This window comes from Macaca nemestrina, chromosome 2, assembly GCF_043159975.1.
Source record: "Macaca nemestrina isolate mMacNem1 chromosome 2, mMacNem.hap1, whole genome shotgun sequence".
NCBI lineage: Eukaryota > Metazoa > Chordata > Mammalia > Primates > Cercopithecidae > Macaca > Macaca nemestrina.
The window spans coordinates 80,571,656-80,715,834 of record NC_092126.1 but is presented as its reverse complement, the minus strand read 5'-3'; the positions used below and the strand labels follow the sequence as shown (position 1 = coordinate 80,715,834).

The 144,179-nt window shown below is 37.6% G+C and overlaps 1 protein-coding gene across 5 annotated transcripts; it reads left to right on the top strand.

The window, feature by feature from the left end:
• Positions 1-32,325: 32,325 nt before the first annotated feature.
• Positions 32,326-117,334, top strand: LOC105466107 (golgi integral membrane protein 4). 5 transcript variants are annotated; one of them, XM_011715053.2, is made up of 16 exons: positions 32,326-33,152; positions 84,298-84,372; positions 85,671-85,720; positions 87,555-87,608; positions 88,910-89,060; positions 90,932-91,014; positions 91,536-91,619; positions 95,422-95,580; positions 99,088-99,420; positions 101,899-102,179; positions 102,655-102,734; positions 104,140-104,249; positions 106,864-107,031; positions 107,388-107,456; positions 115,137-115,217; positions 115,545-117,330. In XM_011715053.2, exons 1-16 carry the CDS (start codon positions 32,966-32,968, stop codon positions 115,689-115,691), a joined length of 2,112 nt encoding a protein of 703 aa, XP_011713355.2. In that variant the 5' UTR covers positions 32,326-32,965; the 3' UTR covers positions 115,692-117,330. The 5 variants fall into 5 exon arrangements, with proteins under 5 accessions (XP_011713355.2, XP_024643803.2, XP_011713348.2 ...); XM_011715046.2 differs by having other exon boundaries at positions 32,837-33,152; positions 102,655-102,737; positions 115,545-117,329; XM_024788035.2 differs by lacking the exon at positions 91,536-91,619 and having other exon boundaries at positions 115,545-117,332.
• The last annotated feature ends 26,845 nt before the right edge of the window (positions 117,335-144,179 follow it).

The following is a 144,179-nucleotide window of genomic DNA, read 5'->3' as shown; positions in this document are numbered from 1 at the left end:
AAATGGGGAGATGTGGGTCAAAAGGGTACAAAGTTTTAGTTACATAGGAGGAATAGTCTAGAGATCTAATGTACAGCAGAAAAGGCTGTAGTTAGTAATATGGTATTGCATAATGAAAGTTTGTTATTACCACACATGCACATGTGCACACGTGCTCACACACACACCCACAACATAACTGAACGGTAATAGATATGTTAATTAACTTACCTGTAGCAATCATTTTAATATATACATATAAAATATTGTACATCATAAATGTGTACAATTAAAAAAAGCAGTGAAAATGTGCTTGTGCCTGTCAGGAATCTCTTGTGAATGGACATGTCACAAATTTAGGGGCTAAGATTTTAAAAAGCATCAAGGTCCTGTCTTAATGAGTTTTCTCCAGGTTTTACACTCTTCCCAATTCCATAATCTTTGGGAGATATGATAGAGCTAAAAGCTTCTGCATTGTCTTCCCCAAAATAGGGTTTTATGAGATGACATCTGAGGGAGAGTGAAGTTAGTCACACTCGATTGACATTTGAGAAGTCAGAGTGTTACAGTATCATATTTAATCACAAGAAGTTCCTCAATTAATTGTCTTGCTAGTAAGCACTAAATGAAAATAGCTGAAGATCTAGTCCTATATTGCAGAAATCTATATACTAAAACATGAACAGGAAGCCTAAGAATAGAGCTACAGACAAATAAACCATCTCTATGAAAGTTCTAACTTTTCCAAATTTCCAGTTAATTAAATGTAACAGAAAAAAAGTCATGGCCACGTTGCTAAAATTATTTATTTCTAATTTGCATTTCCTACACTCCCAAAGTCAATGGAAAAATATCTAACGGCTACAGTGGTGTGATCACAGAAAAAAAAAAGCAGTTTCTATTTTTGAGTTTCTGCTTCCTATTATTCAGACGCACTTTGGAATTTTTTCTCCACAATTTAAATCCTGGTTACTGCCCTGTTACTTAGCCAACATTGCATGATTTTAATTGAGTGTGGCTGTATCTCAGAGGGAAAGGGCACCACATTTGCAAAGCAAACATCATACCAGCATGGCTCAAGGCTTGCCAGTTGTTCTCCTGGCTGATTTAAAATTTCCAGATATGTAAGAAATTGAATCATTATGGAATCAAAGTCCCTATTAAAATGCTGTGTTTATCACACTGAATCAGCAAAATGCAGTAAGTTAATATTGGTTTCCCAACACAATGAATCAATGGAGTATTTTGAAGTTATATATTTAATTCTTGTTCAGTTGTATTGTGAGTTTATTCAAGGGTTGCATAATCACTCAATGAGCCTACTATTCTGGGTCCAGACTCCTGGGATACTCTCCAAAACAGTTTTCTCCTTCATCAAGATAGTTTATTACTAATATGTTATGTAACCTAACAGCCTAAGTGATTATTGAAACAACATTTTTCTCCATGAAATTTAAAATCTACCAAACTTTAAAGTAAAAATAAGTAACTCATTTTTTCCTATAAATACAATAGACTGTCACTAGCCACAACTCCAATACAATTAACAATAACGATAATGACATAAAAGCATAAACTGAGCACTATTGGTGATACAGCTACTCAAAAGCCTTTTCTTTGCTTTGCCACCAAGGAGCCGATTTTTTTTGACTTGACAATGAGCCTTAAAGTACATGCCCTTTAAGATTCCCTTGCAGCTGGGGGTGACCATGTGTTTATGCAGTAAGACAGTTTGAATTCTTAGTGAGGTTTCCAGGAAAACTATTATTTTCCTGAACGTTTAAAAAAAAGAAAAGAAAAGAAATAGAGAGAGGGATAAAGAGAGAGAGAGAGAAAGAAAAGACTTTAGCTTTTTTTCCTGCCTGGTACTGAGAAGTAGGGGCTGGCTGTGAAACAGCCATTCTACGACATTGAGGTGGAGCAACAAATAGAATGATCTGCATCCTTAATGACGATTCTTTTGAGCAGCTGTGCTTGGGTTCTGGACGTCCTCCTTGCAGATATCTTATTATTTAAGAAGAAGAACCCCATTTACGTTCAAGGAACAGTGGTCAGAATTTGTAACATGTGACTGAAAGAAATACAAGTGATATATAGCTGACCCTTGAACAACACAAGTTTGAACTGCACAAGTTGAATTATATACAGATTTTCTTCTGCCTCTGCTACTCCTGAGACAGCAAGACCAACCCCTCCTTTTCATCCTCCTCCTCAGCCTACTCAACATGATGATGGTGAGGCCGAAGACCTTGATGATGATCCACTTCTACTTAATAAATAGCAAAAATATTTTTTCTTTATGACTTCCTTAACAACATTTTCTTTCTCTAGCTTACTTTATTGTAAGAATATGGTATATAATACATATAATATAAAAAACATGTTAATCAACTTTTATGTTATCAGTAAGGCTTCTGGTCAACAGTAGGCTCTGAGTAGTTAAGTTTCTTGGGAGTCAAAATTATACGCAAATTTTCAGTGCATGGAACGTCAGTGACCCTAACCCTCATGTTGTTCAACAGTCAACAGTAATACCTGCTCTACATTTCCAGTGCCTTTGTGTTGCACCAGCTCAGGGAAAATCATTTACTTGTGTCTGGTACAACCCTGTGGGCCTGTAGCTCCCACACACGACATGTGTCCTGGGGATTTAAAGATTAATGAAGTATGGATTCTCCCTCTCAGGAACTTGGAAGCGAATGAGACAAATTTGTAAATACTTACAACATAATGCTACCTGGGAAGTCAGGGTTTCATAAAGGGTGCTCCCTGGGATAGCACTTAAGTTAAATTTGCCTATGATCACACAAGTTTGGGAAATTTACTATATCTTAAAGGTTCTGACGTGTCCTGTAGGAAGAAGGCTTTTTAACTTTTTTTGACCTACTGTTTCTTCAAACTATATAATAATAAAATCATTTTCCCCCTAAGGCAGGGCCTCTTACTGTTCAAAGAAACATATTTGAGGAAATGTTTTATTTAGGGATTTAACACAGTTATAATTTCAGTGTTATGGCAAATGTTATCTGTGGAAATAATTCAATCATCTTTTAATTATTCACAAATTAGTCCCACTGCTGTGGGTTGAATTGTGTAACCCCAAAATACATGTTGAAGTTTTAACCCCCGATATCTTGAACGTAACCTTATTTGGAAATAGGGTCTTTACAGATATAATTAAGACATAAACTAAGATGAGGTCATACTGGACTAGAGTGGGTTCTAAATTCAATCATGGGTGCTTTTATAAGAAAATCACTAGTGTCCTTAGAACAGAGGACACAGAGGCACACATAGCAAAATGCCATGTGATGACAGAGGTGGAGATTGGAGCGATGTGGCTGCAAGCCAAAGAACACTAGGATTGCTGGCAACAACCAGAAACCAGGAGAGAGCCAGAGAACAGATTCTCTACCTGAGCCCCCTGAAAGCAACCAGCCTAGATGACATCTTGATTTGGACTTACAGTCTGCAAAGCTATGTGGGAATAAATTTCTGTTGTTTTAGGCCACTTAGTTTGTGGTACATTGTTATCTCAGCCCTAAGAAACTGACACAATATCCTACTTCCTATTTGGCTTCTCTCAATTCTATTTGTTCTTGAAACTTTTTGTGGTACTTTCTCTCCAAGTCTAGCAGCTGCAGGATGGGAAAGGAATGGCTTGAAGTTCAGAAGAATTTGAGCCCTGACTCAGCCTGTTTTTAACTCTTTGAATTCAGGCCAGTTACTCAGATGGTCTATTTTCTCAACTATAAAATAGAGATTAAAAACTTTCATTCATTCTTTAATTCATCCATTCATCTGACAAGTATTGATTGAGTAGTAACTGTGTATCAAGCACAGTGTGAGGCTTGGGGATTTTTTTTTTTTGAGGATTAAATGAATGAATTAACTGAGATGAATATGAATGTACTTTATCATTTGTATCTCAAAATACAAACCAAGGTAGGATTAGATGTATTGATGAGAATCAATGTCCTTGTTCTCTCTGGTCAAACTGGTAAATATTTGGTTAAAAAAAATGGTTGCTGGTATTTCAAAGGACTGGAAGGAGAAACCCTTGGATGATCATAAGAGGGGATAGGATATGAGAAATTCATGAATTTATTCAACAAAGCAGACCTGGTTATATTCCTCAGAGTTTAGCCAAAGCCCACCTATCATATATTGTAATTGAGATGGTTGATAATTGTGTTTATTTCCTCCAAAAAGAGACAATATGAACAGTCATGTTTACTCATTAAGTAGTAGATATAAAAAATAATTGTGGTGAGAAAGGGTACCCTTGTCTTGTGCCATTGTTCAAAGGGAATGCTTCCAGTTTTTGCCCATTCAGTATGATATTGGCTGTGGGTTTGTCATAAATAGCCCACTCCTATTCAACATAGTGTTGGAATTTCTCTCCAGGGCAATCAGGCAGGAGAAAGAAATAAAAATTATTCAATTAGGAAAAGAGGAAGTCAAATTGTTCCTGTTTGCAGATGACATGATTGTATATTTAGAAATCCCCAATATCTCAGCCCAAAATCTCCTTAAGCTGATAAGCAACTTCAGCAAAGTCTCAGGATACAAAAACAACATGCAAAAATCACAAGCATTCTTATACACCAATAACAGACAAACAGAGAGCCAAATCATGAGTGAACTCCCATTCACAATTGCTTCAAAGAGAATAAAATACCTAGGAATCTGACTTACAAGGGATGTGAAGGACCTCTTCAAGGAGAACTACAAACCACTGCTCAACGAAATAAAAGAGGACACAAACAAATGGAAGAACTGTTGCAGGAAGTCAGGGACCCCGAACAGACGGACCAGCTGAAGCCATAGCAGAAGAACATAAATTGTGAAGATTCCATAGACGTTTATTAGTTAGCAAAATTAATGCTTTTATAATTTCTTATGCCTGTCTTTACTGCAATCTCTGAACATAAACTGTGAAGATTTCATGAACATTTATCCCTTCCCAATCAATACTCTTGTGATTTCCTATGCCTGTCTTTACTTTAATCTCTTAATCCCATCATCTTCGTAAGCTGAGGATGAATGTCACCTCAAGACCCTGTGATGATTGCATTAACTGCACAGATTGTTTGTAAAGCATATGTATTTGAACAATATGAAATCTGGCACCTTAAAAACAGGATAACAGTGATTTTCAGGGAACAATGGAGATAACCTTAAAGCCTGGCTGCCTGTGGGCAGGCAGGACAGAGCCATATTTCTCTTATTACTGAGAACAGGTAAGATAAATATCGCTGAACTATTTCCCCAGTAAGGAATTTTAATAATTAACAGACCTGGCAAAAGAATGCATTTCCATGGCAGGGCCTCTAAAATGGCCACCCTAGGAGTGTCTGCCTTATGCAGATAAAGATAAGGATGCAATGCACCCTAGTCTCCTGCAGCACCCCCAGGCTTGCTAAGATTAGGAAATTCCAGCCTGGCAAATTCTAGTCAGACTGGTTCTCTGTTCTTGAACCTTGTTTATCAATGACAATGTGTGCACAGCTGGACATGGAAGTTCATTAGGGATTCTAGTTTTGCCCTGACCTTCTGATCTTGCCCTGACCTCCTGTCTTGTGATCTTTTGTCGCCCTTGAAGCCTGTGATCTCTGTGACCCACACCCTATTTGTACACTCCGCCACTTTTGAAAATTGCAAATAAAAACTTGCTGGTTTTATGGCTCAGCGGGCATCATGGAACCTGCCGATGTGCGATGTCTCCCCTGGTCACCCAGCTTTAAAATTTCTCTTTTGTACTCTTTCACTTTATTTCTCAGACCAGCCAACACTTAAGAAAATAGAAAAGAACCTACGTGAAATATCGGTGGCGAATTTCCCCTGGTAAAGAATATTCCATGCTCATGGAGAGGAAGAATCAATATCGTGAAAATGGCCATACTGCCCAAGGTAATTTATAGATTCAATGCCCTCCTCATCAAGCTACCAATGACTTTCTTCACAGAATTGGAAAAAACTACTTTAAAGTTCATATGGATCCAAAAAAGAGCCCGCATTGCCAAGACAATCCTAAGCCAAAAGAACAAAGCTGGAGACATCATGCTACCTGACTTCAAACTATACTACAAGGCTATAGTAACCAAAACAGCATGGTACTGGTACCAAAACAGACATATAGACCAATGGAACAGAACAGAGCCCTCAGAAGTACTACCACACATCTATAACCATCTGATCTTTGACAAACCTGACAAAAACAAGCAATAGGGAAAGGATTTTCTATTTAATAAATGGTGCTGGGAAAAGTGACTAGCCATACATAGAAAGCTGAAACTGGATCCCTTCCTTACACCTTAAGCAAAAATTAATTCAAGACAGATTAAAGACTTAAATGCTAGACCTAAAAACCATAAAAAAACCCTGGAAGAAAACCTAGGCAATACCATTCAGGACATAGGCATGGGCAAGGACTTCATGTCTAAAACACCAAAAGCAATGACAACAAAAGCCAAAATTGACAAATGGGATCTCATTAAACTAAAGAGCTTCTGCACAGCAAAAGAAACTACCATCAGAGTGAACAGACAACCTACAGAATGGGAGAAAATTTTTGCAATCTACTCATCTGACAAAGGGCTAATATCCACAATCTACAAAGAACTCAAACAAATTTACAAGAAAAAAACAACCCCATCAAAAAGTGGGCAAAAGATATGAACAGACACTTCTCAAAAGAAGATATTTATGCAGCCAACAGACACTTGAAAAAATGCTAATCATCACTGGCCATCAGAGAAATGCAAATCAAAACCACAATGAGATACCATCTCACACAAGTTAGAATAGCAATCATTAAAAAGTCAGGAAAAAACAGGTGCTGGAGAGGATGTGGATCAATAGGAACACTTTTACACTGTTAGTGGGACTGTAAACTAGTTCAACCATTGTGGAAGACAGTTTGGCAATTTGTCAAGGATCTAGAACTAGAAATACCACTGGACCCAGCCATCCCATTACTGGGTATATACCCAAAGGATTATAAATCATGCTGCTATAAAGACACATGCATGCGTATGTTTATTGAGGCACTATTCACAATAGCAACAGAGACTTGGAACCAACCCAAATGTCCATCAGTGACAGACTGGATTAAGAAAATGTGGCACATATACACCATGGAATACTATGCAGCCATAAAAAAGGATGAGTTCATGTCCTTTGTAGGGACATGGATGAAGCTGGAAACCATCATTCTCAGCAAACTATTGCAAGGACAAAAAACCAAACACTGCATGTTCTCACTCATAGGTGGGAATTGAACAATGAGAATACCTGGACACAGGAAGGGGAACATGACACACCGGGGCCTGTCGTGGGATGGGGAATGGGGGAGATATAGCATTAGGAATATACCTAATGTAAATGGCGAGTTAATGGGTGCAGCACACCAACATGGCACATGTATACATATGTAACAAACCTGCATGTTGTGCACAGGTACCCTAGAACTTAAAGTATAATAAAAAAATAATAATAATCTTGGAATATCAAGGAGAAGGTAAAGTAGCTGCTGGTGTTACATTGGCAAAACATGTAATAGAACAGAAGAGAAAAAGTTATATGAAATATCTTGTAAGTCATTCAGCTGAATATTTGAAAGTTCAAGTCACCTACCTGCATGTGCACAAATAAAAGTGTAAAAAACCCTCCTTAGGAAATCTGTCAGGAGTTATCTTCTGATTTCTCTTGAGACCACCCGGCCATTTGAAAGACTACTCCCTCTGCAGTCAGAAGGCTTGACTTTCCAACTCTCATAAAGTGAGTAGCCAAGAATAAGTGCTGTCCCATTAAAACTTTATGAAGTGGCATAGAGCCTGTTTTTTCAGAAATCAGCTATGCAGCTACTCAGTAGTAAACTTCCCAAACAAAGGTACATTACTACTGGTCTTCTAAAAAAGACTGTTCTATAGCATGGAAAGAGTCACCGAGGAAGAGCTCTGGACACACACCTTGAGCAGCTGGATCCACTGGCTTAACTGTTGGACTTCCAGCCTCATGAGTCAATAAATTCCCCTCTCACTTTTTCTCCCAAAGTTTAAAAAAAAAAAAAAAAAAAGACACAAGAATAAATACTAAAATCATGATAGTATGTGTTCGTGTAAATAATACACAGAGCTTTAAGGTTGCTTTTTAAATATTATTTATAATAAAAAGACATCCAGCTATTACAGAACTTAGTGCATTAAGATTTTAATATCACAACCTACATTTTTCATGATATAAACTTTATTTTTTTTAAAAAAAATCAACTTGGCAATAATTTGTTCAAGATGCAAAGAAGAGTAATCATACCTCCAAACCTTGCCAGCAATAATTCAAAGTAAACTACCTAATCAGCAAGAGGAGATTTGTTTCATGGACTCTGAGAGAATTCTGGCAAACAAGGCTTATATGTTTAATCAGCATCAAAAAATTGTGAGGGAAATGTAGTGGCATGAATAATATTTAACTCTTATCTATTCTGAACCATCTCACAATTATATTCATAAATCGTCCTAAAACCATCCATAGCTGTTAAGCTTTTCTGCTATCATATCTTAAACACCAGACCCTTCTCTTTAACACCTCCATGATAGTTCTTATAGGGTTGACTGGTTGAGCTAAAACTAAAGTGGGTTAATATGGTTTGACCGTGGGAAAGATATTATAGAACTGAGCAGTAAGAGACAATTTAAGGGCTAGTATGTTCTACTTAGAGATGACAAAGGTACATAAGGGAATATAATCAGTCAGAGAAAACCTGAGCCACTGTGGCTCATAATCCCAGCACTTTGGAGGGCCGAGGTGAGTGAATCCCTTCAGCTCAGGAGTTTGATACCAGCATGGGCAACATGGTGAAACTTTATTCCTGCAAAAAAATATAAAAATTAGCCAAGTGTGGGGGTGCACACTTATAGTCCCAGCTACCTGGGGGCTAAGTCATGAGGATCTCTTGTACCCAAGAGGTGGAGGCTATAGTGAGCTGAGATCATGCCACTGCACTCCAGCCTGGGTGATAAAATGAGAACCTATCACAAAAACAAAAACAAACACATGAGGAATTCCTAGATCTAGAAGGATCAAGAAAATTTTGTATATTCACATGCACACATAGATATTCAGCTAAAAAGAGATACATAAAAAAGAATAAGATCGTGTCTTTTTTAGAAACATGGATGGAGCTGGAGGCTATTATCCTCAGCAAACTAATGCAGGAACAGAAAACCAAATACTGCATGTTCTCACTTACAAGAGGGAGTTAAATGATAAGGACTTATCAACACAAAGAAGGAAATAACAGACACTGGGGTCTACTTAGTGGGGAGGGTGGGAAGAGGGAGAGGAGCAGAAAAGATAACTATTGAGTGCTGGGCTTAATACCAGAGTGATGAAATAACATGTACAACAAACCCCCATGAAACATGTTTACCTATGTAACAAACCTTCACAGGTACGCCCAAACCTAAAATAAAAGTTAAAAAATGGTTAAAAGAAAGTTACAGAAAGTTTAAAAAGTTAAAAAAATCTAAAACATAAACAAAAGATATAAATATCACAAACACATTTTTCATTTCAAACCCCTAACTTCAATTATAAAATGTTAGTGTTGAAAAACACACAAGAGATGATCTAATTCATTTTTCTCATTTTACAGGTGAGTAAACAAGGACAGGAAAGGCGAGATTACTCATTCAAGGCCAGCAAGTGTACAGAGTTGGTTGGAGTTGGGCAGGCCAGATCCTGATGAGTCCGTGAATAGGACGAGAGCCTTGACATGGGTAAGCTTACGTTTCTGGAGAAAGTCCTTCCCTATTTCCTGACTTCTTCCTGTGGGCTAGGTACTTGTCAGCTTGCATATCACCAGCCCTTAGGTTCTCTCCATATGCTCTTACTGACAGTCCAAAGGGTCCACATTTGTTTGATTTCTAGAAACCAGATGGCCAACTAACAGGAAACCCTAGAAAACCTTTACTTATCTAAGTTCATCCAACAATTGCAAAGATACGCTTCCTTTGTTTACAGTATTTGATTGCTTGATGAGAATCCAGAGGTTTTTAATTCCCTTTCGTTAGTATTTTCTTCTTGTGCAGTTAAAATTCTGCATTGTCCAAAAAGAAATGTACTTTAAAATGTATATGAAACAAACTGAGGTTTAATTTAATGAACTAGGTTCGTTTGATTTAACCGTCACCATTACGGTGGGTTTGTTTTCTAAGTGTTTATTTATTTATTTATTTTCTATCTATTGCCCATAGCTATTTAAAAAAAAAAAAAAAGTAAAGGATTTTTAAATTCAGCATCATCAATATGATAAAATAAGGGCACAGGCACAGCGCTGGTGTGTTTTGAGGACCCTGGCTTGATAGGTGTCTTGTCGTCTCACTTCTCCCAAGGCTTAGGCTTTGAAGAGAACAAAGTAGTTCTGGAGTTTCTCTCCCTTCCCCAGAGTCATTATTATGTGAAGAGCAAAGAAAATAAAGGAGAATGTTGCTTCACCGCAGCACTTCTCAATCTTTCGTGCTTGTTTCATCTTGTGGTAGTGGTGGCAATGTTCCAGGCTATGGGGAAAATAGGCTCTTACATGGTGTGCTTAAGCAAAGAGTAATTCATTAATACTAACACAGATGAGTACATAGGAACTAAAAGAAATAAACAAAAGGAAGAAGCCTTTTAGGCCTGCTAGCAACAATAAAGCTACTATTCCCTGAAGAACCACTCCTAAGAAACAGCATTCTCTCTCAGGTACTTTGTCCCTAAAATTTCACACCCTCTCTTGCTTTTTTCCCCAGCCTCAGTGTAATCGTAAGTGAACTAAAATCTTAAGTCACAACAGAAGATTAGAATAAGATGTACATAATATATGTTATTTACTGAACTCACATCAGATATAATTGCTTTATGGAGATTCTCAAATTTGAAACATGTTCAGCTTTTCAGGCTTGCATTACAAATTCAATATAAAAATTCCTATTTGGTGATTTTTATTCAGTCAGTCTTTAAGGAGAGAAGATTAGCAGCAGCTGGTTTTTTTTGTTTGTTTGTTTTGCTTTTTTTTTTTTTTTCTTTCTCAGATACCTGACAGTTACCCTTTCCACACAAAACTTTTCTTTAATTTTAACATTCTTTAAGTGGAAGTCTTTCTAAAGTGCATAAAATAAGTTTCCATGACTCTACCAGTAGGGAAAACAAAATGTAATTTAATTCTTCACTCTTCTCATGATTATTAAAGCAGGTCCTGGTTCTCTATATGAAGACATTTCTTTGTCACAGAGCAGCATGGCTGTTGATAAGTGAATTGGGGCCAGACAAGCAGCTGCTAGGTAGAAGAGATCTTTCTGAGTCTCTGAGTCACTGGTCATCAACTACTTGGCATCAGGATGGACAAGTGGAGCCCTGATATGGCTGTTCTCAGAAGTTTGGGGAAGGAGCCCTATTTAACTCCTCCAGAGCAAAGGCTTGGCATGTGACCCCGGCTACACCCAGAATTACAGATGGGGCTGTCTCATGATTTTGTGGTAAGTTTGCTTCTTTACTTGGCTGCTGCTGTACAGTATGTCATTTGCTAATCACAATGCAGTGAAAGAGGACTTCTCCTGGCTCCTTTCTAAGTGTGTGCATATAATGCAAAACCAAGTCTTCTGAGTGCCAAGTATGACTGGATAAAGGACAATGAAATAAGATAATCTATTTTCTAAAAATACCTGAATAATACAACCCAAAGAATGTGCTCTACTTTCAAGCCTATGGAAATTCCAAGTAAATGTAATAAACCCCACCCTTGAGTTAAATGGGTAAAGTTACAAACATATTTTAAACTACTAAAAAATGATCCAAACTTAGTCATAGCACTGATTGCTTTATGGTTTGGGTCAAAGGATTAATCTTTGAAGAATACAGATACTATAAATAATTAAAATCTTTACAAGGCAGATACTAATTTAAATTTCTTCATATTTGTGGATATAATTCTCTAGAAATATATTTTGTTACAGATGTTGATACTGATATCAATATCAGTAAGAACATATTTATAAGAAAACATAAACAAAGGAGATTTGTTCATAACATTTACAAATGCTACAATTCACACTATCAAATCTTCCTTTCCCAAGTTCTGGAATTACATACTAGTTTCAATTTTATTTTTTCAATATTATGTGCATTTTACAATATTTTTTACCATTTTCCTATCTCGGCTCCTTTTTCCCTAATGAATGAACCTCATATGCCTTATCTTAGTGTTGTTAACCTTATCCATTCTTTGGCCCTAACTTATGTTTCTAACTTAATTTCTAATCCTCACTTTACAAAACCAAAATTCCCATATTATTAGACCTTTCATCATTTGTTGAGAAAGCTTTGCACTGTCCTTGCACCATTTCTAATGTCGCCTTCTATATGGAGCCTCCGGGACCCCTCCAGGCAAAAGGGATTAGTCCTTTATCCAAATTTCCGTAACCCTTTGTACTTCCCATGTGGCATCCATCATGTGTTGTGCTATGTTATTATTTGCACACATCCTATCGCATTAGATTGTAAGTAACTTGAGGGCAGAATATGGGCTATTTGCCCACATGGATGAGTATCATTCATGTTACCTAGCATAGTGCCTTCTACATACAAAATGCAAGATAATAGGATGATACTATATATGTATGAGTCAGATCCCTTTTAGTTGCAAAATAACAGAAATGCAGTCCAAGCTGGCTTAGTCTCTAAAAGGGGAATTTACTGGATCATATAAATGCATAGTTTAGGGATGCAGTTGATCTCAGGTATAAAAAGATTGAGGAGCTCAAAGAATGTCCTTACAGTTCCCTCTCTCTTCATCTCTCTACTCTTTCTATATCCATTTCACTTCATTTTTCAAGGAGATATTTTTCACATGGTGGTCAAGAAAGGCAAAAGCAGCCTCGTCTCTCATATTCCAAGAAAGACAATCATTGGCTCTGCTCGGATTTCATATAGTCATACCAGATAAAGAATGAGAGCCTAGTTTCCCGTGAAATACAAATACAAATGATAATAGTTTATAGTTTTTGTAGTAAAAAACTAAAATTACACTATAAATTACAGATTAAATTAACTTTTTAAGGACCGTCACAGATTAACGTAAGAGTTACCTTTACAATTTTTTAAATCTCAGTGAAAATATCAAATCAACAAACATGTATTGTATGGCTTTGTATTATGTTCAAGGGATACAACCGATAGAAAAGTCGACATTTCAACCACTGAGGACTCATGGTCTAGTTGGTGGTTGACAAAATGTAAGGCATAACGAATGAATGAATATAAGAAATGATATTGTCCAAGTGTTAAATATTTCAGCACAGATTATAACCTTAATAATAACTCAAGAAAGAAAGAATGATTGTGGAATAATAATCATTGAAGATTTTGTGGAGACAGTGAAAGCTGTTTTGATTAAAGAAGGATGAATTGTTTTTGAATTGTTGGAAAATGTTGGGAAGAAAACATGATTGAAGGAAGGAAAGAGAATGAAGTCGTCTAGAGGTAAGCATTCTACCTGCAAAGACTTGATTGTAAGCTCACTTATAATGGATAATTTATGTTGAGAATAGGGTTAGATGGTTGCAGTAGGTAAGCTTAAAGAAGGCTTTGAATCCTGGGTTGATAAGTTTAAATTTGATATCGTTATTACAACTTTATTATATGCAGGTTTTAAAAAAAAATGGAAATGGCAATTCAGCTGCAGGTCATGATGTCAAAGGAGGACAGAAGCTATAATATTTCTGCTGTGAAATAGGGGACACTACTTACATTTCTACAGGTTGTGCAGTGCACAACCCTACTGGGCAGCAATCACATTACAGTCTAATGGTTTCTCCTAATATTGTGCAGTGCCCGACTTTTTAAACAATATATGGCCCATCCATATGACTTTCAAGAAAAAAAGAACACACCAGTTTGGCCAATGTGGAAGATAGGTAGATGTTATGTAGAAGTTGGAGAGAAGGCTGAAGAGAAAAGTGAAGACTAGATTATAGAATACCTTGAATGTTAGGCTGAGAAATATGAACTTTATCTTGTGTTTAATGCAGGGCAGAGTTTGGGAAAATCACTGGGAAATTGTAAATAGAATACTGAAGTTACAATTAGTGTTTCAAGAAAATTAAATTTAGGCTACAGTATTCAGGATAGATTCTAGGGACAGAAATTGGCAAAGTAGAGAACTGTTAAAAGATTGTTAGAGTAGTGCAGAAAAAAGTGGGCCATAGGACAGAAAGCACAAGAGTGATTTGAAGGGTATTTTGAAGAAATAGAAGGAGAAAGAAAGGCAAAAAGAGTGAATGTCTTACAAAAGAAACACATAACCTGGGACCTATTATCACTATTTAGGTAGAGAGTAAAGGACAAAATTTCATATTTTTTCAAATCATTCTCAGTGACTATACTGCTGGAAGTTATATAACTCTTTACATTTTACAGCATTTTCAAATATATTATCCCATTTGGATATAGATAATTTTTGAAATCATGGAGTAAAGCAATTTCCTAAGCTTATATAAAAGGGTCACGTATCTAAAAAATAGAAATTGTTATCACCTACAATAGAATATTGTAATGACAAACTTACCTATGTTTATCTAGACAAAAAAAAAAATGAATGGGTAGTGATCCCAGCATGTCTAAAACCCATCTTTTTATAAGCCCCGGATTTGATTCCTTATAACACTCCAGGGAGCTGTTCCTTGTCATTCCTCTTCCCATCACTGATCTTCCCCTCAGCACTTCCGAAAAGCTTTCTTTGACTCTATTTCCATCCTGTGTCATCTCTTTACTTCCCATCAATCTAAGCTGCTGACAGAGTAGTGTATGTTTCATGCCTCTATCTCCTCTGCACTAAGTCACTTCTCAGCCCTTTTTACCTCTGCAATTGCTCTCCCTGAATATAACATGAATCTTCTCTTTGCTATGTCTGTTGAACACTTTTGAATATTTACCATGTATAACCTCTCTGCAGTGAATGATACAATTTTCCTTTGTCTCATTTTTGAAACTCCTACCTTGGCTTCCTGGTCTCATTCTGTCTTACTTGCCTCTGTGCCATTAACTTTCTTGTCTTTTCATGTTAACAATTTTCCATAGCTCCATTATTCACCATCTACTCTTCTTATTGTGCATACTTTTTCTGATAAATTTTATCCACTCCCTCTAAAGCTTATATACTAAGAGCTCTCAATTCTGTATCTTTAATCCAGATCTAAAGCCATAGATGTATAATTGGATACCCTGTACAGGCTTCATAAAACATGTCTAGCAGCTAACTTCTTAGATGTGCCTCAAATCTGTTCTTCCTTCCATATTCTTTTTAGAATGTATGGAGCCACCATTCATACAAGGATCTAAAGTAGAAAACAGAAAGCTGTCTTTGATGCTTTCTTTCATTTTTATCCTCCATGTGATGGTCAATTTTATGCGTCAATTTGACTGAGCCACAGGGTGTCCAGATATTTGATTAAACGTTTCTCTGGGTGTGTTTCTGCCTGACTCTCTTCAAACCAGAATATCAGTGTTCACATAAGACATCACTCTTCTGCCTTCAGACTTCGACTTAGACAGGAACTTGTACCATTAGCCCTCCTGATTCTCAAGCTTTTGAGCTCAGACTGGAACTATACCATCAGCTCTCCTGGGTATCCGACTTGCAGACTGCAGATCTTGGGCATTTCTGCCTCCACAGTCCCATGAGCCAATTCTTTCTAGTAAATGTATTTCTATAAGGAATAACATATATCCTATTTCTTCTGTTTCTTCGGAAAACCCAGGCTAACACAGACTTTGGTATCAAGAGTGATTGTAGAGGCACTGAATTTTAAGAATGAGTTTTCTGAATTGGCTCTGGGTTTTCTGGAGTTGGCTCTTGCTATGGCCTGAATGTATCACCCCAAATGTTGAAACTTAATCCTCAGTGTAATAGTATCAAGAGGTAGGGACTTGAAAAAAGTGATTAAGTCATGAGGGCTCCACCCCTATCAATAGGATTAGTGCCCTCATGATACGAACTGAAAGGCACATGTTTTCTCCTACGTTATGTGAAGATGCAGCAAGAAGATGCCATCTTTAAAGGAGAGAGAAAGCCCTCACAAGAAACTGAATCTGTTGGTGCTTTGGTTTAGAACTTCCCAGTCTACAGAACTGTGAGCAATAAATTTCTGTTGTTTATAAATTACTCAGTCTAAGGTATTTTGTTATAGCAGCCTGAATGAACTAAAACAACTCTCTAATATTATTAGATTTAAATATTTTAATGACCATGTCCAGTAGTAAAGTAATCGATGATAGTTCACATGATCTGGCAACAGATACACGCAACATACCTCCATTGGATACTCCTAGTCAACTACTCATAAGAAGCAAGGAGCTAGGTGACTGTGTCTATGATGCTTACAAACATTTTGGAAATCTTACAGATATAATAAGGCTAACTGATTTTTTCCTAATGCAGCTGGACAAAGTGGTGAAAGAAAATGATGAGCTCAGGGATTCCAATGCTCAGCTCAGGTGCATTTATATGATCTGAAAAGCTTCTATGTGTGCCCTAAGGAGACTCTTATCTCGGTTCCAGGGCTGAGATTGCTGAAAATCAAATGCAGAATTTCATGCTGTGATTGGCTAAATGACAACACAAGTTGAACTCCCAGTCTTGAAGGGTGTCAACTGTTAAAGTGAGGGCATTGATTAGGAAAAACAGGGGTTCTATCAGTTGGAATGTGCATATGTGGAAAGAAGATCCTAATGAAGCTGGGGACATTGAGTCCCTAAATTCTGATAAATCTTCTCTTCAGAAGACTGTGGAAACAGCTTCTCTAATAGAAGCGGCTTCCCCACCCTCAGGGGGTATAGTGACTCCCACCCCTCATGTTTTTGGTCTTTCCACCTGAATCTGAAGGGATCAATCCTGCATTGCCTGAATAAACTGAAACTCCGCTGCAGCAGCTACCATGAAAGATAATACTGACTCTCCTCAGGACCCCATCAACACCTCACTTTGTTTCTAGACTAGATTCAAGTCCTAGTAAGTCCCTAATAGGAAAATACCAGTTGTATCTCATGAGGAAGTATGCTACACTCCAAAAGAACTATTTTATATTTACACAACAAAAATCTGGGGAACATGTGTAGGAATGAATATTGAGGAAGTGGGATAATGATAATAGAAACATAAAGTTGGATCAGTATGAACTTATTTTGGTCTCACTAAGCAGAGATTCTCCATTTAATATTGCAGCCCATGGAGTGAGGAAAGGCTCTACCACCAGTGTGGCCCATTGGTTGTTTAAAACGTGGACCAAAATGGGGCCCATCATGAGTGAAATAGAAATGCCAGACCTGCCTTAGTTTAATGTATTAGAAGGAATTCAAATGCTTAGGGAGATTGAAACAGTAGAGTGAATTTGTCATTTAATACCTACTCTCCCCCCTGGAAGGGTCCAGAAGACAAACCTTTCACCACTACTCTGAGAAATGATTTCATAAAAGGAGCTCTGACATCCTGGAAGAGCTCCGTAATCATTCTTCTCTGTAGGCTGAACACTGTAGTGGGGACTGTGGTCACTAAATTGAAAAATCTAAATGCAACGGGAATAATTGAATCCCAGGGTGGCAGGAGCAAAGTGACAGCTCTCAACCACCAAAGGCAAAGTGGATATGGTTACTGTAACGAACAGCAGAGTCAAAGCAGCAATCAGAATAGTCGGACTTGCACAGACTATGACATCGGATAGTTAATCATGATGTTCCTAAAAATAAAATAGGAAACATACTAAGTTATTGTTTGATCTGTATAAGCCAAAAAGTTTTAGGTCAGGTGGACAAGAATCTAACCTAACTAATAAAAGGAAAACTGCCAAAAATTTATACTGTTAATCTTCTCCCAGCCTTCACCAAAGGGATCTATGTCTTTTATTAGGGTAACTATTCATTGAGGAGAAGGAAATAATCAGACCTTTGGGGACTACTGGACACTGGCTCTGAACTGACACTAATTCTAGAAGACTCAAACATTGCTGTGGTCCACCAGTCACATTACAGGCCAATAGATGTCAGGTAATCAATAAACTTTTAGCCCAGGTTCATCTGAGTCTTCTCCTCTGTCAACTGATCATAGGGAACTCTCTAGGATGCCACAGATACAGAGTAGGAGAGAGCAGGTAATGTGTCAGTTTGATTACACCAGCCTGCTTTCATTATGGAATGGGCAGCATTTTGTTCTTAGTGGAACAAAAACTTATTCTGGGTACATGTTTTTTCTTGCTTGCATGCAATGCTTCTGCCAAAACAGCAATTCATGAACTTAAAGAATGCCTTATCCATCATAATGGTCTTCCACACAGCATTTCTTATAATCAAGAAACTCAGTTCACAGGAAATGAACTGTGGCAATGACCCATGTTCATGAAATTCACTGGTCTTATCATGTTTCCCACCATTCTGAAGCAGTTTGTTTGATAGAACAGTGGAATGGCCTTTTGAATAATTAGTAATAGTGCTAGTTAGGTGGCAATAACTTGCAGGGATGCAGCGAGATTTTCCAGAAAGTTGTATATGATCTGAATCAGCTTCTCCCATAGCCAGGATTCCAAAGTCCAGGAATCAAGTCATGGAAAGGAAGTGGCACCACTCACCATTATCACTATTGGACTATTGGCAAAATTTTTGCTTCCTGTTCCCACACTTATGCTCTGCTGGCCTACAGGTCTTGGTTCCAAAGGGAGAAAATTTTCCACCAGGACACAAAACAATGATTGCATTGAACTGGAAGTTAGGACTGCTATCCAGCCAGTTTAAACTCATGCATCTGAACTAACAGTATAAGAAGGGAGTTTTTAGGCTGGCTGGGGTGATTGATCTTGACTACCAAAGGGAATTAGACTACTTCACAATGGAATTAAAAGTAAGAGAATGTCTGGAATACTGGAGATCCCTTGGGGCGTCCCTTAGAATTACTATGACTTGTGATTAAGGTTAATGGAAAACTACAATAACCCAGTCCAGGAAAGACTTCTAATGAATCAGGCCTTTCAGAAATGAAGGTTTGGACCACTCTACCAGGTAAAGGACCATGACCAGCCTTGATATTTGCTGAAAGCAAATAAAAAATACAGAATGGATAATGGAAATGGTCATAAATATAGGCAATGACCACATGACCAGTTACAGAAATGAGGACTGAAATTGTCCTTATGAGTGTTTCTACTTCTTTTGTTATGAATATGTTTGTGTGTATGAATTTGCATATATACATAAACATGACATATATACACACACAAAAATATATACTAAACATTTTTATTTTCTTCTGTCTCTTATTCTTTTATCATGTAACATAAGTTGAATTGACTTTATGTCATAGTATTTAAGTATTTTTAAGTTTATATTAATGTATTTAAGTTATGCAATACCAGGAGAAAAATAACCATCACTCAAGGACTTTACCCCCTTTTCTGGGGAAGAGGTTAGTGCGCTTTTGGTTGTTTACATGATAGTTGTATCATGTAAATGGAATTATAACCTTGTTATTATCTATATTTGGAGACTATGTTTAAAGAGATCCCTATGGGTGCCACATTGACAAGGTGTGAACTTGTGATGATTTATTTTTTGTGTCAACTTGGCTAGGTCACAGGCTTCCCAGATATTTGGTTAAACATATTTCTGGGTGTGTCAGGGAAGTTGCTTCCAGATGAGATTAACTTTAGAATTGGCAAATTGGCAAACATAGAATTGGCAAAAGCAGACTGCCCTCCCTAACGTTTGTGGGCCTCATCCAAGTTGTAGAAGAACTGAATAGAAATAAAGACTGACTTCTTCAAACAGACATCAATCTTCAGACAGACATGGGTCTTCTCTAGCATTTGGACTTGGACTCAGACTGGATTTTACACTGTCATCTATCCTAGTTTTCAGTCCTGTAGGTTTGAACTGGAAGTAAAATATCATCTCTATTGTGTCTCCGAACTTCCAACTGCAGATCTTGGATTTCTCATCTTCCATAACTGCATGAGCCAATTCCTTAGATTTTTTTCTGTTTCTCTGGAAAACACAGACTAATACATTCCACATAATGAACCATCAATTCAATTCTACCTGGAGTTTTTCTGGAATCTATACACACGTTTCATCTCACTGCCACCATCCTTATTAGTCATTGACAGTATAAGTTTAATGACGTTCTAATACCCCCCCCCCCCGCCCCGGTTTTGCCACTCTCAGATCTGGTGTTCACACCACTCTCAAGGGAAGGATTCTAAATTGAAGACATTATGTCCCTCCCTGTTTAATATTTGTCAATAACTTCCCAATGCTTTAAAGAAAAAATATAAACTTTTTAGGATGACTTCCATAAACTATATGTTCTTTATCATCTGGCTTACTTTACTTGCCATAATTGTTTTGAGATACATTCATGTTATTTTGTGTATGAATATGTTCATCCCTTTTTATTGCTAAGTAATATTCCACTGTGTAGCTATACCAAACTTTGTTTATTGATTCACCTGATGACAGACTTTTGGGTTATTTTAAGTTTTTGGCTATTACAAATAAAGTTGCGATAAATATTTGCATACAGTCTTTTCACGGGCATAAATCTTTGCTTTTTGTGTAAATACCCAGAAGAGAAATGGCTACGGCACATGGTAGGTATACTTCTTAAGATACTAGGCTGAGTGCAGTGGCTTATGCCGGTAATCCTAGCACTTTGGGAGGCCGAGGCGGGTGGATCATTTGAGGATGGGAGTTCAAGACCAGCCTGGCCAACATGGCAAAAACCCTGCCTCTACTAAAAATACAAAAATTAGTCAGGCATGGTGGCACACGCCTGTAATCCCAGCTACTTGGGAGGCTGAAGCAGGAGAATTGCTTGAGACTGAGAGACGGAAGTTGCAGTGAGCCAAGATTGTGTCACTGTACTCTAGCCTGGGCAACAGAGCGAGACTGTCTCAAATAAAGGAAAGAACAGAAACTGCTATTTTCCAAATTTGTTGCCATCATGTTACATACCCACCAACAGTGTATGAGAATTCCAGCTGCTCCACATCTTCACTAGCACTTGGTATGGTTTGAATATATTGGGACTCATTTAATGGCCTATAATATGGTCCATCTTGGTAAAAGATCCATGTGCATTTTAAAAGAATGTGCATTCTGCTGTTGAGAAGAATGTTCTACAAATCTGAATTAGGTCATGTTAAGTGATAGTGTTGTCCAGTCTTTTATATCCTTACTGATTTTCTGGCTTATGTGTTTTACTACGTAGAGAGAAAAATGTTATAAACTTCAACTGTAACTGTGGATTCAACTATAAGCTTCAACTCTTAGTTCTATTGGTTTTTCCATCATTTATTCAGGAGTCCTGCTGTTAGATTTATATACTTTTAGTATTATTATGTCCTTTTGATAAATTGATCCATTTATTGTTATGAAATGACCTTCTTTATTCCTGATAATATTATTTTCTCTACAATCTACCTTGATATTAACATAGCCACTCCATGTTTCTTCGAATTTGTGTTATCATGTGCCATTTTTTTCCTTTTCTTTGGGAAACTTTAAAAAACTTTAAAATTTTTAAAGTAATGTTAAACTTCCAGAAAAATTGCAGAAATAGTAGAGTTTCTGTATACCCTTCCTCCAGCTTCCCCTAATGCAAAATGCCTCCTTGTTCTCCCAGGTTATATCCTCTATTATATATATATATAGGATATATATATATATATATATATATATATATATATATATATATATATATATATATATAAAACAGGTTATATCCTCTATTAGAGAGATTGCCATGCTCCACCTGGATTCCCCCATCTAAATGCTGCATCCTCCTCTCCAGGAAGTAGGTAGAAAACAAACATAAGCTCCGCTGCTTTTGTTTCCTGTCTCTCTAGGATTACTTTTGCTTTTTGTCTAATGTTTGAAATCATTGTTTCATATGTTTGGTACAGTTTTTTAGTTGTTCCAAGCTGTAGTGTAAATCTGGTCCCCCTATATAGTATTTTGAACCTACCTTTTTTCTCAGCATTCAACATATTATTTAGTATTCATTGAAAGCATTGCTTTAGTGGATAATGTAAGCACTCCATGCATATTCACTTGAACACCTTTACCATTTTCCTGCACACAGGCTTTCAGTGTGCTTTCACTCTCAACAGCCAGTAACAGGCTTTTTTGGAGGACTACCCTCAGTCTGTTTCCACATAAACGGCAGGGAAGTTTCTGGGAATTTACTCCGTTTGCCCTATCCCTTAATCAATGACTTCAAGGAACAAGAACATAAATACTGCAGCTTCCTTGCTCCTAATGGGACCAACTCTGAGGTATGATCTATACTTTCTCTACAGCTCTTCTGAGAGATTGAGCAAAAGTTACTTTCTAAGGGATTTTGTTTGTTTGCCATCCCTCCCACCACCTTATTGTTTTTTAAAATAGGAATTCCTCTTAATAATCCTCTTTCACATTAATCATTTCTTTTGTCCATTTCTCAGGATCCCACACTAGAATAACCAGTTGAAATTGCCAGTTAATATTCTACTCTTTATAACTTTTCTTCAACAGTTCAACCTTTAGGTTGTTTCTATTTATTTTTCCTACAATAACTAGATTTGTAATGATAATCTTTGCATGAAAAATGTTTCTCTGAGATCCAGATTACTTTCTATGTATAGATTCCTAGAAGGGAAATTACTAAATAAGAGACTGAATGAATATTTTATGGTTCTTGATCGTATTGCCAATTTGCTTTCCAGAAAATGTGTATCAATCTATAGTTCTCTTTTCTGCATATCTTTTAAAATTTTTTACCATATTGAGTTATTTTTAATATAAACTTTTTAAACATTTTGCTAATTTTATTAGTGATAAAAGATTATTAGTAGTGTTTCCATTTCTTTAATTGCTAATGAGACTGAAAACTTTCTTACATAGTTTTCAGTTGTTTCTACTTTATGAATTATCTGTTTATGAACTTTGTAATTCTTTATCTTAGTGTTTTCAACAATGTACACAAATTTATTTAAAGTTGTAATTTATGCAATCTATTTAATGTGTATAAATATTTCCCTATGTGTTCGCTTTTAAATTTTTCAGTATTGTTTGAAATTCAACAGTTTAATTTTCAAGTAGTCTAATCTGTTTGTTTTCTGTTGCCATTTTTTCTAATGCTTCTCTACTTAGAAAGTTGCACTACATTTTAAATCAGAAAAATGTTATCCTACATTTTCCTCTAGATCTTTTTTTCTTAACTCTCTTTCTAACGTTTATCTTATGAATTCCTCTGCTTTTTATTTTGACATATGGCAGGAGTGGAAAATAGATTCCATCTTGTGTGCCAAGTTGATTCACTTACTCAGTAAAAATTTATTCAGTGTTTACTATGTACTAGGCACAGTGCTAGACATGATTAGTAAAATAAATGTTGAGATGCCTATTTTTTAAAGTGTTTTAAAGAGATTTATTAGATGTTGTTTGTGAAGCTTTTTAAATTTCTCAAACAAAAATAAATACAAATACAGCACATCATGCTAGTCACATCTGAGATCAACTAGAAAGTGTACTTAATTGATTACTGAAGATGGAGGAGAAAGAGGATGAGAGAAATGTGTGCAATGGCAGTTCCAGAGCTGGGAATCTTGCCCTCCTTTGATATGGTGTGATATCAACTCACTCCTCTTAGAAAACAGAGCTTATGATCATAGATATGCTCAACAATGTTAAAGACTGCAAATGAGTAAAAAGCATCATTATCCTGAAGAGAATAAATTGATTATCATGGGTTATTAAAAATACCTTTTTTCCTCTCTTCATCTAATTACCTAAAAGTAGTAAGATATAATAAAAGATTTTCTATAAATATTTTAACATTCTTGTAGTTATATTGTTTATACCACTTTACATTCTATATCCATTTAACATTATGAAATATTTGCATATGTCATAAACTACTTAGTAAGCATCATATCTAACAATTAGCATAAAAAGAATTTTAATGGACCAATTACTCTTTTCAAAGAAGAAATAGTTTCTCTTCTTAAATATTATGCATAGGTATTGTCTTGCAGATTCTTTATTGGGGATATTATCATAAACTCATGCCCATTTTTTGAATGTACCCCATTTTAATCAAAGTAAATTAATACAAGCACACAAGACCTTAGGCCCTCAAACAAATTTCTTGTTCACTTATCTAGGCAATCTGTTCAAATTCCTTCTTTTTAGTAACTCTTCAGATCATTTGTTTAATAATTTATTGAGCCTTTAATATGGAAAATGAACTACTGTATGATAGGATATTGCCATAAGAAATAATGGTCCATACATTCTAATGACTGAGGCAGATCCTTCTTTGCTCCTAGAATCTATTCTTAAATATAGCACTTCACATCTTTAACCTATCCCTCTCCACCAGTTCCTTTCCAAACACTGCTAAGTATATGCTATCCAAACAAGCCACAAACCAAAAATCAAATGAAGCCAAGACTCAAAACCAAAAAGCAAACTTTATTTTAACCTGGTTTCCTCTACTGAAGCTACACCCAATTTTATCTCCCTTCTCAGCCAAACATATTACCACCAAAGTTCACACTTACCACACCTCTTTTCATATTTACTTTTACCCATTATCTGCCATACTCTTGCAATTTTCTACCTCATCCCTACTCTGTTATGGCCTATTTGGCTTTATTTTACTCACCTTCTCAGTAGTCCTATCAGTAACATTCTCCTCTCTTGAAGAAATCTCTTCTGGATTCCGTTGGTTTCCTGGTCACTTTTCTCACATAACGGTTCTTCACCAACAATTCCTTGTTTTACCTTTCTAGTCATTTGAATGTATAGTAGAAGCAATTAATGTTACTTATGCAACTCACTGGATTAGAGGAGGCTCTCCTCTTCTCTGTCAAGCAGATCATCAGAAGCCTCCCTGTCCTTCCCCTCCAGATTTCAGGGCTGAAGGCTCCTGGCACGTAAGCTAATCTCGAATAGGTATGTACATGTCAATTGAGCTGTGTGCTTAGCAGAGCCAAGTGGTTTATTCTAAGACTGTTCATGCAATTGTTCTTGCTGTTTTAATTATGCAGTTTAATCAAATATTATGCAAACTAAGAAATGTCAGGCTAAAATATGAGTTATTTCCATGAAAATTAAGCTGAATGATTTGGAAAAGTTCCATGATGGCTAATAGCTTAAAGAAAAATTGCAGTCAAATTAGGTGAACACCAAGACCAAGAAAAAAAAAAATTCTTTACATTTAGATGTATTTTACATTGAGATTACCTTACCATCCACCACTCAATGAAGCCGAAGCTGGAAACTGTGAGTGGTGTTCTATGGCTACAAGACAAACCTAAGCTCTAACTAACAACAGGTCCACACATAAAGCGGAAGCTTTGGTCCCACATTAAAAGAGAATTCAGTGAAAGTACATTAATATGTTTCTTATTTTATTCTTTATTATTTTTATTCGGATTTATTTATTTTGAGACAGGGTCTCGCTCTGTCACCCAGGCTGAAGGGCAGTGGCACCATCATGGCTCACTGCAGCCTGGACCTCCCTGGTTCAAGTGATCCTCCTGTCTCATTGTTCTAAGTAGCTGGGATTACAGCCATGAACCACAATGCCTGACTAACTTTTGTAGTTTTTTGTAGATATAGGGTTTTGCAATGTTGCTCAGGCTGGTCTCCAACTCCTGAGCTCAAGCAATCTGCCCGCTTTGGCCTCGCGAAGTGCTGGGATTATAGGCATAAGCCACTGCATATGGTCCATTTATATGTTTTAAGGTGTCTTCGCATCACTTTTATACTCTTTGACTTTAACTGACTTCACTGATTAACCAACCACTTGTCTTAATTGCCTCAAGAGGCCGTCTTCTCTAGGAATATCTTGACTGCATCCTTAGGCCTATTCTTTTCCTGTTCTGCTCTTTCCCTGAGCAATTAAATTTCCAACCAGAGCTTCAATATAGTCTTTAAACAAATAAATACAAAGTCTGCAAGCTCTTTGAAATGAGGATCCCTCATTTATTCATCACTACATCACCCATCTTGCACTCTGTCCTTGCACTGTGCCTTGCACACAGTAACTATTTTAAAATATGTTGAGATTTAAAGTGTATTTAAAAATTAGTTATCAATTATAACCCAAGAATTAGAAGCCAGTCTTGAATGAATGTGTCACAAGAAAATTTCTTATCCCTTCTCAGCAACTAAAGAAGCTCACTTGACAAGTATAATTGGAAAATGATCATTTTAAACTGGGTGGCTGAAGTTTAATTTTAAAAAGTAAATGGTAGTTTTTCTGAAAGGTTTGAAACTTTCTGAAGGTAAGCAAATGGTCCAATTCATTTTAGGTGGACAATGACAAGAACCACTACGGCACTGAGTTTTACGTAAAGTGTGAAGTTTTGCTTCTCAAGTGTTGTGGGTTAATTTCTTAAGCAATTTTCTCTGAATTTTGCAGGAGAACTATGGTTATCCTTTCCATTTTACATATGCAAGAATTAATGGTCCTAACAGTTACTTACTCTTGACCTTCCAGATCGTTTGTAACTTCAGTGGGATTTGTGCCTTGACGCTACACATCTTGAGTCATCTAAATTCTTCTAAGGTTGGTTAGAATTGGGCAGGAGAATCAGGGACAAACTAGCAAAAAGTCAAGCCACAATTGTCACTCATCTGCTCTGGAGGCAGTCTAGAATTATGCCATTGGGGTTCAGTCTTTTCATTTAACAGTTTCTCTCAAAATTGTTGGGTAGAATACTAAGTTAGTAATTCAGTTTTAATATCTTCCTGTTAGTTAACATATCGGGTTTTCTTTCCTCTGATTAAGCAGCTAGTCAAAGGAAAGGAAGAGTCATTTTAGATTAGGCTACTTTGTCTTGAAGAAGGCAAGTCCAAGTGTGTGTATGTGAGTGGGTGAGGAACGGGAGGTTGGGAGAGAAGGGCATAGTCATAGTCTAAGATTCTGGAAAACCAAGGGGGATAACTAAAATATTGAATGCCAGGAGTTCAAGAGTTGAACTAGAGAGCAGAATGAAAAAGAGCAAGAGTGATCCAAGACTAATGTTTCTATTTCACAATTTTAATTTGGGCAGAATTCAATGCTGTGATAACTCAATTCTTCTTACATTTTGTTTGAAAATTTGTTCCACTTTATTTCTACCTGAAACTATTGGTAGTCATTTTGTTTTGACTCAAAATATTCCTGAAAAGTATAGTTTAAATAACGTTATGAAGCAGATTATTATTTCCCTTAGGAATAATTCTAAAATTAAATGCTGAATTTCTGACCCAGGACTTGGCATTGGATACTTTATAAATATGACCAGCCACCCTCATCGCAATTAAAAAATTACTATATGGTATATCATATTAAAATTGTAATGCCAATTTTATAAAATGGTCATGAGTAAACCAAGTATAGCTTTCATAAAAATAAATCCAATAAACTATAATATTTTGGGAGAGAGGACATTAAAAATGTCACATTTTCCTGGCCACTGATCTTTTCTGTGGTCTCTCTGCTTATCTAAAGTCTTTGACTACTAAAGGCAGTGAGTTGGTGAGAAGTTGGATAAGCCATTGGAAGATTTAGGAAGTTCACTTCTGAGGCTCATATATGCTCCTTTTCCATTCTTTCTAACATCCTGTGAAATTAAACTGAAAAAAAACAATGTGGTAGTTAGCTTATTATATGCTAGCTGTAACAAACATTAAGCAACACATTCATAATGATTTCGTGTACTGCCTTAGAATTTGGAAAAATTTAAGGTTGGCTAGATATCCTGCTTTAGAATGTTGTTAGAGGTTTGAAATGATAGTTCCTCTTCCTTTAGACTAGCTACACATTCTGTGGCAAATAGGGACTTCTAAATCACGTACATTATTAGTAGTCTGTGTTCAAAAGGTATTTATTTATTTTTATTTTATTTTATTTATTTATTTTTTTGAGACGGAGTCTCGCTCTGTGGTGAGGCTGGAGTGCAGAGGCACAATCTCGACTCACTGCAACCTCCGCCTCCTGGGTTCAAGCGATTCTCCTGCCTCAGCCTCCTGAACAGCTTGGGACTACAGGCACACGCCACCACGCCCAGCTAATTTTTGTATTTTTAGTAGAGATGGGGTTTCACCATGTTGGCCAGGATGGTCTCAATCTCTTGACCTTGTGATCTGCCCACCTCAGCCTCCCAAAGCGCTGGGATTACAGGCGTGAGCCACCGCACCTGGCCTCCAAAGGTATTTCTTAGTGATATTGATGGTAAGGTTTCTTTCACTGAAAAGCATTTTTACAAATAAGAGCTAATCATCTACTTTCTCCTCTGCCCTCCTCTTCGGACATAGTTGAAAATTACAAAGGTGGCAACTTAGTGACAGACGAAAGCCAGGCACAAAGATACATTGAGTGGGGTTCAGTTACTCAGTTATGCATTTAGCCACAGATCTACTTTTTTTTTTTTTTTTTTTTTTGAGACAGAGTCTCGTTCTGTCGCCCAGGCTGGAGTGCAGTGGTGAGGTCTCAGCTCACTGCAAGCTCCACCTCCTGGGTTCACGCCATTCTCCTGCCTCAGCCTCCAGAGTAGCTGGGACTACGGGTGCCCGACACTGAGCCCGGCTAGTTTTTTGTATTTTTAGTAGAGAACGGGTTTCACCGTGTTAGCCAGGATGGTCTTGATCTCCTGACCTCGTGATCCGCCCACCTCAGCCTCCCAAAGTGCTGGGATTACAGGCGTGACCTACCACGCCTGGCCAGACTTATTTTTTAGTTTGTTAATCTTCTAACAATTACAACTAGGGCATTATCAAAATCCTATGAAAAAGGTGTCTCAAAACATCTCTCACAAAATGTTCAAAAAGACATAATACTTTCAATGTAACTTTCTTTACCTCTCAAAACAGCTCAGGTAAAGGTGGCAAGCAGCAAGGCAAGTGTATTCATTAGGGGACAGCAAACTGATGAACTGGTAAAAAGGTGAAGACATAATAGAGTGAAGATTGTTTTACAGGATAAATAACTTCTGTAATTGTCAGATGAAAAGGTTAAAATTAGTTTATTAATACTGAAAAGCTATTTTAAATTTTGTTTAATATTCATCACCTTTTCTTAGGTGGTGATTTCTCCTACAAATTACAAAATATTGAGTTCCACTTATAGTAAAGAAATTTAAATAAAAGATTTAGGCAATAGAAATTATTTACTCTAGGATCCTAAATATTATTAATTTAAAATCTTACTTTTAGAAATTATACGTCAGCTGTCTCTCTCAACTTTATATTTTTTCCTTTCCTTATTTTGAAAATGAACAAATTTGATTAAAATGACAAATTCTCTTAAGTTAGAGAGAATTAATATTCTCAAATGTTATCTTTGCCCTTCTCAAATGTAAGACTTGGAGTATCTTTCAGTTAATTTCTTCCTGCCTTAGAAATAAAATACTAAATCAGCAAAATTCTTCAGGGTTTACAATTTAAAATTTAATATATTGTTAAATATATGGAATATAGAAATATAATTATATATACTATTTTTAAAATAACAAAGAAGCAAAAATAGAATAAACAACACACCTTCCAAGACCAGTATAAACAGCTCATATGTTACAATTGCTACCCAAAGGCAATGTTATGTAAATTCAATTTATAGGCCTTGGATAGCTTCCTCATGTTGGCTGTTCAAAAGTTCTATACTGATATTTTCAGAAAACTAGCAGTATACTTGACCTTGGAAATGTAATATTATAAAAATACCACCATTAGTGATTTTATGTACTTCTACATACCCTTCTCGAATTTGAAATAATGGATAAGTTCAGGTAATACTTTTTGCTCTTTCAAATTTTATGACTAAAATATTGAGTTGTGTTTTATGGCCTGCATTTATTATGTTCTGTAGAGTCAGCCAGCAGCTGACTCTACAGGCAAAGAATAGGCAAAGAATATCATTGGCAAAGAATATCGTTGGAGTCTGGAATCACATGCAAAGGAATCAGAAGTTTAAGATGAATCATACATTCAGGAAACATAAGAATTTTCCAAAGATTCTAAAATACATATTGTGTAATATATGAGCAATGATTTTCCAACAACTTCTTTTTCTTTTGTGGCTAGGATAATTTTCTTTTCAAATATGGGGCAAGATTGTTGCCATAAACTTTATTTATTTATATATTTATTTATTTTGAGACAGAGTCTCACCTCTGTCACCCCGGCTGGAGTGCAGTGATGTGATCTTGGCTCACTGCAACCTGTACCTCCCAGGCTCAAGGGATACTCCCAACTCAGTTTCTGGAGTAGCTGGGACTATAGGTGAACTTCACCATGCCCAGCTACATTTTTATGTATATATATATTTTTTGTAGAGGCGGGGTTTTGCTGTGTTGCCCCGGCTGGTCTCGAACTCTCAAACTTAAGCCATCTGTTCTCCTTAACCTCCCAAAAGTGCTGGAATTATGAGTGAGCCACCATGCCCGGTCTAAATTTGGATAGTGTTTTTGGAGGAAGAGTTTGTTTAACAAAGTACTCTGATAACAGTAAGGAATGTTTAGTTATGAGGAATTTTAAAGGGATTCCAGTAATTATCCAATCTTAATTTCTGAGAGTCAAACTAGAAAAGAGGAATTTAAAGTGGTAGATTTAATAATAAGCAAGATTATGTAGTATTTACACAACAAAACTCCCAAACTCCTTTAGATTGTTTTCTTTTACAATCAGATTCTCATGTTAATGGAGATACAGTTTCTGACTGTAACGTGTATAATAGAATGAGAACATTGTTTCTATTGAAGAAAAAGACAGAGAGCAGGATTTGGATCTGGATTCTAATCTTGCTGAGTAACTAACTTTATGCAAGACCTAAAAGGTCCTAGAGCTATCATAGTCACTTTGATAAACTTTGGCTTCTTTACCAACATGAAAGTCTGACACCCTGGCGGTGATCAGTGAGTCAGTGTATCTGTACACGAAAGTATTTTGAATAATATAATGCAAGTTATTATTTATTAAGGAAAAGCACATGCAAGACACACTTTATTTTTACAGTGGTATAAATGCCACAGACTAGCATCATTATAAATTCAGTTTATTTTATGGCTTTAGCAACCTATAATTTCATAGTCCACCTAAAAAAACTTTTGCACCAGGAACTGTCTTTCTGTTGAATTTAGCTAAAGAGATTTACCCCCATTTTGAGCACTCACGCCCATTAGCAATGGTAACGACCAAAGTCCAGTTAGAATATAAAAATTATGCAGTGTATCATAAATTACACCACACTATTGAGACAGATAAAATTTACTTTTCTTAGAATTCAGATCAACAGCAGAAACAAACATTATCATTTCTGCATAACCTTAATTTTTCCCCTCAGGTACACAGAAAAAATAAATGCAGTATACATTTCTTCGAAGAGGTTTGTGGTTATTACCTTTCCTGTGCTGTACTAGTTTTTACATAGGGAACCTTTGTTGCCCTTTAAAATGTAATTTAGAAATGTAACTGATGTGTTTTGCCACCAATAAAACAAATATATATGACAAAATGAATGGATACTCATTTCAGTCTGTACGATTTGTTTTTAAAGTATTCTATTTGCAGCTAGAGGAGAAATGTGAGATCATTTCTTTCCTTTCTGCCAATGGCAAGCTGATTTCCCCAGACCACGTGGACAACTGAACATTAAGTCTAGCGTGCTTCAAGTCTCCCGACTCCTGCCGGGCCATCTGTGGGCACACACACATCTAGGCTAATACACTGGATGGGGTAAGGCAGTCGACACAGCATCTCTGGTTTGACTACCGGGATTGTGCTATGTAGCTATCCCATGTGTCTGCCGCATCTGTTTATTGGACAGGGAAAGAAACTGTATTCAGCAGAGTTCACACAGTTACTGCCATCCATTCTTTCGTTCATACATACATTTTACTACGCTCTCCACGTGCGTTCCGAGAACTGGATCACAAACACACATACTCAAATACACACGTACACACACACACACACACACGTGTTCACCGAACCTCACCCAGACTCAGGCCCGGACAAGTACCCCGCCCACCCAAAGCTCCCCGCCCTTCCGCCTGCCTCTTCCCACCCTCTCCGACTCCACGTGGGCGCACCCCGGCGCCAGGCGGCAGCGCTGCCCAAAGAGCCCCTCTCCTGCCCCGGCACTGGGAGGGAAGGCGCGGCCCTGGGGTCGGACGGACAAAGCGGGCGTCCAATAGAGCCCGGCACTGCCTTCCCGAAGGGAGGGAGCGGCAGCTCGGACGGGCCCAATGAGCAAGGAGCCCGAGTGGGACTTCCTCCCGGAATCCCGTTGGCCAGAATAGCGGGGCCGTGGGTGACACGTAAGTTGGGCGGGAGGTGGCGGCGCGGCAGAGGCTCCAGCCGACCCGTCAGTGACACCGCTCTGCCGTCCCCAAAACCAGCCGAGGCAGCTGGCCCCCACCCTTCCACCCATTGGGCAGGCCGCGCCGGGGCGCGGCCCGGAGTCATGGTCCCTTTGTTGGGCGCGCACCCCCTCCCTTAGGTGGCAACAAAGTCGTGCAGTGGAAGCCGCCGCGAGGGGGCGGGGAGCTGCCAGGGCGGGACTCCAAGAGCTGCCCGGGGGCAGCGGGGCCAAAAAGTGGGAAGGAGGAAAAACGGCAGGAGGCATCTGGGGACAGGCGCGAAGGCAGCCGGCTCTGAAGTATGCGGAGGGCCCCCTCCCGGCCCCGGGCATTCGCGGAGAACGAGCGTCGCAGAAGTTTGGCTGCAGCTGCCCGGGCGGCGTCGATGGCTGCGCGCCCCGCGACGCGCGGGGGCTGAGCGGGCGCCACTTCCCCTACGGGCCGGCTTTTGTGTCTGGCATCTCCTCCTCATGCTGCGTCTGGCCACCTCCTGCGGCGGCCGCTGCTGAGACGCTCGCTCGGACCAAGGGGAGGAGACGGCGGGGGCGGCCGCGGCGTTGGGTCCAGGCGGGACTATGGGAAACGGGATGTGCTCCCGAAAGCAGAAGCGGATTTTCCAGACGCTGCTACTGCTGACCGTGGTGTTCGGCTTTCTCTACGGCGCGATGCTCTACTACGAGCTGCAGACGCAGCTGCGGAAAGCCGAGGCGGTGGCGCTAAAGTACCAGCAGCACCAGGAGTCCCTCTCCGCCCAGTTACAAGGTACGGCTAACGGGACGCGCGCAGTCGGTGGCCAACTTTGCCCCGCGCCTCCACCCGGGCAGGAAAAGTGGCTTTGGGGAGCTCTTGGCACTGTGGTTGCCACCTCTGACCTTCACGGACGTCAGAGAAGAGCTTTTCAGGACTGCCGGCCCCAGAGTGTCAGGGGAGATGACATTCTCACCCTCCCGCTTCTTCCTCCCAGCGGTTAGGTTTGAACTTGGTAGCACCAGCCCATCGTCCCGCTGGGCGTTTGGTGGGCGGGTGCAGAGAGTCCTTTACCCGAGGGCTTGTCAAAGGCCCAGCGAAACTAGGAGCCCTCCGCCGCTTCTGCCAGCCCTGCTCTAAGGAGCGTTGTTCCGTCGATTCTAGGTATTTGCTTTCTTGTTGACTTTGCCAGTTGCTTAAAACATGGAGAGTTTGGCAGAGATTTCTCACACTGTTTTGTTTTTCAAGGGAAAATTAAGTCATGATCCAGCAGCTTCATTAAAGTCATGGCCCAGTCGAATGCAACCTAGATCTGGACCCGCTAGTTTCTTATTTCTTATTCTTTTAATTTAATAGGATGTTTTCAGAGATGCTGGATGTGTGGGAAAAGTCCACACTATATACCATTCACCATCCTGCAGTAGTTTCTTTCAAAAAAAATTTGCTTGTCTTCCTCAGTAGCTTTTACTTTATCACAGAGCTGCATGTATGTATTTTACAGTTAGCTCGGGAAGTCAGAGGAGAAACAGGTTTTCACTTTGCCATGCACAGCAAACCCAACTTGAGCAAGACCTGTAGAAGAACTTAAAGTTTGTGTCCTTCTATTTTAGAATCTGATTTAATGTAATTTTCACAAACATAATTTATTTTTAATGTAAATTCAGAAACATTACCTCAAAGTCGGCACCATGTCGTCTTGTTAAGGATGTATCCTATACATATATTTTTTTTTTTTTTGCAAGCTTTTACTTGTGGTTAGTTTTCAATACTTATGCAACTTTCTCCCCAACCAAAAAATAATGAATAGCTGTAAGTAGTGAAATGTTGGCAGCCTTTGCTGATGATGCAAATATAGCTTATTTAATATTGCTAGGTAGATAGATGCAAGCTAGAGGAATGTTTCTGTGTATGTGTGTGCAGATATAAAACAGATGCTTCTTCCTTGCTTCAGTTATTCTAAGTGTTTTCTAGTAAAAAATTTAAGATGAGAGAAAATGATACGCATCTGATTGCTTGAACTTACTTGCTCTTCCCAGCTTAGAAGAAAGAAAAGTATTTTTAGCTTACTGAGGCTGCATAGCCACAGGCAATGAAAATACATGGCTGGGTTTGGTTCAAAAGTAAAACCCGTTTTGATACACTCTTAGGTTCAAAAACATTTCTTTAAACTCATTGAAATTTACCCATGAGTTATTGTTGGTATGAGAATATGGATATTTGTTTACTTATTTATTTAGAAGATATCAGAGGCTTCCCTGTGAAGTTCCATGATGTTAGACCAAGGGAAAAATTTGCTGTCTAATAGTACAACAGTACTGGATTTTCGTAAACATGGCTGGAAGGGCCATGTATGGTGGATTATATGAGGTTGTGTGTGCCTTGGTCTCTTAGGAGTCCCAAGAGGGCAAAGGCTGTCATTTTCACCATTACCTCCCCAGCACCACACTGTGCCTGACACTCATTAGGGGAATCAATGCGTGTTTATTCAAACAACAAACAAAAATTATTTGAAACTGTGGTGAGTAAGTTCATCCCAGGCACTTTTGTCTTTCTGAGACTTTGCTTCTGTGTCTTTGCTTTTTGAAAGCCAAATAAAACAACAAGAAAATATTTTGTTCAAGTAGCTCCTTTGCCTCAACGGCCTATGATGGACATTGTTGACTAAGGCCCTGATTTCTGAATAATGGCCTTTATTTGCAGTATTTCATTTTGAAATTTTAGAAATTTCTGTTCTAATTTGCCCTTTCTTTTTTTGGTGGTGGTGGTGGTAGTGGGGAAAAGAGGTGGTAAATGATAATACAGGATCATTAAAATGTACAACTTTTGTTTTGCAGCAGATGGAAATGTTCTACCTAATTTGAATAAATGGCTTCAAAGTTCATTTCTTAATTTATTTTTTTGTCATTTCCTCTTTAATTATGGTGCTGCAAAACTTGCAGTATGATTATGCATTAAGAATTTTTTCACAAGCAGGCTACAGTTTTTTTGTTTGTTTTTGTTTTTTGTGGATTCACTTTTGACTTCTGTAGCATTTATTTTGGATTTCGCATGTGTAGGCCATTCAATGAACATTTTCTGATGGTATGCAACTTTTGCTTCCCTTTTCCAAGACAAATGACATTTTACTCAACAGCACCGTGTGCCACCTGCATAGATGGGCTTTTAGGACATCAGGCTCTCCAGTCTTAATACTTGTTTAGTTAGGTGGGATTGCATGACCTGCCTTGGATTCAGATCAGAATTAATTACTTTACGAAGAGTGGTCTTTTTAGAAATGACTCAAAATTTCAGTAGTTTGGTCCTATAACCTGGTGATGTGCATTTGTTAAGTGAGCATATTTAGGTCACCTTCAATTTAAGAATACATTATACTTCATAGATTCCTTTGAAAGTGTGTTACTTGTAACCCCAAGTTACAAGTTTTATTATAGAAGAGCCCCATAAATAGAAGATGGCGGGGATGGCATGCAGAAAGGTCAAACACTAGGCAAACCCCTTCCACTATAAAAATATCTATATCTGCCTGTTTATCTCTCCCTCTTAGCAATCAGCCATCTATTTATCTCCCATACGGGTACCTTAATTATGCTGAGGAGTAGGGCAGAGGTCACATACTGGTGGCAAAGGTAATAACAATCTTTGGACAGCACGGTGTTTATATAACCTTTAATTTTTTTAAACTGCTTTCAAGTGAGCCATGCTCCACTGTCTGTATCTATAAGCAGTGTTTCTCAGTCTAGACTGCCCATTAGTATCACCTGGTGGCTCCCAGACCAATTAAATAACAGTCTATGGGGGGTGGAACCCAGGCTTCAATAGTCTTTAAAGCTCCCCTGGTGATTCCTGTGTGCAGCCAAGGTTGAGAGCCACACCTCTATAATCTTAAAACTGAGCCACTCCGTGCATTTACTTTACTTGTTTGACCCCAGAGACACTTGAATTTTTTTATCTGAGCATGTGATTTAAAGCAGATTGGCTTCTAGACTGTAATTCAAATTCTACTTCTAAAACCTTTTGTGTGAACCTCCACGTTTTTCTTATTTATAAAATGGAGATTAGAATAACCTATTTTATAGAGGTATTGTGAGGATTAATGAAGGTGATAGACTGTAGAGCTCTTAGAATGTACTTGGCATATAGTAGGTACTGCTCATTAAAAGTTAACTGTTATCAGAATCCCTTTTGAGGTAAGCTGTTTTATCCCTTCTTCTCTTGCCAGGTTTGTCATGAGTAAAAATTTTGAAATTGGCCGAATTTGTTTATGTAGCTAACCACCTTCTTTTATTGTACCTTAAATGAACATCCAGGAATATGCAGACATCCAGTGTACCTTACTCAGAAGAAAGGACCTTCCTTGACAATTTAAACTTGGACTAGGGTTACTGATTAACTGTGTTCTGGATCTTATCAGATTAGGAGAGGGTGTGACTGCTAAGGTAATAATTATGTGCTGTAAGATCTGGGAGAGAGATATAACTATTTAAATTTTTACAAAAGGCTTTTAGCATAGAGGCAAAGAGCCCGACATTCCTAAAACACAGTATTGCAATGCTTTTGGACTTACAGGGATAAGGAGAAACCATGAAGAAAAAGTTTTTGTAAGGTTTATATGTTCCTATTCCAGATGAATATGTTACAACTATTTAAAATTTTAAAAAAGGTCACAAATGTGGACCCGTAGAAGTGCAGAGTTACAAGTGTGGATTTCTTACATGCATATATTGAGTTGTGGTGAAGTCTGGGCTTTCAGTGCACCCAAAGAATGAACATGTTTACCCCACAGGAAAATTTCCAACTCTCACCCCCCTGCTAGCCTCCCACCTTTTGTAGTCTCCAGTTCCACTCTCTATGTCCATGTATGCTCATTGTATAGCTCCTACTTGTAAATGAAAACATGCTGTCTTCGACTTTTCTTTTTCTGAGTTATTTCCCTTAAGATAATGGCCTCCAGGTCCATCCATGTTGCTACAAAAGATATGACTTATTCCTTGTTACGGCTGAGTAGTATTCCATGGTGTATATATACCACATTTTCTTTACCAGTTCTCTGTTGATGGACGCTTAGGTTGATGCCATATCTTTGCTATTGTGAATAGTGCTGCAATAAACATACAAGTGCAGGTATCTTTTTTGTATAATTATTTATATCCCTTTGGGTATATACCTAGTATTGGGATTGCTGGACTGAATGGTAGCTCTATTTTTAGTTCTTTGAGAAATCCTGATACTGTTTTCCAGAAAGGTTGTACTAATTTACATTCCCACCAACAGTGTATAAGCATTCCCGTTTCTTTGCATCTTTGCCAACATTTGTTGTTTTTTGACTTTTTAATAAAAGCCATTCTGACTAGTGTAAGATGGTATCTCATTGTGATTTTAATTTGCGTTTCTCTCATACTTAGTGATGTTGAGCATTTTTTTCTGTTTGTTGTCTTCTTGTCTAGCTTCCTATTAAAAATGTCTTTTCATGCCCTCTGCCCAGTTTTTAATTTTATTTTTCTTGTCAAGCTGCTTGTGTTCCTTGTAGATTCTCGATATTAGCCCTTTGTCAGATGGATACTTTGCAGATATTTTTTCCTATTTTGTAGGCTGTCTGTTTACTCTGTCGTTTCTTTTGGTGTGCAAACATTTGTTATTTAAGTTAGTGTTTTTTGCGTTGGGCTCCTCTAACACTTAGGATGGCCCACTGGCCTAAGCATGAATACATCTTGTCATTGGTTATTTCTTTGCTTTCAACCTTCCCTAAATCTACTTTTAAAAAGGAAATGTTGGCCAGGCACCCTGGCTCTTGCCTGTAATCCCAGCACTTTGGGAGGCTGAGGCTGGTGGATCACTTGAGGTCAGGAGTTTGAGACCAGCCTGGCCAACATGGCTAAACCTCATCTCTACTAAAAATACAAAAATTAGCCAGGTGTGGTGGCACATGCTTATAATCCCAGCTACTCAGAAGGCTGAGGCATGAAAATTGCTTGAACCTGGGAGACAGAGGTTGCAGTGAGCCCAGTCACACCACTGCACTCCAGCCTGAGCAGCAGAGCAAGACTCTTTCAAAAAAAAAAAAAAAAGAGAGAGAGAGAGAAACATCTCCTTCAGTACAGAACCAGGCTTTTTTTTTATTCCTTCATCTCCAGCATCTGGTGCCTGGCGTATAGTAGGTGCTCAATAAATAGTTTATACCTATGTAGTACTTATTCTTGGCCTATTAATGTGCATATATATGGTGATATTGTGGGCAGTGAGATGTAGTGGATGCAGGCTGAGGCGTCAGAGCACTTGAATTTGATTTCCTGCTGTCTTATTTTACTAGTTGTGTGGTCATGGGCAAGTTATTTAACCTTTCGGTGACTCAGTCTCTTCATACGTAATAATCAGGATAATAGTACTTACAAAAGGTTATCATGAGGATCAATAGTGTTAGCTGATGTGCAATGCATAGAAGGGTGTAGCTTGCATTTTGGATGATTGAGGAAGCATATATACAACAGAGTGGTTCATAGACCTCAGCAATTTAGACCACAAGTGTGGGCAGTGTGTGGTAGGCGTACTAATTTTCAAGTGCAACGTTAGAACTTATGAACTAGACATTGTCTATTAAATGGACATCTTCACTGAAGTGCAACTTAGAGTTAAATGAAGAGACTATCATTTTTGCTTGATTCTGTAGAATATGGAACAAAAATACTCTAAAGTTCAGTAGTTTTTATTTGTATGTAAATTCATTCCCTGAATAAAAAAGATGAAAGCTTCCAAATACCTTTTGAAACTTTGATTCAGTGAAGCATTCTTTTGAATATATATGATTTGCACAGAATCTATAATCGATTTCACACATTGTGCCCACCTTAGTCTTCCCTGTAATACGTAACATGCCAACTCTAATGAGAGTACTGGTGTCCAGGTAAATAATTGGTTGCTGTGTAAGATAATTGCTTGTTATCTCGGAGGCTTTAGTTTAAGTTCCAAGTAGATTGGAAGCCTTGCCTTGATTTATTTTTATTCTTTCTTATCTTAGGAAGGACAGTTTCCAAAAGGACTGGGGTACAAGACCACATTACGGTGGCTGAAAGAATAAGTGAATTGGAGTTGGGGAAATGAATACTGACTAAATATGGTGTGAATCAAAGAGCAAAGGATTGGAGAGAAACCAGAAGAGGGCAGGGAGAGAAAAAGGGACACATATCACCTGGTGACTTTTCAAAGTACTGAGGAAGAGTTTTGTTCACACCTTTATGCCCTAAAAGAAAAGCAGCAGGAAATCGTGATGGGAGAGCTGATTGGGGCATTAGATGTGGTTTCAGTGCAAGTCAGGCGTTTACCAGCAGGGTGACCTTGAGCGGGCAAGTAACCTCTCTGAACTTCACCCTCTTTGTATTTGAATTTGGGATAACAATGTCTAACTTGGAAACTTGTATGGATTAGAAATAGTGTACCTAAAGTGACTAGTGTGAGTCCTAGAGAATATTACTACTACCATTTATAAGGTGACCAGAGCTACTGTTGCTGAAATAACATTGGGCTTTTTTTTTTTTTGCCCAGCCTTTACTACATCCAGTAGGTAAGAGTGTTATTAGTGCTGGCCTAAAAGTGGCTCCTTTCACTGTGTACCCTACTTGGCTGAAACTTTTTGATTTAAGATATTCTTAGTCTGTCTTTTGCACCCTTTTGAGCCGTTTTTGGGGCCAAAAAACCCTGAAAATGCCTTACATGATAGCAACTAAGAGTTGTTTTTCATTTTGACAGCCAGGGGTTCTTCTTTTATCATTAAGGACAAAGTGGTTTTGCTACTTTTGCCAGTAGATGGTTTATGGGTTTTATAGCTTTGTTTTGAAGTGAAAGTTATGTATCGCATAGATTTATTATAAAAGAAAAATGATAAACTATATTTTCTTTTTAGCGACTGTCCTTTGGAGTGAATTTATTTTGGTAGAATTTTGAAAATTTACTTGAAGAAATTAAGTTATTTTTAATCCATAACATTTATTGAGTACCTAGGGTTCTCAATATTCAATGCTAAGCTTATTACATGCATTATGTCATTTAACTGTGACACTAGCACTTTAATCTGAATGAGCAATCTGAGGCTTAGAGAGGCTAATTAACTTCCCAGTGTCAAGATCTAGCCTAATGAAACTAAGCTTAGAACTCTAATGTAACTTTTTCCATAGTGCATCATTGCCCTCAAAATTATTTTAGTGTCTCTCATGACAGTATTAATGGTTTTAAGAAAGTAGGTTAGGTGGGTCATATGGGGATTCCTGATAAAATTTAGAATAAAAAATAACAGGTGTACTATTTGATGCAGCATTTCCAGGGTACAAGAAATTTGCTGCTGGTAAGAAAGATTATTTTTGTTGATACTGGAGTTGATTTTATGTGGCATGTAGATGTTACCTGAAATAACAGTAAATCACATAATGAAAAACTTATTTCCTTTCAATGCTTTCTTAACAAGTAATAGAGAAATTCTCAGTTTGATGCCAGAATGTCTCTCCAAGAGACGTGCTTCTCTGTTTTTCCAAAGAGAATAGACGTTAGGCAGCCAAAGACTTAGCTAGAATTTAATAATTGTTTTGTTGTATTATTGTATTTAATTTTAAATTAAATCTATTGCCAATCATTAATGCTATGTAAATCAGATTTTTCATTTATAAAGTAGTGGTGTAAAAGTTTCCTGTTTAAAGTTTATTTTAAGGAAAAATAAACTTATTTAAATGAATATTTGGTAAAATCAAAAAAACTGTACAGGTTTTGCATGAGTGTGGTAAGAACTTGCCTGAGGGTGCCTGCATGTCTGAAGTTTAGGAATGCATTGACTGATCAAATTGGATACAGACACTGAATTTAATAGTTAGTTAACTGAATTCTAAGGTGGATAAGTCACTTACCAGGTGGCTTAAGCTAAACTGAGAGCCCACATATTCTGACTCCCAGTACAAGATAATATCCCTTCACTGCCCTGTGCTATCTCTGTAGACTAGGACCCTCTTCTCTGTGAGAAGAAATGGGCATTGCTATTTTTAAACAATGCTGTGTATTTCTGAATGGTATATTTGTGTTCTTTGTTTTTATTGGCCCGTGAGTGCATATGCAGAAGACATGTCAGTCATTGTCCTTCACCGATAAGCTTTACTGTGTAGGCTCATAGCCTGGAGGGATATGGGCATGAAATAAATTGCTCTCTATAGCCATATGACATTTTAAAAAATACTGCTTTAACTATTTTTCATATATAAAATGTCACAATATGATAGTGAATAGAAAATTAAGATGTGCTGTCATTCTGAAGGATAGGCATTATAGAACATTGAAATGATATTTTTACTTTTCTTTGAGAGTGCATGAATTTAAAAAAATTATCATTTTAGGAGAGTCAAACATTTCATTTTCCAGTTCACATCTCATTTAAAATGGCTCCTTTAATTGGAATCTTTGTTATAAACAGAAAACAAAATCTGCAAATGAAGATATTTAGGACAGCTTTGACGTTGCTTATGTGTTCTCTTGATAATAGCTATGATGCTCTAAAATAAATATTATAAACACAGATTAAAATTTGGCAGTTGATAATTGATTAATTTGGTTTAGAGAAGTTTATCAAGTTTTATGTTAGTGAGATTTATTATTAATAAATAATATTAATATTATAAATCTATGATCCTTGCCCTTCTGCATCAATAGCTCAATCTTTTAACAGAAAATGTTTTAAAGTATTTTATATTTTATTTAGAGGTTTGGATGCTATAAAACAAGTTAAATTGTATTGATGTCAAACATCACTTTTATTAAAATATGAAAAATAATTTTTTTTACTGTATAGACGGTCATCAGCTCAAAATCTAGATGCCATCCAAATTTGATCCAGGTGGGGGTGAGGCCCCTTAGGTATCCATACAATCTTTAACTATAATTCTTCACGTATGCTTCCTCTTTATCTGTAGATCTGTGAAACCAGAGTCAAATTACCTGCCCTCAACACAGCCAACATACAGTGGTAGGACAGGCATAAAATACCTAGATATTCCTGTTAATAAAAGGCAGAAATGTGAGAAAAATAGGAGTCACCTGTCCATAGGAATTTTGAAATCTGTTGAGGCAAGTGCTCCTGTAGTAGGTCTCAAAGCCTGGGAATAGTTCTCCATGGTTCTTGACTGTACCGTTTGGTTCTTGGTTCCACTCTGAGTCATCTTTCCTTTTTCGTGAAAGGTAGCATATGTTTGCAGCTGAGTGGTTTTTCCAGCCTGCATCCTACCAGTAGAATTTTAAGGACCCGTGGCCTTTTTAAATTTAGCAGGGCTTCTAACCCTTTTGGCCCAAATAGGCAGTGATCCTGCTGATATAATCTTCTCAAAAAGTTTGTGGGTCTCCTGTGAAACTTCTTTGAATTTTCTGCATTAGACAAAAGCCGCATTCATATATCTCCTGGAGATAAGTCTTCTCTACTTTGGGCTTGTGTCAAGATCAGGGAGAGACAATGCATGCCCTTAAATTTCCCAAAGGCTCATTATGAGGATCTGAGGAACCCTTAGGAGGTCCTGTGATCTGATTAAATAGTACTCTGAGATACCACTTTTGATCTTTCCAAGATTTTAAGAAACCGATTTTATAAGACATCCTCAGCTTTTGTCTTTAGACCATTGTTTTCTGGTTGTGTCTTGGAATTGATCTTTTCTTAAAAGCTGTTTCTTAATTTCAGCATTATTTGCTGTCTAGAGAAGCTAAGAATTTTTGTAACTAATCAAGTCCTGCCTCCTTTTTGTTTAGCGGTCCTTCCCTCAATGTATCTCTTTCTTGTCATAGTTTCCTATGAAGACAGTAAGAAGAAACCAGGTGACGCCTTCAGCACTTTGCTGGTAAATGGCCTTAACTGGATAACTCAGTTCATCTGGCACATTTTATTTTTTTAATTCCCATATAACTGTAAGTGACTGCTGGTCATGTAGCTACATCTAAGTGTGGGTATTGCTAAACCTTAGCCACTACGTAATTTTTAGTTTCCACAAACATTTTCTCACTTTCATTTAAGCCCTTCCATCAACCTTCTTGAATTCCAGAATTCTGTGTATGGTGTGTTCGAGGCACATTCTCACTAATATTTTTCTTAAGGTTCACTACACAGTTCCAAAGCCACTTGTGCCTTTAGATTTTTATGACAGAACCCCACTTCAAAATCTGTATTAGTTATCATGTTGCATAGCAAATTATCTCAAAACTTAACTGTCTTAGAACAATGAACATTATCTCACAACTTCTGTGGGAAAGGAATCGGCTCAACGGGGCGACTCTGCCATGGTCACTCACAAGGTTGCTGTCAAGCTGCTGATCAGTGTTTAGTCATTTTAAAACTTGATTGGGATTGAAGGATCTGCTTCAAAATTCACTCAGGTGGTTGTTGATAGGCCTTAGAAAATCCATTTCCAATCACACTCATCTGGGGCCTACCGCAGGAATATGTCACAATATCATAACTGGTTACCCCCAGGGCAAGTGTATTAGTGTGTTCTCACATTGCTAGAAAGAACTACCTGAGACTGGGTAGTTTATAAAGAAAAGAAGCTTAATTGGCTCACAATTCCACAGGCTGTATAGGAAGCATGGCTGGGAGGCTTCAGGAAACCTACAATAATGGCGGAGGGCAAAGGGGAAGCAAGCATGTCTTACTCTGATGGAGCAGGAGAGAGAGGGTGAAGGGGAAGGTGCCATACACCTTTAAACCATCAGTTCTTGTGAGAACTCACTCACTATCACGAGAACAGCAAGGGGGAAATCCACCCCGATGATCCAGTCACCTCCCACCAGGCCCCTCCCCCAACACTGGAAATTACAACTCAGAGCCAAACCATGTCAGCAAGAAATCCAAGAGATTGAGAAACAGTGTAAGCACTGAAGATAAAAGTGAAGGTGTTTTAATAACCTAATCTTGGAAGTGGTATCCCATCACTTCTACCATATTATCTTCATTAGATTTGAATCTCTACATTCAGCACATGCCGAATTCAGCACAAGGGAAGGCCTTAGTGAGGTTGTGAATTACAGATAGTGGAGATCCTTGGGATGCCTTAGTAGCGGCCTACCATAAGGTAAGTATAGTTGTCTGAATATTATTATTGTCATTGTTGGGAACATCATTATTCCCAAAGTTGTTATAAGCTAACATTCATTGAGCACTTGCTGGGTACCAACCACTGTTCTAAATCATTTTCTTGGATTATCTGACTCAATACTTTTGTAAAAGTGTTTTACTACATTCTAAAATGTGACTTACCATTAAATTGGAAATATATTAGCAAGAAGTGGCATTTAAAATTATAGCTTCACAAGGAAATTACCTGGTGTTTAAACCGTCTGACCTGGGAACATTAAAAATCCACGTGACTCTCTGAAGTATAAACCCAGTTGGTAGCTCATTAAGGAAAATACCCACGTGGAAGACATCATGTCTTTGGGGAGTTTCAAAACCCATTGATAATATGCAGACCGTGTCTTTGGCAAGTAGATAGGAATGCACTGCAGCGTGTTCCTTTTGACTTTATAGACTGCAGTCCTTGGTGAAGTTTTCTTTTATTTGACAGGAGATTTTTTTTTTTTTGATACTTTTACTGGTCTTAGCAAGATATTTTTGATTTAAAGAAAGCATTAATTGTAACTGGTAATTTCAGTTTGTTCATTCACTCCTACTTTGAAAGTCATTTAAAAAATTACAATACATGAGTATTCTTTTGTGCTATTAATAAAGTCAAAAGTAGAATATAAGAACATGTTGTGAAAGGTCATTAAATGTGTTCTGAAGTTATAATTCCACATTATAGTATGTCTTCATTCACCTAAACATAGTTTAGTTATTACGAATACATGAGAAAAATATTCTTTTTATTTGACTTCCATTGTACTTTCCAAAACATATTTCTATGAGAGATTGGATTGGGAAGTGGGTAGATTATATTTTGTCAAAATGTGTTTGAGGCTGTATTTCATTCAAGAATTAAGGATTGTTCTGCTCTTGTCAGTGAGAAGTTGTTGTTGAATTTCTGTAGAACCAGTGTTTCTCTTCCTACCCCATTGCTATGTGTATGGGTGCCAGGTTTCTGCCATGATATTCACTGGCATTCTAAGTTGCTGCGAACTCCTGCTCTTGGTGGTATTCATATTGACACCGTCACCCTCTCCCTAACATGTATTCTCTTCTCTATTCTCTTTGCCAAAACCAAAATGAGGAAAACTCCCTGTGTGTACTGTAATGTATTGATAATGTGCCATGTTGTTCTTAGAGAGACATATTGTTCTTTCTCTCATATCTTTTGCTCTGAGTTCGAGTAGGGTCCATGTGGACTGAGCCTAGAGTATACTCCCTTGTGTTGAAACTGTCCAGGGAAGCAGAAGCTACTAGTTACCTGTAATGGTAGTATTTGAGAGTACATATGTGGCCCTTTGTAAAGAGACTCTAAGACGTCTTCATCTGAGAGTCTCACAGTAACAATATTTTGAGTAGGGGCTGAACTTCAAAGAAAGTCAGCTTTGTCTTTACTGTTGGCTTCTAGTTCTTCTCAGAACTGCCTCCTATCCAGCACCAGCTCATTGCCTAAGACCGCACTGAATATTTTTCCTGTGATCCTGTCTTCCCTAAGGGTGGCATTTTCAATGTGGGATCCTTGGGGGGGGTGGTTCATGAACATCCTGAAACTGTATGTCAATTTTGTATATGTGTCTTTTTCCAAGACAGAAGCCATAGTGTTAATCAGTTCCTCAAAGCATCAGTGACCTGAAAAAGATTAAGAACCACTGCTTTAGGGCAAATTCCTCCTGAGGTCTTTTCAAGTCCATCTTGGAATTTGACCTTCCTTAGTCCCACTCCATGAACCCCCTCTAGACATGACTGTAAGTGGCAGAGTTTGTAATGGAGTAGTCAGTGTATTTGCTGCTGTTCCCCTTAAGCCCTGACCGTTAACCCCCTCACCCTCCCATCCCCAAATTAAAGAATAATTCTGATTGGAGACTTAAATGGCTTTTAATAAATTGCATTCCTAGAATCCATTAGTAATTTCTTAGTAAATAATGAAAAGGTCGAGCAATTACATGAGAAATGTGTACTTTCTAATTGCCTTGTATTCATGATATCATTTGATCCTGAAAACAACCCTGTGTTACAGAGTAAAGCAATATACTGTATTATTGCCGTTTTAAATTGAAGGAAACAGAAGTCATACGGCAAGACAGTCACATATGTGGGATTAATGCGTAATTTACTTGGATCCTAATTCCGGGCTCTTACTCACACAATCCTCAGTTTCCAAGGCTTCCTCACCCTGGAGCTAAACATAGGTTTAACAGGAGTTACAAAACTGAGTTTCTGACTTTGCCACCTCTGAGGGCACTCTACCATTTTTTAGATTCTACCAGATAGCTAAGAATATTCCAGTCCATCTGCTACCCGTTACACCCTTCCCAACCCCGCCTACTATGTCCATAGAAGATGCTGATGGCTGCTCAAGCTACTAATTTCTGCTTCACCTCTGCAGCTTTCCACTGTCAGTCTCACATGCCCTGGAGGATCCAGGCAGGCTCCATAAGGATTGGGTCCCAGGGTAACAAGGGTGATAGTCACTGGGGAGAGTTCAGCTTCATTACCCTTTCTTTCTGTTAATATCTCTGGCACATTGTCCTTGATCTAGAATTAGGGGATTGGACTGTCCCTTCCCTTAGTATGATTTCTTTTCAGTCTTCTGCATTCAGGAATGTAAATAGGACTTCATCTCATACTGGAATCCTGCTAACATTCACCACCGGCTGCTACCTGGTAGCATCTTTAGCTTGTCATGACTTCACAGTGGGGTGGTTTGATGCTCACCACTCAACCAAGTCTCCAGCTGTGTGTTTTAGATTCCAGGTGTCAAAGTCAAATCACTCCTATAAATAAATCAGAGATTGGTTAAAGCAGGAAAGAAAGTTCTTAGAGCCCAGGTTGCAAATACCAGCATATGGGTATGTTTTGGTTTGGCCCACACAGTGCTTTGAAAAATTTCACAGTAGTTTATATGGAAAAAGAAAAATATTTTATATAAACATCTAGATTTCCAACACTGTGGGAAAAGTCCTATTGTAGCACTGGAGCTGCATTTCTGTGTCAGGTGAATGACTTGCTAACTATTTGGAATGGGGCATGTGGGCTTCAGTTGGCCAAAATTCCCACTGCCATTGCTTTGGTCATTTATATTACTGCTCTGGCCTATATAAGCACCTAAGTTTGAAATTCTTTATCTTGACTAACATTTTTAGTTTATCAATGAAGAAAGTAAGCCTCAAAGAGGTGGAATGACTTGACAACTGTGCTATCTAATACGGTGGCCACTAGGGTCATGGGTAGAAATGTGACTCCTAGCGTGACTGAGGAGATGAATCTTAAATTTTAGTTAATTTTCATTAATTTAAATATCAATTTTAAACCTATGGAATATGAAATGTTTTTCTGTTAAACACAACTTTCATTTTAATTGTGTTGTGTCTTACAAGATATGACTGGTATGTTACAGAACACATTTACTTTCTACTTCTCAAAATGGGGCTACCGGGTATTTAAGAGTTACAGACATTTCAGAGTGTATTTCTGTTGGACAGCAGTGACCTGACAGAAGTCCCCTAGCTTGTTAATGGCAGGTCTGGAATTTGTCAGCAGATCTCCACAGGTCTAATCATATTTTTTTCTCCATTATTAAAATGTTACCCAACTGTTCTAATTCTTGAAACTTTTTGTTATTATATGCTTCTATAGAAATTTGTTTTTCCTCATTTTTACATAGTACATGATAGAAAAGCGATTTTATGTAAAGGAAAATTTAGCATCATGTATTAGCAACAATGATACAAAGATAATTTTAGAGATTAATTTTAAATTTAATATTCATGACAAAGACTTTTTTTTACTTTAAGTGACTGACAATTTTCTCTGAACTACTTATTTAAGAAAACAATTTCAGCATGTTCAAAATGGCATTGTGTTTGATTTTGGAACAGGTATATATTAAAATATAGTGTAAAATCAATGATACATTTTATTGTAGCTTTAAAACGAGACAGAAATTGCTATTACATTTAATATATTGAGTTATTATATTTTATACCTAAGAAAGCTTTCCCTTTTTTAAATTTTATATTTTTAATTATCTAAATAAGATAAAAAGATTAAAACCCTTAACAAAGTATTGGGCATGTGTATAGCCCAACCAAATATAACAATTTAGATAAAATTATTTTGACAATTTACTTATTCAACTTTGAATTGTAACTTATCTACATAAAAGTGCACATATTGTAAGCAAACAACTTGATGAGACTTCACAAATGCAACTGTATAACCAGCAATCAGATCAAAACACATGGCAAGACCAGCACTCCAGAAGCTCTCTTGCACTCATCTCATTCAAAAATTGTCTTCCAACCTCAAAGAATAAGCACCATGGATGAGTTTCACCTGTTTTTGTACTTCGTGTAAATAAAATCGAACAATATATACTCTTTTGTCTGGCTTCTTTTGCTTAACATTGTGAGATCCATCCAAACTGTTACGTGTAGTTGTAGGTTGCTCATTTCTATTATTATATTGTTACCATTGTGTAAGCCTATCAAAACTTACCCAATTTACTGCTGATGGACATTTGGATATTAGTTGCTGCCACTATGAATGCTCTAGTTCTTTTAACTGTTTTTTTTTTTTAAGGTACTAGCAGCTTTTTGATATGCTTGATGACTATTTTAAGATAATGCAACATAACGATTATTTTGAGTGCATTTACAAAATTTAATATTGCTCCTTTCCTAGTGTTATTTAATATCCTCATACAACCCAACTATAAGTCCTGATCTGTTAGTGCAAATTTTTAAATATGACCGAAAGTAAAAGCAACTAAAACTTAAATGTTCAAAACACAAGCATTTGTAACATTGTTAAGCCAGGGGATAAGATGCCCAGAGGACTGCTTAGACATATAAGCTGGCTTGTCTGTTCTTTGTTAACCATTATTTATGCTTACTGGGCACGTGCTTTTTCTCTTTCTATATTCTAAAGGGGTCATTTTAAAAATGATTATTTATTTATAAAAATACAATAACAGCAGACCCACCAATTGCCTTTTGTTAGATCCGTTTCCTGAAACAAGTTCACAAAACCCTGGTTTAGAAATACTACCTCTCACTGGAAAAATTCAGAATATAACTGAGCAATTGAGAGGAATGTTATAGAGTTAACACAGATATCTAGTGAGTCGTTAGACTAGCTGTAAAAGTGCTTCTAAGTTAAAATTTTATGATTTTTAAATTCTGATGTGCTAGCTGAAGTGAGTAGTGATGAAAATAAGAATTACTTGTAGTGACTCATATTCAGCAATTTATTACATACATTGTTTTCTCAGTAGTTTTGCTTTATTACATATAAATGGCAAAAAGGCAATGGTGATCTTTGATGTATAAAAATCTAATTTTACTTTTATTACTTGTGATAATTTAACTTGCATTAGGCTAAAGTTTGCTACCATACAAATTGATAGAAAAAACTAACAAAATATTTGTATAAACAAAAATATGTCCTATTTAATTTTTTATTAAAATAACAGTGTTCTAAATTACTTAATAACATAAAAAGGAAAAATCTATTCATTATATGCAAATAATTAACAGGGGATTCCTATCTAGTAATTGAGACAGACCCTAAAAATATTGGTATTCAAAAGTGATAAGTTATACCTTGTGACATTTTTAAAATTCAAGATTCATACTGGCTTCACCTCCCAATACTAGTTATACTTGCGAAGTTTGGAGGTAAACTGCTAATAAATAAATAAATAAATAAATAAATAAATGTATCTAGAGTATATCAAACATTTTAGGGAGGTGTGTTACTTTCAATTCATTTGAAAGACTGTACATTGTAGAAACATTTAAGGATACCAAGTTATAAGTTGGGTTTAAGTATAGCTTGTTCTGTATATTATAGTTTATTTTTGGAAATTAGGCCTTAGCAATAGAATGAATTTCTTTCTGTGACAACTTAAATCTTTATTTAAAAAATTCTCATTCTGTTTTCTGAAATACAGTATAACCAAAGAAAATTATTATTAGTTGAGGAGAGAGAAATTTAAAAGGTTTAGTTTGATGCAACTCATGTTACATGAGTAGCCATATAAAGGTATGGAGTCAATATATTCATTTTTGTTGTATGACAATTTCAGAATCTTAGTGGCCTGTAACAAACTTGCAATAATGAATATAATCATGTTCACAGGCCTACAGTTTGGCTGTGGTTTGGTGATGGTGGGCAGGGCTTGGCTGGGTCTGATTTGTCTGGGCCTGGATACCAGGTCTTTGGTCAGTTTCAGGTCAGCTCCACATGCTTCCATTTTACAACCTGGGCTGAAAGGATTGCATTACCTGAAGATGCTCTTCAGATGGCGGGTCATAGGAACACAAAAGGGCAACTGTTAACACTTGGGAATAGGCACACCATTATTTCTGTCCACATTCCGTTGGCCAAACATTAATGGGATGGTGAAGAATTCTATGCCCCTATAAGTGGTAAGCACTGCAGAATGCTTGGCAGAATGTGGATGTATCATTACAGTAGTGAGGGATGAAGAATTTGGCATCATCTACCACAGCCAACTTCAAGATAGGTACAGTGTGAAATAAAAGAAGAAAATTTCCTTATTTGAAGAATCATTTTATAAGGATTATAGACTTTTAAAATACTAACATCAACATAATTTTAGTCACATTTGTGTACTTTTAGGCAGAGGCTATGAGTTAATGAATAAGCACTTAGCATAAATTCTAAACAAAAGGCAATAAGTAAATATGTCTTTTAATTCAGCAAACTTCCTGAAGCACCTAGTGTCCATAGCTTTCTGGGATAATATAAATTTGGTTATTCAAGTGCTGCCATCAAGTAATAGAATGTAAATAATCTGTTAAAAGCTTTCGTACTGAATTTTTATGACTGTTCTTTTAGTGACATAGAATAAGTAGAACATTTTTACTTAAGTATTTTGACATTTATTTATTTATTTTTTAAAATTTATTTATTATTATTATACTTTAAGTTGTAGGGTACATGTGCATAACGTGCAGGTTTGTTACATATGTATACTTGTGCCATGTTGGTGTGCTGCACCCATCAACTCGTCATTTACATCAGGTATAACTCCCAATGCAATCCCTCCCCCTCCCCCTTCCCCATGATAGGCCCCGGTGTGTGATGTTCCCCTTCCTGAGTCCAAGTGATCTCATTGTTCAGTTCCCACCTATGAGTGAGAACATGCGGTGTTTGGTTTTCTGTTCTTGTGATAGTTTGCTAAGAATGATGGTTTCCAGCTGCATCCATGTCCCTACAAAGGTCACAAACTCATCCTTTTTGATGGCTGCATAGTATTCCATGGTGTATATGTGCCACATTTTCTTAATCCAATCTGTCACTGATGGACATTTGGGTTGATTCCGAGTCTTTGCTATTGTGAATAGTGCTGCAATAAACATACGTGTGCATGTGTCTTTATAGCAGCATAATTTATAATCCTTTGGGTATATACCCAGTAATGGGAAGGCTGGGTCATATGGTACATCTAGTTCTAGATCCTTGAGGAATCGCCATACTGTTTTCCATAATGGTTGAACTAGTTTACAATCCCACCAACAGTGTAAAAGTGTTCCTATTTCTCCACATCCTCTCCAGCACCTGTTGTTTCCTGACTTTTTAATGATCGCCATTCTAACTGGTGTGAGATGGTATCTCATTGTGGTTTTGATTTGCATTTCTCTGATGGCCAGTGATGATGAGCATTTTTTCATGTGTCTGTTGGCTGTATGAATGTCTTCTTTTGAGAAATGTCTGTTCATATCCTTTGCCCACTTTTTGATGGGGTTGTTTGTTTTTTTCTTGTAAATTTGTTTGAGTTCTTTGTAGGTTCTGGATATTAGCCCTTTGTCAGATGAGTAGATTGCAAAAATTTTCTCCCATTCTGTAGGTTGCCTGTTCACTCTGCTGGTAGTTTCTTTTGCTGCACAGAAGCTCTTTAGTTTAATGAGATCCCATTTGTCAATTTTGGCTTTTGCTGCCGTTGCTTTTGGTGTTTTAGACATGAAGTCTTTGCCCATGCCTATGTCCTGAATGGTACTACCTAGGTTTTCCTCTAGGATTTTTATGGTATTAGGTCTAACATTTAAGTCTCTAATCCATCTTGAATTAATTTTCGTATAAGGAGTAAGGAAAGGATCCAGTTTCAGCTTTCTACTTATGGCTAGCCAATTTTCCCAGCACCATTTATTAAATAGGGAATCCTTTCCCCATGTCTTGTTTCTCTCAGGTTTGTCAAAGATCAGATGGCTGTAGATGTGTGGTATTATTTCTGAGGACTCTGTTCTGTTCCATTGGTCTATATCTCTGTTTTGGTACCAGTACCATGCTGTTTTGGTGACTGTAGCCTTGTAGTATAGTTTGAAGTCAGGTAGCGTGATGCCTCCAGCTTTGTTCTTTTGACTTAGGATTGTCTTGGAGATGCGGGCTCTTTTTTGGTTCCATATGAACTTTAAAGCAGTTTTTTCCAATTCTGTGAAGAAACTCATTGGTAGCTTGATGGGGATGGCATTGAATCTATAAATTACCTTGGGCAGTATGGCCATTTTCACGATATTGATTCTTCCTATCCATGAGCATGGTATGTTCTTCCATTTGTTTGTGTCCTCTTTGATTTCACTGAGCAGTGGTTTGTAGTTCTCCTTGAAGAGGTCCTTTACATCCCTTGTCAGTTGGATTCCTAGGTATTTTATTCTCTTTGAAGCAATTGTGAATGGAAGTTCATTCCTGATTTGGCTCTCTGTTTGTCTGTTACTGATGTATAAGAATGCTTGTGATTTTTGCACATTAATTTTGTATCCTGAGACTTTGCTGAAGTTGCTTATCAGCTTAAGGAGATTTTGGGCTGAGACAATGGGGTTTTCATTCAGTATGATATTGGCTGTGGGTTTGTCATAAATAGCTCTTATGATTTTGAGGTACGTTCCATCAATACCAAATTTATTGAGCGTTTTTAGCATGAAGGGCTGTTGAATTTTGTCAAAAGCCTTTTCTGCATCTATTGAGATAATCATGTGGTTCTTGTCTTTGGTTCTGTTTATATGCTGGATTATGTTTATTGATTTGCGAATGTTGAACCAGCCTTGCATCCCAGGGATGAAGCCCACTTGATCATGGTGGATAAGCTTTTTGATGTGTTGCTGAATCCGGTTTGCCAGTATTTTATTGAGGATTTTTGCATCGATGTTCATCAGGGATATTGGTCTAAAATTCTCTTTTTTTGTTGTGTCTCTGCCAGGCTTTGGTATCAGGATGATGTTGGCCTCATAAAATGAGTTAGGGAGGATTCCCTCTTTTTCTCTTGATTGGAATAGTTTCAGAAGGAATGGTACCAGCTCCTCCTTGTACCTCTGGTAGAATTCAGCTGTGAATCCATCTGGTCCTGGACTTTTTTTGGTTGGTAGGCTATTAATCATTGCCTCAATTTCAGAGCCTGCTATTGGTCTATTCAGGGATTCAACTTCTTCCTGGTTTAGTCTTGGAAGAGTGTAAGTGTCCAGGAAATTATCCATTTCTTCTAGATTTTCTAGTTTATTTGCGTAGAGGTGTTTATAGTATTCTCTGATGGTAGTTTGTATTTCTGTGGGGTCGGTGGTGATATCCCCTTTATCATTTTTAATTGCGTCGATTTGATTCCTCTCTCTTTTCTTCTTTATTAGTCTTGCTAGTGGTCTGTCAATTTTGTTGATCTTTTCAAAAAGCCAACTCCTGGATTCATTGATTTTTTGGAGAGTTTTTTGTGTCTCTATCTCCTTCAGTTCTGCTCTGATCTTAGTTATTTCTTGCCTTGTGCTAGCTTTCGAATGTGTTTGCTCTTGCTTCTCTAGTTCTTTTAATTGCGATGTTAGAATGTCAATTTTAGATCTTTCCTGCTTTCTCTTGTGGGCATTTAGTGCTGTAAATTTCCCTCTACACACTGCTTTAAATGTGTCCCAGAGATTCTGGTATGTTGTATCTTTGTTCTCATTGGTTTCAAAGAACATCTTTATTTCTGCCTTCATTTCGTTATGTACCCAGTAGTCATTCAGGAGCAGGTTATTCAGTTTCCATTAGTTGAGCGGTTTTGATTGAGTTTCTTAGTCCTGAGTTCTAGTTTGATTGCACTGTGGTCTGAGAGACAGTTTGTTATAATTTCTGTTCTTGTACATTTGCTGAGGAGTGCTTTACTTCCAATTACGTGGTCGATTTTGGAGTAAGTACGATGTGGTGCTGAGAAGAATGTATATTCTGTTGATTTGGGGTGGAGAGTTCTATAGATGTCTATTAGGTCTGCTTGCTGCAGAGCTGAGTTCAATTCCTGGATATCCTTGTTAACTTTCTGTCTCGTTGATCTGTCTAATGTTGACAGTGGAGTGGTTGAAGTCTCCCATTATTATTGTATGGGAGTCTAAGTCTCTTTGTAAGTCTCTAAGGACTTGCTTTATGAATCTGGGTGCTCCTGTATTGGGTGCATATATATTTAGGATAGTTAGCTCTTCCTGTTGAATTGATCCCTTTACCATTATGTAATGGCCTTCTTTGTCTCTTTTGATCTTTGATGGTTTACAGTCTGTTTTATCAGAGACTAGTATTGCAACCCCCGCTTTTTTTTGTTCTCCATTTGCTTGGTAAATCTTCCTCCATCCCTTTATTTTGAGCCTATGTATGTCTCTGCGTGTGAGATGGGTCTCCTGAATACAGCAGACTGATGGGTCTTGACTCTTTATCCAGTTTGCCAGTCTGTGTCTTTTAATTGGAGCATTTAGTCCATTTACATTTAAGGTTAAGATTGTTATGTGTGAACTTGATCCTGTCATTATGATATTAACTGGTTATTTTGCTCGTTAGTTGATGCAGTTTCTTCCTAGCCTCGATGGTCTTTACATTTTGGCATGTTTTTGCAATGGCTGGTACCGGTTGTTCCTTTCCATGTTTAGTGCTTCCTTCAGGGTCTCTTGTAAGGCAGGCCTAGTGGTGACAAAATCTCTAAGCATTTGCTTATATGTAAAGGATTTTATTTCTCCTTCACTTATGAAACTTAGTTTGGCTGGATATGAAATTCTGGGTTTAAAATTCTTTTCTTTAAGAATGTTGAATATTGGCCCCCTCTCTCTTCTGGCTTGGAGAGTTTCTGCCGAGAGATCTGCTGTTAGTCTGATGGGCTTCCCTTTGTGGGTAACCCGACCTTTCTCTCTGGCTGCCCTTAAGATTTTTTCCTTCATTTCAACTTTGGTGAATCTGGCAATTATGTGTCTTGGAGTTGCTCTTCTCGAGGAGTATCTTTGTGGCGTTCTCTGTATTTCCTGGATTTGAATGTTGGCCTGCCCTACTAGGTTGGGGAAGTTCTCCTGGATGATATCCTGAAGAGTGTTTTCCAACTTGGTTCCATTTTCCCCCTCACTTTCAGGCACCCCAATCAGACGTAGATTTGGTCTTTTTACATAATCCCATACTTCTTGCAGGCTTTGTTCATTTCTTTTTCTTCTTTTTTCTTTTGGTTTCTCTTCTCGCTTCATTTCATTCATTTGATCCTCAATCGCAGATACTCTTTCTTCCAGTTGATCGAGTCAGTTACTGAAGCTTGTGCATTTGTCACGTATTTCTCGTGTCATGGTTTTCATCTCTTTCATTTCGTTTATGACCTTCTCTGCATTAATTACTCTAGCCATCAATTCTTCCACTTTTTTTTCAAGATTTTTAGTTTCTTTGCGCTGGGTACGTAATTCCTCCTTTAGCTCTGAGAAATTTGATGGACTGAAGCCTTCTTCTCTCATCTCGTCAAAGTCATTCTCCGTCCAGCTTTGATCCGTTGCTGGCGATGAGCTGCGCTCCTTTGCCGGGGGAGATGCGCTCTTATTTTTTGAATTTCCAGCTTTTCTGCCCTGCTTTTTCCCCATCTTTGTGGTTTTATATGCCTCTGGTCTTTGATGATGGTGATGTACTGATGGGGTTTTGGTATAGGTGTCCTTCCTGTTTGATAGTTTTCCTTCTAACAGTCAGGACCCTCAGCTGTAGGTCTGTTGGAGATTGCTTGAGGTCCACTCCAGACCCTGTTTGCCTGGGTATAAGCAGCAGAGGCAGCAGAAGATAGAATATTTCTGAACAGCGAGTGTACCTGTCTGATTCTTGCTTTGGAAGCTTCCTCTCAGGGGTGTACTCCACCCTGTGAGGTGTGGGGTATCAGACTGCCCCTAGTGGGGTATGTCTCCCAGTTAGGCTGCTCAGGGGCCAGGGACCCACTTGAGCAGGGAGTCTGTCCCTTCTCAGATCTCAGCCTCCATGTTGGGAGATCCACTGCTCTCTTCAAAGCTGTCAGACAGAGTCGTTTGCGTCTGCAGAGTTTTCTGCTGCTTTTGTTGTTGTATAATTGTGCCCTGTCCCCAGAGGTGGAGTCTATAGAGACAGGCAGGTTTCCTTGAGCTGCTGTGAGCTCCACCCAGTTCGAGCTTCCCAGTGGCTATGTTTACCTACTTAAGCCTCAGCAATGGCGGGCGCCCCTCCCCCAGCCTGGCTGCTGCCTTGCTGCGAGATCGCAGACTGCCGTGCTAGCAATGAGGGAGGCTCCGTGGGCGTGGGACCCTTCCGTCCAGGTGTGGGATATGATCTCCTGGTGTGCCTGTTTGCTTAAAGCGCAGTATTGGGGTGGGAGTTACCCGATTTTCCAGGTGTTGTGTGTCTCAGATCCCCTGGCTAGGAAAAGGGATTCCCTTCCCCCTTGCGCTTCCCAGGTGAGGCAGTGCCTCGCCCTGCTTCAGCTCTCGCTGGTCGGGCTGCAGCAGCTGACCAGCACCGATCGTCCGGCACTCCCCAGTGAGATGAACCCAGTACCTCAGTTGAAAATGCAGAAATCACCGGTCTTCTGTGTCACTCGCGCTGGGAGTTGGAGACTGGAGCTGTTCCTATTCGGCCATCTTGCTCCGCCCCCCTATTTTGACATTTAATGTGTTGATTTTTGCAGCAGATGATATGATTAACCATAGGATTGATTGATTGACTGATTAATTGAGATGGAGTCTCACTCTGTCACCCAGGCTGGAGTGCAGTGGCGCAATCTCAGCTCACTGCAACCTCTGCCTCCTGGGTTCAAGCGATTCTTCTGCCTCAGCCTCCTGAGTAGCTGGGACTACAGGTGTGGGCCACCACATCCGGCTAATTTTTGTATTTTTAGTAGAGACAGGGTTTCACCATGTTGGCCAGGATGGTCTCAATTTCTTGACCTCGTGATCCTCCCACCTCTGCCTCCCAAAGTGCTGGGATTACAGGCATGAGCCACCACACCCGGCTAGGATTTTTTAGATACTAATTTATGTGATTTAAAACAAAACATAAAAACCAGAACAAGTTAGAGCTTGACCCGACAGATAGGCTTGAGCATTTTAAATTTTATGTAAACTTCTGGTGAGCATATGTAATGCTTTGCTTTTAAAAAATTAGCATATTCACCTAGATTCTTTTATTTAAAAATTAAGTGAAAAATATGTCAGTAATATTTAAAGATTTAGCACCTATTATGGCAACTATAAATGTTCATACCCAAGGCTTTGGGAAAAGGTTGTGGAAAATTTATAAAGGCAGATGTCCTCTCTCTCTTTTTAAGAAGTTATCTGATTGTAAGCATTTCTTTCAAACACTCCTTTCAAGTTGCACATTCATTAATTTCTTCCATTTAATGTGAGGTTTGTATGTGTATATATATGTATGTGTATATGATTATATATGTATGTTTGTGTATATGTGAGAGTAAGTGACTGGTCGCTTATTATATTGACCACCTTTAGAAGCTCACTGAATAGCAATTTGTTTATATTTTATCTTTTAAAACTTGATTCTCCATGTCCCCTTAAGAATGTCAGAAACTGAAAACTGGTCTTTAGGTTCATAAACATAGACTTGATTTCTCAGTGGCTATTTACCGTGAGTCATCTTGACATGCTTTTTGTGCATATGATAGAAGAAGCAATCAGAAAAGCGGGTGTGTTTTGACATGATCTTTTTGTGAACAGTGCTTGCTCAGAAAATTTCCAGAGTAGGAACATGTAGATTCTTGTTAAGGCCTAATAAATGAAGCTCTAAAGGCTCTATAAAACTAGTGAATAGTCCACCAATTAACAGTGTATTTCTTTTCTAACTTAAAGAAATACTTCTTGTCATTAACTTTGTCCCTTTAGAAATATGTTTATGTGGAAAGAAAATTAGCTTTATTTTTGTTTTTTCTCATCTCTGTTTTATTACTTTTTTTTTTTTTTTAAACTTCACTAGTTGATTGTTTAAGCACTTACTTTAACAGTCTGGTTGGCACCAATCAGAACAAAAGGAACATTTCTACTGACTACTTAATTCTTTCATAAAAGGAAAAGTCCTCCTTTCTAGGCTCCACAGCATTTTAATGACAAGAGGTTATAACTTTTAGTTGCAACACCTACAAATTATTTATTGAATTTTGGTTTATGTCTCGATAGATCACATCTAATTTCCCCTCTGTGTTGGACTATTCCAGTGGTAACTGGGTCACTCAAAAACCAGAACCTGTTGGCATGATGTGGGCCACATGGATAAGTTTTTCATATAATCGTGTTCACTGTTTTCCAAATACATATCTAGGATCATCTCAAGTTGTAATATTTCTAACATCTGTCTGCATTACTAGAGATGACAGCTATCATCTCTTGGCTGGACTAATGTAGTAGGCTGTCCCTTGGTTTTCCTGCTTTCACCCCAACCTTCCACATAGTAGCCCAGTAGGTTGCAAAGATGATTTTTTGTAACATATAAATTAAGTAATGTTACTTCCCATCTCTCTTTGAAGGAAATTTTAACTCTTCTCTTACTACTTTGTTATACTTCAGTAACAAGATTGTAGTGATGTGGGCTTTTTAGCTGTTCCCAAGCTCATGCCTTTCTCATGATCTTTATAACCGCCCTTCTTTTTGTCTGGAATGTTCTTCCCTGATGTCTGTTCATCACTGGTTCCTCTTTATTCAGGCCTCTGCTCAGATTTCAGCTATTTAGAAAGGCTCTTTCCTGAAAAGTTGACTAGTTATTTGTTGTATAACAAATAACTCCAAAAACCTAGCGCCTTTAATCAACAGACATAAACACTTCATATTCCATACAGTTTCCTGAGAGTCATGAATCCAGAAGCAGCTTATCTGGATGGTTCTAGTCCTGGGTTTTTCAGGAAGTTATAATCATGCTGCAGTCTCCAGGGAGGATCCACTTCCAAGCTCATTCACGTGGCTGTTCCTCACTATTGGCCAGATACCTGTTTCTTCCCTTGTGCGTCCCTCCTTGGGTTGCGTACATGTCCTCATAACATGGCAGCTGGTTTCCCACAGAATGAGGAATCCTGACAGGAGGAGCCCAACATGGAAGCCACAGACTTTTTTATAACCTCATCTTGGTAGTGATGTAACAGCACTTGGGACATATGCTGTTGGTCAACCAGCCCCACTATGGTAGAGTGTAGGAGGGGAGTACACAGGGTGTGAGTACCGGGTGCTAGACGTCATTTGGTTGGGACAATCTGGAAGGTTAGCTTCTATGGCAGCCCTGCCATCCCTGGAGATCTCACAGCTGCTTTTAAGAAGCCTATGCCTTCTCTATTTTCACCTTTGAACAATCTATATAAGTTATACTTCTTCCTTTGTGTATAAGAAAATTATTAAGCATAAAAATGGTAATAGTCCATCGACCCAAGTACTGTCTATCCCATTATCCTACATCATTTTCTTATTTGCACTTATTAGCTGAAATCTCATTTTGTATTTCCTTGTTTATTATATATCTTATTTATCTTCCACCATGAGATTGTAAGGACCTTTAATACAAAAACTGGTACTTCATGTCCATGCCCACTATTCTAATCTTTGAACTGAAAACAATGCCTGAAATGCAGTAGGTAATCAATTATTTGATAAATGGATAAAATAATTGGCCTTTTCAAGCCCCAGAAGTTTTATTTTAGACATTTTATATGGATGTGTTTCCACATGCATTCCTATATTCTGAGTTTACTAAACATAAATGTTATTAGTTTAACTCATATTTACTGGTTTACCTTATATAGAAGGCACTATGCTAGATACGCTGAAGTTACAAACACAAAGAAGACATGGTCCCTACCCTCAAGAAGTCCTGTTGGTAAGGAATGGCAGACTATGATATGCATCATATGAGAACAAGTAAAATTGCAAGGCTGGGGAAGTGTGAAACTTTTTAACAATCACCTCACTGAAATGACTAAAAATCCATGAAACTGTGTTTCATTATATGTGATCATATATAGAGCAGTTTGCTCATACACTAAGTAGCTCTAGATCAGTGTGTCTTTAGAATAAGTTCTCAGAGTAGTGATTGTTTTTTATAGTATTATTTGCTGTTGTTAGCTTCTATTGTATTAACTCTGCCTTCCTCTTCTTAAAGTTGCTTCATCTAATTTTTCTGTGAACTTGAAAGCCAAATAAGCAACCTGTATAAAATTATATATAATAAGGATATATAAGACACCTCCTCCAAAAAGTTTTCTTTTCAATTAAGTTTTAGGGAGGTTTTATTTCTAGTTTAGCTATTTATGGCCCATTTTTACATCTGTCTGATATTCTCCTATGCTTTTAACAACTTTTCTTAACAGAGTGTTATTTTACTTAAGTTTTCTATTGAACTTTTTGCCTCTGTTCAATATATTGTAGTTGGCTTTGGAGTCAGAATGCCTCATAGCTCTGCCAAGTTTTAATTTTATGTCCTCAAGCAAGTTGTTGAATCTTTCAGAAACTTTTTTGTTTGTTTGTTTGTTTTTTTAATCACATCTTCCTTACAAAGTTGGTATACAAAGGCAATGAATATGTTAAAGGCTAGAATGTTACTTGGCAGTCTGTTTCTTTCCCCATTCTCCACCAGGTTGAATTTGCTTCCCACCCCATCACTGAGTGACCAGTGACAAATGCCTTGGTGAGCAGCATCCGTAATGGATACCAGTTTCACAGAAATGTCAACGGTATATCTCCTGCAATGTAGGGCTGGCCCAAGACCACTCCTGCAGGCACTTTTGTTTCCTAAAATCATCAGTGCAATTTGGGGCATGATCCAAGTTGAGTTTCACCACAAAGTGGTGCCAGAATTTGGCTGTATGGGAAATCCAGAGTCCAAGACTGGCCATAAAATTAAACGTTTTCTCTAGGTATCCTTCAGAGATTTGATGCCCAGAAGCAGGTTTAAGTGCTATGTTGTATTTCACTCCCTGCCTGGAGTTAATAACAGGAGAACTCCATCACAGGCATTTCAGCCTTTGAAAAGAGTAAGGTGATGGGAGTTTCATAGGGGGATGTATCAGTTACAGTAGACACTTAAAGTTAACAAAACATTCAGAGTAAGGAATTTTTTAATTAAAGTAAGTTCTACAGCATCCATTAATTACCTACATTTTTCCACTCCCTCACATATTTTCTCAAGTTACCCACCCTTGTGACTCATTCAGTAGCAAAATCAGTGAAGTCGGCATTCTCTTTTAGTCATCAAGCAAAAATGGGGTCATCTCCCTGGCCTACTATGATTGTCTGGTCTGTCCCAGACAATCTCTTTTCAGTTTGGCCCTCTTTCTGTTACCATGTTGCCTTGCTTTTCCTGGAGGTAGCGGGGTGCTGGCGAAAGTGGGGGACAGTTTCCACCTACCATCAAGAACTTGCTGTGACAGCCAGCTTCTTCACTCCAGATGGCTCTCTTCTTAATGTTGTATTTATTGTATTCATTTATCATCCCTGCCTTGAGAGCAGTGCTAAGATTCTGCCCTTGTCGTCTTTTAAATTCAGCTGAAATTCGTTGAGTATCTATTATGTGCCATGCCCCGAATTAGGCCCTTATATTTAACATTATGGATTTAAAAAAATGAGGCTAAGAAAGATTATGTGTCCAAAATGACAAAGGTAATAAAAGATAGAAGGAATTTGAATGCAAATCTGTTGGCTCAAAATTCAGTTTTCTCTCTGCTTTAGCATGACTCCTGTTTCCTCCACACATGCCAAGAGGTTAAAAATCACTGATGATGGGATGTGAGCTGGAAGCCTTTATTAAGTCATGCTTGAGCCTGTGCCACTGATATCCTCCCTCCTAGGCTCAGGTGACTGCTGTAATCAGTGTGCCCCAGGTGCTATTCTCTGGGTCCATTTTGACTCTGAATTTCCAGCCCCTGGCTTGTAGAATGGAAAAAAAAAAGCTATCACCTTTGAATTAAAAAGGACTAGTCTTAGAATAGATTTAGCAATTTAGAATAGAAAACCCCCACTAACAAATAAGAGTGAACTTACTATTAAATGTATAGAAGTTGAGGAACTCACCTCTGATTTGTTTTTTAAGATATGGATTTGATCTTTAATCAGAAACTCATTACATTGAATAAATAGCCTTTCCCTGTCAGGCTAAAAAGCAACAACCATCTTCTAGAAAGTGCATGGAATTTAATATTTCTTACTTTTTAGTTTGAATTTCTTTAATAACTTTAACGAAAATTAAGGCAGTTTTCATGGGTTGAAACCATTGGCAATTATTGATTAATTGTATTATTGGAACAGAATAGTAAAAACAATTCATTTGGGTTTTATAATGTATAATTTTACTTTATCTTTGAGTCTCTGTTTCACCAGATAGAAGATTACTTTAGAGACTTTAAAGATGCCGCAATGTGAACACCCAGCTCAGGAAGCTGAAGAAGCTATGGATTTTCCCAATTTGGAATGGTGTAGACCTGAGTTCAGGTCTATAAAATTTGTTTTTTTTTTCTTTTTCTTTTTTTTGAGACGGAGTCTCGCTATGTTGCCCAGGCTGGAGGGCAGTGGTGCAACAATCTCGGCTCACTGCAAGCTCCACCTCCCGGGTTCAAGCGATTCTCCTGCCCTGGCCTGCTGAGTACCTGGGACTACAGGTGCATGCCACCATGCCAGTCTGATTGTTTGTATTTTTAGTAGAGACAGGGCACCATGTTAGCTAGTGTGGTCTTGATCTCCTGACCTTGTGATCCACCCACCTAGGCCTCCCAAAGTGCTGGGATTACAGGCGGGAGCCACCGCGCCCGGCCTGGATTTTATGGTTAAATACCTGGATGACCTTTGGTAAGTTACTACCTAGCTACTTGGCCTTTGTCATTGCCTGGTAAAATAAGGATTATGTTTTCTGGAGTTATGTATGTAATGATATGTTACAACTTCTAAAGTATTTACCTTACTAATGGTGAATTAGTAACACCATCTTTCTATATACAGACTTCATAGTTGAAAATTAACTATATTAATGATTTTTATGTAACACTAAGGAAATAAAAATAGAAGTGACATAAATCACCAATGATCCCCTTTTAAGATTTCCTTTAAGGAAAGTTTAGCATATTACAAGATATTTTTTAACAGGCACTTTTATTTCTCTTATGCAGTGTATTTTGAATGCTCTTTGAAAGGCTGCTGTTTCCATAGTTAATTCATTTTATTCAAAGACAGAACATCAAAGCAGCAAAACTCAATTAAGTGGAATAGTCAGGAAATGAAATATTCTGGTGAATTTAGGTGGCAATGTTAAATAGAAAACTTATTACCTTCTCTACCCATATGGCTTCTGGTCTCTGTATTTAAATCATTCCACTGAATTTGAGTTTTTATTGAAAGCTCTGCTAATTTTTGTCCTAGAAAAATGAAGGAAAATCAATTAAAGAAAATTCTTGTTTCGAATTATGTTACTGAAAAGCATTTCAAACTATATCAATTGGTTGACATCATTGGTAAAAATGTTCATCATTGGAAACATCAATTCTCTTCCACTACTGGTAATATAGATCAGATAGGAAGATTCAGCTAAATGTGTTGTCCCTTGGACCTAGCAATGTTCTATACATTTTTATCTTTCGCTTTCTTCCAAAAATTGAGTATGAAATAAAACTCCACTTATTTGAAATGAGCATCATTTAGTGAAAAGAGAATCAGCATATTAATTGATATGATATAAACTTAAACAAATGGTTTGTTTAGCAATTTTAAAAAGTGCAGGCCGCGCATCATGGCTCAGGCCTGTAATCCCAGCAGTTTGAGAGGCCGAGCTGGGTGGATCACCTGATATCAGGATTTCAAGACCAGCCTGGCCAACATGGTGAAACCCCATCTCTACTAATAATACAAAAGTTAGTCGGACGTAGTGGCATTCTCCTGTAATCCCAGCTACTCAGGAGGCTGAGGCAGGAGAATCACTTGAACCTGGGAGGTGGAGGTTGTGGTGAGCTGAGATCGCGCCATTGAGCTTCAGCCTGGGCAACAAGAGTGAAATTCCATCTCAAAAAAAAAAAAAAAAAAAAAGTTTAAAATGCAGAAAATTTTTAGGAGGTAAAATAAGGCATTCATAATTTTGGTAAACAAAGAAATCTCTCTAAAATTTTAGTGTTCTTTATAGAATCAATGGCAAATGGATATGCAACTCTTTTTTAAAATCTAAGTTGTTTTGTTTTGCTTTTTATGTACTTATTTCCATTTTAAATTTTAGAGAAATAAGAAAAAAATAGATGAACAGATATGAAACTTCCCTTTTTAGTATTAAAAAAAAAACTATCCTTAAGTTAACATTGCGGTATCTTAGTGGACATGCAGAAAAAAAGAACAGGTTGTTTTTAAACATATTTTTATCCTGCATTAAGTTGACATATAAATAGTAAGTTGCATACCTGTTTTTTTAAATTCAGAAAAAAATTGCTTTAAAAAAATGTGACTATTCAGAAGCCACATTTTAAGAGATTTAAAAAAATTTTTATTTTCTTACACAAAGTGTTGAATGAGCAGTGTTAGTCACAATGATTTTTGTGTTGGTTTGCTTTCAGTTATTTTTATCACAGTAAGGAATGCAAGCCTAACAGAAAAATGCATCCATGAATTTTCAATATTTGTTTTATCTTACATAGATTACTTACTAATCTATGTTTTGTTTAAATATTGTGAAAGTTATTTTAATTCTGTAGTGCAGTAGTATCACATATATATTTTTACCAAATATATAGTGATAGTGTATCCATTAATTTAAATTTAGAATGAGAAGTTAAGCTCCTAGCATTTTTTTAATTTTTCAGTTCTGAAGTTAAAAATGTGTAAAATTATTTTGTGTATTCCTAGTGAAACACCAGCCCGGAAAATATTAATATACTCTGTTTATATTTTGTTTCTGTTCAGATTCATTTAAAAAAAAAACTGTGAAAGAAAAGATGATGGAAATACTTTCTGCCCCACACAATAAATATCTTGTATATTTTCATATCAGTAATATAGGGTTGTTGTTCTTTCTGCCTTATGGGAATTTTTAATGAATCCTGGCCTTGTTTTTGTTTTTTAAATGGCTATGTTGTATTCTCTGATGCGTTTAACATGGGTATGATTTGCTGAGTTCTGTCAGAACTTTGGCAACTACATTTGTTCATTCATTCATTTGTATTCTCTATAATTACTTTTATTAACTCTAACATTTAGTATGTTTCAGTTTGGAGAAATGTTGATTTTTAAATAAACAATGAAAAACAAAATACATAGAATAAAATACTCCATTCTATCTCATGAAATTTTTTTTTTTAGAAAAATATAGTTTTTTTTAGTGTTTTTTTTTTTTAATTAAAGGCAACTACTTTTAGATCAGAAGAGATTTTGTTGTTTTTTGCTCTTTTTGTATTGTGGGGTGTGTGTGTGTGTGTGTGTGTGTGTGTGTGTGTGTGTGTGTGTTTGGTGGCCTCTGAGGAAAAGCTAATAACCTCTCTATTTTTTGTTTCCCTGCATATACTGCTAATTATGTATCCATTTAGATAACTGCTTAATGTGTATTCCTAAGTGTATTGCTTTGAGTCAAGGGCTAGAATTCTTCATTCATAAATTTGTGGTATTGAAGAGATGGACTAATTGTAAGTATGGTAGTTTTTATTCCATCATTGAATAACTAATAAAGTAGTCACAAAATTATGCTCATTAAGAGTGGCATTTAATAGTGGGCACTTTAAATTTTTAAACAAAAAAATTTATCCAGTGTGTTTTCAAGATTCTAAAGCAGAAGTGAAAGAACTAAGCATGAATACTGACTAAAAATTGTCTTAATTATCTTAGTTACTTATATTTATGCAGCTTTATGGAGGGTGGGATGTTATGTTGTATAAAGGATTTGAAAGTAAATTTCAAGATAATAGTGTGTTTCTCATAGTGTCTTAAGTGACACTCACAAAAACTACTATGTTAAGTGATTTATTTTTCTTATGAAGTTACTCTTCAGAAATTCAGAACATTGAAAGAAGACCATACTAAATCACCAAAAAAGTTTAATGTTTTGTAAGTTAATGCATTTTAAGCACTGTACATGTAAGGTAAACTAGGACTACAAAAAGGTCACTAGATCTTCTAATGAATAGATACTAGTAATTTTTAATCAGCACCTCACTTGTTCACCCACAAAGTACATGTGAATTGGATGTATAAGTTATTTGTGTATAAGCTGTAAAGGACTATAAAAGCATAGTTTGTTATGATTGATACTAAAGTAGGTATTAAAGAACACTTTTTTTCTGAATATATGAACATTCATCTACAAGTATATTTTACCTCATAGTGATAGGTTTTTCTGCAAGGTGACAAAAGATAGAACCAAGATCTTTAGTGGTATAACTATTCTCCCTGAGAAATTCTGATTTACGTTTTGTCAATGAAAAAATAACAGCAAATAAAGGTAAAATGTCTACTATACTAATGGGTCTTACTTGAAAAGGATAGTTATAGTTTTATTCTCTATTGCTTGAAAATGAATACATAATATAATAGTAAACAGCTACTCATGTTCAAAGTACTATGAATACTGAAATATTGGTGGAATCTGGAAGTAGTGAGGTTATTCTGTGCCTGAACTTCCTGTTTTCACCTACTTCCCAATTACTTGCAGCTGTCAAAATAATTTTAATCATTTTCAAATACTTTGCAGAAAAAAAAAAAGATCTTAAGCCCTTCGGCCCTAATCGAGGGCCATAAGTCTTCAGCTAAAAAGATGTTACCCCTTCTCTTCTTGTCTTCTTTTGTATCCCTGCTGAGTCCTTCTGTCTAGTCAGGTCAGTGCTCTTTCTGAACATCACTATTATGTTCTAAGATCTTAAACATTTATTCAGGTCATTCACAATTCCGATTCTGTATCCTTGTCTTCTAAACCAGATCAGAGAATCAGAGGATGTTAGAGCAGAAAGAGGCTTTAGAAAGCAGTTGATAAGCTCTTTTATTTTACTAATGATGAAATATTAGGTATGAAATACTTTTCAGGTTAAAAATTAAACCAAATCTCAGAACCTCTAGCCTCTGAGCGGTTTTTCTATGGCATGTTGTTTACAGAAACATGCAAGCAGACATGCAGAGCTCTGCTTAGTCCACGGAGGGACCTAAAGATTGGATTCTCCCACCCCTGTGCCTAGGTTGTCCACCAAATATGCTTGTTTATTTCCCAGTATGTGGAAGAGTTACTATGGGAAAAATGAATGTAAAGTCATATACAAGACAAGGAAAACCAAGCAAGCATCTCATTAGGCCCATTTGCAATTAGAGTGGCAGTTGTATGCATTTACTGTCTAATTATTTATTCAGTGTCAGAAAAGGATAATGTGTTCGCATTTTACACAGTCATACATACAGAAAAAGAGAGCCTCACTGTAGGACACCTTAAGCATGGGGCAGGGTCTTAGTTTATGTATAGTATTTTTCAAGTTATTGAAAATCATAGGTGACAGATAAATAAAAAATAGTCTTCTGCCAAAAGGCTTTTCCTGAAAAATCGGAGCCTTTCTTAGCATTGTGCTAAACTGAATCTTTCCTCTTTTACTTAAACTTAAGTCGCTGAGAGTATTCAAAACCAATTTAAAATGAATTATGTATAGCTGATGCCACTACTCTTCTCCTTTACTATAAACATGAATATTTAAAATCATAGAATTTTAACATCAGGAGGACATTGGCGACTTAACTCTACAACAGCTTCATTTTATTACTGAGGAAAAAGATGGTGAAGTTTCTTAGTTGTGAACACTGAATTGATTAGTGTCAGGCAGCCAGGAGGTCAGGATTCTTGGGCCTATGTTATTTTCCCCAAACTACTTGAAAATCCTCATTAAATTATCTCTTGGCACCATCTGTTTCTCTTTGTCTTTTTTTCTCTCCTTTTTTTTTTTTTCCTTCTGGGCTAAACCATGTCAGTCCTATTTAAGTTGTATTCAATAGCTTTAATCTAAATTCTATGAAATGGGGTTGAAAAGAAAAATCTGGAAGTCTAATTAGAATACTTACATGTCTCATCAAAGATTTCTTTTTCTTTCTTTTCTTTAGCATCCGGTCATGCACCTTTCCACAGATCTGGACTGTTTATTGATTTTACTGTGCTTTAAAAATTTCCCATGAAGCCAGGCATGGCTTTTGCCTGTAGTCCCAGCGATTCAGGGGGGCGAGCTGGGACATCCAGGGACATCCACACTGCCTGGGGAAGCCTCCCAGGACCATGGTGAAGGCAGATGCCAATCTCACCTTTACAATCTAGGGTGATATTATTTACATGATGCAGGGCAGTATAATGGAAGTATCTCAAGGCCTTTTCGCCAGAATAAACTTTCACAAAATCCTCCAAATCCTCTTTATGTCACATCATCCTCAGAAGTCTCCTGCTCGCCCCCTAAAGCCCACACTTCCATAAATACTGTGCCCCTTTTTTTTTCCTTCAACTTTTAGGTTCGGGGGTACATGTGCAGGATGTGTAGGTTTGTTACCTAGGTAAACGTGTGCCATGGTGGTTTGCTGTACAGATCAACTCATCACCTGGGCATTAAGTCCATCATCCATTAGCTATGCTTCCTGATGCTCTCTTACCCCCTCCCCCACTCCCCTGCACTTTCTTAAAGGATAAAGAAAGGATAAGTCTTATATTTGACCTTTGAGGGTCTTACCCAGTGATCTCAGCCTTCTACTCTTGAAGGCTTTTACATGCTATGCAGTGATAGTGATTAAAATGTTCCCTCTTCTCCCAAATCAGGCAGTGCCCACTATCTTAGTGGGGAAGATACCCTATTCAGAGTCACATGTATTCTTCATAGCAAATCACCAGGAAAATATTCATTTTCTGTAGCCAGTATGAAGAAAGGAAGTATATGGGCAAATCTCTGTACCTTTCTTTCAATTTTACTGTAAACCTAAAAGTGCTATTTAAAAAAAAAAAATCTTAAAAAAGTATACTTTCACTTTCATCCCAAAGGAGAGCTTGAAGTATCTGAAAGTGAAAAGAAAATGTAGGCTATCACTAAGAATTCTAATCAAACTGGGGAAGCAGAGTTTAGATGTCTAGGGTTGACCTTATCCCCAGTGTTGACTTTGTCTTCATGGTCTTTTAGGAGTAAATCTTTTTAAGTTTCCTCAGTGGCAAATGTAAGAAGTTAAGTAGTTTGGTGGTGGTGGGAAATAAAATTCTAGGAAGAGTTAGAGGTGGCAGTGGTAGGTGGGCAGGGGTTTATTTCGGAGGAGAACTTGTGTTAGGCCTTAGACATGCAGGTGGTGGTGAAAGCAGGCCTTCTAGCTGTGACGTGTAGCTACCAGCAACCTGTTTCTTAGATTAAATGGTTCTGTTTCGATCTTGATAACTCTGTCAAACATTAGATATGTCTAAAATGGAAGGCACAGTGGATTCACTCCGTCCGCCTTGGGTCTGGATCCACATTTCACACAGTAGCTAAGCCAGAAATATCGGCACCATCCTTAGAGCTACTTCCATAGTACACTTTGAATCAGTCACTCAGGCATTTTTATTCTGTTTCCTAAATATAGTTTGCTTCAGTGCATTCCTCACCCTCTGTCAATGATTACCATGTGTGCTTGAGTATGAGGTGAGGTCACCCTTTTCCTGCAAAATTACTCCTCAGAGAAGAGGGAGTCTTGAGGTGGAGTCAGTGCAAAGCCTCTGCTATTACTGAGTGCTTTCTGCAAGGCTTTATTTTAAATAGAGCATTTGTGAGGAGGACACATTAGCCCCACATGACCCTGTTTAATGCGGTTAGGTATTATGGAGGACATCTGACAAAATCTTTTAAAAAGGGTATGGCAGCTTTGAAAATAGTGTGGGAATTTATTCTTAGGAATGTGTCCTCACAGTTGTAAATACAGAGTATCTTTATAAACAAACCTTTCCACTAAGAAAAAAAAAAAAAAAAGCCCCGATACACTCAAATTAGGGATATAGAAAGCATGAACGTGTTCCTACATTACAAATGGAAATGGCAACCATCCTGATTTTTACCAAATCCTATCTCAGGCTTAGGACAAAATTTCCAGTGATGGCACCAGACAGAGATTCCACTAATGCTTTACCTCTGGTGAAGATGGATATGCTTCAGAAAACTGTCAGAGGCTAAAAACCTAACTTGAGTTGACACAGACACAGATGTCAGCCATGCATGTGCAGAGTTTGGATGAAAGTGTTTTTGGGAGATGTGGATATAGAAAAAAGTGACATATCTAAATTTCTTGTATATTTCACTATTTATTTTATTTATATCACTAAAAATAACAAATGCATGACATGATATAAACAGGTGGCTCTTTCATACAGTCTGTAACTTTTGGTAAATGTTATTCAATTATACATTCACAGAAGTACACGAATCATAAGTAAACAGCTCAATGAATTTTCACAAAGCAAACAGTGTAGCGAGCTCTTAGACCAAGAATCAGAACACCACCAGCATGAGAATCAGAGCATCACTGACACTCAAAAATGCTCCCTTACTCTCTTCCAGTTATTGCCTGACCGCTGCCCCCACATATACAGTATAAATAGTATCTTGTCTTCTATCATCAGAGATTAGTTTCGCTTGTGCTTGTTTTTGAACTTTCTATAAATGTAATCATTCAGTAAGTACCACTTTGCTGTCTGGCTCCTTTCCTCAATATTATGTTTGTGAAATTCATCTATGAATTATTTAGTTTGTTCACATTGATGAATGATATTTTACATTTTGAACAACCACAACTTATCCATTCTACTATGATAAATATTTGTGGTGATTTCAGTTTGGGGCTGTTATGAGTAATGCTGCAATTAAAACTCTCCTGTATGACTTTTGGTGAATAAATGTCAAGTACTGGGTTGGGTACATACCTAGGAGTGGGATTTATAGGTCTTAAGATATGCCTTCGTCAGCTTTAGTTAACACTATCAAACACTTTTCTAAAATGGCTGTACCTTTTTCACATCCATTAGCAAAGTAGAAGAGTTCCTTCCTCCACATTCTTGCCAACTATTGGTATTTTGTGTCTTTTTCTCTATTAGCTGTTTTGATGGGAGAATAGTATATTGCACTATGATTATAATTTGCATTTCCCTGATAACTAATTTAGTTGAGCACTTTTTCATATATTTCATGGCCAGTAGGATATATATAAGTGGCTGTTCCTATTCTTTGCCCCCCCCCCCCTTTTTTTTTTTTTTTTTTTTGCTTCTCTAAAATCTTGTATATTTGGCAAAAAAAAAAAAAAAAAATCAACTCTTTAATATGCTTGCTTTATTGGCAAAACTGAAGATCATCTTATATTCAAACAATATGTAAGTTTAACCTCCATCATGCTGTTTTTTAGGTTGCTGTGATGACCTGCTAATGAGTCCATTAACCTCTACTCTCTCTGAGATGCTATCTTCTACACATACAAAGTTAATTTTACAATCATGCAGATGTGATTAAGTTCTTTTTAGCCCTGTCTCATTCATTCTTCCCTGCTGTGATTATCCACCTTTCCATCAATCCTATGCTAAACATAGTATTGACAAAACTCCCCCATAAAAGCCCATGGGGAGTGCGTGAGGCACTCTTACTAAACTTTCAGATTGCCAGTAAATTCGGATTCGGTAGATTTGAGTTGGGTCCTGGGAATCTGTGCTAGTAACAAGCACTCCACATTCTTATTTTAGGAAAGTTTGAAGAATACCTTGGATTATTTTTGATTTTGTTTCAGTGTTCCCGCACATTCCCTCTCCACTGTCTGGATTTTTTTCTATCCTTCCTCCATTGTCATCTGTCAATAGCCATCCACATGTAACCTCTGGGAGTCTAACTTGACTCTTCCAGGCTGAGCACATCACTCTATAATCAGATCTTACTTCTGATCTTCCTCACAAAACTATTACGTCATTGGCCTTCCCCATCGCAGCTGATAACATGCAGTAGTTTGATCTTCAGTATAAATGTGGAATCTGAATATTATATGACCTCCACAGCATGTACACTGGTCCTCTTCTTCCATTACCCTCAAGCCTCAATTATTGCAGAACTAGTTTCCCTGCTTGCATCTTGTACCCATGCAGTCTGACTAGAGGGATCAATATTTCAAAACCTAAGTCAACATCATTTCTACTCAGATCTCTGCACTGGAGCTGGCATGGTGGTATGCACCTGTAGTCCCAGCTACTTGGGAGGCTGAGGCAGGAGGATTGCTGAAGCCTCAGAATTCAAGTCCAGCCTAGGCAACATAGTGAGACCCCATCTCTAAAAGAAAAAAAAAAAAACCTCTCTCATGGTTCCCAATTTCTCTGAGAGTAAAACCCCAAGTTCTCAGTGGGCCCTATGAGACCCACTGCACTCTGCCCCCTCCCCTTACCTTATGCTTTGACCTTCCAGGCTCACCCTACCTCAGTCACTCTAGCCTGCCTGCTTCTCTTAGGACATCCCAGTGTGCTTGCACTGTACAGCTTTCCTATGGGCTACTCCCTCTATCTTGAAGCAGTCTCCCCCTAGATATCTGTAGTACTGACTGGCCCCTTCAGTCTTTCAAGTCTTGGCTCACATGTCCCCACTGAAATATCCTTCTCAGGGAGGCCTACCCTCATCACTCTATTTTAAAACGAAGCCTGGCCCGTTCTCCCCACACCTCCAGTCTCTTTCGATCTCTTTTACTCTACTTTTTTTGTTTTGTGGCAATAATTACCTGCTAGTATATTATTTATTCTATTTATTATTTATCATCTTGATCTCTCTGTCAGAATAAAATCCTCCAAAGGCAAATTATTTTTTTGCTGTTTTACTTACAGAATGTCCCCAAATATCTGAACAGTGTTTGGCATATAGTAGGGGCCCAATTAATATTTGTTTGATTTGTTGAATGAAATATTTGGGATGCAGTAGTAACCTTAAATAAGACTAAGAGATATTAAATAGCATCTTTTTACAAGCCTTACTTTTATGAAATCTTTTCCAAGATATGTCACATATTTTAATTTTGAAGTAGAAATTGGAAGTTTGAATGAAGGTGGATTAACTTGTGTGTGCTGCTACATTGATTGGAAGGAGAAGACAGTGGTAGTTAGGCGCATTCCAACCTAGTTGAGGGTGTTCTCTGCAATATGACGTAAAACGTTTAGGGGTTGATACTTGAGTACTGGATTTTAGGTTGTTTCCTTTTTGCTAGCGTTACTTGCAGTGTCCATTAAGGCAAGTTCCTATTAAAAAATCAGACAACTTATGGAAATTAGATGTCTTTTAGGTTTGTTTCAAGCACATCGATTTTGAAAACTATTCATAGTTCCATTTTAAAAGCAGTGTGCTTTTGCATATTTTATCCATCTTAAGGGCATTCTTACACGTTTGCATCAAATTTGGGAGCAAGAAACAACCTCCTCTTCTCTCGCTTCCCCTCCATGTCTTTTTCTCTTGTGCATAATTTTCTGAAATACTATGATGCTGTCCAGCTGCAATCTGACTGCTGGATAAGAGGAATAGTACTGTTCAGGTTCTATTTATAGACATCTAATTTTAGGATAACTTTTATTTCTATTACTGTGAGTCTTTACGTTTCCAGTATATATGTATATACACTTATACATGTCTCTGAGAGTATAATATTTGCTTTGTAGAGTGCAGTCTTTTTATGGAAGAGGGAGGATATTATTCCGCTCAGCTTTCAAAGAGATTCTGTTTGAAAATCTGCTGGCTCAGCAGTTCATTATGTCATCCTAGCCTGACTAACCTTTGGTGATCTCTAATTGTCTTATGTTTTACCTGTCTTAGCCTCTTTTCACAACCTGTATTTATTCATTATAAGCTTTTGTATAAGAGTAACTCCTATACTTTGGTGTTTCCTAAGGTGCCTAGACCACTGCTGGGTTATATAACATAATAGCTCAGGGCAGCTAAGAGAAGAATCCTTTCATGAGAAGTGAATAGACTTCATCTGATAATGAGAATGATTATTAGTAGCTTAGCACTTGAAAGAATGCCAAAAAGAACAGCATGAAGAAATGTATCTTAAGTCAGCTCATACAATACTTATTTGAAAAAGCCAAATCTCAATTAGTGGCATGAGGAAAAGCCTGGATATAGTTTTATCCACAAAAGAAAAGGCAGTTAAGCACCAATTCAAGTCATGGTTAAAATTTCCATATAAACTACTTTACTAACTGTATGCATTAGCAAACTCAAAAGTAGACACTTTTGTGAACTGTTACAGGAACTTTATTGTACAGTTAAAAAAATACAGCAATAGCCAGGCAGTAGAAAAATACTTAATCTGACTGTTCTTTTTTCTCTCAGCATTCTGAAAGTGTCTGTATTTCAGTACTATTATTTAACTAATGATAATAGTGTGAGCCTACACATCAACCGATAAATTTAATCTCTATTCTGTTATCTGTCTGTTTTCTGGGACATGTGGTGCTAATGAGCCTACATATTTGGGAATTTAGTTTAAAAAGTGCTAGGGCATAAAAGATGGCAGGCAAAGGAGGAAAAGAATGAAATATCTTCCAAATGCATTCAATCATTGAACAAGTGCTGTCAAAAATCACTAGATACTAGGAACTGAGGAATTGAGACTGAAGTGGTAGTGAAGGGCTGGGATATAGATGAAAAGGAAAAAGGTGGCTAGTCCCAGTCTTCAAGGTACTTAGTTGTTCATCACTCACTCACTCACTCGTTAATTTATTCATGCAGTATCTATTGAATACCTTGATATGGTTTGGCTCTGTGTCCCCACCCAAATCTCATCTAGAATTGTAACCCCCATGTGTCGAGGGAGGGCCCTGGTGGGAGGTGATTGGATCATGGGGGTGGTTTCCCCGTGCTGTTCTCATAATAGTGAGGGAGTTCTTACAAGATCCGATGGTTTAAAAGTGGCACTTGCCCCTTGTAAGAGGTGCCTTGCTTCCTCTTCATGGAAGCACCATGATTGTAAATTTCCTGAGGCCTCCCTAGCCATGTGGAACTGTGAGTCAATTAAACCTCTTTTGTTCATAAGTTACCCAGTCTCAGGTAGAATCTGTATACCAGTATAAGAATGGACTAATACATGCCTACAATTCAGTGTACCAGGGTGTATTATTTCATTTTCATGTTGCTGATAAAGACATACCCAAGACTGGGCAATTTACAAAAGAAAGAGGTTTATTGGACTTATAGTTCCTCATGGCTGGGGAGGCCTCACAATCATGGTAGAAGGTGAAAGGCACATCTCACATGGCAGCAGACAGGAGAACTTGTGCAGGGAAACTCCCCTTTTTAAAACCATCAGCTCTTGTTAGACTTATTCACTGTCATGAGAACAGCACAGGAAAGACCTGCCACATGATTCAGTTACCTCCCACTGGGTCCCTCCCACAACATATGGGAATTCAAGATGAGATTTGGGTGGGTGACACAACCAAACCATATCATTCCACCCCTGACCCCTTCTACATCTCATGCCCTCACATTTCAAAACGAATTATGTCTTCCCAACAGTCCCCCAAAGTCTTATCTCATTTCAGCATTGACTTAAAAGTCCACAGTCCAAAGTCTTATCTGAGACAAGGCAAGTCCTTTCTGTGTATGAAGTTGTAAAATCAAAAGCAAGTTAATTACTTCCTAGATACAATGAGAGTACAAGCATTGAGTAAATACAGTCATTCCAAATAGGAGAAATTGGCCAAAACAAAAGGGTTGTGGGTCCCACCCAAGTCCAAAATCCAACAGGACAGTCAAACCTTAAAGCTCCAAAACTATCTCCTTTGATTCCATGTCTCACATCTAGATCATGCTGAGGCAAGAGGTGGGTTCACATGGTCTTGGGCAGCTCCGCCCCTTTGGCTTTGCAGGGTACAGCCTCCCTTCTGACCACTTTCATGGGCTCGTGTTAAGTGTCTGTGGCTTTTCCAGGTGCATGGTACAAGCTGTTGGTGGATCTACCGTTCTAGGGTCTGGAGGACAGTGGTCCTCTTCTCATAGCTCCACTAGGCAGTGCCCCAGTAGGGACTCTGTGTGGGAGTGCCAACTCCACATTTCCCTTCCACACTGCCCTAGCAAACTTCTGTCTGGGCATCCAGGCATTTCCATATATCTTCTGAAATCTCAGTGGAGGTTCTCAAACCTCATTTCTTGACTTCTGTGCACCCGCAGGCTCAGCACCCTGTGGAAGCTGCCAAGGCTTGGGAATTGCACTCTCTGAAGCCACAGCCCAAGCTCTATGTTGGTGCCTTTCAGCCATGGCTGGAGCAGCTGGGACACAGGGCACCAAGTCCCTAGGATGCACACAGCATGGGGACCCTGGGCCTGGCCCATGAAACCACTTTTTCCTCCTAGGCCTCTGGGCCTGTGATAGGAGGGGCTGCTGTGAAGACCTCTGACATGCCCTGGAGACATTTTCCCAATTGTCTTGGGGACTAACATTCAGCTCCTAGTTATTTTTGCCAATTTCTGCAGCCAGCTTGGATTTCTCCTCAGAAAATGGAATTTTCTGTCACATTGTCAGGCTGCAAATTTTGTGAACTTTTATGCTCTGCTTCCTTGTTAATACTGAATGCCTGTAACAGCAGCCAAGTCAGCTCTTGAATGCTTTGCTACTTAGAAATTTCTTCCACCAGATACCCTAAATCATCTTTCTCACGTTCAAAGTTCCACAAACCTCTAGGTCAGAAGCAAAATGCTGTCAATCTCTTTTTTGCTAAAACATAACAAAAGCCACCTTTGCTCCAGTTCCCAACAAGTTTCTCATCTCCATTTGAGACCAGCTCAGACTGGATTTCACTGTCCATATCATTATGAGCATTTTGCTCAAAGCCATTAACAAGTCTCTAGGGAGTTCCAAACTGTCCCACATCTTTCTGTCTTCTTCTGAACCTCCAAACTGTTCCAACCTCTGCTTGTTACCCAGTTCCAAAGTCATTTCTACATTTTTGGGTATCTTTTCAGCAGCACCCCACTCTACTGGTACCAGTTTACTGTGTTAGTTTGTTTTCACGCTGCTGAAAAAAACATACTCCAGACTGGGCAATTTACAAAAGAAAGCAGTTTATTGGACTTACAGTTTCACATGGCTGGGGAGGCCTTACGATCATGGCAGAAGGTTAAAGGTACGTCTCACATGGCAGCAGACAAAGGAAGAGCACTTGAGCAGGGAAACTCCCCTTTTTAAAACCATCAGATCCCTTGAAACTTATTCATTCTCACAAGAACAGTACAGGAAAGACCTGCCCCATGATTCAATTATCTCCCCCCGGGTCCCTCCCACAACATGTGAGAACTCAAGATGAGATTTGGGTGGGGACACAGCCAAAGCATATCACAGCGATACAATAATGAAATAAAGTAATTCAGAAATTCTCACCCCCAATCGACATTCTGTTCTTTTGTGATAGACAGGGAATTAATAAGTAAAAATCAAGTAGTCCACGATGATCCGCACTAAAGAGAAGAATAACGTAGGAAAGGAGACTGGAACTATTGAGGGCAGGAAGCTAGTTGCAATTTTAGACAGGATGTTCTCAGCGTGAACGCATCTTTCTAGTGAGGATCTGAAGGAAGTAAGGAAGCTAGTTGTTCAGATACCTGGAGAAAGAGCAGTGAGGCTCAAGGAAAGGCAGTAGGAGGGGCTGAGGGGAAAATGTGCCTGACATGTTCAGGCCTAACAGGGAGGCTGCTGGGGATGGGCAGGTTGAACGACGGGGTAAGGCCGTGTGAGGGCCTTGTGGGGTTTCACTCCCAATGTGGTGAGAAGCCACTGGGAGGTTTTGCCCCCCAGGCCTGGATCTTGAATGTGTAGGAAAGGGTTAATTAAAAATTAAATTCAGCCATAAATGATGAAGCTGACCCAAAAGATTCAATTTTATTGAAGGAATGAAACTGGAATTGAGTGAGAAGTAAAATCTGGGCTTCATGGTTTGGGAGTCATCTGTGAGAAGTTGTAGTTAAATTTTGAAGATGGATGCAGAATTCTGAGGAGACGTTTTTGAAGGAAACGAGAGGAGGAACCAAAGTCTGTGCCCTAGCGATGCTCTTCCCTGCTCCTGGGCACTGGAGGGAGAGTCCTGTGTGAGCCTTAAAATGGTAATAGTGGTCCACTTCCTTTTTCTTTTTATTGTTTTCTTTTATGGGGTTGTTTTCTAGGAGATCTCCAGTATTCTTTCGTAGACTTCTTATAAGGTAAAATTACGGAAGAAGGAAGGAAAAGTAACTGGAAGAATGTATGATGTTGACTTTGTGTTGACCCACCAACTCATTCTTTTATGGAGGAAAGGGGTGGGCAAGTGGCTGGCTTCTATGATTTAGAATTACAAGCAAAAACTGTTATATAAAGACTCTAATTTCTATGACGTTAGCCCTAAAGAAACCCTCAAGAGTATTAAAGTCTGAGACCTATATTAATTTCAATTTATTCTCCTTTTTGTATCATCTTTCTTACTATTATGCTTAAACATTCTTCAGTCACAGTTATCAAAAGCATACTTTGTTCATTTTAATTTTTGTTTTATATATAAGAAGATAGAGGTACTTGCAAATCTAAATGTTTTCACAAGTTGAATTGTGTGACTTTCATACCAAGCCTCTGTTGTTTGTTGTTTGTTTTTCAAAAATAAAACATTATGTTATAGCCAGGACCAAAACCAAAATTTCACAGGCTATTTCTTCTGCCAAAGAAACATTGCCCTCTCTTAGTTTAAGATGTCAAAACACTTAGCAATGTTTTCTGCCTAATTTTGGAATGTTGCTTTCTGATTCTGAATTGGAACAGTTTGCCCTGAAATTGCATAGATATGCATTTTGCCCATAAGTGAATGTATACAGCTGATTTCTCGTGTGACTTTCAGATGAAAGTCAGAGTTAAAATGGAAAATTGCTGTAGGAAGCTGGCACGTTTTTAAATTCCTGAGTGGTTTTGGGGGGAATAAAACCTCTTTCCATTCCGGGCTGCATGGAAAATATTAAACTCCTTTTAAGTAACTGGGAGATGAGATGAGTATTATGGATTTTCATCTTTTTCTCCTGAGTTCTTGTGATTCAAATCCTGTTCCTGTTGCAGTGTTATTCTGCATTAAAGATCTTGACTGCTGAGATTGAACCATTATTTTCTTACTTATTTTACCTTCAACTTGTTTGGTGCTATGAGAATATTCAATATATAGCTTTTTGTTGCAGAGATTTTAGCAGCATTAGTTCATCTTGACTGATGCCCTTGACTTCAGAGTATAAATAGAAAAATAGAGATAGGTGACAAGGATTGATTAGCTATCCTCATTCTAAGTGAAACAGTAAACCTAGCTAGATAAATCACAGCTCAAAAGCCTGGAGAATGCATGGTAAAAGAAATAAAGGTAGTGCGTATATGTGTGTATGTGCTTAATAGTGAAGTTTTCTAAAAGAGGTACAAGCACAAAAATTCTGTCTGGTCTGTTCTACTGTCTTTCAGTTTTTATTTTTAAACACTTAAGGGTTTAAATAACCTATGGAATTATTATTTGCTTTTTCTTTTTTTTAAATAATTTTTTTAAGTAAAAGAAAACTGAGACCAATGTCATTGCCTTTTTAAGTCAGATATATGTGTGTGTATATACATCTGTGTGTGAGAGTGTGTGTGTATGTATGTATGTATATATGCACGTATATGCATATACACACATATTACTTTATTAGACTTTAATTGTAGGATTGGAAGGGCTCAGGGGAGATCACCTGATTTTTTTTCTCTGGCACTTTTAAGCTATTTAAGCATTTTAATAGTGTTTACTCTGTGCCAGGCAGTGTTCTGAGCACTTGATATATATGAACTCATTTAACTCTGACATTCAGCCAAAGAGATACATCTATTATTATCCCCACACACCATACAAGGAAATTGAGGTTCACAGAAGTTCAGCGTCTCACTCCATGAGAAATGAAGCTGGGATTTTAACCCAGGCATCAAGGCTGTGCCTTCAGCCCTTATATTAGCACCTGCCCCTCTCCCTCTCCTCCTCTTCTTTCTAGACTTTCCAGTTCAAAGGGTCAGTTTTCACTCTGACTTCCCCTTTACCTGATGTGGTTTCTTCAGCCTATAGTTTAAGGCTTTTTCAGTTTGTTTTCCTTTATTCTTTTCTTGAACCTGGTGAAGAACAACCCTTCTCCACATCTCCATCCGTCACTGCTGCTCCATTCTTTCACCCTCCTCCTCCTTGGTTATATTCTCCAGCCTCCAAACCATTTCTGAATTCTTAAGTTATATTTCATCAGGATTAGAAGCTGCTGTTATAATGATGGCTTGTCCAGTTCTGAGTAAGATAGTATTAATAGCACAATTAACCTCATAGTATATATATATATATATATATATATATATATATATATATATATATGAACTTGATTCCTGTTTGCCACATCTTTTTTCTCCTGTATTTGCAAAGATACATTCTTCTTGCATTAAGAGTTGCTATTAGTGATGCCATGCTGTGCAGTCATGAATATTTCTCAGCTTTTCCAAGACCTTTGAATTTTAACAATAATTCATAAACATGCTTGCCTTTCTGTGGACATTTTATAGGGTTTATTGAGGTTATTTATGGAAGTTTATAACTGTGTCCTAGGATCTCCTGGCTCTTGAGACACACTGCTGTTAATATGTTGAATGTGTAAATTTCCATTTAGTGTGGAACTGTCAAAGACAGTTGTATGATTCAATTTGATAAATGGGTCCTTTGGGCCAGCTGTCGGGGCATTATCTTTCCAACTGAATCCCAGGTAAGAGAATAAAGAATGGAATACCATCCTGCACCCAGCACTCTTCACCCATATCCCCCACACTCCCTCTCTACTTAGTTTCATCTAGCAGAGCCTCCATTCTCTTACTGAAGATGAAATCATGCTGATGAGTTCTATCCTTCCTAAGCCAAAGATAATTATTACCTGATTATCTGGTACCACACAATATTAAGTTTGTAAAAGTGAGTTTACCTTGATTGCTGCTGCATTTTATTGAGTAAACAACAATTCCACCAGATTGTAATTTGCAAATTCAGCTTTTTTCCCCTCTATCTTTAACCTTCTACAATAATGTTTAACATTTAGTCTGAGGTGACTGGGGTGGGTAATGAACAGTCTGCCTTGTCTGTTTTTCTTGACTATGCTGCTGGGTTTTATTATTATTACAGGTGTTGCTAGGTTAGAATTATTTCCGCCTATACTGGGGACTTGCTGCTTTAGGATCTTGGAGAGTTCACCTGTTCCTTTCTTTGAAAACTTTGCGTGATTGCTGAAATTCAGTCTATAATATGTCCATTAGTGCAATATTTTAACTGGCATATTTATGCCCTTATAACTTTCTACCCAGACTGTGAGAACTTTGGCCAGTGGATTGGCGGTAAAGGGAGTGTTTTTCCTTCCAGCTGGGGAGCTTACGTGTTCCTAAGCATCCTATTCTTGCCTCTGTTTTATCATGATAGTATTGTAATTTAGCTCTTTCTCTATATGTCTCCCCCACCTCAAGGAAATTCTCAAAGACTGTGAGTGCGCAGTCCAGGGCTTGGCTTCGTGATGTTCTATAGGGCTAATCTTACGCTCTCCCTTTTTTATTCCAAACTTAATTTAACATAGGGCTATTAGTTGTAATCCAAGGAACCTCTTAGTTTTGAAAGGATTTTAATGATTGTCCAAGGGGCTTATATTCCATACATGTATATGTTTGAAAAAATACTACTACTTAGCAGTGGACTCGCAACCAAACTTTTTGGAACACAACTACTTTTAGCCCAGTTTTACACTTCTGTCCAGGTACATAGTAGAGATGCCATGAATACAGAGTTATATTGAATTCCTTTATAATAATAATGCAAGGGAAAAGGATTATCTGGTTGAGGAAGGGGATGAGGCAAGGATTATTGCAATGACAGCCTATGGATGAGGGGAAAGTTGAGATTGAGGTAGGCATGTCATCAGAGGACCACACCATACCAATTTGAGTGGTCACAGGCATTCTAGGAGTTAGAGCCGGAGATGTTAGCAGAGGTGTGAATAGAGGTAGGGCCTATGATGATAATAGATGGAGTCCTGAGAATGGAAGTTTTATATGGGATGACAAGGAAAGACACAGTATGGGGAGAAGGTGTAGAACTCAGGAGATAATGGCCAGCCTGGAAGGAGGACAGTGGTAGTTGGTTGTTGGCCACCATAGCAATGGAAAAAGGGCAAGAAGAGAGGCAATCCCTTAAGCAGCAAGGGGTTGTTGCAGGGATGGGGAAAGGGAGTGTTCTGGGACCCTGATGACTTTGGCAGCAGCCGGTAGTGTTGGGGCTGTTCTGTGAATTGTATATGGTCAACCAGTGATTGATGCTTAAATTGTATGTAGTCATGGGGAACTTGTCACTGGCCAAAGAATGGAGTAACACGTTTGGCTTAGCTTGCCAAGAATGAGATCATATTTGACCATAATGCTGAACAAACAGGATTCAAAGGGTAGATCAGAGTTTTAATTTACTCCGTTCTCCTCTCCTTCGGTAACTATTCAAACCATTCTGTGGAGCTGAGTTTTCTGTTCCTGGATGAAATCTTAGACAAACTTGTTTGCTTCACTAACTTCTCTCAGATTAAAAGCAAAAAATAGTTCAAAACTTGTATTCGTAAACACACAGTCTTGGTTCATTAATTGTTCTGCCTGGTCTAGTCCAGGACAGTTCATTCAAAGGTAAGGCTTCTCCCTCCTGTCCAGCTCCTGCTTGCTGTAGGTGTGGAGCCTGCAGTGGGAAGGAGAGTTGTGGTAGGCCTCTTCTCCCCAGTTCTCTCCCGAACACGTCTACTCTTCATCCCTACTCACCAGGCAACTCTGGATTCTTCAGAGTAGACTGGGTGGGGAGGAAGGATAAAGGGCAGAAAGGTCTTACAGAACCGAACGTCGGTTTGCGCTGGGTTCTTCTGGCTGTGGCTGATGGTGAACCTGACTGGTTCTTTTGTGGACCCTTTTATAAATTCTTCGGAGGGTCCCTCCCTTCTCTGTTTCTGTGCTTCTCTAGTCTGTTTTCCTTGACATGGGAGGAGGAAGGAGATACAGCTCCTGTTTCATCCCAGTGGTATGCTGCTGAGGTCTCCTTATGGATCCAGACAGCCTTAATTCAGATGCAGATCATGTTGACTTTGTAGTCCTTAGGGAATATTTAGGAGAAAATACCCTTCTAGGGTCTGAGAGAGAAGCCAGAGGTGGAAGTATAGATGGAGGGGTAACTGCTGTGCAGATGATGGTTGAAAGTCATGAGATTGAACAGGGTTGCCCAGGAAGACAGGAAAAAAAAATCTCAAAAAGACACTTGCATTTAGGAGGCCTAGAAGGAAAGGGCGCAGGCAAAGAAGGAGGAAGCATCATTCAGAGTACTGGCTTTAGAAAAGGGCAGGCTGGATGGGAGTCAGCCCAGAATTATGCCTATTAGTATGTCTGTTCTTTACCTGGAAAGGGGAACTTAAAATACAGATGTTTTTATTTAAATTGTGTAAGGACTCTGCACCATTTTCTTCCTGTTGTAGAAATTGATGTTAATTTTACTTTTAAATTTCTAATTCTTTGAAGACAAAAACTTTAACTCTTTTTTTTCCAGTTGTTTATGAACACAGATCAAGATTAGAGAAATCCTTGCAAAAGGAAAGACTTGAACATAAAAAAGCAAAAGAAGGTAAGTAAATAAATACTTTGTGTTCTGTTTTTCCAGTACTCTTCTTTGACGTATCGTATACTTGGTTTACTGTTTTTTTTTTTTTTTTTTTTTTGGCTAAGATATTTCTCAAATCAACCCAAAGTCAGATAGGTGGACAGAGAAAAACATGTCAAGTAATATGTTATGCATTGTGCAATAATCCTTATACAGGATTGGATTTAGAATATTCTATTCAGTTTATGCCACCATGTGATAGCTCATATATTGGTTATACTTATTATTTCAGGAATAACATATAATTTTTCATCTGAGTATTAAACAGGTATATTACTTACACCTGGAACTTCTGTCCACAGATATCCAGGGGGCGGGGGGCGGGGGAAATTAACAGCATGCATTGTCCAGAATATGACAAATTTTATACACACACGCATGTATGTATACCGTAATGAATTGATCCCATTGTCCATTATATTTTAAGTTATGCACCTGTTTTTTACCTTGTGAAAGTTTTTATTGACACATCACTTGATTCAGTTTGAAAGTTAACATTTAGGTCAGCCACTAGGCAATGCTGTCAGTTTTTAATCGGAATTTTTCCATAAAACACAGGCCTTATACAGCTGATGATTTGAAGTTATCTGCATTCTGATATTTATTTATTCATGTTTTATGATACGTCTTGAAATTTAAGTGAAGTATTCTGTCTGCCTACCTTGGTGGGAAGGAAGAGGATAGCAGAGGAGGGGCAGTATTGGTTAGGACCTTTTACTTGGATTGAGCCTGTGTGAAGAATAGAAATTCAGCATCATTAAAATGTTTTGATAAGGTTTGGATTCTCCTTGTCTTCAAATGCAGAGTGATTTTATAGAGCCATCTAGTGGATAATAAAGTTTTCAAAGCATTAAAGATGGCTTGGCTGGCTCGATGTCTGTTTTCAGGGACTGAATGATTTTAGTGTGCCATCTAGTGGATAGCGATAAATCACCTCTGTCTTCAGATGTGCTCCATTTTTTCCCTCCTAAATTTCAAGGAGAGTTATCACAGAGATATTTTAAAAGCACTTTTAATCTATTGGCTATAATTTGGATTTTGTGGATGCAAGATTTACAGCTGTAAGGTAAAGAGGAAGATGTATGTTTTTTGCAGTTCTTTCTAAACCAGTGAGAGCCAAATAAAGTATGTAAATCACCAAGTAGATTGTTTTAAACCTAAAACACTTTTGCAAGCCTGAGTAAAATTTGCCTTTATTTCTTTAGATGTTTAGAATCTGTATAGTGAATTATCACTGTTTTTTTCCATCTTGTATTTTCTAGATTTTCTTGTTTATAAGTTAGAAGCACAAGAAACATTAAATAAAGGAAGGGTAAGTTTTGGGGTTTTTTTTGGTTGTTTTCCTTAATTTGTTTTCATAAAACTTGAAAGAGAGAGAAATATAGGTGCAAACTCTTTTACTTTGTTGATCCTTGGGGTTATCGGACTGACATACTTTTTATTTATTTGTAGTTTTTGGCTGCCAAAACATTCTAAGAGGAAGACTTTAAAAATTGTTTTAAAACTTACCTTTACTTATCACATTATTGATAATAGGGATAAACTGGGAATAACCTTAATGTTCAACTATAAAAAGAAGATTATTTCATTTATTTGTTTGCAGTCTCTCTTTTTTATAAAATACAAGATTTATTTCAGTTTGCCTTCACATGTGTAGCATCCAACACAGGACCTGGCCTAGAGTTTGCATTTAAGAACATTTGTGGAATGGGTGAAGGGATGAATGATATTGGCATTTAAAAATATTTTAAAGTCCAAATTAACTGGGTAAAAGCTAGTCTTTTTCTTACTCTGAGAAAAGTATATAAGCATTAATTGAAAAACGTTGATATTTTGGGGTATTAAAACTAAGAAGAAGCCAAGCGAGTTGGCTCACTTCTGTAATCCCGAAACTTTGGGAGGCTGAGGCAGGGGGATTGCCTGAGATCAGGAGTTTGAGACCAGCCTGTGCAAAATAGCAAGACTTCAAAGTACAAAATATTAGTTGGACGTGATGGTACACATGCCTCTATTCCCAGCTACTTGAGAGCTGAGGCAGAAGATCACTTGAGCTTAGGAGTTTAAAACTTCAATGAGCTACGATCCCACCACTGTACTCCAGCCTGGGCAACAGGCCAGACCCTATCTCAAAATAAAAAAACTGAGAAGAGTCACTTCCTTTGGTAGCCCAGGAGGCCATCAGCTTTCAACTCTTACTTGCTTTTAAAAGCACTAACCAAAACTGTGTGCACTTGTAATTTCCTTACAAATTAAAGCAGTAAAGTGAGGTAGCAAAAATGCAGTTCATTTTAGAAGTTATAAAAATATGAAAAAATGGCATGAGTGTATACTTGTGCTGGCAGGGTAAAGTGAGGGATATGGTACCTAAACATAAACAACATAGCATAGGGAGGGACAACAATCAGGTGTCTTTTGCATACTGACTGGTTATGGCTACCCGGGACTCTCGGGTCCATATGTGAAGATGCCCCTCAGGAACACAAAGATATACTCCTGGAACCTGCAGCTCAGGACATGTAGTTAAGCCAGAGACTTAGGCTCAGGTTTCAATCCTGGGTCTGCTACTTAATGAAATGTTTGCTCTTGGCGGGTTCCTAATCTTTACTCAGTTTCTCACTCTGTAAAATAGAGCCTCACTGGGGTAAAATCATGTATGTAGAATTTCTTACCCGCTGAAGTTCAGGGTAAGACAGTGCCTTTTCTCTTCCCCCTTAAAGGCATGCTCAGCTTGTGAGGCCCGCTCCTCATTGGTTTATTTCTTCCTCCCTCTTACTTCAAGCACCCAGCACATATAGTAGCCCTGCGCAGTGACTCGGTGACTCTGTGTCGCAGGACAAGTTCGTGTGTCTGGGCTCCAGTTCTTCTGAATATGAAAGTGGAAGGAAATCATCTCTAAGGGCTCTGTCAAGCTACCATTTTATGATTTCATATCCTGCTTTTTTATTCTAAAATCTAGCAAACTAAGGGGAATGTTAAAACTTCATTTCTCTGTTAAATCGATGGCTCCAGCGACATCTTGGTTCAAGTGTAGAATTCATTTTACTGTAGGCAAGTGAAATAAATGAAGTTATATTTTAAAGTACTTTAAGCTGTGTTTAACAAGAGAGCCATATTTATCTTTGTGCTTTCTTTTTTTTTATTTACAGCAAGATTCCAATAGCAGATACAGTGCACTGAATGTCCAACATCAGATGTTGAAAGTGAGTAATCTAAAGTTGTTATTTATGAATAAAAGAAAGGATTAACTAATACTTGAACTGACTATTGGCCTTTAAAGTGATTAAAGATAAAGTTTCCAGAAGTTGATTTGTATCATAATGTGGCATATTAAAATCATATTTGGCTAAAAATTATATATAGTTGTAATGGCTCATCATATTTATCACTCGATTACATAGAACATTTTAAAATTATTACATATTTTCTTATAAATCAGGCTCTTGGTTACCTCATTTTTAATTTTCTTCTTCTCTCTATCCATTAGGGTTTTATGTTCATTTACTTTCTCACAGTGGTTTTTCCTTAGACATTTTCTTTTATCTTACACAGACTGGAGGCTGTAGAACTATTAAAATGCTTCCTTCTTGTTACTAATATTTAATAAATGTCCTTTTACTTACCACGGGAACATAATTTATTATTTAAAGATTCTCCTTCCTTGGTCCTTGAGTAAAACTCATTATTGTGTGTCAGGAAGAGAATCATTGTTTCTGTCAAGCTGGAAGAGACAGGCAGCTTGCAGTTATGCCCTTCGCAGCATGCAGATCATGCCAGCATCTCCACCCCACCAGGCCTCCACCTCGCTTTCTGTTTGCTCTTGTCTTTCCCTCTAATATCGGTAGGGCATGCACTTTTTATTGAAACCGGAATCTTTTCTTATTATCAAGAGAGCGGTAAATGAATTAAAGCAAAGCGTGCTTTCACATTAAGCACTTGGAGACTGTAGCGTTTATCTGGATCATGATTACATTGTAGAGTTATAATCAGAAATAAGGTAAATAAAAGTCAATTCTCTAAACAGTTGATTACTATTTCCAAAGGGAAAAGTCTCATTTACTCTCTCTCTTTTAAACTGAGTTACCAGAAAGGCTGAAATACCAAAGAAGAAAAATTAAAGGCATTGCTGGGAAAACATCAGCTCAAAAGAGGAAATCCATAATACCCAGGGAGGGATAATTTTGCCATTAGCCTTACCTTGTTTCCACAGTAATTTGTGTCCCTGGGAATTTTCCCACATTTTTCCCTTTTCCATCTCTCATGCTAACTTCTTAAAAATTAAGAGGAAAATTATCTTTGGCTGTGATCCCAACTGTTCATTTGAAATCCAGGGTAAATGGAGGGAAGCTGCACAAATTAAAGCAACTTGAGAAAAACGAAGCCTATTTCTTCATTTGTTCATGCTTTCTTGCTTTCATTTGTTTTTGTTTACTGTGCTGTCAAGAAATAAACTCTCATATACTTCAGAGAATGTATATTTCTACTCAAGTTTTCATCTTTGCAGAGCCAACACGAGGAGCTAAAGAAACAGCACAGTGACTTGGAAGAGGAACATCGCAAACAAGGGGAAGACTTCAGTAGAACATTTAATGACCATAAGCAAAAATACTTGCAGCTGCAGCAAGAAAAAGAACAAGAACTTTCTAAGCTAAAAGGTATTTGGAAATCTAATTAGCTAGTTTATCTCTACATAAGTACTGATATTAATGTTTCAGTGCAACTGTAGACTGTTGTTTTGAGTGGTGATTGATATACATTTATCATGTGGTCCTTTACCAGCCACTTTTTCTTTGTAACATTTCACATGTGTCTTCATCTATTTGGGTTTGTTTAGGGAAACAGAATAGACTATGTAGTGTATTCTGTTATATCGTAGATTATTCTGTTGTATCTCAGTGGGGCACGTGGCCCTGTTGAGTAAGACAATTTTTCTCTTAACTGAGTTGTGAGACATATAGCATCTCTGATCCTTACCCACTAAATGCTATAATGTTTCTCAGTTACTGCCACAATCAAAACTTGCTCCATATATTTCTAAAAATCTCCAAGGGAGCAGAGACTTGCTGTTGATTGCCAATAGTAACTGAAAAAAGCTCAAGTTCTACAGTCAGACTGCACAGGTGAATCTTGGCTTCTTTACTAGCTGTGTGACCATGGGTTAGGTTGTGTGACAACTGTGGGCTTCATTGTCTTACCTGTAAAACTGGGATAATCATAAAAATATCAACCTTGTGGAACTGGTGTGAGAAATAATTTACATAAAGCATCTAGAATCGTTGCTCATAAATTTGCTACCCATCAACATCTGTGTCAGGTATTTTCATAGTAATATGGAACAAAATATATCACTTTTCTGAGTGCATGTGAGTCCTGGAGAAAGAAACCAGTGCATTCTACAATGAAATATTTAGGTGAACTCCAGATTAATCACAAGACACACGTCATCTTCCCCACTTTCTACTGGGCACGGTGGCTCACGCCTATAATCCTAGCACTTAGGCGGGTAGATCACTTGAGGTCAGGAGTTAAAGACCAGCCTGGCCAACATGACAAAACTCCGTCTATACTAAAAATACAAAAATTAGCCGGGCATGGTGGCGCATGCCTGTAATCTCAGCTATTTGGGAGGCCAAGGCAGGAGAATCGCTTGAACCCAGGAGATGGAGGTTCTTTCAGTGAGCCAAGATTGCACTAAAATTAAATGCATTGCTGGGGCATTGCACTGCACTCTGACCTGGGCGACAGAGAGAGACTGTCCAAAAAAAAAAAAAAAAAAAAAAAAGGGTGCTAAATGAGTTTAAAGTGAGATAATTGGTTTTCAGAGGCGTATGGTGCATGCAAAAACAGTGGTCAAGTCCAAATAATGTTTGTAGTTTAGTTCATTGTAGTGACCCAGTTTCCTGGTTTTGGTAATGTACTATATTTATATAAGATGTCATCATGATGGGAAGCTGGGTGTTGGGTCCTTAGGACCACTCTATACGTTTTTTGCAACGTTTCTCTATAAGCATTTCAAAAGAAGTAAGTTACAACAAAAAGACATGCAGGAGTTAGTCTTGAGGCAGTACTACAAAGGGTTAAGGGTCTATGCTTTCTGATTATTTTTATGTATCTTTAAAATTTTAAATTACTTTAAAAAATTTGACTGAAATGCTGAAGGTTTGTTTTTAATTTGTGAAGAGATTCAAATCTGAATACACCTACCCATTACATTTTATTCCTAAGGGTTTGCTTATTAACATAAACATCTCATATTTAATTCCTAGGTAACGAAAATTCCTTATCTTTTGTCTATAATGCAAAAGTTACTTAAAAGCATTTAAAGTACTGAACCAGAATGGATTGAGATGTCCAGCTAAAAACATGCTACATCCCAATACAATTTTTGTTGATTTTGAATATTATGTTGTCTGAGTTCAAAGTAAATTCTAAAATAAGTTATAGGTGGCTTTAGATATGAAAATAATAGAAACAGAATCCTGGAAGTTTCAAGACTTTATGTGTGATCCTTCTTTTTCTAAAATAGAAACTGTATACAATTTGAGAGAAGAGAATAGACAACTAAGGAAAGCACACCAAGACATACATACACAGCTTCAAGATGTCAAGGTAAAAGCCAAACGTTTCAGTATTTAGTGTTTGTCTGCTGTACTTGGTAGAATGACTTTAAAAGTCATTCCCTAATTGGCCTGCTTTACAAATCCACATTGTTGTTGTGGGCTTTGCATTAACTAGAGTGTACCTAATATTTTTACCACTTCAGCATTGTAAGCTAAAAGATGTTCTGAAAATCTAAATGTTCTCATTAATACTGAAATTATTATCATGCTAAATAGTTACATTTTAATAAGCTTTTTATTTATAAAAGTTTACTAATAATGAGAGGTTTGTTTATTTGGTTTTGATTTAATTATAAATAAATGATTATGGTATTTGGGTAGCACATTTTAGATTTTGGAATACTACATAAAGTGTGGTGTTCTCTCTACAATGATTTTTAAACTTAACACATGCTGCTACAACAACAAATAAATAAGCAAGTAACGTTTGGGTAGCCATATCACGATCAGCCAAAGAAGAATTTGTCATAGAATGTTAAAGCTCAACATGTAAAATTCTTTTTTGTGTAGCAACAACATAAGAATTTACTCTCGGAGCATGAACAACTTGTAGTGACTTTGGAAGACCACAAGAGTGCACTAGCTGCTGCACAGGTTAGAAGGGTAGCAGCCTCTGTGGGTTCTTTTTACAAGTCTGCTTAACATTTCTCAATTCCTTTATGCATGTAGTCTCTTACAAGCCAATCTTCAGTGAGTTCCTTAGGACAGAGCTATCCTAATCCTGAGAACCATGCATGCTTTCAAAGTTCAGTTAATAAAACATTAAATAAACTTTTGATTATTTTTTGCACTGGTTGTGCAGTACATTTATGATCATTTCTTTTCACTCCAGTCCCTACATGCAGTAGTCTCATACTTGTTTAAATCACAGAAATGATCTCACATATGTGGTCTTTTGCAACTACCTGATCTGTGTTGACTCTTGGTGTTGTATCTATAGGATTTTATGCTGCTAGCTACCGAAATAAACTGTTGTCAGACTTTTTCTTCTGTGTCTGCCTTGCTCCCAGCATTCTAGCCTGCACACCCTCCTTTTGGAACGAGGCTTATGTGTTGTTGGTCAAATTACAGAAAAGAAGAAGAGTCAACAGAGAAGGAAAAATAAGAGTCATAAGCTCCATTTGTTCAAACCTAGAACAGCCCCTGGCACAAGGCAGGCCCTCAGTATATATTTACTGAATGAACAGGGGAACAAATACAAGTGTTGGAGAGCTTATTAAAGCCATTTCATGCTAAGTGTTATGCGGCTTTCTAGTAGAAGCAAGGAGACAGGAATGGCTAGTTTAGTTGCTGCTATAAACTAGATCTTCACTTTTATTCCTACTGGAGGAATTATGATAAAAGAGCAAAGGTAAACTATCTGTGCTCATCAGGAAATCCATGTTGGTTTTCTTTTCTTTATAAAATTATTAAAAGGTAAAATTTTCTGTCCCTGACCCATCTCAGAGGCTGTAGCATCTGTGTTTGTGAGATTCCTTTTCTAGACAGTCATTGATTAGGTATCTCCTCCTAACCTGTAGTTGTGTAGTGATTTTTTTACATGTGTATAAATGAAATTGACATCAGGGATCATTTCATTTCACATCTTTTTTATAAAAAATTTTGTCAAGTGTTATTTTATATAGGCTGTTCTTACTATAAATGTGACAAACTGATTTGAGTGCTCTGTGTGCTGTAATGGCCATAAATGTTAGACTGAGCAACAATTTGAAAATCCATAAAAAGATAAGTAAAATCATTTATTTGATGACCAAAACCAAATTCTGGAGTAGCACCCTGACAATATTACTGACAGGGTTTTATAATAGAAAAAAAAAATTTGGCCGGGCACGGTGGCTCATGCGTGTAATCCCAGCACTTTGGGAGGCTGAGGCGGGCAGATCACCTGAGGTCAGGAGTTTGAGACCAGCCTGGCCAACATGGTGAAACCCCGTCTCTACTAAAAATACAACAATTAGCCAGGCATGGTGGTGTGCGCCTGTAATCTCAGCTACCCAGGAGGCTGAGGCAGAGTCACTGGAACCCAGCGGGGCAGAGGCTGCAGTGAGCCGAGATTGCACCACTGTGCTCCAGCCTGGGTGACAGAGCAAGACTCCATCTCAAAAAAAAAAAAAAATTTTTCTTTTTAACTTAACCTATGGTTATAATATTCTCTTTATTGAAATATCTGTTTTTGGGAGAATGCTGAAGGTTTGTCCTGCCTTAAAAAAAGGTGTCAGAACTAGGTGCAATCCTTAATTAGAGTCATACGTGTTAGTCACTTGGGACTGCTATAACAAAACACCCTAGACTGGGTGGCTTGTAAACTATGGAAATGTATTTCTCACAGTTCTGGAGGCTGGAAGTCCTAGATCAGGGTGCCAGCATGGTCAGACTCTGGTGAGGGCCCTGTTCTTCCAGGTTGCAGACTGTTGAATTCTCCTTGTATCTTCACATGGCAGAAAGTAGACCAAGAAAACTCTCCTGGATCCCTTTACAAGGGCTCTAATCCCATTCTGGAGGGCTTCACCCTTGTGACCTCATTACCTCCCAAAGGCCCTGCCTCCTGATCCATCACATTGGAGCTTTGGATTTTAACATATGAATTTTGAGAGGACACAAACATTCAGTCTGTAACACTGTATTAAGACTTAGCCCAAATCTCCTTAAAAAAACAAATACTGTTTCAGGCACCTGCATTTCTCATGTAAATCATCTTAGGAGATTCTGCCTTGACACCTTGATTTTTAAACGTAGTTGAGCATTTTATTTAATCCTCACAACCTTGTGAGTTATATAATATTGTACCCTTTTATAACTAAATAAACTGAGATGAAAAGGGGAGTAAAGTAGCGGCCCAAAATCAATGACCAGAACCGAGGCTGAAGTTCAGGTTATCCTGACTTTGAAATCACGCTCAACTCTTAAGTGGTATTTTTTTTGAGACTTCCTGCATCACAGGTACCTGGGCTTTGCCCTAGACCTGTTGAATTATAATTTCAAGAGTAGGGGACCAGGAGCCTACATTTTTAATATGGTCCCTAATTGTGCAACACACAATTACTGCCTTCAAAGATTATGTATCTAGGAGAAAGAAGGAGTAGAATTAAGTTTTGTGTATTGCTCCATATTTATCTTAAAATATTAAAAGCATTGCTATGTGGATGTCATTTATTTTTTACCACGAAAGTTGGTTTGCAAATATTTAGATTTCTCAGATAAAAGCCATTGCTAGTCATATGGTGCAGTTTTGTACAAAATTATTAAAAGGCAGTGCCCTGGGAATTCTTTAGCAAGCAGACTTCATTACCCTAGTGTACATTAGAAAAAAGCAAAAAAGCACCTCTGTCAGGGTGGAAGAGCAGTGTGCCATGCTGCATAGCCATGGCAGCAGGAATGCTGGTGGGTTCTGACCCCACTCACCTGCTGTGCCCCGCACACTGAGGAGGTGGCCCTGTCTGGGAAGCTTGTTGAGAAAAAGACTTCTGTGTTCTCTGCGTGTGTTTATATGTCTGTTTACACACGTGATATTTCTTTTCAGGATAACAGTATTGGTGTATAAATGAGCAAAGTATACACAGTGTCTCTTGATTTTGTTAATTAATTTATTTTTTTCTAATTTTCTAGCTCCTTGTATTAAAAATATTACACAGATATCCACACATCCCACCCCATATACACACAGATGCAGCTGTATGAGCAGATTCTAGTCCTATACCTATGTTAGTACCTTTGTCACTTTAGAAGAAAAGATCATTCAGAATCGAGGATAAAAATCCAGTCTGTATCACAGCTGTGCCACTGTTTTCCAGAAACCACTGAGCACAGTGTAGGAAACATTCTGGCAAATAAGGGATTCTATCTGAGCACGAATTAACTGAGGGGGAAAATGGTGGCCTGAGTAATTTATACGTGTGTGTGTGTGTGTGTATGTGCGTGGTTGTATTTAAAATTTATTTTAAACCTGTGACTCCTTTCTACTGAAAGATTTTACTCAGATCATATTGGTAAAAAGTATCTGCACTTGTATTTTTATTATTGTGTGAGTTTTTAATGGATTTTTTAATATGATAAAACATCACATGGCGGTCTTACTTTTAATAGTGATATTTATATTAGTAAGTTATTTACAAAAGTTCTGACTTCAGTGTAGTATGGGAAACTAACATCTGTCTTAGACATTTTTTCTGTTTCCTTCAGCTCTATTTCTAATTTGCATGTGCTCAAAAATGATTAACATGCCCAAGTAAGAATAGTTAATGCATGGAAACAATCTGCCTGTTTTTCTAACTTGTATTTAGGTACAATATTTTTGTCTAGTTTTACAGTGTACCCAAATGCCCATCTATGAATGGGCATTCATAGAGTCCCTCCTCAAATTGTGCAATTTGTATCCAATTGTGCAATTTATATGCAGACTCAAGTTGCAGAATATAAACAACTGAAAGATACTCTGAATAGGATTCCAAGCCTTCGAAAACCTGATCCAGCAGAACAGCAAAATGTGACCCAGGTGGCACATTCTCCACAAGGTTACAACACAGCAAGGGAGAAGCCAACCCGAGAGGTACAGGAGGTAAGAGGCATGAACTGGTAATCTATGGTTAGGTCACTTTCTCTGTCAAGCTGCCAAGAGGGTACCTGCTCTTAATATTGCCAGCTTTTCTCAGAGAGCAGTAGTTCTCAAATTTTGGTGTATACCAGAATCGTCAGTAGGGCTTGATACAACACAGATTACTGGGCCCCAGGCCCAGAGTTTCTGATTTAGTTAATTTGGAGTGAGGCCTAAAGATTTGCATTTCTAACTGATTCAGCTGGTCTGAGTAGCACACTTTGAGCACTGCTGCTAGTGTTTTCTTTTTTTTTTTTTTTTTTTTTTTTTTACCCCGAGATGGAGTCTTGCTGCATCGCCTAGGCTGGAGTGCAGTGGTGCAATCTTGGCTCACTGCAACTTGTGCCTCCCAGGTTCAAGCAGTTCTCCCTGCCTCAGCCTCCTGAGTAGCTGGGATTACAGGCGCCCACCACCATACCTGGCTAATTTTTGTATTTTTAGTAGCGATGGGGTTTTGCCATGTTGGCCAGGCTGGTCTTGAACTCCTGACCTCAGGTGATCCGCCTGCCTCGGCCTCCCAAAGTGCTGGGATTACAGGTGTGAGCCACCGCGCCCGGCCACTGCTAGTATTTTCTGAGAAAGACTTGAATGTCTTTGTCTTTATTCATGTAGGTTTATTTGTCTTCAAGGAGCTGTAGTATCTGAGTTTTTCAAAGTTGGGGATTTTGAGGGGGGTTAAGGTGAGAAGGTTAAATGATCATGAGGATTTTATGTGATAGTCAACCCGCTCAAATATTAAAGTTAGTAATATATTTGAACTTGGAGCAGTGCTAGGTCTACACAGAGCGTGTCAAAATTTGAATTAAATGACCTGTTTGACACTCCCCCAGTATGAGTGCTAGTCAAGTATTACACTTTTTTATATTCTTGTTCTTTATAAAAATTAAGCCTTACTTAAGAATATCTCATAAGTGAGACATCAGAAGTAGTTACCATTATCATTAATTTCTACAAAATTTTTTTTCAATCATCTGTAATAAAAAATAGGCAAATATGGTTATCTTTCTGACAAAGTGGTTGTTTTAAATTTTTTAAGTTCAGGGGTGCGTGAGCAGGTTTGTTATGTAGGTAAACTGTCATGGGAGTTTGTTGTAAAGATTATTTTATCACCCAGCTATTTAGCCTAGTACCCATTAATTATATTCCTGTTCCTCTCCCTCCACCCTCTGATAGACCCTCCAACCTCTGATAGTATTCCATGGTGTATATGTATCACATTTTTCTTTATTGAAGTCTATAATTGATGGGCATTTAGGTTGATTCCATGTCTTTACTGCTGTGAATAGTGTTGCAATGGACATACACATGCATGTGTCTTTATAGTAGAGTGATTTCTATTCCTCTGGGCATATACCCAGTAATGGGATTGCTGAGTCAAATGGTATTTATATCTTTAGGTCTTGGAGCAGTCTCCACACTGTCTTTCATGATGGTTGAACTAATTTACACTCCCACCAACAGTGTATTAGCACTCCTTTTTCTTCATAACCTTGCCAGAATCTGTTATTTTTGACTTTTTAATAATAGCTCTTCTGATTGGTGTGAGATAATATCTCATTGTGGTTTTGATTTGCATTTCTCTAATGATCAGTGATGTTGAACTTTTTTTTTTCATATGATTATTGGCCACATATATGTTTGTGTTAGTCCGTTTTCATGCTGCTGATAAAGACATACCTGAGACTGGGTAATTTAAAAAAGAAAGAAGTTTAATTGGACTTACAGTTCCATGTGACTGGGGAAGCCTCACAATCATGGTGGAAAGCAAGGAGGAGCAAGTCCCATCTTACATGGATGGCAGCAGGCAGAGAGAGTGAGCTTGTGCAGGGTAACTCCTCTTTTTAAAATGGTCAGATCTTGTGAGACTTATTCACTATTGCGAGAGCAGCATGGGAAAGACGTGACCCTATTGACTGAGTTACCTCCAACCGGGTTCCTCCCACAACATGTGGGAATTCAAGATGAGATTTGGGTGGGGACACAGCCAAACCATATCAGTGTCTTCTTTTGAAAAGTGTCTGTTCATGTCCTTGGCTCACAAAGTGGTTTCTAACATTAAAGAGAAGACTGAGAAAACTTTCCACCAAGTTATGGTAATAATTAAATTGATGTTCGGGGTATTCCTTCAACAGACAGGTTCAATATCCTCATGGACTCTTGTTCTTTCTCAGGCTCTTATGTTAATGACTAAAGAAAACGTGACCAGATCACTGGCCTGGTAGTTGGTTCTATTCTCTGCTCTTGTCAGACTACCAGTTTACTGGATTAATCTTCCAGTGACTCAGAGCTTCAGTTTTTCCAACTCTGAGATGGAGATAGAAGTTATCTGCAGTAACCTTCCTTGCTAGGATCTTGTGAAGATAAATGACAAGTGTTTGAAAGTACTTAGAGCTCTTTAGAGAAATATTTTTCTGTAAAGCTGGGACAGTATTAAGTCAAACTTGCCAGATATGTGAGGATGTCGCTAGAATGTGCAACTCCAGTTGTCCTCAAATGTCTGAGAAGGACTTTTCTCCCCAGTTTATTAATACAGTCCAGTGTCTCACATTTGATAATTATATCTCTGCTAATTTAAGATAGGGTTTCACCATTTGTTTCAATTTTGGGAGAGCAATCTGACCAAAGAAGGTTTTTTTGTTTGTTTGTTTGTTTGTTTTGTTTTGTTTTGTTTTCCCCTGATCCTGAAGGTTAAAGAGAAAAAAAAAAAAGTGACATTTGTTTCTGTTGATACTTTATTCTCTTTCTTCCTCACTTTCTAGGTAGTGCAGATCATATGGAGATCGCTGAAACTTATAGGGAGAACTGATTTGAGTCAACTAATTTTAGAGGAGGGATATTCTGAAAAGACGTTTCTTTTTTTTTTTTTTCTCCTCAGGGTTTTCAATATTAGTAATAAAAATATTTACAAAAGACTCCTGCTGGTTTGCAAAGAAGAATTACTACTTTAATACATTAAAAATATTTTACTGTGTCTTGTTTAACAGGCACTATGTTGAACTAACATGGATGTTCATTAGTAATGGCATTCTTTTTTAAATTAGTAAACCAAACTAATAAAAACTAAACCCAACTCCTTAATTTTATCTTACCCTTCTCTTTTCAAATAGTTATTGAAAACAAAATTTACATTGAAGAAAATTATGTAAACATTTCATCACTTGAAGCTTTTTATTCTAAGGGAAAATAGGAATTAGTTTACTTCTGAGATATTGGTTACATGGAGGTTTTATTTTCCAGGTTATTTACTGTATTCTTCACAGATGAAGCTTTGCTTATATTATCTATTTTATAAGTGAGATTACATAGTAAGAAAATTAAGTGACTCCATTGCAGCCATAAAGCCAGGACTGTATATATTTCTAGACACCTTCTTATGTTGTAGCTGCATGCCCCATAGACATGGAAATAAAGAAATTATATCATTACTTTTGAAATGGAAGAGTGTCATTCCCAGTGATGTGCTTGGCCTAGGTGTCTCGAAATAGTGATGTGTGGCAGAACCATGAAGCAATTCCTGGAAGAGCAGAAGACACAAAACTCTATGCTACCACCCATAAGGAGACAGAATTTCAGGCTCCCCCAGAACCAGTCCAACAAGAAGTGGAACGCAGAGAGCCTGAGGAGCATCAGGTAGAAGAGGAGCACAGAAAGGCCCTGGAGGAGGAAGAAATGGAGCAGGTCGGGCAGGCAGAACATCTTGAGGAGGAACACGATCCATCACCAGAGGAGCAGGATCGGGAGTGGAAAGAGCAGCATGAGCAGCGAGAAGCAGCCAACCTCCTGGAAGGCCACGCGCGTGCTGAGGTATGAGGTCACCCGCTTCTGGTATGGTATACTGGGATGGAAAACCTGGTGTTATTTTTACATGTTAAGGTAATATATCACAATCTCTAAAATAAAAATGTGAGTGATTCTACTAAACATTATGTGCTCATATTTAAGTTTTCTCTTGTAATGTTAATAGCAGAGCTATTTGCATACCTCGGAAAGGTGATTGGTGATCAGAGAGCACAACTGTTGTACATGTGCATTCTTCTTTTTGTCAGTTGTATACAGTCAGAGATTCATTCTCACATCACCTTAATAGAGTAGAGCAGGTGAGCACCCAATGGAGCACCTTCCCAGTTTGTACCCAAATTTTGTCTTGAGCATCTTGAGGCGGAGAAAAGTCTCATTTTCTATGATCAGGCGTCCTCCTCTCTCTGTTCATTTATTGTCAGTATGTTGCCTTTTGCATTCACCTTCAAGGTGGTTATTTAATTATCAAAAATCTGATTTTATTACTTGGAGATATTCTACTGGGTGAGCATATCTAAACAGCCTCTGCTCAGGATCCCTTACTGGGCACACCACTTACACGTAAGACTTTTCCCTTTCTTAAAAAAAAAAAATGGCCAGGATTATTGTAAATGATGCTTTAAAAGAAAACTCTACCCTTTCTTCTTTTAAACCAACACTTATTGCAGCTAGATGCCTTTCTTTTACTGTCTCTAAACTGAGTCTCAATAGTAGGTTACCTGGCCTTTACATGGATGCTGATCACCTTCTATTTATAACTCAAGTTTTATTTGGCCTCAGATTTTCTGAGACTTCAAGCTGCTTGAGGCTTTAGGCTAAGCAGGTGTGAAGACCTCTGTAGTTGCCCTCTTGGGTAGTTGCAAACTTAACCTCAGAAAGCTTCTTCCAGTCTTGTGTCCTTCCCCAGTAGGGGAAGTAATTCCCCACCAGCTTTGCTTTCCAGCCCTCAACCTTCTTTGCTTTGGTGAGAATTGTGTGTGCTTTTGTTAGTTGGAGTATGGCAGGGAGGATGGGGAGTAGCTCAATGGAATACAGACATTTTTTATTGATGCATAACAGATGTATATATTTTCAGAGTATGTACAATATTTTGAAACATTCATATAATGTATAGTGATCAAATCTAGATAATTGGGATATCCACCACATCAAACATTTATCTCTTTTTTATTTTGGGAACATTCAAATTCTTCTCTTGTAGCTATTTTGAAATATAAGATAGATTATTGTTAACCGTAGTCACCCTACTGAACTACCAAACATTAGGTCTTATTCCTTCTCTCTAACTATGTTTGTACCATTCATCAGTCTCTCTTCATCCCCCTTCCCAACTCTGGTAACCATCAATCCACTATCTGTCTTATCAAGATCCTTTCTTTAAGCTCCCACATGGATGAGAACATGCAATATGTGTCTTTCTGTGCTTGGATTTTTTCACTTAACATAATGACCTCCAGTTCCATCCATGTCGCTGCATATGACAGGATTTCATTCTTTTTTATGACTGTGTGTATGTACCACATTTTCTTTATCCATTCATCCGTTGATGTACGCTTAGGTTGATTTCATGTTTTAGCCATTGTGAGTAATGCTGCAATAAACCTGAGAGTGCAGGTATCTCAATATAGCAATTTCCTTTCTTTTGGATGTGTGCCCAGTAATAGGATTGCTGGATCATATGGTGGTTCTATTTTTAGCTTTTTGAGGAACCTCCATACTGCTTTTCATATTGGCTATACGAATTTACATTCTCACCGACAGTGTACGAGGGTTCCCCTTTCTCCACATCCTCACTAGCATTCATTGTTGCCTTTTTGATAAAAGCCATTATAACTGGGGTGAGATAATATCTCAGGGAAGCAGAGTTTTAAGAATTGCTCTATTAGATTTCCCTTTAATCAGAAGGCACCATCTTCTCAGCCATTCTTAGTTTCTTTGGAAAAAAAGTTGAATATCTGCTTTTCCACTATAATCTGGAATGTGGCTTTTTTTTTTTTTTTTTTTTTTTTTGGCTATGCTTTGCCTGGGATTGGTATATACATTACTAGAGTTAATTAGCATCCCTCAGTCCTAAACTGTTCATGGAAAAAGCCGTAGGCATAGCATCAGGTCACAGATTGCCCGGTTAACATGAAGTTACCAAAGTTACCAACTACTTGTTTGTATCAGAGCCTTGTGAACATAAATTTTACAGTTTGAAACTGATATCTTCTGTTGTGCCTTCTGTTCCATTTGAGAAGGGAGCACATTGAAAATCTGCCTTAATACCAGCAGTTGGAAACATCTGCTGCTAAAGAAGCCAAGGGTGATTCAGAGAAAGTTGGGAAATAGGAGTTTTTGGACTTTATGTATAATCACAGTTCACCTGACTAATAGGCGTTAATAAGCCAGCCCTGCCTCCCGAGTTTGTCAGGAGAAACAAATGAAGAGAAAACCCAGAGGAAGTAACCCCTCTTGCTCTGCACCAATTCCTTTTCATCCCAGGTGTACCCTTCAGCCAAGCCAATGATCAAATTCCGATCACCCTATGAGGAGCAGTTGGAACAGCAGAGACTGGCAGTGCAGCAGGCGGAGGAGGCCCAGCGGCTGCGGGAACACCAGGAAGCTTTGCACCAGCAGAGGCTGCAGGGGCACTTATTACGGCAGCAGGAACAGCAGCAGCAGCAGCAACAGCAGCAGCAGCAGCAGCAGCTGGCGAGAGAGATGGCCCTGCAGAGGCAGGCCAAGCTTGAGGAGGGCCGGCCGCAGCACCAAGAGCAGCTCCGGTAGCCTTCCCCTTCCTCAGTGAGCGAAGACAGCCCCTGCTCCAGTTTGCATACGCAGATTCAAAACAGTTTTGTGCATTTGTGATTCATGAAGTTAAGGGGCTCATATTACTCAAATAGCTAAGGCAGGACAGCTACTTGAAAATTAAATACCAAATATTTAATTTTAAAAATAATATTTTTTTCTGCTTAAAAGTGGTAGGTTAGGTCTCCAAATAGCCTTACAGGCTTTGTGCCAACTTTATTTTATTTTATTATTAAAAGATATTTTATCTTTTTAAGATACCTTTTGAAAGTGTATCTGGAATTTTTATTCTACCTAATTGCATACATAAGAGGTTTTTGAAAAGTTTTTATGGCTTCTTAAAAATGTTGAGAAATTTTGCTTTTTACTGGCTTTAAAGATAAATGACCTATGTCAAATTATGCCTCTGAATTTGTCTCACTGGATTTATCATGTTTGTGTCTCTCGTAGGCAGCAAGCTCATTATGATGCTATGGATAATGATATCGTTCAGGGAGCAGAGGACCAGGGAATCCAAGAAGAGGAAGGAGGTGGTGAGACTTCTTAGATGATGAATGTTTTAATAAATTACTTGATAACATTGTGTATTACCAATGAGCCAATATTATATAACATCAATGAGCTATATGCATACCTGAGTAAGTGCAAAGGAGATTTGTGAATCATGTGTCTTTTTCTTAATCCTCTTAAGCAGTGCACACCGGTAGTGAAAAATGCTCAAGATAATCTGTTTCCTCTCTGTCATTTTGCCTGTAGTTTAAGCTTTTTATATACTAAATATAATATTTCTGACAAATTATTATAGTATTATTATGCTTTGGGAAACATCTACATTTTCTCCTTACCTTGGAAGTCCTTACGTCATTGCCTTAAAATGTTTTAAAATTCAGTCAATAGTAGCTTTCATTTATGGTAAGCACTTAATGTGTAACTTATCAAATATTGCTTACTGTTATAGTAGAACCAGAATGTAACTAACTTTCTCTTTGGCGCCACTAACACTTAGATGTGTATCCTTTTCTAAAAAGTCAAAAAGAAAGTGATTACATACAACCTCCCTTAAATAGCCTGTTGTGATATTTTACAGCTCTTACACAGTCAAGAAATTGTTTTCCTTGTGTCCCCTATGTGGCACTTTAAGCTTTTTTGTTCTAATATCAGTAAGACTAGAGAATGGTTTGTCCTCTTCTCTAAGTAGTAAACCCCTTTGTGCACTTGAAGCCTGATGGTAAGTTACCTTGTATCATTATTTTCTCTAGGCTTAGTACACTGCATATACTTAAACTTTCCTCTTCTATCTTAATTGTTTTAAGAAGTTTTCTTTTTTTCTTCTCTTTCTTTTGTTTGTTCTTCTCTTTTTGTGCTCATACAATTCTCTTTATCTAAGTATTTTTTCAAAAAGCAGCAAGTAAATGTCTGAGTATGAATGTGTGCTATTCTTTGCTGTGGCAGTCGTCGTCATTACTGTATCAGAAAATATGTGATGGGCTATATTTGTTTCTGAGCTCCACAGATGGGGTTGTTCTTCCTTGCATTTCCTGAAACTATCAATTTCTTCTTTTGGAGCCCAGCTATTTCCTCGGATACTATCAAAATTAGTTGATTTCTTCAGCAGTGTCCAATCAACTGGGCTTTTTTTATTGAGAAAGTTTTGATTGTTGTTGTTTTCTTGCATATGGGGGAAAAATTACAGCCCCTGTGAAAAGTATTTATTTTAGAAGAAAAGTGTCTGACCCATATCATCTCTTTGGACGCACAGTCTGTGAAAAGAACATAACTTTATTTGGAAAAGCCAAGACATAGGCCTTATGTTGAGTTAACAGAGGTGGAGGTAATATGGTCTGTAGGAAAGTCCACTGGTGGCTTTTCTTTGAGTTGAAAGGGAAATCCTGTTTGATTCATTTGGGGCTGATTTTAGTTTCTTTCATTTGCTAGCCTATGAAAGAGACAACCAGCATCAAGATGAAGCAGAAGGAGACCCAGGTAATAGACATGAGCCTCGTGAACAAGGACCCCGAGAAGTCGACCCAGAATCTGAGGCAGATGTAAGTATCCTCTCTTCTGCCCCTGACACATGGAAACTCATAAGGTGGGAAACAGAGTTGAAAATTTGCCTGATGCCAGCCTTCAGCCCCAGATATTTCTGTTACATCCTCAGCACAGAAGAAAAGTGGCTTGCATAATTATGTATGGGCAGTGTTTTTAACTGTAAACCATGGTGGACGTGTATGTGATGAGCTGGTTTAAAGATTGCTCTAGGGGAAAAAACAACAGAATTTTTTTTTTCTGATGACTTTTAGATTAATTGAACTGAAACCTAGAAAAGCAAAATTGAGAGACATTGAAATGCGTAGTAACTCTGAAAGATAGGGGGAGTAAAAGGCAAGTGTGGAAGTTGGAGATGGGACCAGAGAAAGGAAACTAACCCTTCCTGAGCGTGTCGAGCAGTCTGCTAGGGTGTTAGGTATGTTGTGTGGCTCTGTGTAACCTCTCAGCAGTCTAGTGACCGTTTTAATAAATATATGGATGAGGATGTGTGGTTTGAGACATGAAGAGTTGTTCAGGTACCACAATGGCACAGAAAATTTATAATATAAGTAGGTAGACATCTAATAACCAGCATTGTTATTTGTGTTTACCAAAAAAGACTGAGACCTCCAGTTCAGCCGGGTGGGCTAGATCCTTGGCCCTGCCTACAAGCGAAGCAAGCAAATGTTTAGTGAGCCTGTTCCTGTGTGTATGTGTAGATGACTTTTACAACTTATTTTAGCTGCCCTGTCATCTTTTGCTAATAGATATAAACTACCATGTTTATAACAGTCAGTCTTTGCTATCACGTGGCCCTGTTTATATCGATCCAGTGGATTAAGAGGAGAACCCATGTCCTTGATAATCATCGAGAAAGTCTTCCTGCTAGCTCCTTGAAGGCCTCTTGATGGAAACAGCTTTTCCACTTAACTTGCACCGAGGTGTGGCAGAACACGTTTCCCTGGCATTCCTTGCATCAAGATTTCTGAAAATATGCTCAAGGGAACCTAGTCTTGAAATATTTTCAGGAAAGAGCAAATACTTGAGAGCAGAAACATATGAGAGAGCAAGAGACTATGAAAGAGGAAGAAAGCAAGTGTACAAAGGCCTGCAAATGTGCATGGGGTGGTAGGAAGGGTATTTCAGTCACTTGTTTGGGAACTGCTGTAGACTTTCTTATCATCTGTTTATTTGTTCTGGGGAACATGCTGGGAAACACTGGCGTTTGTACCATTCTTACTTTTAATTAGAAATGGTTAATCCCACTTGTTCCTCTCTTTTTCTATTTTATTTGAATATAACAACTGTGCCTGCTAATTCATACCTGTTACTTGGTCAGAGTTGAGCTAATCAATTTTATGAACTTTTGCAAAAGATATTTGGTACTTTCTTCTGAAATGAATGTTACATTTTTCCTGTATTTCCATACAACTTTTTGGTAGTGCACTAAAGAAAATCCATATGACAAGAGATTGTGGAGTAATTAGAGTTTAGTGTGAAGGTGGCAATTTGTTAGTCTCTACATTCCCAAGAATAGTGTCATTTGCACTGGAATAGCATGGCCAGGGATGTGCAGATAATAGATCAGCTGAGACTGCAATGAACTCTCAAACACGTTCAAGACTCTGAAGTGAATTGAAGTAGAATCTTGTCTGAAGAAGACTGATAGAGACCAAATCCTACTCTGTGGCTTTACTGTCTCTTAGAAGCATTTACAGCTTTAGTAAGTGTCCTGTTGATGACCTGGGAGTGTTTGGGGCACCTCATGACAAGCATCACTGTTCTTGCCCATCTCAGGCTCTAAAATCTAAATCTTTATGAGAATGTGTATTATTTGGAAGGTGCTTTGGGAGCTTAAGTGGAAAATTGAAATAATTCTAAAGTTGATAATATGAAGGGCCTTTGTTGAGCACAGTAACTTGGGAGATGAGTTAGGGAGGACATTTTTCGTAATATATTGCCCTGTTGGGCAGTTGGGTAGCTCAGACCTCTTTAACTCCCATCTCTTGCCGGTTCGACAGCTCTCTATTTCATGGGAGTGATTGTTAATAAAGACATTGGATCCATACTAGAAAATGACCATTTCCTTTTGAGTTAGCCTTTTTCTTGTCTTGTCTCCTTTTCACATCCTTTTTATAGATCCTTTCTGGTATGGGCCTTTTTTCCCATCAACCACTTTTCACCTCTGACATGTTAAACATTGCTTGCACAGGGAGTTAGTATAAAAATCAACATAGCAGTGAAAAGAGTTAATTGCCCATCTAAATCCCCCCACCTAAATTAGTATTTTTTTTCTCACGTGGTCCTCTGACTTTTATTAATTATTTTCTTGTTTATTCAGTTCTGTTCACAGTACTTGTGTCAGTAGAGTTTTGAGGACTATTTTGAAATCACTTGCAGGGAAGAAGTGCTATTTGTACCTCATTCTGATTCATCAAGCCTCTGACAAGTAAAGCAGGAGTTTTCTCTTTTGACAGTGCGATGCTTGATTCTTGTGAGTCTTGGCAAGGATAGATCTGAACAATTCAGGGAAGGACGATTTCATTTTCTGCCAGTGTGTAGCCTTTCAAATGAAATTAAACTTGATCCTCAGTTTTGAGGTGATAGTTGCTTTTTATTAAAATTTTACAGAGGGCAGCTGTAGAGGATATAAACCCAGCAGATGACCCTAATAATCAAGGTGAGGATGAATTTGAAGAAGCTGAACAAGTGAGAGAAGAAAATTTGCCAGATGAAAATGAAGAGCAAAAACAAAGTAATCAAAAGCAAGAGAATACAGAAGTGGAGGAACATTTGGTGGTAAGCAGATGCCACGAGGAAAGGCTGGATTTAACTGGGGTATTTTAACATAACATCTGGGGTATTTTACATAAACATCTGGTTTATGTAAAAGGTTAGTCGTAATCTACAGTGACGGAAGGTTTGCCACTTTGGTGGTTTTTAGGCCACTTTATCACGTGATATGCCTGTACTCTGAGAGAGAGGGTAACAGACATCCTGGGCTTTGTATTGGAAATGATTACTCATCATTTCCTGGCCCCAGATGCTTTGAAAGTGCCCTTTTCATGGTGGCATGCTTGTTCTTTGTCCCAGAGTACTGTGTAAAAGGCATCTCTGATGTACAGTAACATGAACCTCCCCTTTTGTTTCAACAGATGGCAGGAAATCCAGACCAGCAGGAGGATAATGTTGATGAACAGTACCAGGAAGAGGCAGAAGAGGAGGTAGTAAGAATTGAATCCCAGAGACTGATCAGATGGGTCTATCACATACACTGACTTTAAACAAACCTCAGCACTATTGACTTTGACATGCCTTCCGTAGAAATGTTCAGAAAGATTTAAGCAGGATAAGAAAGGGTTGTTTAAAGCAAAAATGGATCATGGCACTGGAGACGTTTGGTTAGAAGATAACAAATGCAGGGTAATAGAATCCATCTCTTTGGTTCTCACCTGAAATTTTGAATTAAGAAAGTATTTGACTTTTCAGGAATGGTGGACTTAGATTTGTGTGATCTTTTGTAAGAATATTTTCTCCTGTCTCCCTCTGCACATTCAGGGAATCCAAACTGGCCCCGGAACTTTCTCTTCAGGCATCTCCCTGGTGCCTGCCTCACAGGAATACCCCAGAGTGTCTATCAGAATCCACTTAACACCCTCCAAACATTTTTGTAAATTTTACAGTCTCTCCTTCTGGCCTATTCCCTATAAGAATTCAGTATCTTAATTAAATTTAACAATAAAGAGGGAGGAAAAAGGTGTAAAGAGCTCAGTTGAATAAAATGCAAAGATAGAGTTTCTTAATATTTTATTTTAGTTTGCTTTTCATTGTAAACTTCGGGCATCTTGTTAATTAGATATAAGTAGCATTTATTGTTGTGCTACTTATGGTGTAATTGATTTATTATGGTGCTGCATGTGGTGTAATTGGTGAATGCTGTTTGTTGTAGCCATTTTATCACAGCATTCTGCTGTATAAACAACTGCAATATTTTAGAGTCTGATACAAATTAGGCCAAAACCCTGTATTTAGTCTCATTATGGACCAGTAAGTAGTTCCCAAATTAAAACCCTGGTTCAGAGCTGCTTCTCAGCCAGGTGTCTTGCAAATGTGTGGTTTTTATCCCTAAGGGGAACTCCATGGGAGGATGGACATATGGCAGGCTAAACAGACACACCCCACCACTGGAGATCCTGTGCAGACTTCATGAGCTGTGCTCTCACACACACAGTGCCTTCGAATAGGTCTGCTTTCTTATTCTTACTGATTTTCTAAGCTTTTCAGAGCTGATGAGAAAATTTGTGCTTATACCAGGAAAACAGAAAAGGATGTTGCTCTTTAGGGTCACTGGCAACATCTCTAATAACATGCACTTTTCTGGCTTTATCTTTTTGTTCTTTGGTTTATCATCCTAATCAAGACCCTTGGCTGTCTTGTCAGAAAGAGAGCAGCAGAGAAAATAGTGACCTTGAATATTAAGACATTAGGCAAGGAAAAGATACTCATCCAGGCTTCTCATATAACAGGATGTCTAGAGTAATACCCCTTTGTTTTATTATGTCCAATACTAGGAATCTTTGAGGGATTAAAAGAGAAAAGGTTCACCTTGGCCTCTTTTTAAAAATTCAGAAGGTTAAACATAAAATTTTAATCAGTGTTTACTGATTCCTTTTCAATTTTATTTCATGATCAGTTAAGATAGAGGAGAGAAATCCTGAGATCCAAGAGGAATCAAGAGTAGAAAGAGAAGAAAGACAGAGGCAAGAGGGAAGGAGAAATGGTGCTAAGACAGAGGAGGTTGCTCTGGCTGAGTGCTGCCTAACCTCAGCAACTGCTCCTCATCCTGCCAATCATCCCCTTCAGATCTACTGGACTGACAGGACTCTTTCTCTTGCACCTGGCCCCGGGTCCTAATTCTGTTTCCCTGGTTCCCTGCCAAAAATTCTTTAAGCAGTGTTCAGGCCTCCTCCAGCCTGTGCTCCAGGTTGCCACCCTGTCACTGAGAACTGTTGCTCCATGTGCTCCTAGAGGAAGTCCCACATGCCTTTTATTCTTCCCAGTGTAACTTTCCTCTCTGCCCCCCGAGTATCCCTTGTTCATGCTGTGATGTATTTTTTGTGGTTATGAGATGATTAATGTTTGTATCTTCCCACCTCTGTCCATGGTTCCCAGGTCTTCCCTTGAGAGAGGAGAAGAGTGGTTCCCAAACACCATTTAGGCACTGGTGATAGAGACAAAGTTCTTGTCAGATTATGGCAAAATGAGAAAAATAAAGCGGAACATAGAATATGGAAACACATATTGCATTGTTTATAAGTGCATATGTGTGTGAAACCTCATTGGTGGAAGCACTCTGAAAACCATGAAACGTTATGGAACTGTGCATTTTTTTTTTGTTTTTTTGTTTTTTTGTTTTTTTAAATCTCCATTAAACCTTAGAGTCTTGCAGCTGCCCCAGCTAACCACTAGAATGCAAGGCCTGTGGCTGCCATCGCTTCCCTTCCCCTCCAGCGTACAGACTTGTTTCTGTCAGCATTTCTTCCTGGGGAAGAATTGCATCTTGCCTGGGCCACACCTGTTAAGAGGTATAGCCCATCAAACTTATAGACTTGGCCTCTAAGAGTAGAGGACCCAAAAGAAGTAAGATTTTAGGAAATTTATACTACTCTGCCTTCTTTTATCTTAGTGCAGTAGTATTATCTTTCTAAGACGTAAAAATTATTATTACTTACAAACATTTCTTGTTTCTTGTTTGGGATTGTTTGAGTAGAAGGCATGATCCTTTCCTCACATTGCTTACATTCCAAATGTTTTATCACCTTGTAAGCAGACAAGACAATTTATGGCATTGTCAAAAAGTGCTATGTACTCTTTAAAATTATTTACAGGTTCAAAAATATATAGATTAAATGACAAAAAATCAGAATACTTTAATTTCCCTCAATGTAACTGAAAACAGATTAATCTAAACATGCAGAAGAGAACAAGTACAAGGCATTTGTTCACCTTCACTGGCCGAATGAATATGTGCATACACCTACATGAGACTGCCAGCCTGTAAATCACCATGTCAAGAAGCTTTTCTTTTTTTGTTATTTTTTGTTTTTTGAGATAGAGTCTCACTGTCTCCCAGGCTAGAGTGCAATGACGTGATCTTGGCTCACTGCAACCTTTGCCTTCTGGGTTCAAGTAGTTCTCCTGCCTCAGCCTCCCGAGTAGCTGGGATTACAGACATCTGCCCCCACACCGGCTAATTTTTGTATTTTTAATAGAGATGGGATTTTGCCATGCTGGCCAGGCTGGTCTTGAACTCCTGACCTCAGGTGATCCTCCCACCTCTGCCTCCCAAAATGCTGGGATTACAGACATGAGCCACCATGCCCGGCTAAGAAGCTCTTCAATTGGAAAAAACTCTCTTGTTAAAGCAGGGTGTTCGTCACTATAGCTAATGTTGCTGAAGGCCTTTTGTTCATCACATTCTGTTTGTTTCTTTGGATCCTACTGTTCTTACCTACTTGAGGCTCAGCTTTCTGCCCTTGCACACCCATAATATCTTCAATATGTGAAAGAAAGGTGTTAATAGACACCAGGAGAGGGTATCTAGCCAAAGCCCATTTCAGACACTTTTCAGTGGACCTGTTTTATTTTGGATTTGGCTGTTTGTTAAACTTTGTGTCATCAGATAAGGCTCATTTCTAAAATGCCTAAAACATAGTAGATAGCATTGTTTGGGAAATATGACAAAGCATTTTGACAGCTTTAGCAGGATGCTAAGAGGGCCAGTTGTGGGAGACATAATCTGTATGTCTACACTATAAAAGAATAACATTTGGCTTCTGCTTATTATTCTAGGCATATTTTAAAGATCAGTTAGAACCTCCATATCATTTTGTTCCTTTTCATTACCAAGAAGCCTTACTTAAAGGCATTACTGCATTACTGCCTTTAAGATGAGTTTACATTGCTTTTGCCCCAAATATCAGTAATATATTACTACAATAATAATGTGTGTCTAACTAAGAGTCTGTTCTCTATATGTCTAGAAGGTTACAGCATTTTCATTTGTGGGTTCCCTAAAGAGTGGTTGAAATCAGTGGTCTCTAAATAAGATTATATTGACAACTGGTAAACAAGCTAAATTTTCTATAGCCTATCTCCAGAGACTAACGAGATAACCTAGCATCCGTTGTTACTCAAGGAAATAGTTCTTTGTCTTTGCTGTGAATAAGGATCACCTTGAGTTTGTGGCATATACAGATTTTGGACCAGGCCCTTACCCTTGAGATTTTGATCTTATCTGTTATGGAACCTAGGAAGCAGAGTTCTTCATAAGTGCCCCTTCACCCACCCGCCACCAGCTGATTCTGATGGCTCAGGATCATACTGTTTGGAGAAATAGTCCTAGGGCAGACAGTTGTGGATGGCATTTGGGAAGTCTGAAACTCCTATCTGTGTATATATGCCCATTTGCTAAAGACTTTCTAACCAAAGTCTTAAAAGGGTGCATGACTCCCCAACCACACATACATACAGGAAATTAAGGATCATTGAATTTTCACCCAATGCTTTCATTTTACATGTAAGAAACTTGGGTTTCAGAGGGGTTAATTAAAAATTTGAAGGTTGCATAGCTTTTATATATTGCTGGAAACATGATTAGAGCTCACCTAGGTCTGATTTTAAAGGCTACCATAATTAAGTGTACCATGCACAGTAACTATATAGTTGATATGGGGAAGTTCTTTATAGAAATAAGTGAATATAGACAGAATGATGGAAATAGAAAGTGACCATTTTTTTGTAACCCCTAATTGAAGCAAATGATCTAAGCAACAGTCATCAGTGAATGATGTCACTAGATGAACAGAGGTCAGGGAACTTCACCATGAAGGGATCAGGCTGTTACCAACTGAGCTCACTGGCCAACCTTAGCATTACTAAAAGTGGGACAAATAAATGTGTGTGTCTCCTGATGTGATTAAAAAAATAGGAAATGTACACCATCACCTCGGAAATACCCTTGTTTTTAAAATCGAACCTGAGTTCCTTCAAACTTTTATGCTAACATCCATTTATAGGAAATGTTGGGACTAGAGAAATGAGTTAAGTGATATAAAGAAGCAGATAAATTCAGAATGTGGGTCATTTTACAGGACTGCAAATCCATAGCAGTAGGGAAAAAAGAGGGGAGTGAGTCCCGTGTTATTGTGCTGTTCCTTTAAATCATGATTAGAACAAACCAACTGTAAACAGACATTAAGACAATCATAAAAATGTAAGTGTGGATGAGACATCAGATGCTACTATGGAATTATTTTATCAGGTGTGATAATCACATTATGATTATGTAAGTTTATTGTTTTTAGATATATATATATATACTGTGATATGTGAGGGTGAAATTACATGACATCTAGAATTTTTAAGAATAATTCACTGTAAAAAATAGAAAAGTGATAGATGATGCAGGTGTAGCAATATTGAGATAGCTTTTGAACATTGGTGGTGGCTGTAAGGGGTTTATTGAATAATTTTCTTTGTTTGCATGTGCCTGAAGATTTTCATAACCAAAACGATTGACCTTATGATTTATACAGTTAGAAATGCTGCAAAGCCAAGGCTTTAGTCAAGGTCTTTCTCACTCCATAGTATGTGTTAGGAGTTGGCAGACTACAGGCTGCAGCCTAGTTCGTAAGTGAAGTTTTATTGGAACACAAACGTGTCTGTTTACATATTGTCTATAGTTTTTTGTTTTCTTTTTTTGTGTGTGTGTGTGCTAAATAGAGTGGTCAAGTTGTATTGTTGTGAGAGAGATCTTATGGCCCAGAAAGCCTAAATATTTACTATCTGGCCCTTCACACAAAAAGTTTGCTGATCCCTGATTTAGATATTCTTCCTACCATACGGCATAGACTCAAGGCTGTTTTTTCCCCCACTCTCAACTGCAACATTTTAATGTTTATAAATAATACATTTTCATTATTAAGGCTGTAGAAGACGTGTCTTTGTTAATCAAAATTAACAGGGACACTTCAGCAATTTAATGACGTTTCAATTAGACCTTAAGACAGCCTGAAGTAAGTGCTTCATTGTTTTCATCCCAATGTCTTGTGGAATGTTACTATGAGGTTCTATGACTATGGGCACAGGCGATGTTATGGACCACTGATAGAAACGTAGGGTGAGACAAGATAGGTGTCTTTAGCTCGTTCCACCAGGAAATATGAATACAATAGATACTCAGTGCCTTTGTCCTCAAAATGTATTTCTTTGGTACCAGGTTAGTTTAGGGGGTGTGAGTTAAACAGGCGCTGGACTGGTTAGAAGAGATTCACAAATGTTTGGCTCTGCCTAGGGTATCTTTAGAGAGTCACCTTTGTAGGCTCTCGACAGGCCAAGTTTTGTCCAAAGCTCTTCTGCTGCAATCCATTCTTGTCTCACCTGAGCTGCACACATTCAGGCAGCACATAATTTGTTTCTCTTGAATTACAGCATCTGTATACTTTTCTTCCTTTGTTCATTCCTTAGATTTTTCAACAGCCTCCTCCACTCCCCCCACCAAAATATGTGATTTTTGTGTTATTCAAGGATCTCATGCTCTGATCCTGGAAGAGATGGGACTTTCTTTGGTATTAGGAGACTGCATTATACTTAACTGATGTTCAGCAGTTTTTTTGAAATGTATTCAAGTGACTTAAACATTTTGGCATATGTATAGTTTTCAAAATAGTTAACAAGTTAGAAAATGCCCTACCCTGTTTTTCTGTGAGATATGATCATTAAATAGAGACTATTTAGCACAAATATTTGGATGCTTGCTTTAGTTTACGTTTTGAGATAAATATTGGGATCATGTATACAGTGATAATAGTGCACATAAAGGAAAACTACTTAAAACAGAAAGGTTGTATTAGAACACTAAAGAGAGAGGAATTTTTGAGGCAGGTCAATAAATGATTTCATAAGGAAATTGAAATGATTGTATTTTATTTTCTAGATATTTTAGCCAGAGAAATATATTCTTAAGTATAGAATATATACATAAAATTTCTGCTACATTGTATGTAGGCAGTGGTGTCTACTTTTTGTGCCTTTACAGAGGATTTACAGAGGCTGCGGGTTGGACAAGCTTGATCTAGATAGTGACTTGAATAAGACAGGCAGTTCCTGCCTCCATAGAACTTACATTGTGTCACAGCTCTCAGATTTCTACAGTTCTCCCATATGGAGAAATGGGAATTTTAATTTTATTATTTTATTTTTGGGAAGACAGGGTCTTGCCCTGTCACCGAGGCTGTTGTGCAGTGGCACAAACATAGCTTACTGCAACTTTGACCTCCAGAGCTCAAGTGATCCTCTGCCTCAGCCTCCTGCATAGCTGAGACTACAGGCGTGCACCACTATGCCCAGCTAATTTTATAATTTTTTTTTTTTTTTTTTTTTGTAGAGACAGGGTCTCACTTTGTTTTCCAGGACTCAAATTCCTGGGCTCAAGTGATCTCTTGCCTCAGTCCCACAAAGTGCTGGGATTAAAGGTGTGAGCCACCACGCCTGGCCAGAATTTTTTGTTTTAAAAGCTAAATTTCTTCAGGTGTTTTATATTTGGAATTTTAACCATTATTCAAATAAATCAAAAATTCAGACACAAAAGTCCTACATTCAGGATCAATCACATTGATTTTTGTAATAGGTGTATTATACATTTCTTCACACCTAGTAGATAAATCCTTGACATATTTTTTCAGTTGTATATTTAGTTTAGTTTTGCTTCTGCTATTTTGAATGAACTTTTTGGAAATCAAAATATATTATTGCAAGTGTTTAAGTGATAACAGTGTCAAAATATATTATTGCAAGTGCCTAAAAGACTAAAGTGTTTAAATGATACCTGTGGTTTGTTTTAGGTTCAGGAAGATTTGACTGAAGAGAAAAAAAGGGAACTGGAGCATAATGCTGAAGAGACTTATGGTGAAAATGATGAAAATGTATGTCTCGGATACATATTTCTATTGAGCACTTGAGTGTTTGTGGGTGTGCATGTGTATAGGAGAGATACATGTATTTGGGATAGGTACCAGTGGGTAATGGTGCCTCTGAGTTACCACTGAATTTAACAGGCCCACCTGAAATTAGGAAAAGTTGTGACAACATGAAAAGTAGGAGAGACAGCAGTCCTGTTGCTTATATACCATTTTTTCTTCCTTGTTTTTTTCCTCCAAAAATGAGTAACTTTTCATCCTGTTTTTAGAGAGAATTATTTATCACTAACTCTACACTATCTCTTAGTTTTTCTTTTTTCTTTTAATTTTAAGGCTGATGATAAAAATGATGGAGAAGAGCAAGAAGTTCGAGATGACAACCGCCCCAAGGGCCGAGAGGAACACTACGAGGAGGAAGAAGAGGAGGAAGAAGACGGGGCTGCAGTTGCTGAGAAATCGCATGGAAGAGCTGAAATGTAGCTGTGCCCAGTTTCTAGACAATGCTCAGCCAACGGATTCTTTTCAAGCTGCTCAAACATAAATCTGCCTACTGAACTCTAGGATATTTAATTACAAAAATTAAGAACTTAGACTTTTTAAAAACTTTTGTATTAGAAATACACATACATTTATATGAATATATTTTGATAACGTAGGTCTAGAGCTTCTTTTATATTCAAGCTAAACATGAAAAAGAAGAAAAACAATAAGGTAAACCTGAGCCCCCATGTCCCAATTTTTTTAATAGATTATGTGATGATGGAAAGGTCATTGATTTTGTATATGTTTCAGCGTGTTACCTTTCTGGCTTCCAGTTTCCAGGTGTTCTTTGCCTTTGATAAAATACAGGATTTAAGAACAGAGAGTACTGCAAAATGCCATGCAAACTTTAAAGAGAATGGCCCGTTTACTAATTGCTGCCCTTCTGATGTCTTTATGTATAGTTCTGATAGAATTTTCACCAGTCTGTGTATCTCTGGAGTGAGATCTGTGTGCAAAGTGACATACAATTGGAAAGCCATTTTTGTTGTAAAGACATTGTTTTTCCGACTTTTCCGATGAGTTAGAAAAATGTTTGTCATTGCTTTAAAATCATAGCTGTTCTGCTTAAGAGGAATTGAATTTAAAAATGAGAGAGTATTAAAACTCACGTGGCAGTATCCTGGTGTTAATCAGATATTGCAGTGTTCAAACGAGGTATGGACACATCAACATATTCACCTTTTTGAAGGACTAGTGACTTGTTTAAAAACTAGTGAGTGTTTGTGTGTTTTGTTTTCTATGTGAGCACCCATTCTCAATTTTTTTTTTTTTTTCTGAAGCCTTTGATTGATATTCTTGTTTCAGTATCTGGTTCCCTACAAGTAAAATATATTTCCTCTTTAAGCTCTGTGCCTCAATATGCAATCACTTTGATAATAAATATGAATATGAAGACATACCAAACTGCAAATAGGATTATTTTTGAAAACTATATGGTGAAACATGTGGTGATATGATAGACTCTTATGATTTTTCTGTTTGCTGGGATTGGGTCTGCTTTTTGTCTATGTGTAAGGCATTTTAATGATTGTGAATATAATAGATTCCTTAAAATAAGAAAATTAAAAATCAGAAACTTCCCTTGGAGTAGAGACATTTCAGTTGCAAGTATAAAGATTTTTAAATATATAGCACTAAGTTATATAATTCATATGTGTGTGGTTTTGTATTAATACTCAAAATTAATAAAAACAAATTTCATTTTCTACCATTATTGTATGAATGTAATTTTATTTTTTAATAACCACACTCATAGATGGTTTTGATTGTTCCAGTTGAGTGATTGTGTATGTATGCATAGGAATGTGTTGTTCAGATGTACTTTGTATTTCCAATAATCAGAAATCTTACCTTTATGTATAAAAACCCATTATGTAATGTAAAATGTATAATATTGTACATAATATTCAGAATACAATTATTTTGGTAAATTAGGTTGTATTTTTAATGTCCCAGTTGCAGTATTTAATTATTTGAACCATACTGAAAGTTGGTAGTAGTCAATAAAGCTAAAAAAAGGTGGCAAATCTTTTAAACTATGTGGTTTCTTACTAGTTTATGACCTTCTAGCATTCTTCAGTTCTTTTTCATAAAAATAAAAATTTTAAGAGATGCCAATATAAATTAATGAATTATAAAGTGCCTTTTCCCACCTGCTTCTGTTTTCTGTATCTTTCTCTACTTTGATTGGCATGTTATTTTTCCCCCTTTTTCTAAAGAAAGAGCTAAAGATGTTTATTTTATTTGAGCTGATTCTGAGGGAAGAAAAAAGAGGGGCAGAAAGCATGAGAGTGTCATGTGCATGCACACACACAAAATAAACAAAAAACTATTAAATCCCCCTAGGAAAGCAACAATCACAAACCCTTCTACTCTCTGTATGACACCAAGTTACAGGACCATTCTAACAAATGTCTAGAGGAGAACTAATCAGCCTGAGCTGATCTACATTAATGAAGTGACAAGAAATAAAACATCACCTGTATTTATCCTGCCAATTAGTCTGTGATTTTGGTACAACCAGTAAATCAAAGGATTTGGTACCAGGAATATAGTCGGGGTTGGGGGTGGGGGTTGTTGGGGGAAGGCACGTTTATTAGCAATGAGTATAACTGGGCACAACAAAACTAGTACACATGCAATGACTGGTTATTTGCAAGAGTGATTTGGAAGAGATCTAGGAGTAAGAGCATAATCTTAGCCACATGTGCCAGTGACTGACTTTTACAAAGGAAAACTATTGATGTGTATTGAATACCTTCATAGTCTAAGAAGTATGCGAATAGGATCCACTTTAATCCCCACAGTATTCTGTAAGTTTAATGGAATCCCCTTCTCACAACTGAAGAACCTTGTCTTCCAAAGCACTTAACATTTAACTTCTTTTAATGCTTAGTTTTGTTTTTAGTTCTATTACATTGTGGTACATCTATACTATGGCATCTTACACAGCCATTAAAAAGAGTGAGTTAATTCTATTTCTGAATCACCTTCTGTGGCTTCCGTTTTACTGTCTTTTCCTAGTTTTTTTCCTAGCATACTGACTACATTCTCCATCTTTTTTTATAGGTTCCTCTTCTTATGCCTGCTCTTTCAATATTAGTGCTCCTCAGGTTTTGTACTAGAGGTATTTTTTCTGTTTAATCCTCTTCCCATCCGTTGTTATACAAATGTCTTGAATCTATTTCCTTAGCCTAGCTTTCTGTGTCCCATCCTATGTAAAATTTGTAAGTTTCAAAACTGAATTTGCCTTGTTAAAACCTGCTTCTCTTTCTAGGCTTTCTGTCTCAACTCATGATGTTTCCCTAAACAAAAACATGAAGTTTGTCCTTGATTCTGTCTCCTCTCCTTTTGACCGCTCTCAAAATATCCTCAGATTTGCCCACCTCCATACTCACTATTTTGGTTCAGACCCCTGTTATCTTTTACATGGACTGATATAACTGTTCCCTAACTCATTTCTTCATTTACTCTCTATTGCCAATCCCTAAAATCTGTACCAGCGTGATTTTTCTAAGGATATCACACCTACCCTGTTATAAAATTTAACAAATTGCTATTGCTCATAGGAAAAAATCCAAACTAATTAACATAACCTACATAATTCTTTATGATCTGGCCCCATCTTATCACTTCTAATACTGAATCATAATAAATGTGATTCATCTTTGTCAAGCACATTCCTCTCCTATTGTCTTGGTGTCTGACCTTAACCCATGTGTGGATGGAAACTTGACTTTTGCAGAGCTGGTAATACTATCCCGTCTCCTTGGACAAAGTGCTTGATAGAGGACAGGCACTTGACCTAAAATACATCAATTCGATTCCTTCCCTGGAATTTTTTGTTGGAAGGCCATCCCTCCATGGCGTTTCTATGCAGCTTGTGACAGCTTTTATCCTACACTGTGTTTTCAATGATACATGCACAGCAAAAAGCCTTGGAAGCTAGAGACAGTATCTCCTTCCAGGTCAGAGGGCAGATTTGTTTCTTGACTGGAGTAATAAAGATGATGTCTTCCTTTAGGAAAAAGTTTAGACAGGTTTGACAACAGCTTCTTTGTAAAATGAGGGTTTTCTAAGATCAGGGATCCTCAGCTCTGACAGAAGCCCACTGTGTGTGCAACATCCACTTGGGCTGCTCCACATTGACCTCATGACACCTGGAGACTCAGGGGAACTGACGTGAACATGAAGCTCACGACTGCTGCTGGATCATGAGAAATGGAGTCCTTTATCTCTGACCCAACAGTGTAGTTCCTTCTGCCAACATCCATGAAACTGTAGCAGGCAAACTTGTTGTAAGGTAGATGAAATCTCATAGTAGTTTTACTACTGTGTAATGAATTCAGGGCTCCTCGTGTTCATTTACTTTGTTGTGTGGAAAAAAATTGTTTATAAAAGTAGAGAACAAATTTAACCTATAAAGAGATGCAAAAGTCAGAGGCAGAGTTGAAGAGACGGTTGTGGCATTTTTTCCAGTCCCTATATCTTGCCATCCTTGAGGCCAACCAAGTCTCTTTACAGGTTAGTTAATGATCTAATAAAATCTACTTTTTCACTTGACCTAGTTGCATTCTGTCACTTGCCACCTGAAGATTTTTGACTAATTACCTCAATTACATTGAATTCCTTTAAATCATCATGTTCTCTTATATCATGGTATATTTGCCACCTATCCTCCCCAGAAACACTGTTCAACCCTTATTGGCTCTCCTCTCCTTTGCCTGGCTGGTTGCTTTGGGTCTCATCTTAGACACCAATTCCTCTGGGAAGAGTCTACCTCCCACTCATCTGACTCCTAAGTCTGGGATGCATACCCTTCTGTTCTATAGCACCCATGTTATCCATATCATATCACATTGCATGGAAGTGGTCTATACATTTGTCTATACTCTCTTTGACATGTATGTTCTGAGAGTAGAGTCCATATTTCTCTTCTCATTGTTGCATCCCAAGCACTGGCATATAGTAAATTTTCAACGAATATTTTTTAAATTGATAGAGTCCTCATCTGTAAAAAGGAAATATTATTTCAAGACTATATGACACATATTAATAAATGGCAGAGCTAGGAATTCTTCCCAACTCAATCTGATTCCACTGTTAATTTCAAATATATCAAGGATTGTTTAGATCATTGTCCATTGTCACATTCTGAGTTTCGTATGTTAAATTCTGCAATAACAAGTACTAAGAGGGTCGAAAAATGAATGAAGTCTCAGCCACAGGCTCTGGAGGAAGAACCAAGAAACTGGAATTACTTGATCTAAGAAAGCGATAGAGGAAGAAATAACATTGTATGTCTGTCTTCATTGAAGCATCAACTGTAGCATAAAGAATTTCTTGAGAAATAGGTGAATGAATCCGTGAAATCTAGAGAGGTTTTCAGATTAGAATATATTGAATAATTAATTATGATCGCTAAGAGGCCTGCCTAAGCTGAGGAATAGGTGCTATACTCCGTGACACATTCTGTGGGTCTTGTGACTGTGATGGGAGGGCCAGTTGTTATGGTGGAATAGGATATGTGCTCATCCACTGGTTGGCCTTTCGTCTCCACACTATCACTTCTGCCCCTCATTTGTAGCAGGTCCTGTAACCACAGGAGTGGACCAAAACCTGAGCTGAATCAATCTTTGTACCCCATCTTCTAGACCATAGTGATTGATGGAGGAAAGCAAGCATGTTCCAAAGTAGCCCTTTAATTTCTCAGTCTGAGATTTCTGTACTGAGGCTGAATAAGAGAAATGCTGTCTAGATGCTTTGGAGATGGAGTGAAACACATACACAAGGAGATTGCAGGAGTCATAGTCCTCGTCACGTGGAGAAAACCAAGTTTCAGTAAAAAAAAGAATGATGCCGATACATTAAAAAGGAGTAGCAGTGGAGGGGAGGAGGAGACGGGAGAGGGCAGGAAAAGGAGTCAGAGAAAGGTGCAAAGAAAGTAAAGGGTGTTCAAATTCCCATGTTCCACCTTCCTTTGATTTTATTTGCCAACAAATCTCCCTCCCCTTTATATCTTAACTAGTTAGAGGATCTTAAACTGGTCAAACTAAAGAAAACTGACTGACTTCAGCATTATATATTTTATGAAGCAGAACAATATTAGTGTGACAAAGGAAATATTTGATTAACGTCTAGTCCTTTGGCCCCCAGGGTAGTAAGTTTTAATAAATAATGACATGGTTTGTTTTTTTAAAAAACCAATCTTTTTTCTTCTTGGATCTGTCTTTGAGGCACAGAGGATCTGTGATAAAAGCTTAAGGATTATCGTAACGAAGTTATGAGTACTCTTGTATCCCCATTGTTTTCGTCTACATCAAAAAGTGGCAAACTTTTTCTGTAAAAGGCAAACAGTGAATATCTTAGTTTTTTTCAGGCCATAAAGCCTTTTTTGAAATTACTTGGTTCTGCCTTTGTACTGTGAAAGCAGTCAGAAACAATACATAAAGGAATGAGCATGGCTGTGTTCCAGTAAAACTTTATTTACATAAGCAGAAAGCAGGTCAGATTTGGTCTTCAGGCTGTAAACACCTGGTCTATATGGTCCAAATATTTGTTGTAAAAACAATTATTTCTATAGATAATAGAAGATTTTGAGATCATCAGCTGTTAAGGCTTTCTGGTTCTTTGTTATAATTCCTTCTATTTTAAATTGGCAAGCACGCAACATCGTTTTTGTTGCTACATTTGTACACTATTTTAAGTAATTGGAAACGAAATCCTTTTGTCCTTTACCATCTTGGCTGACCTTGTTCACCCCATTCCCTGTATGTTACTAATGGAGCTTGAAATTAAGTGTCATTTCTGTTTATCTGTTATTAACACATACATAGCGTGTCTCATAAAGTACATATCTTTTAAGGAACTGGTTCATTGGAACATGGGCTTGTACCAGATGAGATGACATCTTTTGATCTGGTGTGTCCTTTCTTCTTTCACAGTTTAAAGTATGGATACAAATTATAATTAATACATTAAATTCAAATTTGTGTTCTTAGCTCCGAGTGTTTTGGGTTCTGTGGGTATCTAATTCCTGTTAAGTTTATATACCCTAGTAGAATTAGACTCTATTTCATAGAGTCAAAATACATTTTGTATTCCGTGAAACCTGGTCAATTATCTTCTGTAATGGTTTTAAAATTTGTTCACAAAATCTTTGATAGTCTTCCCTTCAAGACACAGAGCTTAGTTCCCTTTCCCTTGAGTGTAGGCTAGACTTAGTTTCTGGCTTCAAACAAATAAAATTGAAGGAAAGTGACCATGTATGACGCAGAGATTCAGTCATAAAAGCCAATTTAGTTTCCTCCATGTTATCTCTGTTGGATCACTGGCTCTGAAGGAAGCCAGCTACCATGTCATAAGGCTATTCAAACAGCCTTGTAATGTGACCTTCATTCATGTGGCAAGGAATTGAGGCCTTTGGCCAACAGCCTGTGAGGAGCTGAGGCTTCCTGCCAACAGCCATGAGTGAGCGTGGAGCAGATCCTCCAACCCCAGTCAAGCCTTCAGATGACTGCAACAGGACTGCAATCACTTTAGAAACCCTGGGCCAGAACCACCCAGATAAGTTATCCTAGACTTCTGGCTCACACAAACTATGTGAAAATGAATGTTTATTCTTTTAGGTTTGGGACTAATTGGTTACACAACAATAGATAACTAATACATCTTCTAGGCAGAGTTTATGACTCAAAAGGGAGAGGTCAGGGGTAAAGATGATCTGCAGCTGCATGGTGTTACTGGGCAGCTAGCCAGCTGCTCTGCTGGAAGACAGGTTTCGATGTGTTGGTGAGGGAAGATGGAATTCAGCTTAATGAGCTGAATAAATTTAAGCCAATTTATATGTTCAAAATTATTAGATAATATTTTGGCAGATATTAGTAATCTTTCAACCTTGGCTACAGACCTGGAGAGTTTTAAAATAATGATGCCTGGATCCCATTCCCAGAGACACCGAATTAATTGCTCTGTGTTGAAGTCTGAGCATCAGGATTTTTAAATTTCCCTAGGTGATTTTAATGCGCAGCCAAGATTGAGAACTACTGCTTTGTAAGTTAGGAGTTGGAAAGAATAACCTTCCCGCCTCAACATTTCTCTACCAGATGGCAAATTACAATGAAAGCAAGTCTCAGACCAAATCTGCAAAGAAAATATTTACAGGCAAGTCAAAACAGACATCTAAACTTTTCTGAAGGCCCAATGAAATTATAGTTCCCAATCCTTTCAGGCATTTTAGACAGGCATCAGCCATGAAGGATTAGCTCAGGACAAATCCTATAATATTTCAGGAACAGAATTCTGTTAAACCTCTAGTTATATCCTGTGCCCAAGCCTTCCCTAAAGAGGCATATGTTCTTCTGCAATGGCTGTTGGAGTAATCACATCCTCATACCTCTTGGTCAGAGGGTAGAGGTGCCTATACCATACTTCCTACAACTCATTCACATATTTTGAACACTATTTTCTCAGTAAAAAGAAGTCTTTAATATCCATAGTGTTGGCCGGCAAAACACTTAATGCTGAATTGCGATAAAGATAGTGGAAGCATTTACGGTAGCAGCCTTCAGAATGTGGACTTCGATGACAGCACCAGTTTCCCAACCCTGGCTGTGTATTACATTTTTTAAAAAGACCTCCAGACCCCACCCCAGTCTAATTAAATCAGAAGCTCTGAGAGCAGAGCTTGACATTAATATTTTTTAAAAGCTTCTCAACAAATTATGATTGATAGGGATAATAGTCATGAGAAGATTGGGACTCTGAAGGGCTAGAACACACGGGAATTTTTTGGGGTAGTAAAACTGTGTTTGGGTTGTGGGGGTGGTTGTATGAATCTATACATGTATTAAAACTCATTGAACTGTACAACAAAAGAAATATACTGTACAACAAAATAAAATATTCAATTGTACAACAAATAAAATATTGATTTTATTGTATGATAATTTAAAAATGAAATAATATAACTGCTAAAATATTTTTGAAAGCCCTCTGATGATCTTAATGTGGAGCCAGGATTGAGTCACTGTATTAGATTATTTTAAGAGCTGGTCAACCATTGCTGGGGTATGTATTCATAATTAGGCACCGCCAGTATTAACCTCCTAAGTTGACTATCCTCTAACCACTAACCACACACATGCTCATACCCTTGTTTGTAGGCACGCCACATTGGCTATGGTGAAGTAGTTTTTTAATAATTACAAATATTATATAAAAGTGAGATACAGCTGTCTTTCACAGATTCGCACTGAGGAATTTTAGAGTATGGCAAGGGAAATTGCATGAGTCAGTAGTTTTATTAATCTCTGCTCTTGGAGAAAAAACCACTAGTGTAGTTGCTCTCCCTCAAAACAGTGTTTCTCAAACCTATTAACTCTGGCTCTTATAGAATAACCAAGAATCCCAATAGGAGAGCTGTTTGGCAGTTTAATTAGTTTCATTTCTAACTGAGACCACATGAAGATATAAATGTATCATGAAACAATGTGTATGAATATATGTGTATATATTGTACAAATAAAATAAAAGTTTCAAGAAACATAGGCAGGCCTTTCCTATTTTATTATATTTCAATGGAGTGTTGATCATGATATCATGATGCCCTGATGGTGAGCCAATTACAGTTGACTGGACAGTAGAACCAGGAACAACAGACCCAGGCATTTATGCTTCTCCCTGCTGTGACATAAGGAGACAGATAGGAATTTGACCCACGGCTATGCCATTCACTCACTTCCGGAAGTTAGATGAGCTTCTTGATCTTTCTGTGTCTCCACTTTCTCATTTGCAAATAAGAATAATTGCAGCAATGTTCAGGTTGTTGTTGGAATCACTGGATCATCTGACTCCATCAACTCTAAGTTCCTCTTCTTCTTTTCTTCCTTTACATTTAAGTTAAGACCCAATGAGAAAGAGAATGGAAATGGAAGCTCTGTACTATTTCTTACGTTGGAGGCCAGACACTAAATCGGGATTTATCATCTTTTCTTGTTTAATGATGTCATATGGTAGCTAGGACATATCAGAACTTTCAATATATGAAATATTTAGTGATCTCAGCCACAGTAAACATTCTTTAATCTTCAGTGATTTGGACACTCTGGCTGGAGACAGAATAATACATTAAGCAGTTGCTCTGGCCAAAGAAGGTTGAGTAATAATCCAAACTGACCTGACCATCCACAGCCTTACTTTAAGCAGGAAAGTTTCACTTTTATGGATTTAATTAGCAAAAAATTAATAATACATTAGGAAAATAAGATGACTATGCTAGCTAAGAAAACAGTTATGCAGTCTCTACGGAGAGTTGGTTAGGCCATACCATAGCCAGGGTTGGAAGCATCTTTGTCTGGAAAGTCCTGGGAACCACCTCCTCATCCTCTCTAAGCCTTACCAGTGCAATATTTCACAGGCTTGTTATAAAAATCAATGAGCCATAGCAGGTGTTCCCCAGTTGTTCTCCCTCCCCACTTTTTATTTCCTGTTTAGTTTTTCTTGTTTTTATTTAAACAAACGTTTGCTAACCGGCCTACCAATATTTGAAATTTTCTTAACTGAACACTAAGACTCGAAGACTTGAAGTCTTCAATCAGGGATGAACGTGTTGACATAGTGTGTTGTCTGGATGAGGCAGGTTATTCATCTCCACAGAAACTCAGGTAACTAAAATGCCTATCATTGAACCACTGTAACTTGGAGCTAGGGTGCCTCTGGGTACAGGGCCAGAGGATCCTGGCTGCCAAGAAGTGGCAGAATGAAGACAGAGGACTGAAGACTCACGTGCCTAAAGCTGCTAACCCTGTTTGCCGTTACCTATGAGTAAAGTAATAAAAATATTTCGCATTACAGTTTAAAGATTATGGTTCTTTGCAAACTCTCTTACTTTCATCCCAACAGATTGTTGACCCTGATTTTTCAAATGCTTTCGAAACTTCATTCTGCATCCCTACTTTGGAGTGGGTGTTAACAGCGCCTGGGAGTTTCTGCTATCCTCCCTCTTCCTAGCATCTTGGCTTCCATTTCCTCAGAGCTGTTAGAAGGCACATGGGCACAGTAGAGGTTAATAGAATGGAGACTGTGATTCCCATCCTTCTCCTCTACTTTTTCCTCTTTTAGCCCCACACCTGAAAATATTCCTGGTTTTTGAGGACAGAACAGTTGAATTAATAAATACCTGTTTGTATGCACATAGAACAGAGGAATATACGCACTTTAATCCTTTTGGTGTTTCCCTGTGGCTGTGCTCAGGTCTTGAATTGATGTGTGCTACCTATGGATAGATAAGCTTGGCTTTGCTCCCTTCCTCCTCACTCTACCATTCATTCTCCTTGCACTATCAGGCTGGTGACATCAAGATGCTGTGAGCCAAGGTTCAGTGTGGAGGATCAACTAGCTATGATAGAATTTTCTCATTTAGCATAGAGTGTTCAATAGCCATTAAAGAATGTCATAGGCATTACTAATGGAAACTGAATGGTTTAGTACAAATTTGATGTGTAGCTGAGACTCTGATATGAACGTATGGTCAGTTTTAATGAAGTAACTGAGCTGAGTAGCCTCATTCATATATGGAACTGATGAATTAAGAGGGACTACAACATTTACTTGTACATGTTTCCCAGCCCGACATTTGAAAAGGAATCATGAGATTTTACACTGCCTTTTTTATTTTTTATTTTTTTTATTTATTATTTTTGAGATAGAGTCTCGCTCTGTCACCCAGGCTGGAGTACAGTGGCGCGATCTCCGCTCACTACAACCTCAGCCTGCCAGGTTCACGCCATTCTCCTGCCTCAGTCTCCCGAGTAGCTGGGACTATAGGCACCCACCACCAAGCCCGGCTAATTTTTTTTTTTTTTTTTGTATTTGTAGTAGAGGCGGGTTTTCACCGTGTTGGCCAGGATGGTCTCCTGACCTCGTGATCCGCCCACCTCGGCCTCCCAAAGTTCTGGGATTATAGGCGTGAACCACCACGCCCGGCTATACTGCCTCTTTAAGCACATTTTTTTTCGGGTTAGAAACTATGATCGTATCTTTACCTTACATATGAAAAATGAATAAACTGTCATTTGTATTTTGATGACTAGAATAAAGAACTCGTCAGCACCTTCAACTCACATTCTCCTCTCATTTCTTTTTCTCTGTTATTTCACTAAGGATACAGTTCTGGTGTATCTTTAAATCTGTAAATGATACCAAAGAGCCAGAAGCTTTTCCAGTGATTCAAACACACTTAAGTCCCAAACGCAAAATTTGGAAAAAATTTCCAAAGATAAATATTACTTTTGTACCAACTGAAAATCCCATATTTCTTCCTGTCACTTGGAAATACACTTAGCCTCTTAAGTGGTATTTCTTAGAAAACCAAGAAATTGCTATAATTAAAACATTACTTATAGCTCTAGATTCTAATTAACGTTGTCGTTATTTAAAGTATCTTTGAGTTATATTTTCAGAATTTAATGCAGTTGACGAGTGGCATCAAAAGCAAAACCTAAGTATGAATAATATTTTTTGTCCTTGTTTCAAAGTAAACATTCTCAGGGTGACAAAAAAGGAAGGGTTGCTGTGAGCAAATAAAACAAATTATTTGTTATACAAAACAAATTTTGTATAATTGCAAAAACGGCTTAATGTGATTAGAATTGGCTTTAGTAATGTTTTTGTCAACTTAAAAAATAGTTGACAAATTTATTATTCACAGTTAATTAATGACTATTTTAGACATAGTTTTTGAAATTATTTCCGAAGCTATGGTATTATCTTCATGAATAACCAAGAAGGCAAGGAAGGTTATATGTTTTGAAAAGGCAATGGGAGTAGGTTTGAATTGCCCTTTACCAAGGTCTCCATGAAATTAACTGTACAATATGAGAATCTTAAAACATTACCTATGAGGTAGAAATAAAATAAACCATAATAGATATTAATGGAGAAAATAAAACTCTAGTTTCATATCACTATATAGCAATAATCATTAACTGGTGGAGATTAAGCTTATTTAAAAGCTTAAGGAAGATATTTAAACACTGCTTTGAAAAGTGAGTGTTTTAGACAAATTTAAAAATATATACTTAAAATAAAAACAAAGAATAATATTTATAGAATATGTTTTCTTGCTGATGTCTAGGCAATTGAAGTATCAGCAAATTTCTATCTAACAACGAGCAAACATTAGAATTTTACATTAGTGGCTACATTAGTTTCCCAGGGCTGCCATAACAACTTACCACAAACTTGGTAGCTTAAAACAATAAGAATTTATACTCTTACAGTTCTGGGGACTAGAAGGCTGAAATCAATGTGTGAGCAAGATTGATTCCTTTTGGAGGACTGAACGGAGAATGTGTCCCATGCCTCTCCCCTGGCACTGGTAGTTGCTGACAACACTTAATGTTCCTTGACTTGCATCTGAATCACTTCAATCTCTGTCTCTATCATCACGTGGTGTGGTGTTCTCTCTGTATGCCTCTGTGTCTCTGTGTTGGCACAGAGCCTCCTTTTTTTTTTTTTTTTTTTTTTTTTTTTTTTTTTTTTCACACGAAGTCTCTCTCTCAGTCACCCAGGCTGGAGTGCAGTGGCGTGATCTTGGCTCACTGCAACTTCTACCTCCTGGGTTCAAGCAATTCTCTACCTCAGCCTCCCGAGTAGCTGGGATTACAGGCACCTGCCACCACGCCCGACAAATTTTTGTATTTTTAGTGGGGACGGGGGTTTCACCATGTTGCCAGGCTGGTCTTGAACTCCTGACCTTGTGATCCACCTGCCTCAGCCTCCCAAAGTGCTGGGATTACAGGCGTGAGCCACCGTACCCAGCTGAGCCTTCCAATTAGCACAGCAGTCATGGGGTTTAGGGTCCAATTGAATCCAGTATGATGTCATCTTAACTAATTACATCTGCAGATACCCTATTTCCAAATAAGATTGTAGTTTGAGTGTCTGGGTGAACACAAATTTTGGGGGACACTATTCAACACAGCACAATGTTTTATCTTTTGCAAAGAAAAATTGACTGCTTAAAAAACTGCCCAAAATACATTTTTGGTGTTCATACTGTGAACTGGCAGTTAAGCAATTACATTTGGGAAGTATGTTGTTTAATTTTTGTTAAATTTTATCAAACTAAAGAAGTGGGGAATAATAATAATTGCTATTTTAGAAAATGTTTGCATAGTCTTCATATACCTGAGCAGAAAGAATCAACAAATATTTATTGAACATTTGCTATGCCCAAGGCACTTCATAGAATATTGGTCTTTTGTTTATCTAAAACAAGATTACTATTGATAGAAATATTTATCATATCCATTTTTGATTGCTTGCCATACCCAAAGAAGGGCATGAGATATTGAAAATAGAAACACAAACAAGAAATAGTACTTTTCCTTAAAAGCTTTAAAATAAAAATATACTACATTTTTGTAAAATATAAAGAGAAAGAGGCAGTTGGTGAGGAAAAGACAAACTGCTACTTATTAGCCAGATAACCATGGGCAGGTTAGTAAATTTCTCTGCATCTTGGTTTCCTCATCTGTAAGTGGAGTCAGTAATATTTGTACTTATCGCAGAACATTGCTAGGAGGATTAAATGAGTATATGCATGAAGTGTGTTTAGAATGGTACCTAGATGCATAAACCTTTGTGTGATAGCTGTTTCTACGAGGGAAATTAATGCATATAGATATTTAATAATGGTGTGGGACAATATTAAAAATCTTTTAAAATTTAAGTAATCTCCAGAAAATGGTTTCCAATAAACACTGGGTAACTTTATAACTGGGTAGTTATAAACAAGTTATTTGAGATAGCAATTGCTTTTTTTAATTGGCAGAAATCATTTGTCTATTTCAGTGTAACAATTGGTTTTTAGTTGGAGAGTGTAATGATTTATTCTGGTGTTGAGTTTGCTGTTAAATGTAAATCAGGTGGAAAAACTTAAGATATTTGAAGAATATGAATGCTATTCGTGTGTTTTTGACCTATGTGGGTTTGAACGGTTCCCCTGTGAGGTCCTGTGACAATGGTTATGAAAATCTCTCTCTTGCATCCCGTAAGAAAAGATATATAGAAGAGATGGAATAATCACCTTGAACACACCTTGGTCTCACATTCATTTCTGTCTCCAAAGAGGAGTCCTCTGCCGCTGTTGACTTCTCAGTTCAACCACACTTCCTTGGATATCTACCGCCACAGACAAAACCATACCACGGGAAGCAGTTGAATTACTCTGATTCTGATGTTTTCTTTCCCCAAGCCAACCAAGGTTAGTGTGGCAATTGAATGGAGGCTGGATAATCACAAAGCTTCTGTGAGTACAACTTCACCACTGGCTACTGGGCGGTACTTTTTTTATTTTTCGGCACAGATGAATGATATTTTAAGGGGGCTAATAGGTTGTAGGTAGTGGGAGGAAAAAATACATTTGGGTAATTAAGTTGGGGACCTGAAGAAACCTGCAGCTATATTCTACCCAGTGTATTTGTTATGGTTCAGCTGAGTTGGGAAACCTGTAATATGCCTGGTTCCACCACTCACTGTTCCATAGCTACAATTTAACAATGTCCTCAACCTGAAAAAGTAGAGCGCACCCTGCATTCTTTTTCCCACATGCCTCAATGTGTCTTCATTTTCTTCTACCCCCATCTGCTTCCTGTAAGTTACTTTTACAGTTGCTACCCAAAAAGGGAGAATAATAAATTTTTGTAAATTTAAACTAATGTCAGATATTAAGTATTAAGTAGGAAATCTGTAAAATAGTGTTTCCCTGGGAAGTTGATAAGTACTACGGGAGAAGCGGCTTCCACAGAAAAGTAAGGCTGGGAAATGTTAAGTTATACTATGCTAAACTAAAATTGGTAGGGTAACCACATGATTTATTGCCCACACTAGAATAATTGAGAGAAAGAAAAAGGGAGCGCTATTGATATTACGCCAGGGGAAGCATTAATCAGATTGTCCCAGGCAACTATGGAAGTGTGGTCACCCAATTCATTGTGTGTCATGTTAGAATCTTTAAAATGATAATAAACATTTGCTTGGGAAGGAAATAATACATAGCATCTCCCCAAAATATGTGTGAAATATGTCGAAGGTCTGTGTTTAAAAGTGTTTGTGAAATGTTGGTTTGGACTTAGAAATCATAGATTTCATACGCTCTCCCTCATTTCAAATTTTAAAGGAAACCACATAAAAATCAAAAGAAGGCATTATCATTTCCATATAAATTCAAATGTCTATGGATGATGTTAAATTATTTAATGAGGACCTTAATTGTGTAATATACATCCTTGGGATTAAAGATTTTTAAGGATGGCTGATATCTCATTAACTTTTTAATAATGTTATAATACCCCAGGAGAAAATTAGGTCTGCCCCTAAATATCATTAGAACAGTCTGCCTATTTTGCCTACATCTTCATCATGGGGACTTTTGATTTTAAGAGTCTTTAATGGTTGTTTCAGGAAAATGCTTTATTGTAAGTCTTATTCATTTATGGACATAAGATCATTTAAGTACAGATTCCCCTGTTGCTGGGGAATGTTTCCTACTTCGTAAAATGAAAATGAGAGTCTAATGGTTCGCTTCACCCCCAAGGAAAAATGGTTTCCAGCACATTTGAGATATAGAGACTTCACTTTCTCTGGAAAGACAAAAACCAAAATTGACCCCAGTTTTCAAGCTTCAATCCCCCAATGGTTAATAGGATATTATTATTAGCATTCTTTAATCTGTTTTTAAGAGGCCTCAAACTCACTGATGAAAATCTAGCAAGGGAAAGAAAAGAGATGAGAATCGTGAAATAAAGTGTGAAGACGGCAGGACACCATAAGTTAACAGTCGTTAATAGACTTGTGTTATTTGCTGATCTAAAGCACTGGCGTAAATCAGGGTAGGTTAAAAAAGGTTGAGGTGGTGAGAGATAGGAGGGTGAGAAAAGGTACAGGTTGCTCGGGCGGAGTACATGTTAAAAGGAAAGCTCAATTTACCTTAGAATAACAGCTGGAACATTGTAGGAACTCAACAAACCAGTCACTATTCAATGAGTAGTTGTTAAATGAATCAATGGCTCACAGTAATCAGATCTGAAATGCAGTTTCAATATAGATAGAGATAAAACGAGAATTTAGAACACTTTTTTTCTATTTTTTTTAAATCGTAAAACGAAAAGAGGAGAAAAGTGTAGATACTCTTCCTTTTCCCTTGAGCAAATCATTGAGATTCAGATTCTAATTTTAGTTTATAATATTTACTCTACCCTCCTCACTTGACTGTTTGAGGATATAGTTAATATGGATGTCTTATGCAATCATACTGGATTATTATCCTTTGAGGGAATATCAATAATTTCCTTTAGAAAGCTTTTCCTTACCGAACAAGTGAGCATGTATCTACATGGAGGAGAAGATGTAATGTGGAGATACCTGGCTGCTGCATACGTATATACTACTAATGAAACAGCATGGATCAGTGATTCTGAATGTCTTAATGTGCTTTAGATTCACCTGGGCAGCTTTTACAGCACACCTGTGTCTGTGCCTTGCTCCAAGAAATTCTGATTTAATTAGTCTGGATGAGGCTCAGGAATTGGCATGTTTTTAAAGCTCCCCAGATGATTCTATATGTTGGTGGAATTGAGAACTACTATTATAGACCAAAGTTGGGGATGAGGAGAAAGGAAAGAGGAGAAAGGAAAGTGGGAGGGAGACAGAGCCTACAATTTTTCCTATATCTTTTTAGTAAATATTTCATGAATATTCTTTATGTGCCAGACACTGTGCTAGGCACCAGGCATATATTAATGATTAATGTCAATAAAATTCCTACTTTCCTTGACCTTACATTCTAGTTGAAAAAGGCAATAAACAAATATATATTTTATTGATTTTTTTCCAGCTTTATTAAGATTTAATTGACAAATACACATTTTATATAAACACTGTACAATGTGATGTTTTGATATGTGTATACATTGTACAATAATTGAATTAAGCTAATTAACAGATACTTCACCTCACATACTTATTATGTTTTGTGGTGAGAACATTTAAGGTCTACTGTCTTAGCAGTTTTCAAGTGTACATTATTATTAACGCTAGTCACCGTGCTATACAATAGATCTCCAGAACTAGTCACCGTGCTATACAATAGATCTCCAGAACTTACTCCTCTTGTCTGACTGAAACTTTGTAACTTCGATCAACATATCCACATCACCCCCTTTCTCCCAGCACAGACCCTGGGCACTCGCCATTTCACTCTCTGCTAAAGTTCAACTTTTTTGATTCCATATATAAGTGAAATCATGCAGTGTTTCTCTTTCTGTGCCTGGCTTATTTCACTGAGCATAACGTCCTCCAAGTTCATTCATGTCGTTCAAATGGTAGGATTTCCTTATTGTTTAATAGCTGAGTAGTATTCCATTGTATATATAGAGCACATTTTCTTTATCCATTCATACATTGATGGACATTTAGGTTGACTCCATATTTTGGCTATTGTAAATAATGCTGCAGTGAACATGGGAGTGTTCATATGTGCAGATATCTCTTTGACATGCTGACTTCACTTCCTTTGAATATATATCTAGAAGTAGAAATGCTAGATCATATGGTAGTTCTATTTTTAGTTTTATAGAAATCTCTATGCTGTTTTCTATATGGCTGTACTAATTTACATTTTCACTAACAATGTACAAGAATTTCCTTATCTCTGCATCCTCAACAACAGTTACCTTTTATCTTTTTGACAACAACCATTCTAACAGATGTGAGGTGATATCTCATTGTGGTTTTAATTGGCATTTCCCTGATGTTTAGTGATGTTGAGTATTTTTTATATTCCCATTGGCCATATGAATGTCTTCTTTTATATTTAATTGATTTGAAGACATATATTTCATAATTTAATGTCTGCAAAGTATACATTTTACATTGAATGTGATAAAGTATTGCAACATTTAGTTATTAGACAATTTTTTCTTAGTGGTAAATAGAATAATGGTACACATTATGTCTATGAGATCTTAGATTCAATGAAATATAATTTCAGATAGAATCAAGGAAATTAACCTCTCCATAGTAAGTAAGGCTTCAAATCACATAATCCGTAAGTTACAGATCTCAATTAACAAAGCAATCATTAACAAATTACTACCCTGAATAAACACTGTGTCCCTTCATCAGTGTTTTACTTCCCTGGACCAACACTGTCACTTTTCTACAGATCCTACATATTTAATTGAACAAATACCATGCATCTTTAAAGTGTATGTTACCAGTTTTTGGACACAATTCTCCATGAGTCTGTTATACTTCTCCACATTTTGAGAACTGACTGCCCTTTGTATCAACTGTCTATTCAAGGATGTTTGTGTAACCAACAGTCTTGGAAGACTGAGATAGTACTCTCCCCCAGAGCAAAGGGCGGGCATGCTTATTGCCCATTGTAAAAGACTCAGGTCCATCAGGAAATATTCCCATGTAACGAATCTGCACATGTACCCTCTGTATCTAAAATAAAAGTTGAAATTTTTAAAAATACTCATGTTTGCTGAACTCTGCTGCATGTTCATGTACTATCTAATGCTTTTCACATTGCCCTTCGGGAACTGGGGCTTTGGGAACTAGCTACAAAGTAGCAACATAATGCCTCTATTATAGTGGATATGGCTGAAGGGCCGGGTAATAAATAAACTCTTGGCCCAGGTCCTGCCTTGTAGTGATCCAGAGAACCACAAGTGGTCGTTTCCCATTCCTAAATGAATAATTATAATAGACATACAGAGTAGTTGGCAAATCCTCCACAGTGATTCCTTGGTCTGTGGAATAAGGGTTAAAACTGCTCCCCTACCCATCCCAAAACAGTAAATTACTACAATTTTATGTCCCATCGGGACTAGCAGGTTTTAGAGTTGCCCTTAAATAACTAAAGAATGCAGAATTGGTGATTCCCACCATATTCTCTTTCAACCAGACAAATCCCGAAGGATGAGCGTGGACTGTGCTACAGTGTTATCTTTGCCAAAGCAGAATTACTGGTCTGAGGTGTGTAGTATGCTGCCAGTGACCTGGCGATACATTGTTTTCCAGCCCTATTTGGAAGACAATCAAAATTGCTTGCATTCACTTGGGATGGGGAAGAGCATATATTTTTTTCATCTTACTCCAAAGCTATCTTACCTTTCCCTTCTGTCATAATATAGTTAAAGGAACCTGCGCTATTGAGATGAACAGCAGAACATTACACTGGTCCATTCAATCAATTGATATTTCAATTGGACCAGCTGAGCAACAACTGACAAGGACATTAAAGGCTTTGTGAAGGTGCTGCATTCCAGAAAGGGAAGAAATAAACCCTATGATGATTCAGAGACTCGTCCTCATCAGTATAGGCTATAATACTCCAGTAGTCTGAAGCATGTTGGGCTATCCTCTCAGAAACAGAGAACAAGTCATGGCATGTTGTACCTCACACCATTAGAAGAAATTACAAGGACTGATAGGCTACTTCAGGTTATCAAAACAGTATATTCCCGGGCTGGAAAAAAATGATTCTAACTGATTTACCAGGTGATAAAAAAGGCTGCCAGCATTGATTGAGAAATGGCATAAGGAAGGTTTCTATAGCAGACCCATCTGTAGTACAAGGAACTTGGCTGCTTGAGCTACATCACCCAGAAGCCTATTTAGTATTAGACGTATCATGTGTGGGCAAAGATGCGTGAGTTTCTGGAAATCTTAGGAAAAATTTATCTTTAAAAAATGAGTACTAGGAGGAAGAGAGGTGTGCAAACAAACAAAGAAGAGGAAGAGTTTCTAACACTTAGATGTTTCTCACAGTATGATTTTTATTACAAAAAAAGTTAAAACAGCTTAAATGCCAAGGAAAAGAATGGTTAAGCAAATTACTTTATATTCAGACTCTGGAACACTATATAGAAGGAACAATTATGTTCAGGAAAAAATGCTCAGGGGTGTGTGTGTGTAACGCTCTATGTATACAGTAGGAACAGAAATCATTATCATCATATCCATGATAGCAGGAAATACATTAAACATTTATTAATTTGGTAAATAATGTATTGAGAACACAGTGTCTAGACACTGTCAATACAATGTCCATGAGAGCAGAGCTTTTTCATACTCTTTTCTTTATTCCCAAAACCTTAAATAGTGCCTGACATATTTTTAGGATCTCAATAAATACTTATTAAGTTATTTCATTGAGTCTTTATGACAGCATATGAGATAGTTTTTAAATGTCCCAAATTTTCTTTAAAATGCTTTATCATAGACAATGAGATATAAATGTGTGTATATTAGTTTTTATATATAACCCAAAGACATTTAGTCAACAATTCAAGTATTCTAATCAGAAATTCTCAGTCAGGGGTAATTAGTTCATATTGAAAGGCATTGATTAGGAATCTAGATTTCAGAGATGTCTATACCAGTGTTTCAGGTATCTCTGTATGATTTCTCATTATTGAGTTCATTAATTATCACAGGGACATTTAGTGGAGATTTCTTACTGTTGAAATGAGTGATATCCTAAATATGTTGACTAGGAATTATTTTATACACACCTACAAACTTGCTTGAATGGTATATTTGAACCTAGAAAGCCCAATAACCTAATGTCTTTGGATCAATACTTTAGATTTCATTATCTGTTCCAACTATGATAGCTGATCCTCACCTTGGAATATCATTAACGTCGTAGTCTCTAAGTAACACTTCCAAGAAAACTTCTGTGGGATTATGTAAAGATAAAGAACTGGCATCCCTGATTGCACGGAATGCTTGTATGTTTGGCAGAAGTCAGTCTGAGTCTTGCTTTCATTGCTATGGGTCCCCTGACAGAGAAGTAGCAGCGGAGGAGTCCTAATTATTGCAGGTCACCACTATTCACCAAAAAAACCTGGTAATTGTGAAGACCAGTATTCGCTTAGGTCCAACAGGGATTGATAAATGCCATTGTTATCCCCATTTTATAGATGAGAAATCTAAGGCTTAGAGAAATAAATAATTTATCAATGTGATAAAGACAGAGACAGAACTGGAATGGAAATCTGAGTATTATTCTAATATCCCTTTCCATGCACTTAAAGCAGGTGAAAAAAAAAGAAGATACCAAAATGTATTATTTTAACCATGGGAGACAAAATAAACCGCCTAAGCAAACATTGTGCATTAAGAAAAACATAAAATAGAAATTACTTATCGTCTGTGGGATTATGAGCAACTGTTTTTCTTCCTACTTTTCTGTATTATTCAAAAGTTCTCCATCTAGCATGTATACATTTATAAAGAAAAAAACTCCAAAATGTTATCTGATTTCTTTTTTAAACATTTCTGGCTGAAGCAAACTGCTCTCTGAATGTTCCTCAAAATAGGATATGTAGAGATAAATATACCTTCATAGGCCAAACAAAATTCATCATGTGTCATACCCCTCAAATACATTTATGCTGTTGATTCAGAAGTTTTGACATACAAAGAATCTCAGCCAATGCATTATTTTCCTATTATACATATTTTAAAATTTTCTAAAATCTATTTTGTAACAACAGAATATTGGTTTTATTGACTGAAATAAAGTTTTACCATTATTTCAAAGTCACATCAGAAGAAATGTTGAAAAGGAATAGAAATATATCAAACTTTTATGTTCTACTTTAACTTGCCCTTTGCATAGTTTATGTGAATATAATAATAAAATGCATTGCAAGCCTTGCTAAGCATATCCCGGATGAAAGAGGAGGTTATATTTATGTTTCCTTGTTAGTAATGGGTAAAGAGCTCTAGTATGCTTTACTTGTATACTGTCTGAGTTTTTTAAGCTGAGGAATTGGAATATGATAAATACCTATATGGCTGACACTATGGATGAACATTTTTAGTACAGCGATACTCTTTTCCCAAAATTGTTTTCATTAGAGCAATTGTTCATTGAGTTTTGTATTAAGTCACTTTTCAATGTGTAAGATATTTTAGAATGTTGGTTTTTGGTGGTGCTAAGAAAAAAGTAAGCCAATTTAATAGAAGGTTGTTTGTAAAGTAAGAGGTGGCAGGATCACAAACTCTTTGCCTCTCTGATTCTTCTATCTACACTTACATATGTGTATAATTTTTATGTTTAAGTAATATTTTTGATCATTTTTATTTATTTCAATAAGTATAATGCCTAAACTTTGAGACATATTCTGATCTTGGTAACAAAAAACAAAACTAACAATGTTATCATGCCAATTGCTAGAATTGCATTGTACTATTCAGGCAGTGTCATCTGGATTATTTGTATTTCTTCAATACAAAAGTAAAACAATACATTGCTATGTTGTTGACCTAACATATTAACAAATGTATGAAGACTTGTGTGTGTGTGGTGGGGTGTAGGGGGCACTGGACCAGCTCATTTAAAGCTGAAAGAGAAATGGATAAAATTTCTTTGAGCACTGTCAAGCAAAGAGACTATCCTCAGTGGCGTTCCTAGTGACTGATGAAGAGGGGAGGTCTGGCTAAGATGGAGCACTGATCTCCACCAGAGGTTAGATTCCAGAGATTTTTTTAAGCCACCTGTTCTAGAACATAGAGATACAAGACAGGGAAGAGGCAGTCTTTGGTCTAAGTGAAAAATGTGTCCTGGACTGCCTAGGATTCTAAACAGCTTTTCATCACTTAAATATAGCATCCTGTTTTGAAACTCTTCCATATAAAGCAAACATTATCTTATAAATATTGTCATAGAACACATAGAGTCCATTAAAAGGTTGCCTTAATACTTTTCCAAGGTAAAAACAAACAGAAAATTTTATTTTATGGTGTAAGTTTTTATATTGTATTGAAATTTGGCCAATTTTTGCTTAAATAATTATAGAAAAAAGTCACTTGGGCTGGGCGCGGTGGCTCACGCCTGTAATCCCAGTGCTTTGGGAGGCTGAGGCAGGCAGATCATGAGGTCAGGAGATGGAGACCATCCTGGCTAACATGGTGAAACCCTGTCTCTACTAAAAATACAAAAATTAGCCGGGCGTGGTGGCGGGAGCCTGTAGTCCCAGCTATTCCGGAGGCTGAGGAAGGAGAATGGCGTGAACCCAGGAGACGGAGCTTGCAGTGAGCCGTGATCATGCCACTGCACTCCAGCCTGGGCGACAGAGTGAGACCCGTCCCCCCGCCCTCCCCAAAAAAAAAGAAGAAAAAGAAAAAAAGAGTCACGATCTTTTTTTAATTTTTAATTTTAATTTTTGTGGGTATGTAGTAAGTGTAACTATGAGGCACATGAGATATTTTGATACAGTCATGCAGTGCATAATGATCAAGTCATGTAAAATGTGGGTATCCAACCCCTTAAGCATTTATCTTTTGTGCTGCAAACAATCCAGTTATACTCTTAGTGATTTCAAAATGTACAATTAAATTATTATTGGCTATAGTCACCCTGTCGTGCTATCAAACACTAGGTCTTATTCATTCTTTCAATTATATTTAGTACCCATTGACCATTGCCACCCCATCCCCAACCCCCTGCTACCCTTCCTAGCCTCTGGTAACCACCCTTTCACTATCTATCTTCAAGCGTTCAATTGTTTTGATTTTTAGAGACCACTAATAAGTGAAAACATGTGATATTTGTCTTTCTGTGCCCAGCTCTTTCACTTAGCATAAGGGCCTCCAGTTCCATCCAAGTTATTGCAAATGACTAGATCTCATTCTTTTTATGGCTGAATAGTACTCCATTGTGTATAAGTACAATTTTTTTTTTTCCCACTCGTGTTGATGAACACCTTAGGCTGTTTCCAAATCTTGACTATTGAGAATAGTGCTGCAACAAACGTGGGAGTGCAGATATCTCTTCAATATACTGATTTCCTTTCTTTTGGGAATATACCCAGCAGTGGGATTGCTGGATCATATGGTAGCTCTATTTTTAGGTTTCTGAGGAGGCTTCAAACGGCTCTCCATAGTGGTTGTACTAATTTACACTGCTACCAAGAGTGTACAAAGATTCCCTTTTCTCCACATCCTCACCAGCATTATTGCCTGTCTTTTGGATAAAAGCCATTTTAACTGGGGTGAGATGATATCTCATTGTAGTTTTGATTTGCATTTATCTGATGATCAGTGATGTCGAGCACCTTTTCATTTGCTTATTTCCTATTTGTATGTCTTTTGAGAATGTTTGTTCAGACCTTTTGCCCATTTTAAAATCAGATCATTAGATTTTTTTCCTATACAGTTGTTTGAACTCCTTACATATTCTAGTTATTATTCCTCTGTCAGATGGTAGTTGACAAATATTTTTTTCTCATCTGTGGATTGTCTCTTCACTTCGTTGATTATTTCCTTTAATTAGAAGCTTTTTAACCTGATGTGATCCCATTTGTCCATTTTTGCTTGGGTTGCCTGGGCTTGTGGGGTATTACTCAATAAATTTTTTTCCCAGATCAATGTTCTGGAGAATTTCCCCAATGTTTTCTTGTAGTAGTTTCATAGCATAAGTCTTAGATTTAAGTCATTCATTTTAATATAACTTTTGTATATGGTGAGAGATAGAGGTTTAGTTTTATTGTTCTGTATATAAATATCCAATGTTCCCAGCACCATTTACTGAAGAGATTGTCTTTTCCCCAGTGTATATTCTTGGCACTTTTCTTGAAAATGAGTTCACTGTAGTATGTAGATTTGCTTCTGGGTTATCTATTTTGTTGTACTGCTCTAAGTGTTTGTCTTTATACCAGGACCATGCTGTTTTGGTTACTATAGCTCTGTAGTACAATTTGAAGTCAGGTAATGTGAATTCTTCAGTTTTGTTCTTTTGACCTAAGATAGCTTTTAGGATTCTTTTTTTTCTATTCCTGTGAAGAATGCCATTGGTATTTTGACAGAGATTGCATTGAGTCTGTAGTGTGCTTTGGGTAGTGTGGACATTTTAACAATATTGATTCTTTCAATCCTTGACTCTGAAATATCTTTCCATTTTCAGTGTCCTCCTCAATTCCTTTCATCAGTGTTTTACAGTTTTCATTACAGAGATCTTCCACTTCTTTGGTTAAGTTAATTCCTAGGTATTTAATTTTATGTGTGGCTATTGTAAATAGGATTTTTCTGATTTCATTTTCAGATTGTTCACTGTTGGCGTATATAAATTCTATGGCTTTTTGTATGCTGATTTTGTATCCTGTAACTAATGAATTTAACAGTTCTAATAGGTTTTGTGGAGTCCTTAGGTTTTTCCAAATACAATATTATATCATCTGCAAACAAGGATAATTTGACTTCTTTCTTCTTAATTTGAATTCCCTTTATTTCTTTCTCTTGTCTGATTGCTCTAACTAGGACTTTCAGTACTATGTTGAATGACAGTAGTGAAAGTGGGCATCCTTGTCATGTTCCAGATATCAGAGGTAAGGCTTTCAGTTTTTCCCCATTTGGTATGATACTAGCTGTGGGTCTGTAGTATACGGCTTTTTAAATGTTGAGGTACGTTCCTTCAATACTCAATTTTTTGAGTTTTTTTTTTTTTTTTTTTAATCATGAAGGGATGTTGAATTTTATCAAATGTTATTTCAGCATCAGTTAAAATGATTTTTGTTCTTCATTCTACTGATATATGTATTGCGTTGATTGATTTGCTTATGTTGAACCATCCTTGCATCCCAGGGATAAATCCCACTTGGCAAATGATCATTTTAATATGTTGTTGAATTTGATTTGCTATTATTTTTTGAGGATGTTTGTGTCAATATTCATTAGAGATATTGGCTTGTAGTTGTGTTTTTGTTTTGTTTTGTTTTGTGTTTTTATGTGTCTTTGTCTCATTTTTGTAGTAGGGAAATATTGGCTTCATAGAATGAGTTTGGAACTCTATTTTTTGAAATAGTTTAAGTGGGATTGGTATTGTTTCCACTTTAAATATTTGGTAGAATTCAGCAGTGAAGGCATTGGGTCCCAGGCTTTTATTTACTGGGAGACTTTAGTAGGGCTTCTATCTCACTACTTGTTATTGGTCTGTTCAGGTTTCGAATTTAAACCTTGGTAGATTGTACATGTCTAGGAATTTGTCCATCCTATCTAGATTTTCCAATTTATTGTTATATAGTTGCTCATGGTGGCCAATAATGATCCTTTGAGTTTATGTGCTGTCAGTTATAATGTCCCTTTTCATCTATAAATTTATTTCTTTGGGCCTTCTCTTTTTTTTTCTTAGTCTGGCTAAAGGTTTGTCAATTTTGTTTAGTTTTTTAAAAAGCAAATTTTTATTTCATTGACTGTATTATGTTCTTCATTTCAATTTCATTTATTTCTGCTCTAATCTTTATTATTCATTTTCTTCTACTGATTTTGGATTTGGTTTGCTCTTGCTTTTCTAATTTTTTAAGAGGCATCATTAGGTTGTTTACTTAAAATCTTTCTTCTTTTTTGCTGTAGGCACTTATAGCTATAAACTCCCCTCTTAGTACTGCTTTTGCTGTATCCCGTAAGTTTTGGCATGTTGTGTTTCTTCTATCATTTGATTTAAGAAATTTTTCAATCTCCTTCTCAATTTCTTCATTTACCCACTTGTCATTCAGGAGCATATTGTTTAATTTCCATGTATTTGTATAATTTCCATAATTCCTCTTATTGATTTCTAGTTTTAGTCCATTGTGGTTAGAAAAGATGCTTGGTGTTATTTCATTTTTTCCAAATGTTTTAAGATTTGTTTTGTAACCTAACATATAATCTATCCTTGAGAATGATCCACATGCTGAGGAAAAGAATGCAATTCTGCAGCCATTGGATGAAATGTTCTGCTAATATCTATTAGGTTCATTTGGCCTATAGTGCAGATTAAGTCCAATGTTTCTTTGTTTTTTCTGTCTGAAAGATCAGTCCAATGCTGGAAGTAGGGTGTTGAAGTCTCCAGTTATTATTGTATCGAGGTTTATCTATCTCTTTAGCTCTAATAAATATTATTATATTTCTGGGTGCTTCAGTGTTGGGTGTGTATATATTTACAGTGGTCACATCCTCTTGCTGAATTGACACCATTATCATTATATAGTGAAACTTCTTTGTCTCTTCCTATTGTTTTTGTCTTGAAATCTATTTTGTCTGATATAAGTATAGCTTCTCCTTCCCTTTTTTGGTTTTCTTTGGTGTGGAATATCTTTTTTCATTCCTTTACTTTCAGTCTATGTGTGTTTTTGTAGGTGAAGTGAATTTCTTCTAGGCAACAGATCATTGAGTCTTATTATTGTATACATTCTGCCACTCTACATCCTTTGGTTGGAGAGTTTATTTCATTTACATTCAATATGATTGATAAATAGGGACTTATTCCGGCATTTTGTCATTTTGTTTTCTAGTTGTTTTGTGATCATCTCTTCCTTCTTCTTTCCTTCCTGTCTGCCTTCTAGTGAAGGTTATTTTCTCTGTTGATATGATTTTGTTTCTTGCTTTTTATTTTGTGTGGTGTGTATCTATTGTATATTTTTTGGCTTCAAGGTCTGCTAAAACCACTCCCTGGCTAGGACCTATGTTTACTCAAGGCCATGGGGCTCTACAATCAGCAGATGGCAAAGCCAGTCAGGCCCCTGTTTCCTTTTTTCCTGGGTGGGAAGTTCCTTGAGGTCCCAGGTGAGTCCAGAGAGTTCACCCAAGAGCCGCTGACTGGGGTCAAAATCCATACGAGTCTGCCTGATATTCTATTGTACTGCAGCTGAGCTGGCACTCAAATTACAAGATGCTGTCCTTCCCACTCTTTCTTCTCCTTTCCAAAGGCAGAGGAGCCTCACCTCATGGCACCACCACTACAATACCATAGGGAGTACTGATGACTACTGGTGACGTTCCCTTAAGGCTTAAGGGTTCTTCAGTAAGCTTGTGGTGAATTTTGCCTGGCATAGCACTCACACTTCAGTACACTGGGCTCCTATC

Excerpts from the sequence above, each read along its gene's own strand:
- LOC105466107 (XM_011715046.2), top strand. The coding sequence starts at position 32,966 with ATGGGAAACGGGATGTGCTCCCGAAAGCAGAAGCGGATTTTCCAGACG. Across the intron at positions 89,061-90,931 it reads AGAACTTTCTAAGCTAAAAG|AAACTGTATACAATTTGAGA; the intron begins GTATTTGGAAAT and ends TTTCTAAAATAG. Across the intron at positions 102,180-102,654 it reads CAGCACCAAGAGCAGCTCCG|GCAGCAAGCTCATTATGATG; the intron begins GTAGCCTTCCCC and ends TGTCTCTCGTAG.